The sequence below is a fragment of the Apostichopus japonicus genome, chromosome 19 (assembly GCF_037975245.1).
Source record: "Apostichopus japonicus isolate 1M-3 chromosome 19, ASM3797524v1, whole genome shotgun sequence".
Classification (NCBI taxonomy): domain Eukaryota; kingdom Metazoa; phylum Echinodermata; class Holothuroidea; order Aspidochirotida; family Stichopodidae; genus Apostichopus; species Apostichopus japonicus.
In genome coordinates, this window is record NC_092579.1 from 3,199,040 (window position 1) to 3,322,837 (window position 123,798).

The 123,798-nt window shown below is 37.6% G+C and overlaps 6 protein-coding genes and 1 long non-coding RNA gene across 13 annotated transcripts in view; 3 read left to right on the forward strand and 4 right to left on the reverse strand.

The window, feature by feature from the left end:
• The window catches only part of LOC139959569 (uncharacterized), a 23,185-nt gene extending 6,226 nt beyond the window's left edge, over positions 1-16,959 (reverse strand). For both annotated transcript variants that reach the window (XM_071957290.1, XM_071957289.1), the window contains exons 1-4: positions 16,820-16,959; positions 15,427-15,528; positions 6,473-6,597; positions 737-802 (exon numbers count right to left, since the gene is read on the reverse strand). In XM_071957290.1, coding sequence (XP_071813391.1) covers positions 737-802; positions 6,473-6,597; positions 15,427-15,478 — 243 coding nt within the window. In that variant the 5' untranslated portion in view covers positions 15,479-15,528; positions 16,820-16,959. The remainder of the gene's footprint in view (positions 1-736; positions 803-6,472; positions 6,598-15,426; positions 15,529-16,819) is intronic.
• On the forward strand, positions 8,101-14,744 carry LOC139959576 (uncharacterized). The gene is made up of 2 exons (XR_011790175.1): positions 8,101-8,509; positions 8,992-14,744. It is a non-coding gene; the product is annotated as an uncharacterized lncRNA (long non-coding RNA).
• A 7,505-nt stretch (positions 16,960-24,464) lies between the features above and the next one.
• Positions 24,465-30,389, forward strand: LOC139960614 (uncharacterized). Its single transcript, XM_071959094.1, has 2 exons — positions 24,465-24,691; positions 28,915-30,389. The coding sequence occupies exon 2, from the start codon at positions 28,934-28,936 to the stop codon at positions 30,098-30,100; it is 1,167 nt and encodes a 388-aa protein (XP_071815195.1). The 5' UTR covers positions 24,465-24,691; positions 28,915-28,933; the 3' UTR covers positions 30,101-30,389.
• Positions 30,390-37,650: 7,261 nt separating this feature from the next.
• LOC139959899 (uncharacterized) lies at positions 37,651-57,265 on the reverse strand. Its single transcript, XM_071957821.1, has 4 exons — positions 56,856-57,265; positions 46,532-46,593; positions 46,140-46,239; positions 37,651-41,995 (listed from the first exon to the last, which is right to left on the reverse strand). The coding sequence occupies exons 1-4, from the start codon at positions 57,005-57,007 to the stop codon at positions 41,935-41,937; spliced, it is 375 nt and encodes a 124-aa protein (XP_071813922.1). The 5' UTR covers positions 57,008-57,265; the 3' UTR covers positions 37,651-41,934.
• Positions 57,266-60,964: 3,699 nt separating this feature from the next.
• Positions 60,965-88,431, reverse strand: LOC139959861 (transmembrane channel-like protein 5). Its single transcript, XM_071957766.1, has 18 exons — positions 88,278-88,431; positions 84,627-84,771; positions 82,506-82,712; positions 81,507-81,738; positions 80,892-80,970; positions 80,281-80,541; positions 77,881-78,008; positions 76,748-76,895; positions 76,024-76,179; positions 73,726-73,868; positions 72,937-73,024; positions 72,453-72,550; positions 71,904-71,999; positions 69,325-69,400; positions 68,808-68,938; positions 67,906-68,061; positions 66,865-66,943; positions 60,965-66,099 (listed from the first exon to the last, which is right to left on the reverse strand). The coding sequence occupies exons 2-18, from the start codon at positions 84,733-84,735 to the stop codon at positions 65,854-65,856; spliced, it is 2,433 nt and encodes an 810-aa protein (XP_071813867.1). The 5' UTR covers positions 84,736-84,771; positions 88,278-88,431; the 3' UTR covers positions 60,965-65,853.
• A 9,226-nt stretch (positions 88,432-97,657) lies between these two features.
• Positions 97,658-117,665, reverse strand: LOC139959914 (uncharacterized). Of its 6 annotated transcripts, none has more exons than XM_071957844.1 (13): positions 117,528-117,659; positions 114,727-114,853; positions 112,988-113,072; positions 112,289-112,400; positions 111,083-111,193; positions 108,041-108,162; positions 107,564-107,617; positions 106,753-106,828; positions 104,390-104,434; positions 103,518-103,717; positions 103,116-103,181; positions 102,022-102,106; positions 97,658-101,742 (listed from the first exon to the last, which is right to left on the reverse strand). In XM_071957844.1, the coding sequence occupies exons 4-13, from the start codon at positions 112,386-112,388 to the stop codon at positions 101,423-101,425; spliced, it is 1,179 nt and encodes a 392-aa protein (XP_071813945.1). In that variant the 5' UTR covers positions 112,389-112,400; positions 112,988-113,072; positions 114,727-114,853; positions 117,528-117,659; the 3' UTR covers positions 97,658-101,422. The 6 variants fall into 6 exon arrangements, with proteins under 6 accessions (XP_071813945.1, XP_071813943.1, XP_071813947.1 ...); XM_071957842.1 differs by having other exon boundaries at positions 114,727-114,974; positions 117,528-117,614; XM_071957846.1 differs by lacking the exon at positions 114,727-114,853 and having other exon boundaries at positions 117,528-117,665.
• Positions 117,666-118,187: 522 nt separating this feature from the next.
• LOC139959731 (craniofacial development protein 2-like) lies at positions 118,188-118,907 on the forward strand. Its single transcript, XM_071957552.1, has one exon. The coding sequence runs from the start codon at positions 118,188-118,190 to the stop codon at positions 118,905-118,907; it is 720 nt and encodes a 239-aa protein (XP_071813653.1).
• Positions 118,908-123,798: the final 4,891 nt, after the last annotated feature.

Sequence of the window (123,798 nt, forward strand, 5' to 3'; positions counted from 1 at the left end):
ATATCTTGCTCTATCTGGGAAATTATCATAGTTGAAAAGTTAAATCTCGGAGCTAATATATCATGGCATACTGCCACTAGGATCTGAAACGGTTTAATTTCTCCTTGTTTTTATTTTCATATTTTCAAGGTAGAAATGTTAATCAGTGCTGAAACTGAAACTAATGCCAACATTAGTCATGATTTACGAGGTTCAATATATTAGATTTCACCCATGTGCAAAACCCAATCTCCATTACAGAAAATGGGCATCGCAATAAACATAAGGAGAAAAAAGGTAAGAAATTGAAGAACATGTGACCCAATGATGCCATATGTTGACTTGATTGAGTTCTCAGTTCTTGTGTGTCTGCTCTCAAAACAGAACCCGATTTTAATTAGCTGTTTGTGGAAGTTGTGCAAGACAGATATCTTTCCCACACATACCACCAATGATGGCTGGGTTTGTGCCTCCTTAACAAGTATCCATCAATTGTGCATGTGTTACTGGAATGGCTATGTGCTTTATCCTTTGGCTAACGTTAAGATCATGAAGTTGGCATTGGAATATTAACAAAGTTAACTTTTGACTCTTCTTGATGTTTAAGGTTAAAAGCTGTTATGGATTTCATCTAAGGTATATATTCTTCTTCGTACTGTGTACAAGTAGACTTTTGCAATGTAATTCAATGCTGGTACATTGCAGAAAATTGAAGGATGAGTTGCAAGATATGCATGACCTCGACCTGAATACTTACCTCAGACATTTTTGCGGGAATTCTCTTCTTTCTACGAATGCCGTCTGGACTTGGTAAGGCTCTGTCCTTCCTTAAAAAGAAAGAATTCAAAATGATGTGTTCTACGACAATGCATAAAATTATCTGTCTTTTGATTTATCCTAAGTCTACCCAGGAAACAAGCAACATGATCTATCTTCGCTAGTATTTATCTCAAATGATTAAACCCTTGTACATTAAAACTTTGTCTTCGTACCCAGTTAAAATAGTAAAAAGTGAAGGGAAGTCACAAAGTATTGGTTGAAGAATAGGCAACGGGAGAAGGATAATCTGGGCAGGGCGGGGGGGGGGGGGGAGGAGGGAGGGATGTGAGAGGTACAACTTTGAAGGGTAATGGGACATGTGACTAATATTTAAGGGAGAAAACTGCAAAATCACCACAAAATAGGCCCAGCAAATTGGACCAACTATGAGATCTGTACAGATATCGCTACTTCCAGATTTTCATTTTGTTTTCAACTTTTTGTTTTACCATAAACTTGTAATTTTTCAAAGAAAAGGACAGTTTCTTATTACATTTTGCTTAATATCTTAATAAATGAGCACATTTTCATGAAGTATTACAAATGTAAAAGAATCAAATTTGCTAACCAAAAGTGGTATTTCGGAGGTCTTTCACAGAACTGTCAAGGTATGGGGTGGGGGACCTAGCTTACCTTTAAGAGAGGTCAATTTGCAGCAATAAAGATAGCGTAATGGTCTGAAAGACTTGCTCAAATTCAAGCATCTCTTCCGTTTAGAACATAGATACCCTGCAAGACGGTACAAAACCTTCAATGTACGGGTCAACAATATGATTTATACCTACTGTACTTCTAAAAGTTGAGAGATCAGGAATTGCAAATGATAAAATCAGACATCAAAGTTTCAAAGTTGACACTATTGAAACTGACAATCCTGAAAGGGAATTTAATTACTCGTACATATGTCATATAAAACGACAGAAGAAACAAATGTATTCTGTCTTTGTGCGATCAATACTGTGTGGTGATGTGACCTAGTGTTACCGTATCTTCAAACCTCTATACGATACTAGCTAAAGTACCGTGCAATCCAGCAATAACACTATACACTAAAATTAAAAGTTTTTGTGAAGTACAGAAGGTTCCAGAAGTTTTCTGAAATCGTGCAGTGTATGCCAGAGCATAGATTATCTCTCTTCGTTGTTTGAAATGCTCAAATATAGCTGAAAAAATTGTGGTAAAAGAAAAGCATTTACTGTTTCTAGTTCTGTGACGAGTGCAGTGCAACCTGCACTACATACTGTATATGGAAAATTTAACCTATTATTGGAGTAGTCCATGGATTATACAATAAAATGTCGAAAGCTTACCGAACACTTTAATTTGTCATTCCAATGATGCCACACTTTCACACATTGTACACATAGATTGTAGAATAGTTTTCACTTTCGTCAGTGCTAATATAACAATTTTATGAGTGCGAGACTTACAAAACAATGAAAGCAAAACTTGGAATGCCTACGAACAAAATATCAATGGACAAAACATAGAACATGGTATAGAATGCTTAGTAGGCTACTTGACTTTTTGGGCATGCTATTGTTTTTCCCCCTTTTCTTGATAATGTTCGCATAAGCTGTGAAGAATACAATCATCGAACATTACGATACCAATCATAAAGTAAATGAAATATTTTCCATATTTTGAGTATTTAAGAATGTCCCCAGACCCTAGCAAAAGTATACAGTATGTTTGCCCTCATGATACAAACGGGAAACTTGTGTGGTCTACTGCTTGTAATCAATATGTTCATGCCGAGGGAAGTTTTATGAAATTAAGGAGCTCTTCGCTTGTCCAAAAGTTACTGCAGCCTCGAGGTAGTAGCTATTCTGCCTGCTGACTGTAATTGGGAGTCACCTCGCCAGTAGAACAGCCAGTTGGGATAATTTTCTAAAGCTGTCACATTATACTGTTCTCTTAAAGCATACACCAAAGCACCTCTACTGACAGTTTTGAACCATTATAGAAACAGGAAATTCACACTGCAAATTCTTCCATCGTACAGTATTCCCAGTACAAGTGCTTTGAATGGGGACATGTCCACAAGACAAATCCTACATAAAGTCTAATGCACAGAGCTCTACTACTGTAGGTAAGCTCATTTCATGGTTCATGAACACTCTGAATACTGTAGATGCAAAATTGCAAAAAAAGACTAGGGTCACAAACAATCTATTGCATGAATCAAGCAGGCAGTAGCACGACACCCTGGAGTACTCCTAGTATTAATGCAATCAGGGATGTGCTCCTAGTATTCATGCAATCAGGGATTTGCTCAGGAATATTTGAGTGCCGGGCGGGTTTGTGGTAGTGTGATCCACGCCATGAGGGGGGGGGGGGGCGGAGGTTGGGCTCTCAGACAGTGGTGGAAAAATTGAACATTTTTTGCAAATGCAGTATGTTCAGATGGCAAATGGTGCTATCTTCTTTATCCTATTCAGGTGCTAACTTCTGTATCAAGCTTTCACCCTTACTTTGGTATTGGAGTAATTTGTTAAATTAATCATAAAAAAATCCTTGTGCATGCTGCTTTTCCACCTCTAACTTCTAACCCCACACCCATTCAGCATGGTAAGTACTTTCAAATGTGATCGTACTTCGAGATGCATCATCTGCAGACACCACATTGTTGAATCCATTCTATCACCAGCCACAGCATGCAACTCACACAAGACTAAGGGTCACATCACTTCCACAACCACTAATGTCTTCTATCTGATCTCTTGTAGAGTTTGCGGCATCCAGTATGTTGGCGAAACCAAAACCACCCTCAACTCAAGAAGCGGTTATTTGGTCACAGATCCACAGTCAACACCATTAAGACTGAGACCCCAGTTGGAGAACACTTTGACCTTCCCAACCATACCAAACCATTAACGACATGTCCCTACTGGGGATTGAATCCTCAGAGAGAGGCTATGGATGCAACGCCTTTGCACCATTCAACCTCATTGGCTCAACATTCAGGAAGGACATGACTAACTTTTCTTCTGTCCCCCTTCCTTCTCCCATTGTCCCCCCCCCCCCATCACTCCTCTTCTCATAGCTCTATTCCACCATTTTTCTCCACACCCTTTTGTCTTTGTCCTTCTCCAGTTTATTCCCTACCCCTTTCACATAATCCTCTCTTTGTCCCTCCAATGTTTATCTCCTGCCTCTCCTCTTCCCCTGTTTGTTTCTTTTTTTCTTCTCTCCATCCCTTGTCTACTAATCCCCTTACATCTACAATCTCTCTCCGTGCTCATTAACCTGTCTGTATTCTGTGCGTGTTTTTGTCCCTTCTGTTACTGTTTCTTGTCATTTAGCCTTTGAAGAAGATCCTGCTAGGATCGAAACGTCAGGCCAACTTACTTTTACACATAAAAAAAAATTGCCAGAAGGAATAGTTTAAAATACTGTTTGTGCTGGGCGGCATTCAGAACTGCCAGGCGCAGCCGCCCAGCGTGAGCACATCCCTGGGCAATAGAATGGATAAACAAATGCCTTAAATACAATTAATTAGCACTGTCGTCTACCTCTCATAATTACACACTTCATGGTCTTTACTCACTAAAGACTTTCTGCTTTGATATAACTTATGAGTTAGTTTTGCTGCTTCAGTTTTTGTGGTAACAAAGCCAACAATTTAGGCTTGTACCTAATAAAGTTAACAATGATAAGCATAGCATAGCAGGATTCTGAATGTAGGCTAAAAGCCTTTAGTAGATCTTGACAAGTAAAACTTATGCAACATGGTGGGCTGCTACTCCCATCCATAACTTCCTATCACCGTAGAAATGCATCCAATAAATGTTCTCACCTCTAAGTATGGTACTGTTGCAAATATTGGTAACTCACATTACGGACAAAAGACCAGCCAATAAATGACATGATTTCAGTTTAAATGGTTCCTCAAACTGACTATGTCACTGTTGGATGGGCACAGTCTTTTTGATCCCAGATCATCATCAGTCCCCCCTCCTCCCTCTCCCCTGGTCCATTACACCGTTGTACAACTCTCCACGATATTTAATTGTCAAATTGAAATCTCTTCATATCCTGGACATTTCCATAAAGCTCAGTGAATTCAGCCTTTTTCATTGATAGATTCACAAAGGATGCAGAACTTGTTCAATGTTCAATAATTTTGCCATCTCCACGCCCATGTCATGAATGTTTCTAAATATGCTAATTGTGATCAGTACTTTGATGCCTTTCAAGTGTGGTTGGTTTCAGCTTAAATGTAGCTACACTTCATTTGGTAAGCAGCAGCAGTAGCAGCAATGTGCTTCTCTATAGTAAGGTAATAGGCAGATGGATTTTACTGTACTTTTATGGAAGTTGTTTTTAGTTAGCAAAACATAGCACCACCAAAATTGAACTGCTTGAAATTTAGTTCAAATTCACGATTAAAGAAAATGTGAATTTTCTTTTTGAGGAAATGATAACTGTATAAGAAAATGTTGATGTCTTGGTCACTGCTTGTTATCAATAACTTTAAAGAAAGAAACAAGTTCAGGAAACAATTCTGAGTTTTGGAGGTCATGTCCCTGTTTGTGTGGAATCACATGCACAAGCTAAATGATAATGGCCAGTTAAAGAGCCTTGGGCTTGTAACATGTCTAATTATCAACTTGCTAGTAAACAGCTCCCACTTTCAATAATTCATACTACAATACCTTCCCACACCCTTGTCACGACCCCACTATAGGCAGAAAATGATTTCCGAGGCGCACTTTGGCCTATTTACAGTATGTCCATGTTGACACAGAATTTCTTGAATGATCTGGAGATAAGGCTTTAGGCGTATGCTATATCTCATTGTATTGGAATACAACATGTTTTCGCATTTATAGTAATGGTGGTGATAAGATAAGATAACATAAACTTTATTGCATCCGATAGGGAAATTACATGCTTGCAGATAAAACAGTAAGATATATAAAACGATACTATACTGTACAACAATAAGAGAACAAACAGTAGGACAATAAAAGCATAAGAATGTGTACCGTACAGGTAATAATAAGGTGTACCGTACAGGTGTCCTTATAACTTCGTGTAATGCGTTATGGTAAATATTAGCTGCACTGTCACACACTGAAGTTGCCGTGTTCGTGAAAAGTGATGTAGAAGTGAAACTGTAACCACTATTTGAATCGAATAATCCTTAATGAACATCCTAGACTGCCACGAAAGACCTCAATTTAGTATTATGAGACACTTTTTGGGAGTAAGTCCCACTCGTTTAGTGGAATTATACAGTAAACTTCAAAGCATGCATGAAGTTAGAGAAATTGTTCCTTATTTAACTCCGGCAGTTTAAGTTTAACTCGGGGCATTTATAATGTACAATTCTTTCTACTTCTGGTCGAACCATCGATGAAATCACATAGCAAATGGATAGAACTAAACCATTGAGCAAAATCAGCGATATCGTCATCACCAAAATTCTTTAAAAGTACATTTATGCTCTTTCTATCAGGAATTTACCGCACACGATCCTAACATACCAGTTGCCCACCTACAGTTCTACACCAAGCTAGGCCTACTCTAGCAAATGAGGACGTTGTTGCCTAAATTAACGATGTTGTCGTTATGAGAACTAATCTTCATCTAATGTTAGAGTTTCTGTTATTAGATCTAGCCTAGGTAAAAGTAACTCAAGTTTGTTGTCGTTCAAAATGTGATTTACCTTTGTCAGGCTTCTATGTCTACCAGAAATGCGGTCGTCGACTGTGCTGTCAACACTGGACTTGCTTGGAAGGCCGTGCAGTTCTGCTGTAATACGTAGTACTCTCACTGGCTTTCCTTTGCATACTGTAACAACGTAACAAAGCATGAACATTATAATCAAGAGTCTAAATATCCGGCTATGAGTATAGTGTGTACGCCTCATAAACACGTCGTGCTGTGGTGCACGCACAATGTTAGTTACATCATTCGTCCATCATTGTTTGGGACAGGGTTAGTCGCAGTGAAAATTAGATTTACCTATGTTAATTTGTGTGTTTTTGTTTGTCATGGTAAATTTGTCAAAGTTTTGATTAATGAAAGTTTTTTGCAGCACATAATTGTCAAGCGGGTAACGTGATTGTACTTTTGTTTTTATTTCTGAAGGGAACGTTGTTATACAGACCAAGCTTATAATATAGGCCTACTAGTTCTAGTGCCTCGACTTGTTTACTTCGTTCTTCCCCATATTGTTTCTTCCCCTATCTTTCCTCGGCCCCTTCCCTTATTCCAATCACCGACCCCTTATATATTTGTTACTTAGTCACTATGGTAAAAAATGGGCCCACCTATATGAACATTTTATTTAAATCAGTCTCAACTTAGCATGATATATATTTCGGATTGCGTTATGAGTTGCCCGTACTCAGTATACAAGTGAAAGACTACAACCGTTGAAAATGTTAATGAAAGAGGCATATGAATGCGATGAACAAATATTTTCTGAAATATTTAATTCATGATGAAAGTGAAAAGTTTACCTTCCCAGTTGAACAGTTTGCACTGGTAACCATTTTATACGACCACAAACTGAAGAATGCATTTACCTATATGATCAAAATTTGCAATAAATGTGCTGCAGTAGAGGAAGAAGACAATATAAGCATTCAATGTTTTGTTTAATAATGATTATGACGTGAGGAAAACTTGCAGAATAATATTATTTGGAAATTGATGTTTTAGTTTGTAATGTGATGGCATTTTGTTGTTTCCCCAGGTTAACTCACCACTTTGGCCTGGACCAATTCGTGGAACAACAAGAACAAGTTAAAATCATTAATCCATTGCTTCATCTAGCAGAAGCGAATAAGTACGACTGGTCAAGAACTCTCAGTATGGCCAAGCTTTTTTTATTTCATTTATTTTTTATTTTAGGTTTACAGTCTTGTGCAAGGCCAAGGCAATCTCACACGACTTTACAACTTAACCCTGGTCATTGGTAACTTGTCACACCTACACACCAACGTGTGGGCAATTCAATCAATCTCTCCTGGGGCACCACAGTGCACCACAATCACGTGTCCCAATGGAGACTTCCCATAGGGTGCTGCTAAAAACCGGCGTTCGCAACCATATTTACAAGTTACCTCGCAAGTCCCCATTTATACACCTGGGTGAAGAGAGGCAATGGAGATAAAGTGCCTTGCCCAAGGACACAACGCAATGATCTGGCCAGGACTCGAACCTGTAATCCTTAGATCACAAGTCCACTGCCTTAACCACTGTGCCACAACGCCCTCTCCCAGCTTTGAAGGAGAGGTGGAAAGTGAAATTTAATACCAGGGTGGAGATGAAGGAAATGCCTGTAGAACAGAAACATAACTATTGGGATAAATCATACATACGCTGGACTCATTTCATTTCAAATTTTGTTTTCAAATTTTCTCTCATTGTGTGTCTCCTCTTGAAACCTGTCAGTCGTGTTGGTTTTCACTTTTAGTCTATATGGAGTATGTAACCATGCAATTAATGATATCACTCAAAGCTATCGTTTCCGGCTCACGAAAACTGCAAACGTGTGTTTCCTTGTAAATTTGTCTTTTCTCAGAGTCTTTTCCAGTGATCTCTTGAAGAATTGATGAGATAGCAGCAAGTCTGTAACATTTATAAAATAGAACGGAAGGATGGGTCGGCGAGGGCAACCTAGTTACCGGTGTGCTTTCTCATTCGGAAAAGGGAAAGAAGCGACGGGCAGATTTTAGAATAAGTAGTAGAACATGTAAGTTATTTTAACTGCAGGAATAACAAACATTGTCAATATCATGTTTGTTGAGTCACCAGACCAACTTCCACATGTGCATATATTTCCATTTTTTACACAAGTTATTACTTCTGACAATGTAACCTTCGACCGAATCTCAAGAAGGCAGTTATGGACAATTATGATCAGCTCGTTTTGATCTATCAATATTCATTACCTAATTTACATTTTATTTGTCCGTCACATGTTTTTGAATGCCTACTTTCTTTGCAAACATTTACTGCAAGAAGACCAGCAATAGTTCACATGAACTAATTTGCTGATTAACTTGATACCTATTAGCCCGGCCCCTTGTAAATTGATTTCAAATGTGAAAAAGTGACTCAGTGTCAGGAAAGAAGTTGTGTAACGACCCCCCCCCCCCCACTCAAGCCCCCCTTCCAAAAAAAAATCCTAGATGAGAATTTCTAGAGCCCCTGTCAATGTTTTGATTTTTTCAGAATATTCGAGTAATTGCCAAGTATTACACCAGGATCAGCATGGAGGGGATGGTTGAACTGGTGAAATAAATCTGGAAGTAATATTATTTCGTCTTAATAACAAGAGATTTAGCCTGAAAAGTCTTTTAATTTGTTCTCTGAAGCTGAATAGTTTCTTCTTTCAAACTTGGTAGTCAAGAAGACGGTACTTGTACCGTCTAGCCGGTATCATTCACTTCACAGCACACAGAGATCCCAACGAGGTCCTTAATGCTTGGTGCAACAATCTGAATGAATTCATGCAGCTTGTGAATGAAACTACACACTTTATCAACAAGGAAAATATGCTGCAACAATTCACCAATTAGATGCATAGACAACGAACGATGCGTTCACCTCTAGGTATCAACAAAGGTTAGCTGTACGATGTATTTTACATGTCATTGAAACAGACCAAAGCATCTGCCGCCGTGTAAAATATGCTCTTGAACTTTGCGCATGCAACAATTGAGGAACTACTTTCAATCCTCATAAAAATCAATTGGGTGACTCTGCTTGGTCAACCAATTAGGACTTTTACCCTTATTAATCATGGATGATCTTTTGTTCTGAAAAAATCAATATTCAAGTAAAAGCAGTGATTTGTGAAGAATATTCACCAAGATGGTATTGTTAGTTGCAAATAAGATTTCCATGTAGTTAAACGTTGTTTGGTTATCAAAGCTTTCTTGCGGTGATATAAATGGCATACATACGTAAATCTCAAATATTATGTAGGGGCGTTTACAGAGGCATTTTCAGAATTTAGAGAAGGCTGCACCCTCTTCCGAAGTTCCAAAAATACAAAGGACCAACTGCACCTGCAAGGACTTTGTGTTCATTGGTCGAGATCCTGAACCTATGGCCGTTTACCGTGCATTTGCGTACAAAGTTTGCGGCATGTTAGATGGACTGAAAAAATCCTTTGATCATAACAATCAATAGTTCTTGTGCAGGTTTTATGTTCAAACTCACAGTTAACTTTTCAACTTGCTGAATTAACTTGCAAAGTAGTTACCAGGTTTTCATTTATTTTGTATAATTTCTAATGTAGATATTTCCTTGATCTATGGGAACTTTGATGTTCAGGAAACAGATAACAAGTTTCAAATCGCTTTTGTCATTTGTGAATGGTGAAACTTGAAGGTCAATGGTGAAACTTGTGAATGGTGGAATTGCTTTTAATGTATCTGCTCGGATGACCTTTCTGTACAATGGCAAGGGCTTTTTCACGACGACCATATTTGTAAGGAGGAAAAGCATCTAAGAAGCTCTGACATTGTGTAGCAGTGCTGACCAATCTGGAAGCAGCCAATCAGTTTCGAGTTTTATTAAAAGGCCGAGACTGTATTTTGTTTGTTTTGTTTGTTTAATTTAAACATATTACATGATTCCCTCTCACTTGTACTCAGGTAAATCAAACTTGCACTATTTCCTTTCATTATGTGACTGGAAAGCCATAATCTGCACGTTTAGTATAATATGCCCCACAGATTTAGAAGATAATATGCTTAAATTCATTGAAGGATTTGTTATAATGACTATTCCAACTTAAGAGTGATATCTGTCAGATCCGTCTAATTTTCTTCATTTGGGGCTGTAAATGTAAATTTTCTCAGATTAACCGTTAGAATTATGTCAATATCAGTATTTCCTTTTTTTGCTTCCATCTCTGTTGTTGTATCATTGCTAGGGGAAATGTCAATGTTCAGTGCTAGATAAACTCTCTTCAGGGCGTTAAGGCACTGAAAGTAATCTTTCTTTGACACAAGCCCCCTCCCCGCCTCCACAACCTAGGTTTGCAAGTATGACCTGAAAAGAGAAAGTTGGTATTCCTTTGTTTAGAAATATTCATGATGGCCACCAGGCACTTCCCCATATTGCTGATTAGATAATCCAGCACCAGAAAGAATATTGGCGTTACAGGATGTAGAATTAGTCAGAAATATACATAACGTCAGGTAGGTCAGAAACTATGCACTACGTTAGGAGAATTAGTCAGAAAATATGCAGTACGTTAGGAGAATTATAACATATGCAGTACTTTCGTAGAATAAGAAAATATGTACTACGTCAGGTTAGTCAGAAAATATGCAGTACGCTAGTAGAATTAGAAAATATGTAGTACGTCAGGAGAAGTAGAAAATATGCAATACGTTAGAAGAATTAGTCAAAAATATGCAGTACGTAATGAGAATTAGAAAATATGCAGTACGTTTGGAGAATAAGTCACAAATATACAGTACGTTAGTAGAATTAGAAAATATGCAAAACGTTAGTAGAATTAGTCACAAATATGCAGTACGTCATTAGGATTAGAAAATATGCAGTAAGATAGTAGAATTAGATTATAGGCAGTACGTCAGGAGAATTAGCAACAAATATGCAGTACGTCAGGAGAATAAGAAAATATGCAGTACGTTAGGAGAATTAGTCAAAAATATGCAGTACGTAATGAGAATTAGAAAATATGCAGTACGTTTGGAGAATTAATCACAAATATGCAGTACTTCATTAGAATTAGAAAATATGCAGTACGTTTGAAAATAAGTCACAAATATGCAGTACGTTAGGAGAATTAGTCACAAATATGCAGTACGTCATGAGAATTAGAAAATATGTAGTTCGTTTGGAGAATGAGTCACAAATATGCAGTACGATGGTAGAATTAGAATATAGGCAGTACGTCATTAGAATTAGAAAATATGCAGTACGTTTGGAGAATAAGATTACATTCCTTTTATATGATTAAATTTATATTACCATTGGAAATCTTCATTAAAAACATCAGAATCCAAGCAAAGAAATGGTATCCAAACATAATTTATTCATTTACCTCCTATAACATTGAAATTAAGAATGTAAGTGCTCATTTATATAGTAGTCACAAAAGTGAGAGCAAAAAGGTACTTTGGTAAAGACAAAATAGAGCATTGATAGAACTTTGTTCCATTCATAACCATATTCTTTTCTGTCACTTGTATATAAATAAGTTAGGGTTCCTTTTCTGGTTTTACACACAAATATATAAATTTTTGGGACATGCGTTATGTTCAGTTATGAAGAATATAAAAATAAACAAAATCAGCCTCTAGAATGTGTAGCCGTAAAAGTAAAAGCAATGCTTAAAAGCTGTCTTTCGTGTTGGTTTCGTCACAACTGATCAAAAAGTACTTCGAAAAATTTGTTATGGTTTTATATGTGGTAACTGTGTGTGTCCCCAACTTTGTATTATATGTATATACTCTGTCCAAACTGTCGACTATTACTTTAGACCTTTAAACATACAACCATGCAATTAAACAAAACAAACACTTGAAAATGGGACAAGCTTAAAATGCTATATCACCTTTCAATTTGTGAGACAAATTTCCGGATTAGATCAGACTGTTAATAATGTGTGGCCAAGATGAATCTAGAAGATGAATCTCTCAGCTCGACAAACTAAGAGGGCATCTAATTGTATGCAAATATACCATGATGAGGTCGCCATGGTAACCAGGTTTCACCTAAAACAAATTCACAGCTCATATGCCTGCATATTCAACCTGTCTCATCACAGAGGATATAAAAGTGACATAATATCATTCTTGACTCGTCCTGCTCTGTCATATAAAGTCCTTGTCTCCTCTATTCTCTATATTGTATAATCTGAAGTAAAAACATTTTAATTTTAAAGACATTGTTAAATTTTCTGCAGTACAAAAGTGCATGATGGGATCAGAACTGGTTTACAATTTGGTACTGTACCTTACATGACAATTATCAAATACTGAGGCCTAACATACGGCAAAGTGACTGTACCAATTTCGAAACGGTTTTACTTTGACGAATTTTCATACAACAGGTACTTATAATCATCATCACCAAGTAATAAACAATAAATTTGCAAGACGTTTAAAAAATGAAAAATCTTGTTATTTGAAAGATCATACAAGATCATACATGTGCACTATAGTAACAAAAGAAGTTCTCAAATGGGTGTTATGTTCAGTTGATTAGAATCATTGATATCAACTGGGCAGAACATCCGGTTGCATCATATAACCATATGTCACCCGTATGAACTCTTCCAAATCTAGGTCAGATACTGATCAGATCAGATCAGAAATGTGAACTGTGGGTTTGAGGGGGAGGGGACTGGGTGGGCATAGGTTTAACAGTACTGTGCACTTCCTTAAGAGAGATATTGGGTTGAAGGGGGTACAAAGGAAAGGAAGGGATCATGACATATTCCTTCAAACATTTTCCTTGTAATTCCATCACTGGCTAGAAAACAGACCAGTGGAAAGCCTCTCACTAAATGATGCTCTCAGCAAACAATGCAGTTGTCGCACATGTCCTCAAACTATTCTGTGACTTAGGATGAACTTTAGAATCGAGGGCTTCTAAAGATTATGCAGAGATATCAGGTTTCTTCAATATCAAACTTTTCTTTTTCAGGAAAACCTTAATTCCGACAGTGGTGTTGAGCAGCTACTAGAAAACTCAGAGTGGTAAGAAAGATTCCATTGACAGAGCTTACAAAGCCTAAAGGACTCTGACGCATACCACGAGGGTGAGCCCGTTCCAATTCCCGACTACATTGCTCAATTTCAACTACTATACCACAAAAATGGAAAAGCATGATATGAAATATCCTGATACTGTTTTGGCATTAAAATTGCTCGGAAAGGCCAACTTGAAACAAAGGATCGCCCAATTGCACTTACCGCATGCAATGAAATCAAATTTGAGATGATGAAGTCCGCCCTTAGAACAATTTTGTGGCATCAAAACTAAGAAAAACAAACAGGGGTTAGCTTAGGCCTAGACATGAGCTACCCCTCTTTTGCCAGATCCAACAGGACTAACATAGATATGCTTAACATTAGGCCAATTAAATAAAAGTTAATTGAGCTTCTTGTCTCAGAGTACCAACAACATAGGAACTGGCCAGGAAGAAATAGACCTAGATTTGGGTAACATACTGCTATTCACATGACTGTATTCCTGGTACCAATCCCTTAAATCAGTATGGAAGCAAACAAAGTGTGCAATCTTTTCACTGAGCCAAAGATCGTCCCCACAAAAACAACCAGGCAACATTACTGTGAGTGTTGAAAAGTCAAACTGACCCACTGACACACGCAGAGGATCTGACTACATACACTGTTGCCCAAAATGATGAGAACAATCAAAATGAAATTGTATGGCTGAAGCCGTTGAGGCTACGGTAATTGACACTGCATGTACCAAGACGGTCTGCGTTAGAAATTGGCCATTGGTGATACCCTTTCTTACTTCTTCACAGAGGCGGGCGATTGCAACAGCCCTTTGGTTTGAAGCAAAGATTCACTGAAGCGGGCTGATACCATCCTTGATCTTAAAAAGTACATGGCCATGATGTTTGAAAAACCATTTATCTAAGACTTCACGTCCAGCAGTCATTACTGTGTGAGTTTACGGAACAACAAATTGTGCAAGAGATTTAGCCTGCTGACGCGCTGCTTGCGAACAGCCAATTGAAGTACTGGAGGTCGTTAACTCAAACATTTGCTATAACCCTTGTTTATCCTTCAAAAATAATTTGAGTTAAGAACTACTTGCATATTAAACATGAGACCGCAGGCACATCAGCGAATTCCATATAAATTCGCTAGAATAAAATCCTACGATAAAATTTACACATAGTTTAACATATTGCAAAATATATACATAAAACAATGATTATCAGGAAAACATATACACACCTTTTAAAATAAATGTACACTTCCATAGTTGCAAAAACATTCCAAACCTGATAAATAAATATATCAATCATATAACAGGGGCAGGAATACTTTACAAAATTTAATTTTAAGATCTTGAAAAACTTGGGAAGATTATTTTAGCTTCAGGGCTTCAATCAAGAGAATAAAATGCTAATCCTTGTCTTCAATGACATCAAATTGATACGAAAACCACCAGAACTGCTCGTTTAACCATTTTTAAAGCTCCAACACCTTCGAAGAAAACCATGAGAATAAGCATGTATACATTCAAATGGTCTGCGCATTTTACAGCCGCTTTGAAAAAAAAAACACTTTTCTGCCTGTGGGTTATTATTGTCTTTCAAAACCTCAGAATAAACTGGCTATCTGAAAATATTAGGTTTTTAAAAGCTATAAGCATCATAACCTTGCAGGTTATACAAGTTATCCTAATTTTATATTTATTAGTTACGAAAAGTAGCCATGACTCAGATTATTGAATTTATACACATATCAAAAGGCTGTATTCTATACATCATTTGCAAACATTTTATCACTTAAAACTAATTAGAATGGGGAAAACTTCAGTCAACTAGATAAAGGTATATTTGCTTAACGGAACACTGAAGGATACAGATACATAGGTTAAAAGTGTTAAAAGGAACGAAGAAACAGACTTTACAACCTTCTGTAGTATGCCAGCTGGTAGGAGCAGACAGGACAAATGTGGCGGACATCCTTGCAGTCAGCGCTGCAGATTGGTATCAGACAACACCCACACCAAAGCCTGTCAAAAAAAATGAATATTCATTGCACGTTTATTGTGCTGGTGATGTTTCGTAATGGTACGAACCACTGAATAAATTTATGATTATATTGTAGCAACATTGTAGGCAGTCAATGTGTGTAATATTTATCCTACAATATTTAGTTACTTTGACTACAGCGATGTATCCGGTGCGAGCGTTCCACCTCTTCCATTTGAGGTCAGGGATTTACATTACTCTAGTGCAGTAGCTCTTCATGGACAAAGCTATGTTTTCCATCTACCCAGGCTGATTAAATTCAGTGAGATGGAGGGTCACAACCTGGAGAGGTCGAGGGCGTTGCAGTGCAAGATGGTTACCAAAACCGTAAGCTGGGTAGAGAGAAGTGCATTATATATGGGAGACGGGTTAGAGAGGAGTGTTGTAAACGTGGGAATCTGATTTACTCAAAGGTCGAAAACAATATGATACCACCAATGGTCTGAAATGGTGGCTAAATCCACAAACAAACTAAACAAAAAAAATTGTCCTTAAACAAGTACCCTTTTTTCCTTATGTCATCTAATGTATTACACAAATTTCTTCTAACTGAACATGATTCTTAACAGAGCTAATTTCCATTTTTTCTAGCAATTTAGATTAACAAGGAGAATTTGGAGGAAATATGTTCAAGCACTGTTCTTTTATTACAGTCAGGGTTATTTTATTGGAACTTAAACAAGACGAGAAAAAGAAAAAAGGAACACTCTGCAACCAAACTCTAACATTTTCTTTCGTAGCATCTTACCAAGTCGATATGATACTCAATCCCATCCCCCCTCCAATTACTCGATTAATCAGGTCATGGGAAACACCCCCAATAATCTAACTACAGCACCAAAAGTGACAGTAGCTCATACCAGATTTATCATTTGGAAAAGTGTCTCTCAATTGATGAACCTTCATTGCGGCTAGCATATTTTGTAGTTCGCGCACCGACCTCCAGATGCTAAATGAAACAACTAATTGTTCCACTGGGTGTAGTATACTGCGTTCCCCTATTTTCGCGCGACCCGTTTTCATGTAATACACACATACAGTGTAAAGCCTACACCTATAATTTAGTCTAGCCTAACTGCACGAAATTAGGGGTCTCTATCCTACCTCCATATTAAGTTACAGTATAGACTAGAGTAACTCTAAAAGATGCAACTGCAAAATTCCCTTTTAAACCCCCTCCCCCACAACCTCATACCCACACCACTCATATTACATTACTTATTCCAAATGGGCAAACATTACCCAACAACTGAATGCTCAAGAAACACTTACTGCATAAAGAGAGCTATCTTCAGCGTCAGAAGAACTACCAACCAACCACTCTCTCGGGTAATTTTACTTTTAACATTGCTGTGACAGTTGGGACACTGGCCTTCGGCAGGTTTGTCTCGATACCGCTTTACTGGGATCGAATAAACAGTGCTCTGAGGACCTGCCTGTTGTGGGGGATAGGCTGCATAGCCATGATGGGGTGGCTCTGTCCCAGGGGGAGGCCCAGCAGGATAACATGGCTGTTCCGTAGGAGGGTTCCGCTGTTGTTGAGCAGGGTCTGGTTGCTGAGTCGGGTACCCTGGTTGAGGTGGGTACCCTGGTTGAGGCGGGTACCCTGGTTGGAGAGGGTACCCTTGCTGGGGCGGGTACTCTTGGGGCTTCTCCTGAAATAAAAGTAGTCATATTATCTTTTCGTGATGAAAGATAGTGTCCACAGTTTGTATCACTTTGAGTTCTACGAAGTTTGTTTAGCTCATAAAATACGGCAAGATCTGGCAATGTTTGGAATCTCCTTTAAATGATCAACTTTAATTTTTCATCTTCATATTTAAGTCTTCTAACAGTTGCCATCACCAAGTAAACCATGAAATTCTCTCACTCCAGGCTGCCAGCAAATTAATCTTACCGCTCCAATCCTAACCATTAAGGCATCTACACACAGTAAACCTTCCATTCATCTTTAACAACCATTAATGGGGGGGGGGGGGCACATTCACAAACCCAAGTTAACCACCAATATTAGCTTATATGACTCAAGATCTTTTGCAGAAGAAATCCCCCAAACAGCTTAGAGAAATCTTACTCTATCTGGGAGATTATAATAGTTGAAAAGTGATGTCTCGGTGCTATTATGTATATATCATTTCATAGTGCCACTCGGATCTAAAACGGTTTAATTTCCCTACGTGTTTTTATTTTCAAATTTTCAATGTAGAACCTTAATCAGTGCTGAAACTAATGCCAACTTAAGTTAATGGTTTAACGAGGTTCAGTAGTTTAGATTTCACACATTTGCAAAACCCCATCTCCATTACAGGAAATGAGCACCGCAATAAACAAAAAGAGGGGAAAACCCCGTAAAAAATTTAAGAACATGTGACCCAGTGATGCCATATGTTGACTTGATCGAGTCTTCAGCCCTTGTATGTCTGCTTACAAAACGGATAGTGAGTTTAATTAGCTATTTGTGAAAGAGTTGTGCAAGACAGTTATCTCACATATACCACCAATGATGGCTGGGTTTGCGTCTCCTTAACAAGTATCCAACAATTGTTCATGTATGACTAGAAAGGCTATGTGCTTTATCCTTTGGCTAACGTTTAAGATCATGAAGTTATCATTGGGAATATTAAAAAAAAATTGACCCTACTTGATGTTAAAGGTTCTTGTAATTTGCTCATCTAAGATATATCCTTCTTCTTACTGTGTACAAGTAGACTTTTACAATGTAATTCAATGCTAGAACATTGCGTAAAATTGAAGGATGAGTTGCAAGATATGTATGACTCCGACCCGAATACTTACCTCAGACATTTTTGCATGAATTCTCTTCTTTCTATGAATGTCGTCTGGATTATGGTAAGGCTCTGTCCTCTCTTGAAAAGAAAGAATTCAAAATGATGTTCTACGACAATACATAAAATTCTCTCTTTTACACGTTTACACGTTTAGACAGCTTGATTTATCCTGAGTCTTTCCAGGAAACAAACAAGATTCTCTAACTTCGCTACTTATCACAAATGATTATACCCTTGTACATTCAACTCTGGGTAAGCGGACGCTGTCCGCGTACCCAGTAAGAAAAATAACAATATTTGGAGGGAAAATCACGAAATATTGGTTATAAAAAAGGCGACCGAAGAAGGATGATCTGGGGCAGGGAGGGGATGGTAGGGGTGGGAGGCTCAAACCTTGAAGTGTAATGGGACATGTGACTATTATTTCAGGGAGAAAACAGCAAAATCACCACAAAAGCCCCAGCAAATTGGACCAACTATGTTTGTTTTTCGTACAGCTATCACTACTTCCAGTGATTGATTTGCTCTCAACTTTTTATTTACTAATATTTGCTATATTTACTATTTACTATTTAATAATAATAAAAAATAATAATATTTACTATTACTAATGTATTTACTAATTTACTCCCACGCCCATATCATGAATGTGTCTAAATATACTCATTGTAGTCAGTACTCTAATGCCTTTCAATTGAGGTTTGGTTTTCAGCTTTCAATGTGCTATACACTTCATTTTGGTAAGCAGCAGCAGTAGCATGGGCGCAGGTCAGTGTTCGGTATTGGTGGGAACGTGTGTCTGTTCTCTGATACTATCTAAGCGGAGCGCGACATGGGTTCGCGCGTAGCGTACAAGGATATTTTTTGGCAAATATGCCTGAGATAACACTTCCCAGACCCAATTATGTTCCCAAACCTCCTTAAAAGAAGTTTTAGATCTCATGGCTTAGAATTTAGTTTGGGTAAAAACATGGGCGTCTGCTGAAAAGAAATCAGGGGAAGATAATCGAAGTAAACTTTTGTAGGGTCTGTTGCCCTCTCCCAGAATACAATTGTAGACTGCCGCAAACTTCAGGTAATTGAACTGAAAGTGGAAACACCGCAGGACGTGAAATTAGCTCAAAGTGCTAACACACAGTGTGAGTTGTTAACGATTGTTTTGTTCGCACTCAGTCCGTTTTGCTGACCATTACTTACCAGTCTCGTGTATAGATTATGTTTCATTTGACTGAATGTGTTAATACTTCAGCGGAGAAGTCACGCTTAACAGTGTCAATAGTAATAATTCTCGTCTTTATAGCATGTCATTTGCACAATGCTGGATCAAACTGCGCCAAAGTGCAATACAGGGGCATTTGAAACGCATCGTTTAGTCAAGACAAATGTTGGGACACTGTATATCATGTCCTCACCACTGGAAAGGTTGGTGGGGACTCGTCCCGCTGTCCCCGCCAGGATCTGCGCCCATGAGCAGTAGCAATAATGTCCTTCTCTAGAGTGAAGTAATAGGCAGCCGTACATATCACTACACTTGTTATCGGCAGGATCTAGCACATGGAGTTGAAGGATCTGCTGTATTTACTTCAAGGGCGCATTTTACAGCGCAGCATGGGTTCAATTGCTTTGGAAAATACAATGCATCGAAAAAGCGGAAAATATGTTTGTATTAAAGCCTTTGATACTTTCATGTGGCCTATGCCTTGTGAATAGTGGGAAGTTGTACGGTAACTCAAATTCCATACACAGTAACTCACATTACTGTACATGCACAGTAACTGTCTATGGTAACTTGCATTACAGTTTTCAGATGTACACTATTTTATTGGCACATCCATATGTTTTTTTTTTAAAGTTTTTAACTGATAAATTTCTACTTTGTATTGGGGATAAAAAATTAAAGACATAATTTTGTGTAACCTATACCTTGTGAGTACTCGACAGTTGTATTGTAACTCACATTCCATATACACAGTACTTCGCATACATACACACTAACTCACATTACAATATTCAGTCGCCCACATATTTTTTTAAGTTGAAATGACATAAAATTATCTTCACCAGTAATGATTGCCTATAGAAATGGTTTCCAGCGCTGAGCACCCATATGGACATGGAAGAAATTGTGAGGAAAAACTGTTTTCTTATATTTTAAACCACAAATTTCACTACAAACATGAATTTTACTGTACTTCCATGGAAGTTGCCTTTAGGTAGCACAACAGGGCACCGTCAAATTCGAACTGCTAAAAATTTAGTTTAAAATTGACGATTAAAGTAAACAAAAATTGGGAGAAATGATAACTGTATAAAAGAAAAAAAAATATTTATACCCTGGTCACTGCTTATATGTTATCAATAACTTTGATGAAGGAAACAAGTTCAGGTTTCCTCTATAACTTCGCGTAGCGGTTATAGTACATACGTAAGTGCACTGTCACACACTGAAGTTGCCGTGTTCGTGAAAAGTGATGTGGAAGTGAAACTGTAACCACTATTTCAGGGATGTGCTCACACTGGGCGGCACTGGGCGGCTGCGCCCAGCAGTTCTGGAAGCCGCCCAGCACAAACAGTATTTTAAACATTTCCGCCCGGCACTTTTTTGACGATAATTTAACAAATTTTACTTTAACCAAAATCTAGGAGAATACATGGCAAAGAATAGGAAAAATATCACCACCTAAGCATACTTCATGTGCAAAATTTGTCCAGTGGGAAGGGGGTACCCCACCCATGAGATCCCTCTCTCAGGGTGTGGATCACACTACCGCATAATCTGCCCGGTACTCAAATATTCCTGAGCACATCCCTGCTATTTGAATCTAATAATCTTTAAAGAACAGCCAAGACTGCCACGAAAGACCTCAATTTAGTATTATGAGACACTTCAGCATGCATGAAGTTAGAGAAAACGTTCCTAATTTAACTCTGCCAGTTTAACTCCGGACATAACATGTATAATTCTTTCTACTACTGGCGGAGTCTGGTCAAACCATCGATGAAATTACAGAGCAAATGGATAGAACTAAACCACTGAGCAATATCAGCGAGATCGTCATCACCCTAATCCATTTAAACTAAATTAATGGTGTTGCTATCAAGAATTTAGCGTACACCATCCCAACATGCCCCTCCCACAGTTATATACCCAGCTAGGCCTACTCTAGCAAAGGAGGATGTTGTCGTTATGAGAACCAATCTAAAATCTAAAAATCTAAAATTAGAGTTTCTGTTAATAGATCTGTACTAGGTATAAGTTACTCAAGTTTTTTTTTGTCATTCAAAACGTGATTTACCTTCGTCAGACTTCGATTTCTACCAGAAATTCGGTCGTCGACTGTTCTGTCAACACTAGACTTGCTTGGAAGACCGTGCAGTCCTGCTGTTATAAGTAATACTCTCACGGTATAGTACCCACTGTATTATATATCTTTCCTTTACGTAGTGTAACAACACAACAAGTCATGAACAATATAGTCAGAGTCTTAATTTACGGCTCTGAGTATAGTGTGTACGCCCCAGAAACACGTCGTGCTGTGGTGCACGCCCAACTTACATCATTCGTCCATCATTGTTTGTTTGGACAGGGTTAGTCGCAGTGAAAGTTAGATTTGCATATGTTAATTTGTATGTTTGTTTGTCATGGTAAATTGGTCAAAGTTTGGATTAATGAAAGTTTTTGCAACACTTAACGGTCAAGATGGTAACGTGATTATGATTTTGTTTGTTTTACGAGGGAACGTTACGATACAAACCATGCTTATAATATAGGCCTACTAGTTATAGTGCCTCGACTTGTTTAATTCGTTCTTCCCCATTCTGTTTCTACCCCTTCCTTTCCTCCACCCCTTCCCTTATTCCAATCACCGGCCCCTTATATATTTGTTACTTAGTCACTATGGTCAAAATGGGCCCACCTATATGAACATATAGTATTACAGTCAGTCTCAACTTAGCATGATAGTTTCGGATGGTGTTATGAGTTCACTTTACTAAGTATACAAGTGCAAGACTACATCCGTTGAACATTTCAAGAAAAGTGGGATCAATGCGATGAACAAATATTTTCTGTAATATTTAATTCATTGTGAAAGTCTGAAAATTTTACCTTCCAGTCGAAGAGTTTGCACTGGCAACCATTTTATACGACCAAAAATTGAAGAATGCATTTACCTATATGATCACAATTTGCAATAAGTTTGTTGCATTACAGAGGAAGGAGACAATATAAGCATTCAATCTTGTTTTGTTTAATAATGATTATGACGTGAGAGAAGATTGCAGAATAATTTTATTTGCAAATTGATGTTATATTTAGTAATGTGATGGCATTTGTTGTTTCCACAGGCTAAGTCACCACTTTGGCCTGGACCAATTTGTGGAACACCAAGAACAAGTTAAAATCATTAATCCAAGCTGCTTCACCTAGCAGGAGCAAATAAGTACGACTGGTCAAGAACTCTCAGTCTGACCAAGCTTTGAAGGAGAGATGGATAGGGAAATAGAATACCAGGGTGGAGATGGCAGGGAAATGCCTGTAGAACAGGAACATAACTATTTCCTTTTTTTGTTGTTGCTATTTTGCTATTTTGATAACTTCAGCCACTCCATCTCAAGAGGGTTTAGTCAAAGTTTACAACGTGAAGAAGAGTGTTGAAAATTTAAATTTAAATTCATGCAGTGTTAGTGAAAAAAACAACTGGTTATTGTGATGGTCGGTGGAAAGAAGTTTATCTGATGAACATAACACGTTTCGTCCTTAGTAAAACAAGTTTTTGTTGAGTATTTTGTTAACACTACAACTCGCATTTGGGGCACATGAGGTGCACGTTTCTTATAAATCATAGATACATTGGACTCAGGAACAATCATTCTATAACCAAAGGCACCATTATTTTAATTCATTGCAATGAAGTTTACCCTTTCAAACCTTGTTATGCAGACGGGTATACGTTATTGTAAGGCGTTCGCATTCGTCTTCATGGTCTTAAGCCTGGTTGCAACAATAATTTTCGTCCATGCATTAAATGCGTATTGCTTTGCAACTCAGTTGAGTTTCGCTCAGACTCATGCAGACCGACATGTGCCACGGTCCAGTATAATTACGAAAGTCTTATCGTGCATTTATGATTTATTGATTGGTTGCTTGCCAATTAGATGACCGACTGATTGACCTACGGATTACGGACCCGAAGCCACCCAATCCCCCCACCCACCTGATGGTTCTTAATATAACGACATTTTTAACACTATATTTATTACGTGGTACTCGATTTGTTTTCAGTAGCAAAATTATATTGGTGGCCCTGAACGTGAAATTTGACCTGAACTAAACTCATATTCACACACGCAAAGAGAAATGAACGAGTACACGGTCTACTGGGTGGATGACACATAAGCTATTATAGCCTCTTATCCTGACAACATGGCGGACATCTGCCTCTGAACTTTTCTACCGCGATGTTTTCCAAACCAGTCAAACTTAGAGAGACTTTTCCTCAGCTGCTTCAGCGAACAGTTCATTACTTGAATTCTCTAAAATTGTAACAATTAGATTCCTCCATTTTTGTACAATGAAGTTAATACATCGCCGGTTTGATTTCCTGCTAATGTCATCATTTTCAATTTCATTTTCATTAATCATCATTAATTTTCATTAATCATCGTTTTAATCAGAGTCTATTCCAATTGTTCATTGGATCAAAAGTTATAAAATTGCTTACAAAATTCTACCTGAGATCGAGGCTTAACGTATAAGTACTTAATATACTAACGGCTAAAGTAAATATAATGTTATGTTATTGTACCTTCCTTTTACCAGACATTTCCGTTCTTTGTGCGCTAATTCTTTCCAAGCGTAAACACGGAAAAAGCGTGACTGACATTTCCTGCATGTTTTGCAAAGAAAAGAAAAGAAATCGAGGATTTATATCTTTCGTTCAGTTGCATGTATAATTGAAGGTCTCCCTTCTCAAGCTCCTACGTTATATTTCAAACTAACTATATTATGTCAATCTCATTATGGGATTTCATATATATAGTTATAATCATATATACTTGCATGCATCAATATGTAATTTTACGATGCTGAAATGTGCATTGCAAATCACGAATATACCACGACGTAGTCGGTGATATACTAATACATAATACACGTACATAATACACGTCCATCTCGTGAAGCAGTTCACGTCACGAAAGTAATCAAATGCATTGAAAACTTAAGGTTATAAACTAGTTAATGGGATTTGACATAATTAGATATAGTAGCGATTGATATATAAGAGCAGGGAATCTGAAAAACAAGAAGCAGAATCGTTCTTGACTGAAAAGAAATTCCTACCAGTTTAAGGAAGTAAGTATAGACTTTATTTTATTACATTCAAGTTACTTATTTCATCACATTAATTTCTAATAACTTGCTAACAAATTTCTGAAACATGATGTGTTGTTTGTCATTCCAGTTATAAAGACTTTTAAGTTTTGTTTTTATTTTTCTAACATTCGTAAATGAAGGTGTAGTATTTAGTTCTATAAGCTTTCATGTATGCACGACAGTGTTTGTATTATTTTACTTAAAGTCGTGACTGTATAAGGCAGGTAATTTGTGTTGCAGACCGTAAAAAAAAAACATATTTTACAGTCAATGTTATATTTCAGCACCATTTGGGATTTATTTTTCTTATTACTATTTTTAGAAATAACTTATTATGATTTTCTAGATTTGAAGCTCATCAATATAGCGTAGAGCACTCAAATGACATTATGGTTCAAACGATACTCGATGTCATATCTATATCTATATTCGTATTGCTCACATTGTTAATACAAGTAATTTTAAGGGACTTGAAAGGGGAAATACCCGGGAATAATAATGATGATGATAATGATAAAAAAGTCTGGCAGGATTTCGTAGTATAGAAATTTTCGCGGAAAGTAGAAACAATACTTATTTCCACAGGAAATGTTAACCGGACATCAAGCACTCCGCGCCAAGGTATACAGAGGTCAATCAACCAATATATATATATATATATATATATATATATATATATATATATATATATATATATATATATATATATATATATATATATATATATATATATATATATATATAATATATATATATATAATATATAAATATAATATATATATATATTATATTTATATATATATATATATAACCCAGGGTAGCAATATGGTGTAATTTGTATATCTTGTGCTATATGTAATATATAAATATATATACAAAGACACGTTTATTTTAAGTATTACAGCTTCGGCCAGTAATTGTGTAGCCTGGGCGACTATTGGGGGGGGGGGGGGGTTACAGGGTGCAATTAGTACGGAGTTATTGTAAATTAAATAAAAATCTTTACCTTACCGAGTTTTAGCAACGAGTACTTAATTTACATATCCGTCAACCGAACCCCACCTCAGCTCGCCCTTCCCACCGCCACCCTGGTACGCCTCATTGCACAGTCGCTATAACATCATCACTTAGCGTGCTTTACAATACAGTCATTGATATCAGATACGGCTAACCTTTTTTAATTTTAGTTTGCAGACATCATTAAAGTGTCATGGGCATATCTCCTTTTCTTTATATCTGTTTTTTAACGTGATCCGTTCAATCATTCAAGCCAACTAGAGCTCTGTTTAAAATACTGAAAAGATTTAAACTATTTGACGAGAGTGAGTGAGAGAGACAAGAGGGGGAGGGGGGGGGGGTGGGACTGGAAGCTGTAGCGTTAAGTGTCAATTCCGTATGGCTGCCTAGCTTCTCGCAATTATCTAAATATGTGATAAATTTGTCTATAGATATAATTTCAAAAGATTTGGACTATTTTTAATATATTGGATCAACCAGAACAAAAAATTCAAAAGGTAACGTTGATGAACATGTCGATATAGATGAGACAGAATGTATTAACACTTAAAAACTAATGCACACTTGATAATCTTTCCAAATTTAGTGACCGAATTATGATATTTGCTTATCATGACAACTTTTTAAGTCGATTAAGGAAATTGTTTCGACAGGAGATCATTTTAATATCGCATAACAATGCAGTACATTAACGTGACTTGTTATGAATAAAAATATATGTAAGTAATGAGAAAAGCAAAGGCCAAAAAAAAATCAAAATGTTTCCAAATTTCGTGCTCAAGATTTATTTGATTGATTTTGTTAAGTAAATTGCGCAATAATTGGTGATTATCATACATGGACAACAAACAGCCGCGTAGCCAAGGGGAGGGGCGAAGGGGGCAGCCGCCCCCCCCCCCCTTGAGCATATTTTTTAAAATTTTTTTTAATGTTTTTATGATATCGCTAGTATTTTCAAAGAGAAAATGCTAAGATGCAACTCACAAGGCCTGGGAAGTGCCATTTCCAGCGATCTGGGAGGCCTTTTTTAGCCAAAATTATTTTCAACGCTTCGCGCCAACTTATGGTGGCGCTACGCTTAGATAGTTTGCAATGCCGAATCTACAGTTTCGCCCCTCCCTCGGCAAATTCCTGGCTACGCGCCTGACAACAAAATGCCTCTGTTGTTCCTTCAACTTCCAAATGTTGTATAACCGTGGTGAGGAGGGGGGGAGGAGAAAATAAATTCTGCGACATTTGTGTTATCATTTTATGTTGGTATAGTGTGTGATCAAGTGACTCTGCGTCATCACTAGACAGCCTACTTTAATTATGTATGTATAGTTTGTCCTCATCACATCAGTGCATATATTGAACTGTAAAGAAAAGAATGTTTCAGGTGTTGTCCAATCATGACGTCACAAATTATTACACAGTGTATATTTTAGATGCGAGGTGGACTAAGGTGTTTCTTTTAAAATTGAAAACAATATCCCTTTAAATTTACCCTGATGACAGTTGAATAATTTGAATAACAAATCAGGTATATCGATTTGGGTTTCTCACACAACAGTGATCACTGTATCGTTGAAACATTCCGACATTATCCGGTATAGGCATAATTTGATGGAATATAAGTCATATTAAACTTCAAGTCATAAAAAGGGGGGTGGGTAAGCTCTTATTCGATGAGATCATTCCCGAGATGATCCTTGGATTACAACGGAATTTATGGATACTGTGGTATGTTAGAATAAGGATAAGGATGAGTATGAGGATGAGGATGAGGATGAGGATGAGGATGAGGATGAGGATGAGGATGAGTATGAGGATGAGTATGAGGATGAGTATGAGTATGAGGATGAGGATGAGGATGAGAATGAGGAGGAGGAGGAGGATGAGTATGAGGATGAGGATGAGGATGAGTATGAGGATGAGTATGAGGAGGAGGAGGAGGAGGAGGATTAGTATGAGTATGAGGATGAGGATGAGTATGAGGATGAGTATGAGTATGAGGATGAGGATGAGGATGAGGATGAGTATGAGGATGAGGATGAGTATGAGGATGAGGATGGGATGAGGATGAGGATGAGGATGAGGATGAGGATTAGTATGAGTATGAGGATGAGGATGAGGATGAGGATGAGGATGAGGATGAGTATGAGTATGAGGATGAGGATGAGGATAAGGATCTGGATCTGGATCAGGATTAGGGTAATGATCAGGGTAATGATAAGGGTGATGATAATGGTATTGATAAGGGTAATTATGAGAATGATAAGAATTATGATGTGTGTACGTGCCAGGGGCGCCGAGACCCAGCTTGGTCCCGTATTGTTACCGGGCTTCTGTTTTAAATCGTCTTTTTCTTTACATAGGTAATAGATCCATGATATCAGCATGATATCATTTTAATACTGTTATCATGTAAAATGATAACAATATTATTATCTAATATCAGTCCCGGGACCGCCTAATTGACCACGGGTCAAGTGACTTGTAGCCTCTGATTCTCCTCTCGCCACATTAGCATTAGCCACCTCTGGCATGTTTATTTCGATTGCAAACACAACGTTGTTCTAACCGCGTTCCATACTCGGGACTTTACTTCACAATGCTTGATATCATATCATATTTTACTTCACTCAGAACGAGAAAATTACATTGCAATCAACTTATACCCCTATATATTTCACACAATGCTTATATTTCGCAAAAAGAGAACAAAGTGAACAACTAAAGATATTGCACCTTTTAAATTTCTGTTCTTCTGATATGTAAATTATAATACTCATAATGTATTCATGTCCACAGAAAAAGCATGGCCGTGTTTTGCGGAGACCGGTCAGAATGGATGCACAAAACACACACATATACACACACAGACATACATACATATATGCATATGTACAAATATATATATATATATATATATATATATATATATTAATATGGGACAATCCGCAAGTCAGCATAAAACTCAAATTCAAGTCAAGCAGTAAGTGCAATGGCAGGCTGTGTTTTTTGGATAAGATGTTGGTCCCATTACCGTGCGTCGCCACCCCCTATCGGCCACCCGTTCCGTAGCCAATGTTATGCCTTGAGACACGGCGGGGGCTAAATGTCGGCCAGATTTCTACAACAGCGTAGGTCTCTATTGAGCCATTGCTAATCATATCCATGTCTGACGAATTTTTTTTCCGTAGGATTTTATGTTTGCATAAGATGGATAACGATGTCACTACGTATGCACCTGGCAACACTGACCTTGGACCGTCATTGCAACTAGGAGGTTCTATTCCTGGCATTTTGCTCGGTTTGATATGTCTGCTTGGAATTACAACAAACGGTATTATTGTATATAGAGCGATACTTACCTACATTACAGCCGAGGAAAATATCCAAACAGCAGACGTTTATCTTTTTCACAAAGCTCTATTTGACCTTCTGCTCTTAATTGGAAGTCCGTTTTACGTCATCAGTGTTTGGAACGGTTACCAAATCTCATTATTTTCTTTCCAATGTCGTCTGCTCGTCTCAGCGGAATTCTTAGCGATTCTGTTGACAAATCACGTGATCGTTGCGATCGTTTTCGAACGTTACGGGAGACGTATTATGAAAAATGCCAAACCCATTGATTTGATGCCAAAAGATGCACACAGACATTTTCAAGCTAATACTCTATACTCGCTTTTACTCTGTGTAGGAATCGTCTTTGTTGCGGACGAGGTCACGTGGAGAAGTGTACAGTCTTGTGGGTATAATTGGCCTCCAGGACAAAATTATCACGCGATGGTTTTCTTACTTTTATTTGCCATTGTTTATTGCATTAGCTACTTTCTTTTCTTTCTGTGGGGCCTCGATCTCTTAAAACTGAAGTTTTCTAAATCTCCGAGAATGATTCAGCGACGAAGATCTCCGATATCTACCGAAGATAACCGTAGAGATAGAGTAGCATTACTTTCTCTTCTCATCCATTTTTGTTGTTGGACGCCGTTTTGGTGCTATCATCTTTACTTGGTTAAACACTACTATCGAGTGAGGCCGACCATTCATTTACCAGGTGGTTTCCATACCGACGAGCTATTTATATCCTCTTTGATGTATTTGTCTGCGTCAACTAACATTGTTCCGCCGGCCATATTTATCAAAGAGTGGTCTCCCTGGTTTTGGCTTAAGCCCCTCAACAGCCAGTCGAACGTGATTTCCCTCCAAGGCGGTCCTAGGACAGGCTTGAACAGGAACACAACAAACTCAAGGTCAAACGATGGATCTGGTAGACAAAATCATCAAAATGGCAGACCAAGCCACGTTAATACGCTTAGTGAAGTGATAGAACTTTCCCATGACTTTAGCAGTGGTCAAAGGTCAAAGCAAACTGTTGTAACTTAGCCGTCGTTTGTGTTGCCATCGCCGAATCTACCGTCCACTTCATCTTAGGATACGCTATTACGTGGATAATAAGTGAGAGAAAATCACAAATCATCACTCCCAAGCATGCTGGTAGATGTAGAAGGAGAAGATGGCGGGGTGGAGAATTTGAAGGAACCAATATAGTGACGGTTATGTCGTATAGGCTGTGTGGAGGCAAGAGAAGTGATGAAGGCATATACATGAGCCAGTGTGTGTCCAACAACTTCATGGAGACTGCTGCGGAAACGGACAAGATTGAACGCTTCGGACGTATGGGAAGCCATTTTAACATTTAATCGGGAATTTTAGATATCTAAAATTGTTTCTTATTTCAGATATCTGAAATTGAATTCGAGATATCTTAAATAGATTTCGAGATATCTGAAATTCTAATTCAGATATCTGAAATTGAATTCGAGATATCTTAAATAGATTTCGAGATATCTGAAATTGAATTCGAGATATCTAAAATAGATTTCGAGATATCTGAAATTCTAATTCAGATATCTGAAATTCAATTCGAGATATCTGAAATTGAATTCGAGATATCCGAAATTGAATTCGAGATATCTGAAATTCTATTTCAGATATCTGAAATTTAATTCGAGATATCTGAAATTGAATTCGAGATATCTGAAATTGAATTCAAGATATCTGCAATTCTAATTCGAGATATCTGAAATTGAATTCGAGATATCTGCAATTGAATTCGAGATATCTGAAATGCATATGAATAAATTTCCGATTAAATGTTAAAATGGCACGTATGGAAAGCCGTTTTAACATTTAATCGGGAAATTTCAGATATCTGTTATTGAATTCGAGATATCTGAAATTGAATTCGAGATATCTAAAATTCTATTTCAAATATCTGAAATTGAATTCGAGATATCTGATATTGAATTCGAGATATCTGAAAATGAATTCGAGATATCTGAAATTTTATTTCAGATATCTGAAATTGAATTCGAGATATCTGAAATTCAATTCGAGATATCTGAAATTCAATTCGAGATATCTGAAATTCTATTTCAGATATCTGAAATTGAATTCGAGATATCTGAAATTGAATTCGAGATATCTGAAATTGAATTCGAGATATCTCGAATTGAATTGGAGATATCTGAAATTCCCTGGTATTTCGAGATATCTGAAATTGATTTTAAGATATCTGCAATTATTTGTAGATATCTTAAATAAATTGGAGATATCTGTAATTTAATTGGAGATATCTGAAATTATTTCGAGATATCTGAAATTCCTTATTAAATGTTAAAACGGCTTTCCATACGGACGATGTCGAGTGACCTGTGATTCTGTCATATAAAGTAAATTAAAATAATTTATAAAGAAACATTAGGGGTGCCTACGACGACTTTGGGTAAGGTCATTATAATGAACGCATGGTTTATATGTAAGGAGCCAAACGTGAAGGGGGGGGGGGGGGCAAACTTTCTTTTTGCCTCTTCTGTTGGAGAGATGTCAATGGCGATCATCTGAATATGTTATATTATCATTTTATTTTAGTTTATATATTTTCGTAGGAGGAAAGGGGGTGTCTGGGTTGGGATGAGGTTTGAATGTAGCACTCTTAGGACCATCGGTTACGTCACTGATGATTATACATAGCACAATACTTGGGGTCAATAGGATGGATCAAACATATACAAATTGGGAAATAATAGGTGGGTTTTCCGAATAACATGTTACAAACCAATAATATGATCCTGGCATGCCTTTGATATATAGTAGTTTGATCTGAAATAAATATATTGGGGGGGGGGGGGGGGAATAGTAGTAGAGTGTTAGTTTATCACTATATCTTGGTTAAGACAACACTACATGGTGGCCGTCTATACACATGAGACTTATACAACAGTAACAAGCTGCACATACTGACTTAGAGTATGTAGCTGTGGGAACCTATAATAAACTGCATACAAGGGAAGGAACCTTCTAACACTCTTTGTATATCAGAGTTCGACGTTTAACTTGTTGAAGCCGCTGAATGTTACGTATGAATTATTCATATTCCATGCGCAGATCTCGGAGCAAATCATGCGCTGTATACTGGGATGGAAAGTTGGCAGGGAGCAAATTCTGCATTCGACATCGTGGTTTAACCGTCAATAACTGGTTTACAATCCATCCACTGTGCATGATCATGGTGTATGTTTTCATGTTGTCGCGAGTCGTATAGAATCCTATACCAACCGTAGTCTGCTACCACTCAGAAATGCTGTACACACTTTCCTTAATGTGCAACGTAATTATAGCTTGCTACACGTCCGAAACTATAACTCTAAACGTGTTGGGAAACTGCAGCTCAAGTGACAAAACTGACCAATAGCGTAAGAGACTTCCGCAATTAGGGAGAGGTAGGAAGGGGGTGCGGTGGGGTGAGCAAGTTGGGGCCCTTTCCCAGAAGAATTTTGTTGTTCAATAGGCCAAATTATCAGGCATGTTTTAGTAATCATGTAACGTCTGAAGTGAAGCTATATTTCATATCTATTCTGCAACAATAATTTCTTTATTTTTAACCTGCGCATAATCCTACGCATAATTATGCTAGCAACTATGAAATTGCCGCAAGGTGTCTCAGTAAATATGTTCTAATGTTGGGCAGTGTCGTGTATCTCATACAGATACAGCTATCGTGGTGTCAGTGTTCTGTTGAAGAATTTAACAGAATTTTTCTAGTCTGCATGATGCCGTGATACATACAAATCATTAAAGGATTTTATGTCACTGGATCCCTATTTTGAAGTCTTCATATTTGCTCTTTCCAAGTATAGTGAATAATAGAATACATTCTTCATCTCATACATATTTCTCCAGGGTCCATATTTGACTTCGAGGATGCAGCCCCCCTCCCCCCGCCTCGGCCCCTCTCTCTCCAGAACTGGATATATTACTTTAAAAGAATGAAATCGTAAAGCAATCACTGGCCGATGAAACTCCCCGCAATAGATCATGACCGTTTTACTATTCATATCATCGATTAATTGTTGATATCGTCAAATCATTTGATGATATTTTCAAATAATTGCTGATATCACCAATTATTTGCTGATATCACCAAATTATTGTTGATATTAATAATTCATTTGCTGATATCAACAGTTCATTTGCTGATATCAATAATTCATTTGCTGATATCAACAATTCCTTGATGATATCAGCAATTCAGTTGCTGATATCAGCAATTATTTGTTTGATAGAAAATCGACAGGGCGTACGCCTACATTCCCCAACGTGACGACGCCTCTGGTCCCTGGCCTGAAGGCCAAAATAGAAGTTCCGACGGATCGAAAACTGTATTTTTTATTTTCTTAAGGCAAGTGATGCCCAAGCAGTTTCATCGGATCTCGGTGTGGTTTTGGAGAGACCGTCAAAATGTGTACTAAAAAAGTTACTCTTCTCACACTCAAACCTGTGTCGGAGGCTCTGAAAAAAATAAGTTTATTAATAGGTCAGTAATATCACTGCAAATGGTCATGTTGATCCGTTGTCAGTTCTGTTAGCTTCAAAAGGACGTTACGCCTCATAGGCGTTGCTGTTTTCAGTCTCTCTACTTCTCCTCAAACCTGTAAAATCCGGGCAAGAACGGCCTGTGCTTCTTCCTTTACTGTCATTGGATTGACCAAAATGACGTAAGCTTAATATACATATCACTGAACTAGCGAGATCACCTTGTAAAACGGTCCAATGCGTACATTTGTACCTCAGAATTCGCGGTTTTGCTGTTGCGAATGTGGTGGCGCTCGTCTTCAATAGTAACAAAACCGTTCAATCGTTACACTTGAATTACTGATTTAAAATGAGTTGTTGGTATCAACAATAACATGTATTAGTGATATATGCATTTCATTTGTTGATATCATTAAATAATTTATAAAAATATAAATTATCGAATAAAAAGTAAAACGGCTTGCCATTCGCTTCGCCTATCCATTCGTCTTGATGAAGTATACATGATAATACAACCACACATGCACCTTACATCATACCGACCAGCGGCAAAGGAAAGCAATTGTAGACGAATTACTTCATATGTGACTATCGTCAAAGTTACTTTAATGTTCTTCTTCGGAACAACATAAAAAGCCCTTACACGGGATGTAAAATTAATTGTATGTCCATACGTGCGAAGGAACTACATACTCTTCCTATACACAAGATGTAAATATGATCTTATGTTCGTAGGAGCAACATGAACTACCATATATGATGAGCCTGTAACACCTATGTTATTTGTTGTTCGTAGGAACAACACACTTCCAATACACGAGGTGTAAAAGTTAATTAATGTTCGTATAGGAACAACAGAAACTTCTAATACACGTGAAGATTAAAAGGTTATTTTATGTTCGTCTGTTCGAAGAAACAACATGAACTTCACATTAAAGAATAGATACAAAAGACTACAATAGTCAGGCATGTAACAAAACATGAAAATCAAGTCTTTGGTCGCAATTTTCGGCAGCGTGAGTTTCATTTCACTATCGGCCATGAACTTTTGTGTAGATTAATTAACGCTGAAGACTGGAACGAGCCTTGACAAAAGACTGAAAGATATCTTGGGGGTTTTAAGGTAATACTAGATTATGAAAAAGTTAACATTGTGCAACGCTATAGTTTCAGGAACCCCGCGATCTATAGCATATGCAAATTAGTGCAGACAAAAAAATAGCGTTAGAGTACAATCAAAGGGCGCTATTACACTTTGCTTTATACTATCTCAGTTCATATGATTGGAAAATGTTTGCTAGGATATTAAACGGGCGCCCTCGGATTAAAACAATCTGTTTTGGGGGAAAAAGAAATAACTCCACTGTTTTGTGGCAAGCTATGATGATAAATGGACGGAAGTTGTCAGGCTTTATTTATTCATTTTTAGCTCAGAATGCACCATTAGACGTCCTATCTGTTTCTGAGGGAGGACCCCTTGATCAGTGGCGTAGCTACGGGGGGGCCTGGGGGGGCCGAGGCCCTCCCATGAAACCGGCTGGCCCCCCACTGGCCCCCCCACTGGGAATGTAAAAAAAAAAAAAAAAAAACATCAGTGCCATTCACTAAAATTTTTTGTTCAATAATTTGGGAAATAGAGTTACACAATTTTCTCGTCTGCATCTGGCAGAATAAGAATAATACAATATCTGTAGTAATCATGAGAATGGTCACACAGCATGGCATGGCAATGGTCGATGCGACGATTGCGACCATACACCACGAACCTTGTTGTGCTGCGCGATATCGATATCTACCAATACATCTAATCGGTCATCGATTGGCACAAAAACCCAGATTCTGATGACAGCTGCCTCAAGAAACCCAATAAATGGCCTAATTAGCACCGAGCCACCAATGTGAACCATTACCGAAACATCGATGCGTGTTAGTCTTCCATCCACAAGTCCACATGTGGGCATATCCTGCAAACCTACCGGTAGCCCACAGGGGTTTGAGTTGGAAAGAAGGCCTTGACACCTTGAAACGACAAATGATGCCAACCATAGGCGTGCGGGGGGGGGGGGGGCAGACTGCCCCCAAATTTCCAGAGGACAAGAAATTCGGGCAAAAGTCCTGAAAAATTCGGGCAGCCTAAGAGGAGAATTTTTTTTTTTCTCCTCTTAGGCTGCCCGAATTTTTCAGGACTTTTGCCCGAATTTCTTGTCCTCTGGAAATATATATATATATATATATATACAGTATATATATTCCGGGGGGAAAAGGGGGCACGCGCCCCTCCCACACTTTTCCTCAGGTTAAAAATGTGCCTTTTTTTCTACATAAAAATTGAGGTGCCTCAAGTTAGCAAGAGGCCAGGGAACCAGAATGAACACTCGGGAAGGGCCGTTTCCGGCCATCTGAGGGGTTTGTAAAACCAAAAATTTGCTAGTACGCTCCGCGCCAGCCGATGGTGGCGCTCCGCTCAGATAGTCGTGCATACAACTTTGCAAATCCTGGCTAAGCCCGTGACTTTTAACGAATTTCTGTGAGTCAAACTCAAAACATTTTCGAATGGAAAAAAATTGTCAAGATATTAACAAGAAAAAAAAAAAGATTCCTACATTAGCAACTAGCATGATTTCACCTCATTTTGTCTCAAAAGAAAACTTGTTCCTTGTTTCCCAATTTGCGCATTGGATATTGCAGTGCTAGTATGCATATTTTCTTTGATGGGGGGGGGGGGGGGGCGTTGATGGAGTGATGTGTATACACAAATAAGATAATACAATAAGAGTTATAAAGGGTACTGAATATAAGGCTGCATCATTCCAATCGAATTTCTGCAAAGTGCCCTTTGATGTCGGTGCCCCCCCCCCAGATTAAAAGTGCTTCCGCCGCCCTTGACCTGGATATCCCCGACATGAGTGTATAAAAGAAACATTTTCTTTTTCATGGATGGTGGGGGGGGGGGGAGTGCCTACAAGCCTAGAAGTACAGGTTTATCATATTCTTTGTTATATTTTATACTTTTTTGTGAGACAAATTGCAGTCTCACCCGACACAGCGACATTATCCCGCCTACGTGTCGTTGAACAATGTATGTTTTTCTGGAGGTAGCTGAGTACTGTGTTAAAATAATAAATAAGGTAACTAAATATAGGAGCTTAAAAAATATACTGTCCCATTTTTCCCCTTCAAAGTGATGTTACCATTTTTTCTTCTTCTAATTTACCAAATTTTTGGGGAAGTGTAAATTTCTAAAACGTGAGATTATAAAATAAAGAATGTTTAGATGCAACTTGCAAGGCCTCAGAAGTGCCGTTTCCGGCAACCTGAGAGGCATTGTGTGCCAAAAATTTTCTTGTACGCTACGCGCCAACCGATGGTGGCGCTCCGCTTAGATAGTGTCACGGGAACTTTCAGGCACAAAAAGTTCTGCCCCCCAAACTGAAATGGTCCCGTACGCCTATGATGCCAACTTCCCTCAAGTTAAAAGTCTGGCTGAGTTGGCAAGGCCAGTCAGCATGAAAGAGAAAATTTTTTTTTTTGCATTTCTGTCACCAAAGTTGCACATCTTTTTGGTTGCTATTTTGCCTCACAGGTGCCATCTCCTGCGATCTGGGGGTGCTGAAATCTCAAATTTTCTCTGTACGCTCCGCGCCAACCAAGGTGGCGCTCCGCTCAGATAGTAACCTCCGGCCCCCCCCCCCACAAGAACGAACAGCCCCCCCATGGCCCCCCCACTCAAAAAATCCTAGCTACGCCACTGCCCTTGATCCACCTTCGTGGAAGTTCGCTTCCATGATCTTAGGACCGCACACCTTCTAAAATCCAATACTTATCTTGCTCTTCCATTATGATGCCCGTATCTAAATCAGTCGGGGAATGTCATAATTTGCCCCCGCCCCCCCTCAATCTCCCCCTTAAAGGAAGACTAAATGGAGGAATCTTACATGGAGTCTAACTACGGGTGGGGGAGGGGTGTTGACAAAAGGGGAAGGGAAGGAAACCTCCCGTTGAAAACGAAACTGTGGAACATGGAGATAGACACTGAAAAATAGCAAACACAGAGTTGATTTTTGATGTGAGTAATGTGTTTAATTTTGCAATCAAATTCTAGATCAAGTGAGATTTGTGAGTGACCTGCTTCACCTATTAAGGAATCTAATCTATATATAAATATATATATATATATATATATATATATATATATATATATATACATATATTTATATATATATAGTAGAATAGACGAATATAGACCTAGTTCTTGTTGAAAGATGTTAATGGGTAGACTAGAGGTCAGACTATGAATGAAAGTAAAAACTATACTATGCAGAAATCAATACCAAATATTTACCATTTTGAAGATTATAAAGAAGAAATCTCTGTGAAAGATTTTAACGTGCCACGATTTGGAACCAGGAAAAGTAGTACTACTTACAGAAAAGAAGAACGAAAAACAACAATGGAGTGAGACACATAACACTAGCATGCAAATAAAAGTAAATGAAGCAACAATATTAGCATGATTAAAACATCATTGAGCAAGGAAGATTGAATTTAATCTGTGATTTGACTAATCCACGATTAGACTGTACGATTGGTAATGGTCATAACTATAAATGCAGCCAGTAATCAACCAACGTTTTAATTCAACAAGAAAGATCATGATGGAATGACAGACAATCACCTTCAGTTGTTACTCATACGTCTATACATGAAGTCTAAAAGCTATGGGGTAATCTATGAGAGCCATTTAGCATGTTAATATATATGTTAACATATGCAACAATGTTTCATAAATATTCATGAGACCTTTGAAGAAAAGTCACCCATTAAAGAACCTGGGCACAATAAACCAAACAATCAAACCACTCTCAACCCCAGTCCCCTTGCATAGAGACTGTGACTGTGTGATCATCGTGTATATCACCATTCCCCTAGAGGGGGAACATAATGCTACACAAGATCTTAGCCAAAAGGGCAAGACTTTTAGTGGTAAAAAAAAAAAAACATTAAAAATTGAGAGAAATGAACCCTACTCAGAGCAGCATTACTTACATGAAATATTAGTGTGCCTTGGAAATGTCTTATGAAGATTCTATACTTTAATAAACTGGTTGTTTCTTACTTAATCTTTGAACATGAATATTTATTACATGGTATGTTTAAATGAAAATAATTAATTTTCCTTTTTTCAGAATCATGGTTCAAGGAAGCTAGGCTTTATTGCAGCTGTTACCTAAACTTCATCAATACATCAAGAAAAAAACAACTGATTGATACAGTATGAATATGCATATTGAATTAATTATTCATAAATGTCTAGCTCTCAATTCTCATCGATGAACACACTCCCTTCGGTCATTGCACTGAACCGTTGAAGGTTTCATCATGAATACAAATTAGGTTAAATGAATATCAACAGCAAGGTGATATTGATCTTGCAATGAGAGAAGAGAGACCAACAGATAAAGAACAACAGAGGAAGAACATAAAAATCACTTTGATATCACACAGGTAGGACACGATTTCAAAAATGATTGAATACAATCAGAAACTGGGAATGAGGTGAACCCTTCACTCGAGGCAAACACAGACACACACAAGCAAAGTCAGTAAACTAGGAGTTAACAGTAAAAAAAATTCATTTGTTCTTTGAGAATTGTGATAGTGCACCTGGTTTATTAACAATGCCATGATCACATGACAGCATTCATGTAAAGTAGTGAAGCTGAGATAGGGCAAGAGTGGCACAATGGTGTGGCGGCCATGTTTGGTATTCGTTCCAAAGTTCATATCCTGAGGGATTATACCTAACTGCAGTATGGAGTATATTTAACTTTCATTAAATGACGAGAATTGTTACTAAGTATGACAGACAGACAGACAGACAGACAGACAGACAGACAGACACAAAGGGCAAGGTTTTATACCTCTTAATCTTTTCCCAGTATATTCCCTCCTAAGTTCCTACAACAATTTCTGGAAATAATTTGGAGGGCTAGTGTATTCTTGCAGCTCACTGTTGTTACCAAAGGCAAGTACAGGGGGAAAAAATGAGGACAAGAATGTTGCCAGTTGGAAGTATTTCGGAATCCAAAATAGTCAGCCATAAAAATACCTGACATAGATGAGAATATTGTACCAAGAATACCAACTTTATAACCACAACATATCACCACAAAATACATTCCAATGCTTTACCAGACCACTGCAACACCAACATAAACAAATACACTCTAACTTCTATTCGGAGATTGTCAGTTATGATTCATGAATACGGTAAAACTGATTTAGGCATGTAGTCTTAATGGATTGATAAACTGAGTACAAGGTACATTCTATGCCTTACAAGAAACTGAAACATTCTATTGCAAAGTCTACAACAGTATTTATCTTTTACTGTGCAGATTATATTTACCTTCACACTGAATATTGGACTGAATGTAAGTACGTGCAAACCTGAATATTCAAGAGCACATGAACTTATATGACGTGAACAGAACAGTGTGGAGGAAATGGCCGGCGATTCTTAAGACGAAATGCAAGTTACATGATTGTTTATATATTGTTTGTTGCAATGAAACAGTGGTAAGGGGGGAGGGGGGACTAGGGGAGGGCTAGGGAGGTGGGTATGAAGAGTATCAAAGGAGAATGAGTAAGCAAACTTAAAATCCCAAATTGCTGGAGCAGAATATACTACATTATCTTTCGAATCAGCCTTTCCATTTCAGCCCAATTCTATTTTCACTCATCTTTCCTTTGCATTTGTCTCTCAAATTGCCTCACACCCCCACCCCCCCCCCCCTTCCATCCCCAACTGCCCTAATGACATCAATTTCCAGTTAATATTGGAGTAGAGACATCATACTGCTATACTACAGACACTCATCACAGTTAATTTCTCTACCCAAATATACAACATGAAATGACCACAGGAATGGAATCACTTGTTTATCATTGTTTAAGTCTCGTCCTGACTTGATTCTAATAGACCAGGTGGTCGTAACGCCACCAAACATTATCTATTTCCTTTTAATCATAAGATTATTCACAGACTTTAATAATTGCTAACCAGTAAATAGCATTGCACCTTCAAAGACCTTTGTTGCTACAGCTTTAAACATATTGGTTCTGTTAAGCTTAAATTTGTTTAATATATCGAATGCTTTCTTTTTAAAAAAAAAATTGAAATTCAATTTGAAATTTGTTCATGTCTGTCTCGAGTAGCACATCAAGGGCATTGCAAAGTAGGAAGATGAATATGTTGCATGGGTATAAAATTCATGTACAAATCGACATATCTATTACAACAGTCATGTAACTGAAAGATTTTCTAGAATTAATAATCACAGTAAAGAGCAACAATGACAGGTCTTAGCAAGCAACAAAATGCAAGAATTGGAAGAACCTAATGATAACATCGGTCGCTTTTACTCTGGAGGGAAGGCCTACCAACCAGGAAGGTTTATTGATATTATACAGCGACAGAAAATTAAGATGTTTCAGAAATGTCGGAAGTACAGTACTACTGCGAGAATAAATATTGATATCCAAAAACAAGAAGTCTCAAAGAATACAAGAAAGATTGATGAGTGGGTGAAACATCCAGCAGTAGAATGATCATGAGTTTGGCAGATATCTACATGATTTTATGTAGAATAAAGTTAAATTTAGAGATGGTAGTCAAAGACACTGATTTCTGGCAGGCAAGTTCCATAATGTATCAAACCAAACTGATTGGCAACATATGTCTAAATATCACTACTATTCAAATATTGTTCATAAATGTATAAAAGGGGTTCTGTATGGGCACATCTGGCCTGCAATGATTTCAATATGTCATTAAGAAGAAGACAAACCCACAACCCTCCACTAATTGGGTGTGCCTAGGCTTGAGCACCCTATCGAAACTACTCATTGCTAAACCTGGGAATGATGGGTTTTTGAATCTGTCTGGCCCTCGGCCCCAACCAAGGTTCACTCTAGCCTTCATCGAGAAAAAATTGATGGACAAGTCCTGATGTATAAATTTCAATTGGAGGTTAATAAAATAAACTGGACATTAAAAAAAAAAAAAAATTAAATACTGCAACTGTAGTGATATGTCAAATTAAATTTTTCAAACAGTTGGAGAGTCTGAAACTGAAATGTTTACCCTGAACGAACAGGAGGTGTGTCATTTGTACAAAACAGCATAGCATAAACAACATCCACAGTTATGGTCACCTTTAACCCCACAAAATGGTCACACAGCACAATTTAGAAACAGAAAAATATCTACTTATACCCAAGAAATGAGGAAATGATTGTCAATTGAAACGAAAACAACGGGAACCGCCGTGGAATTATCTTCATTGGCCGTTGATCGTCAATAACTCAATTTCAAATATAAGCTCAGCATCTGGGGGAATCGTGAAAAGGATTAAGGAAGATAACAAAAATATCATAAAAACAGGAGTAGTAATGTAAATCATAATCATGTAAATCATTAAATGAAGGATAAACAAAGGATAAATGTGATCAAAACAAAGCCCGGTTTGAAGATTTCGTCCCAAACAATAGTCCTAAATTTAACCATCTGATATTTCAAAGAGTTAAGACAAACCTTCTCCGATACAAACTATGGGCTTTTTCAATACTTTTTTTAGTCTGTCTCCCGGTCTACTTTCTATTCTCCAGAAATTCTGTTACCTGGAGTGGAGGCTTTCTTATCTTTGGGATGTGGGATAAATCATGGTGCTGTTAAATTCAAGCCCCACTGATTGAGGTGGATCTTGTGATCCGATCGTTGACATTCAATCATTACTGCTACTTTACAGAGCGCCGTAATTATGAAATGCAATGGAAGACAGGCTAGATCCCTTCATACCGTAGTATGTCAGTACATACAGGTTTACCATCTTACCAAACCCCAATGAAGACTCCAGAGAAGTAAAATAATCAGGAGGACAACCCACGCACCTTGGCTCTGTTATGGCTTCACCACTGGTGCCAGCTAGACCAGCTTAGCCAATATACAAAAGCTAAAGTATGGACAAAGTCCTCTAGAAGAGACATGGGCAAGGCTCAAAGACACAAGAGAACATCTGCCACCAACGAGGCCCACTCTGGATAATCTTTCTGGGTCTAAACGCAACCACAATTCAATCATGACTCTGAGCGCCATAGGGACGGCTCAGTATAGAGATCACCATATCTATAGCGCCACAGGCATCCGATCTCTGAGATCTCCAATTCAGGGTGGTTCTGTACTCGACGCACAAATCTGAACCATGGATATAGTAAGAGGAACACAAGGGGAGAAGTGTTCACAATGATCTCAGCCAACCACATGAACTGAACATACCTGCTTCTGAACCATGGATATAGTTAGAGGAACACAAGGGGGGAAGTGTTCACAATGATCTCAGCCAACCACATGAACTGAACATACCTGCTTCTGAACCATGGATATAGTTAGAGGAACATAAGGGGGGAAGTGTTCACAATGAACTCAGCCACCCACATGAACTGAACATACCTGCTTCTGAACCATGGATATAGTTAGAGGAACATAAGGGAGGAAGTGTTCACAATGAACTCAGCCACCCACATGAACTGAACATACCTGCTTCTGAACTATGGATATAGTTAAAGGAACACAAGGGGGAAGTGTTCACAATGATCTCAGCAATCCACATGAACTGGACATACATGCTTCTGAACTATGGATATAGTTAGAGGAACATAAGGGGGGAAGTGTTCACAATGATCTCAGCCAACCACATGAACTGAACATACCTGCTTCTGAACCATGGATATAGTCAGAGGAACACAAGGGGGAGGGGGGGGGGGGAGTGTTCACAATGATCTCAGCCAACCACATGAACTGAACATACATGCTTCTGAACCATGGATATAGTCAGAGGAACACAGGGAGGAAGTGTTCACAATGAACTCAGCCACCCACATGAACTGGACATACATGCTTCTGAACTATGGATATAGTTAAAGGAACACAAGGGGGAAGTGTTCACAATGATCTCAGCCAACCACATGAACTGAACATACATGCTTCTGAACCATGGATATAGTCAGAGGAACACAAGGGGGAGGGGGGAGGGAGTGTTCACAATGATCTCAGCCAACCACATGAACTGAACATACATGCTTCTGAACCATGGATATAGTCAGAGGAACACAGGGGGGAAGTGTTCACAATGAACTCAGCCACCCAAATGAACTGGACATACATGCTTCTGAACTATGGATATAGTTAAAGGAACACAAGGGGGGAGTGTTCACAATGATCTCAGCCACCCACATGAACTGAACATACATGCTTCTGAACCATGGATATAGTCAGAGGAACACAAGGGGGAGGGGGGGAAGTGTTCACAATGATCTCAGCCAACCACATGAACTGGACATACATGCTTCTGAACTATGGATATAGTTAAAGGAACACAAGGGGGAAGTGTTCACAATGAACTCAGCCACCCACATGAACTGGACATACATGCTTCTGAACTATGGATATAGTTAAAGGAACACAAGGGGGAAGTGTTCACAATGATCTCAGCCAACCACATGAACTGAACATACCTGCTTCTGAACCATGGATATAGTCAGAGGAACACAAGGGGGAGGGGGGGAGTGTTCACAATGATCTCAGCCACCCACATGAACTGAACATACATGCTTCTGAACCATGGATATAGTCAGAGGAACACAGGGGGGAAGTGTTCACAATGAACTCAGCCACCCACATGAACTGGACATACATGCTTCTGAACTATGGATATAGTTAAAGGAACACAAGGGGGAAGTGTTCACAATGATCTCAGCCAACCACATGAACTGAACATACATGCTTCTGAACCATGGATATAGTCAGAGGAACACAGGGGGGAAGTGTTCACAATGAACTCAGCCACCCACATGCACCAACGATTATCTCCATTTTTAGAGAAGGCCTAGGTTTTTCTTGGAGAATTGGCCAGAGACAAAGGCCTTAGAGAGAATTTCCAAACTGAGGTCAATCAACAAGCAGCAGAATACTTGTATTCCAGATTTTTTCGTTCTGCTTTTAGCCAGTGGACGTGCTCCGAGAATAGAGAAAGTGCAACAGCACTTTCCAACCAAACAGGACAAAGGTCCTGAATTTGCACGAAATCGACTAAAAGAATCTGTTTGCCGACCTTAAATCCTCCTTTACGATGCGAAAGATAGATTTAAGATGATCTGAGAGGAGTATTTGCACAGGTTACTTTAGAGACAGCCAGAGAAACAAACTGGAGGATCTCCTCCTGGAACTTGATCAAGGATACTAGAGTCCAGGACGAAATTAGCCTCCATCACCTACAGCTTCCTCAAGATGAGGATTAGATTCTGGCAGCAGAGGCAGCAGAGATATGGTTGCTGCTGAGGCCACGGCAAGGAGGTCAGTGAAGATGATTGAACTGCAAGGAATTGGCCAACTAGTGACATCAGAAATAGATCGGTGGACTTCCTTAATCACAGGAAGATATCTTTTACAATGATCAGTTCAGACACTTAGTACAGGCAGAATTTCATGATGAAAGTCTAGCTTTTCCAAGCCAAAAGTGCAGAAATTGCAGCAGGCAATCTGTTCTTCCAAATCTTCTAGAGGCACACAGACCGTAGAAGCTACAAGGGAAGAGAGGTCAAGTCGGTGGTAGCAGCTTCTCCAAAGGTAAAGTTAGTCAGTAGTATGGTACTCTCACTGAAACAATCATCCCCCTCCCATAGCTGGACGCATCACCGGGGTAACAGTAATTGCACAAGAAGAACTAACCAGAGAATGCAAAATACATCAGTTTTAGTTGCCATGGTTACAAAACTGTTTGCATATTAGCCTTTGAAGGATCTGCTCTGAATTATGTTGAACTGTGTTTTATTACGGTGATCTAAACCTCAGAATCTAGTAAATGCAGTACTTATAAAGCAAACCTTCAAGAAGAAACAGAACCATAGTATCCAAACCTTTCTCTCAAAGAAGACTGAAAGAAACATGAGAACAGAGAACAAAGTCAGTATCCTCGGAAGTGCAGAAGTATATAATATGTTGAGCTGTATCTTGTGTGTTGTAACTTTGACCATCTTGAAAAGACATGAACCAGGAATTTTGATCTTCCCCTTCTCAGTTCCCCTCCTCCCCCGGCCCCTTGATCAAAACCCTGACATGGACTACAGTATCTATTCATTATTGGATTCAACTCATTATTTCAACTCATTCAACTCGTTCAACTCATTCACTCATTCAACTCATTATTCAACTCATTATTGGATCTAACTAAGAGATCTAGGTGGAATCTTACCTGTCCCTGCCATTCTATTGCACTCTCCCTGCTATCGGTAATATTTAGGTAATGCGCCCCCTTAGACCCACTCCTTGGTCAACACTTCCCTCTCTCCCCTTTTGAAGAATGGTGACGGGTGAGAGAGTGTAAGCAGTACATCATGTTTTTAGTTGAACAATAAAGTTATAGATATCGACACGGTACGGTACTGTACATGTCAGAAAAATAAATCGATCAGTGATGAAAAAGGATATTTCCAAGCCGCAAATCCTCTTCTGCCGTACCCCATGCGAGATGGTATGACGAATCTAGCTGATTCTCCCTTCTTCATCGACATGCATGCTATATCCCAGCCTGGAGAAAGGAAAGAAAAATCAAAGTTCAAGAAGATCGGTAGAGGATTATAAATGTCGATGATTCATTCGAATATGTTTCTGTTCATAGATAAGATATGTACCATTATATATCCATTGGCATAAACATTAAAACTCCAGGCACAGCCATTTTGTCCACTTGTCATGTTTTCTTTATTGCCATGGTAACTACTTCTTCTAGATTGGATTACATCCACATTATTGCCCGGTTAAAAAAAAATTCCCAAATAGGCAGCATGGTTATTAATATTCTCACTCCTTGGGAGACCTACCTTTGATGACTTTTCCCATATCCACTGGAAATGAAAATGGTGTCTGTCCTTCATCTCTTGTGCTGGAAGAAAACAAAGGGAATAAAATCAAAGGCACTTGTATTTAAAAGTAAAACAAATAAAATATAAAAAACAGTATGCTTGACAATATATTTTACAGCTCTACTGTATGAAAAGCAGACAGGATATTCAGAGATAAGCCAGGATTTGCAAGTAAGATTTGACTTGAAAATGGGTAGCTTTATCAATATTCTGAATTCATCTACATAAATTTCGATTTACTCAGACCCCTGGATCTTTCTAGACATATATAGTCTTATTCTTAGTGATCTATGGATATGAGAATTTTCATTTGGAAGCGCGACACGATTTAAGGTAGTTCACGGAAAGGAGAGGGCTGGAGAATGTGGGAGGGGATGGGGGTGGGGATGGAATTTGGAAATTGAATAAATTTTCATAGATCCTGTGGAAAATGCAGGGTCTAGTATTGACAACATTATGAAGTTTATTGTTGTTCAAAAAGATTTATATTTAAATGCAGATGGGGCGAGTACAACTTCATGAGAGCCTGACAGCTCCCTTAATAATGCATACAGTATATACAATGAGATAACACCAGTACAACCAGGAGTGCAACCACCATTTTTAATGTTATGAAGGGACTCAAATGTTACTGTATGTAGTTCCTAGCGGACAGCGATCTACCCAAAGTTGAGAAATTTTGATAAACTGGAAGTAGCTTTGTCATTGCAAAATACTGCAATATTTTGAAACTTTGTAAACAATGTTAAACTAATTTCAACTGCTTCCTTGTCCTGGTGGAAGGATTTCCCCACTTCTTTGAGAAATTTTGGTCAAATGAAGGGAGCTTTGTACAAAATGGTGCTATATATTGCAACTTTTGAAAAAAGTGATGAAGAGTTTTCAGTTGTTTAGTTTGTACTGTACATGTTGAACTATGAATGAACTGTACACAGATAAAATTTTTTTTTTAATAATCTGTAGACCTGTCAGTGGACGGCAGGAGGGTGGGCTGATGCTCCCTCGGTTTATTTCTGGGGAATGGGGAGGGGTAGGGGGTAAGGGAGGGAAGATGGTCCCTGAGTACAATGGCTCAAATTTTAGAACAGTACCTGTACAACAGGGTTTCTTCTTAATTCTTATGTATGTAAATTCTAACACGTACTGTAATAGCCACAGAATCGTAATCCTTTTGGATGCAGATACTGTACATACATGTACCTTATCAAATTAAATTTAATATACAGAGTTGGATCCTGACACTTCCACACCAAGTATGTGCATGGTCACCAACAGATGTATGTAGGCAATTAATCATTGATTTATATCGAGCCTATAACATGAATATAAAAAGGAAATAAATTTCAACAGTTTATTTGACAGCTTGTCAAACATTTATAATCTACCTGCTGGTGCAATATGTCAGTTTTAAGACCTTTAAAAGGATCAAAGGTAATTATGAACTCTGCGTTATTTACACGTACAGGCAAAGAGCTAACATTACTATAGACCGTGGATTTATGTATGTGAGTATTAATTTGTAAGACATGTTCACACAAAGCTATGTACTGTATGTTCAGTATAATCCATATGGGGTATCTTAATTACTGCAGGTTTTAGTTCCCTAAGAATGTGAATTGCCCTATTAAGATATTAAATGTGCACCTTCAGTATGACATCACAACAATCTTGATACCAAGCACAATTATAACAAATTTTGTCAACCAATTGAAATACTATATAGTTAAGTGATACATATACTGTACCCAACCCTGGCAAATACCAAATGTGTAACTTGAGGTACTGTATCCTAGAGGCCAAATTTAATCCTTTATTGTGTTTTCCTGATAGTCTTCATAACTCATCAAAGACAAACTAAATAAAAGAGGTTATTGACCTGTGAACCAAACCACACAGATTTGACCTACTTTGATCCTTCTGGTCACAGGTGTAGGATTGTGCCCAAGGTAAAACCGAAGGGTGTATGATAGTGACACAGTATATATTGTGTCAGTTCAACCATGGAGGTAAGAATCTGTTTTTACCTCCATGGTTCAACTTGAGGAGCCTGAGAATTTTTAGTTGATTTTGATATAGTTTTCCATGCTATTCAATACTAACTCTTATAGCAATGTACGTCATTAGCTTGACTACAGTCAAGTTCTATTCAAATCATGAAGTAAAACTCAACCTCCAAAATCAAAATTTGTAACTTTTATAGATCTATATTTTTACTGGCTATGAGAAAGTGTTCAGGCAATAATTGTTGATATTATAAACTGAATATGAAATTAAAAAATTATAGGGGCCTATACTTTCCTTTCGGTAAAAAAAGTCTTGAAAGTGTCTTTGTTAGACCAATTGTGATCCGAGTTTCAGTATTAATGCTCGGTAGCTGTCACATAGCCGTAACCGCCGACTAAACGAATTAATGTTGGTGGACAGATAAAAGTACAGGACTGTTTATACCATGAAGAAAGAGTAAAGCAGACACACTTGAAATCCTTCAAGCAGAGATCACCCTGTCTGGAGAACACTTGTATTAGGTAGTATGTACTTTTTTATTGACAAGTCCTACCGTTTAAAGTACAAACATGCCATTGCTTTTGGTACTAACTGCACTGTATGTACAGTAAGTATAAACACTCATCATTTAGTTCCATATTGTACTTAATATGGAATATGTAACACAAAACACAGACTTTGGCTACCAATAAGCCTGTGTGAACCATGTACAGTACCTGTTACTGCATTCTTCCAAGGATGACAAAAATCCATTTTGCCCACAACCTCATTTCCATGGTAATACATCTTTTTGATACATGTTTACATACTACAGTATAGTTTCTCTGGGATACAAATATGTATAGGCCTATTCACTCTATATATGCAACGTGCTCCTTTAACCCTAAAGGTGATTAAATGCTGGTTAATTAACTTTGATGTTGATGCTGAGGGCAAAGTTCAATGGTATAATCTCCACTGAAAATGCTATGAAACTCATCATAACTGAAAGATACCGTAGTGCACTGTAGTGCACTAATGGGATCAATGGGTGAACCTCAACAGTACCACTATATTTGTAGCTCTTGACAAATTTTTAATGTGTTTTTAATATCACAATATCCTTTGTAATTTTGTCTCTGGTTTGTGTTTATACTGCCTAAAGAGCCCCCCTGCATTATATGATCTTATAATACTTAAGTAACTTAAAGTATTTTAGATGGGTCAATAGTTAAAGGGTCAGCCTTCTTATGTCCAGATACCCAAACTACAGTATGGTACTGTCGGGTGATGAAACTTCCCACAATCAGATATAATTGTCTTATAAAACTTTACCAATTTCAGTCAAGACACTGCGTAAAGGAAGCATTTTTAAAAGTTGTAAGGTGACAGGTACAGTAAGCTCATTGGTCACAGTACTTTAAAATAATGTTAATTTACTCAACATGTTGATCCACGGATGTTGCCCATTTCCTGGCCATTGCTAAATTTTACTTTCCCATTCCCATTAAAAATCTATCATTTATGCATCCCAGCACTTGTATTTTGGATGTGATCTTAATCCACTCAAATCCAGGTTATGAAGGAGTGAAGAATATTAAATGGTGTTGCAATGCAACTTGCAATTTAGCAATGCTTCTATTCAACATCATTTCACAACATTAACAGTAGTGATGGTTAAGTCTCAACTGATCCTTATATACTTCTACTGCGGTATAAATAATTAAAAACCATAGTTGTACTGTACTTGTAAAAATAAAAAATATAGCCATTTACTAGTGCAATTTGAAAGTTAAAAACTTGTGTGAAAGGTCTCCAAAATTTAATTTCAAACTCCCTTTAATGAGGAACAGTTCTAAATTCTGGCAATTCTTTAAAAAACCCATCAATTTGTTGTCAATATTACTTGTCATTCCCACAACAGTTTTTCAACCAGAATCTCATTAATGCATGGTGCCTGATTCTCGAAATAATGCTTTTGATGACCTTTGCCCTTGAGTCAACACTTCATTCGCCTCAAGGCGACCTGTATCATGCAATGCCATGGCTTTCCTACCATATATAATTAAGCCAGACTTTGTACATTGATCATTCTTTTAGAAGGAAGTGCAAAATTAGTCTCAATCTTCACATGGTTCAACCTTCAAAGCTTTACGGAAACCATGGTTAAAAACAGTTAATTGCTCGTATTTAACATTAGACCTGTGTGTAGCATGCTAGATCAGTAATAATTAAACAGATTTCTTCGTTGGGAAACCGCACAGAGCTTTCCATTTCAATAGTCACGCTCAAAGAATACTGTATGTCTTTTCAAAGGGGTGGCTTTATTCTTAATGTTCTTCAGTTTTGACATTTATACTGTGTAGACTATTACAGTACTAGCACATGTGAATTAAATTTACTGCTCTTTTCATGTCAGCATAGGGATGTACATGTATGTAACCCTCTGGACATTTCAGGCTTCCAAAGAGTGTCCAGAGGATTAAACTAGAATTATTTCATTTGCCAGACCAAGTCATTGAACTGAATGAGTACAGTAGCAAGGTTTCTAGCCGACTTTACTGGTTTCATTATTGCCAAAGAGACAATCAACCACTCTAATGTACTCATGTATTAAAACACTGTTTGGATTGGTGGTTGACTAAATTGTTTAATATAAATCTAGATCTATATGTGCAATTTTTACCTTGCTAACCTTTTGTTCTCATTTCATCTCAGTCTACTTGTCACCAACCATTGCTTTTGTTTTGTATCCCTTATAACGATAAGTTAGTGGACTCCCTGGTCCACCTTCACACTCTTGGACCACAATATAAATTGAATAGATTAGCCGGTCATTCATGTACAGTCCACCAGGGCTACTGTACATACAGTATTGTATACAATGAGAGGGAATATTAATTTAAAGCTGGTATAGAATGCAAAATGCTAGCCTTTAAAGGCAGTCGGTATAGGCCCCAAATTATAGCACGCTATAATTGATAGAAGTTGTCAAAAAGTACTTTCCTGGAGGTCTTTATTATCCAAATTGTTCTCACACATTTTTAAGGAACACACAAGATGACTGAATTTCCCAGTGAGGAAAATTTCCTCGGAAGTTGTAACATGGAGGTCTGTTTTTACCTCCATGGTTGTAATAAAAACCATTTAAGAATTTTGACCAAAGGTGACCATAATTGAATATCTAGCATGTTTGGCCCCTATGGAGCATACCTTTAGGTGTGTACATGTATAGTTAAATTTGATACCACAGACAACATTCAAATGAGATTTTTAAAAGAGAACTGTTGCCTGATCAGTCCAATCAGAATCAGCTTTGGAGGTTGTCATCCAGGGCCCAACTAATTGTTTACATCAAATTCAAAAAGCATTTTAACTAAATACACAACAAAAATGATAAATTTGTATACTCTTTGGAGATACTGAAATATAAACAGAAAAAAATAGTGGCAGGCCTATGATTCACATGAAAGAAATCTCTTTTTGTGGCACAAAGAGGGTCAGGTGTTCTATTCTCCAAACCTACACATCTCTCCTACAGTATATATATCCACAATTGGCCATTCTTTGCTGTTCCGCTACACTGTTTTTCAGACAAACAAATTTGCTGACATTCTGCCAACTACAAAGTTATTTGACAAAAAACCTTAAAAATTTGCCCCTGTCAAAATGTGTCGATAGCTGTGTCCCTAATTTGCATTTTGCAGACAATGATACAGCCACGTAGTCTGTGTATAATATTACCATATCACCCGTTGATGAAGGTGTGCTGTACCAGCATCTCAAGTTGTAGTATTGCATGCCACTCTATGTTAAAGGCCACTCCAGTAGTATCGCCCTGGAATATACCCTACAAAGTCAATTAACTGTCACTTCCAACACCAACACCAAAAATCAGTGACGGAAGGTCTCAGTAACTGAATGATCCAAGGATGATTCCAAAATCGCGAAAGATGGTTGTAAAATTCCAGACGAAAAATTCGCGAAATATTACGTGTAGTCTACTTCCGGGTGGTAGATACGGAAGGAGGAATTAGTGGGCGTTGCCCAGGGAGCGAGGGCGTAGTGCTAACATATTTCCAAATGTGTAGTTAGGTAGACAGGAAAGTGCAATTGTGGAGTGGGAGACAGGTAAGAGAGGAGCGAAGTAAATCATACCGTTTTGGGTATTAATTCATGAACGACAAGTGCTACCTTCTAGAAGGAGTAAGAACGCGTACCGTACCTGAAGTGACCGTCAACAGTGCGGTGAAAAATTCGACCAATTGTCGTTTTAAGATACAGTATATATAGGAGTGTGGAGACAGGTAGGTAAGGGCATCTGGTTAATTAAGCATTATTGCATCCAATGGCAACCTCATGCGCATATATTCCCACTCTGCGAGCAGTTTCCGTTTGTTGTCTAATTTGACTTACACAATGTCTGGGGAAATTTCTTAGCTTAGTATTTTAAACAGTTAGGGAAGGACAGTACAGTACTTTGGCAGACTGTTAGAAATTTTTATTTTAACATGCTAAAATTGACGGATAAATATATTAATAAATTGATATGCAAATGAGGATTTACTAGGTACAGTATGAAAGTGAAGCACTACGTCTAGGCTGTGCTGGTGTATCGGTGTCTGTGTGTGTGTGTTTCTTGAAACTACACATTTTCTCTATGGTTTACACACCTGTTGTGTTATTAATTCTGTCACACTAGTACATATTTCCTGTTCAAGTAAACTTGTTTAAATACAAAAGGTGGAATGCTTCAGTAAGTTCGGTGCAGCTGAACAAGATCGCTAGGGTATGATACCAGACTCATTGTAATAGCACCATTCTCTGTCTTCCATTACATTAACTCTATTGTTATAACGACTAGATACATGCCTATACATAGCACCTAAAATAATTCCCTGAAAACTGAGTAAATAGCTCCTGAAGAGCTATGTATATATTGGTGATAGTATCACAGAGCTTAAAGTGCTAACCTTTATATCTCTAGAGTCAATATTTATTTATTCACTCTACTGTATGTAGCATGTTTGTCACATACCAGCAGCTAAATTACACATAAAATAACCTTAAAGAATTAAGGGAATATCCCTGATAAACCAGAATCTGAAATAATCATAAAACTGCTTCCATGAACAAACGTTCCTTAATCGATACTGTGAACCCTGTCAATCCCAAGTATGTGTTTAATCTCAATAACTGTAATAACAAGTGTTCTTGTTCAAACTATTCAATAAATATGAGTAGTATGCATAATTATTAGTATTGACATCATGTCATTCATACTGTTGCTACATGTTGTTATTACACAATAAATCTAGCTCTACATACCATGTTTCTCAAGACAATATCTCAAGTTATTTTATCAATCTAGTCTTCAAATTTCATGTACAGTATCAATAACAGTTCTTCTAACTTATCTTCTTTTCATGTATTTGTTTCCTTTCTTTAGATATACCATCTTAAAAAATTAAAATACGGTTAACCTATACTGACCTTAAACTTCCATTACTTTATGTGGGGTAACTACAAAGTACAATTGGATGCTTCTTTTTGCTTTTTTAAGTGGCTTCCTGATACCACCTGAGAAATTTGTGAGCCAGGGGCAACTTTTCACAGATCTATCTTGGGCCTTTTGAGCCCCGAACCTGGCAATGTAAATTAATTCTTGCACAAGATATATATATACAGTGTAGAAAAAAGGTTAACAGCGCACCCAAGTAAAGCCTTCCACAAACCAGGCAAATTACAAACATTTCCAAACATAAGGTACAGCACAAGATGTTATTTACCCAGTACAGGTACAGACCAGTAATATCATAACAGATCTATGGTAAATTTACGGAGTCACCCAGTCACAATTCAAATGAAATACATTTAGCATCTAGGGGGGATGAGAGGTTGATTTATGGCACACTCAGAAAAACTATGGCAACTTTTACTCATCGCAAGATGAATGCCTAGACTAATTAACTGTACCTTCCATAGAGTACGTCCATAAACTTATGAAATTCTGGGCTTTTTATGTAGAAATTTCTTCTCTTACTGTAAGAAATGGGGGCTGTTTCAGTTTGTATTAAAATATGACACCTTGTAATTAATTTCATGAGTGCAATGCATCTGAAATTCCAGTGGTCAGCCTCTAATACTGGGTTTTGTCATTTTAAAGCAATCATAAATAAATGTAATTAAGTAAGAATACAGTGGGAATTTTGCTTCACTTGTTAACTTGGACACTTGACAAATAGTTCAGCTGCAATATCCTAACACACACACGCACACACAAATTTATGGAAAGTGATGATTTGGATTAAAAATGTACAAAATAACACGGAACATCTGTGACTTCACGTAAAAGACATTGAAAGATATATCATGATGGCAGATATTTGCTAATAAACTGCAAATGTGGCTTCCTACAGTATGCACTGCTACATAACTGAAAAAATCCTGGAAAATCCCATGCTTTGTTTAGTCTGTAAAAGTAGTCTAAGACATTATTAGCACAATATCTAGTAGGACAAAGCTGAAGAGATACATTTCCCACATGTGACAATGTTGACAATTTTTAAGTTCTTAGAAATGAATGACACAGTGTTACCACAGTCTTCCCAGTGAACTCAATTAATTTACATTGTGCAATAGGCTGTACAAAATTCCTCACAAGCTCGTTTTCTGATGTTTGTCCAAGTTAAATAGCTTAAAGGTGAACATTTGCAACTAATCAGCAGATTAAATAACAGATGATTTTGCTACTGTAGATAAGTACAGTAAAGACACTTTGACAAGATCTTGATAGACCCAGAAGAAAAGTGTGAAAAACATTTTGTCTCACATCTTAGTACTTCCATAAGTAGTTGAAACAGCATTTTGTTTTAATTTTAACTACATATTTGTACTTAGTCAGGCCTTTGCTGGTCAATAATGTTAACCAACTGGAAGCATAGCAGTTCATTATTTTTCCTTGAAGCCTATTTCCAAAATGGTTATGATTTTTTTTTTTTTTCTTTCTTCAGAATTGAACCAATCGATCAGTATTTCTCACTACTTTTCAATTATAAAAAAAAAATTGAAAACTGACCGGGAATGTTTAGTCAATGGAAAACTAGGAAAGAAATTGATGGCTAAAATGGGATTTGAACTGGTCAGTGACCTCTGATTGACCAGCTTAGCTCTTACTTGGTAGAGCACTGGGCTTATAACCCAAAGGTCGCTGGTTCGAAAATTTCCCGCTCTAGTCATACATTTTTTTGCTCCTTTCCACTCCCCATATTTTTGTGAGATTTCTTCATATTTGAGCACTATTCGCAGTGCTTACTGGGACTACCTCTGTCTATGTGTACAGGCCCTTTAACATGAACTTTATGTAGCTTCTAGTACTAGCATTATTGTAGCAACACCCACACTTCTTACAGTATACATGTATTATTCAAACACAGGAACTGTTAGTGTGAGGTTACTGCTACTGTCAATAAAACATTAACATACCAGCACCTTACCATAAGAGGTTATTGCATCTTACATAAAGTTCGTCCTTCATATGCAATTAAATAGTTGTACAGTAGCTTAAATAATATCGAGCATGCTCAAAGATCAGAACTGAATAAGTAGTCCTACAGTAACAAGTCAATTTTTATCTGAAATTATCACTCCCAGATGTTGGGTAATTACTAATATATTGTTGAGACTGAATCACTAGTCACTGAAAATTTGTAAATATTAGTGATGACACTACCACAGAAATTAGAAACATGTAAGTTTTGTGTGTATGCCCCTGGCTAGGCCTATATGGCCAGCTTTGTTAACTATTTATAAGTTGCACTGTATCTGTAGATTATCTGCTCAGAATATCAACTATAGGATCATATTTAACGGTGGAAGTCCTATGATGACGACATTGACCATTTTTAGAAGTCAATGCAGGCATATTGGCATTTATAAGGGTTACTAGAGTCATTGCTCAGTTTGTAGTTTTACATGTATACAGATTATGGCGAAAATGTGAATAACTAATCTTTTCAGAATATAAATATCAGGGCTATACAATAGTTATTGAGAATGATGTGCTGAAAAGTGAAAGCGTTTAACTTTAAAGGCTTAGTCCTACTCCTTGGTAATTGGTGGGCTTATAGATTGTTAGAACTAGATAGGCCTACTGTAGATGCTTAGATGGACATTCTTGAAGGGAAAAAAACGTGGACATCATTGTGCAAAGGATATTTTGCAAAGCTGTATATAAGAACTCTCTAGTTTTACTACTAAAATCTTTTTTTTTTATCATGTTTTTCTTTGTTAACCTCACCTCCAAAATTTCTGCGGCGGCTCTGTGGCTAGGAATCCCGTGCAGTGTACAGTAACATCATTACCTTTGGAAACAGAAGCAGCGCCTGGCTCGGCTGCTTTAATTAGCTCCTTCGTAACACCGGAGTTACCCAAAGCCTGCGGTCCGCTCATATTTACTATTTTATACTCAACGCAGTTGTCTAATGCCTTTAGAAAATAAGAACTTATGAATGATTTGTTTACTAGTTTTGAAAAACTACTGTACGACTGCTATGACGATAAACAGCAACTTTCTGCTTTCAACTGGGTTCTGCAAATATGCAATCAGTGGTCGTGGAGTTCACCTCTGCTGGTGTAGTGTGATTGTTTCACACGCTGTATGTGGCATATCCTAACTGTATTAGCGCCTACGTTCTGGCCTTACGTGCAATTTGATGGCGCTTGCTAAAAACACAAAAGCCGTACTTTTGAAGGCGTATTTCTGTACTCAGTTTCATATTATGATATTAGCCGTTAATTATCAGGCGAATGATGCTTGACTGCCCTCTTCAATAATTGTGTCATTACACACGGTTCACTGAATAAATAAAGTTGCTGAATAAACACTTCGAAAACTCGTTATTATAGCAGAATTTGGCACATGGGTACACAAATAACACTAGATACAAAACCATGTAAAATGCAAGCCGTTTTGGTGGGAAGCAATACGGAGTAGAATTATACCATATGAGGTATAATTATATCATATTTGATCTGTGGTTTACTACTTTTAGTCAGTTTCGTTAGTGAAAAATAATTAATTCCCCATATCAAGGACCTTAATGGGAACAATCTTAACACAGAAACTTCAAATATTATTGCAATTCTTAGACTATTACAAAATTTAGTCATCCAAAGCATTCTTAAAAATATTTTAGAAAGGACTCCGCGACTCAGGCAAATAGTATACTGAAAAAAGAATTTATTCTTCTGCAAACTATCTGCAACTTAGCTTACAATGACCTATAGTGTTCCTCCCCTTTGAAACACCAAAAAAAAAAAGTCAAAAGTGAAAGGAAAATTATCACATCCATTTCGGTGTTTGTATACATCAAAACAAATGCCTGGGCTTAAGTCACCATGTTTAGTGTCTTTATTGTTATGCAATATTATGGAATGTACATGCGGTAATTAAGCTATATAGCCACTCTTTATTGTACCAATGTAAGACGTTTAATTACTCGTCTGTTCATACGCTCAAATATATATAAAAAGAAGGAACGGAATTCAGCTTCTTTGTATACTTGACCAGGCGCGTAGCCAGGAATTTGCCAAGGGAGGGGCGAAACTGTAGATTCGGCATTGCAAACTATCTAAGCGTAGCGCCACCATGATTGGCGCGGAGCGTACAAGAAAATTTTGGCTGAAAATGCCTCCCAGATTGCTGGAAAAGGCACTTCCCAGGCCTTGTAAGTTGCATCTTAGCATTTTCTCTTTTGAAAATACTAGCGATATCATAAAAACATTAAAATTTTTTTTTTTAAAATATGCTCAAGGGAGGGGGCGGCTGCCCCCTTCGCCCCCCCCCCCCCTTGGCTACGCGCCTGTACTTGACCTACATTTAATTCTCCTAGAACGTTCAATGGGATTCCAAAGCTGAGTTCGTATTCGTGTAGGCGGAGCTTACCAGGACTTTTTGTTTTTGGCTTCGTGATTGGCTCTTTAGAGCAAAATTGGTAATTAATGGTATTATTTTAGGGGTGTGCGCACTTTCAACCAATCAACAGTTAGTGTATAACATATAGTCTCGTCACAATTTAGATCCCGATAAGCCGCATTCGAATCAGAACTTTCTCAAAATGATTATTTCATTATCTGCCTTTGATTTTTAAGTGCAATTCTAACTTATTTACGATTCATGAAACTTCCCTATTTCATAACATGATTCGACATTAATTTGAGGGAGAAAAAAAAAAAGGGATTTAGTCAGAGAAAATCAATATCCTCGAAATATAATAGTAGGCCCATTCGTTTACTTGCAGTGATCAAATCTGTAGAAGTTTCAAATATTTTAATCGCCGCCTCCATGACAAGGTCCACGAGAACCGGTCCTTCTACTCGAAGCTACAGGGAGTCCAATAGCACGAATACAATTATAAAGACATTACTTTGATGTGCCAGGCGATCGAATTGTCAAGATCCTCCCCAGCCGCAGTTTCCAACACATGCATGTCTTGGTCATACAGAATAGTATGATGTGGTTTGATGCAGAAATTGTTACAGCATTTTTGTACAGAAATCAAGTTCAGCCACCGGAAGACCCTTTTAGTTGACATTTTAGTTGAACCTTTTAGTTGACCTTGCTTCAATCACATCTGTTTATTTTGTTGCATGTCGGCTGATATTAGTTGGCCTACGGCAGAAGTACCCAGATTCCCTCTATCATGGGCGCAGATCCAATTTGTCTTGACCAAACGCTGCATTTCAAATTCCCCTGTATTGAACTTTGGCGCAGTTTGATCCAGCATTGTGCAAATGACATGCAGCAGTTCTCATTTTGTTATATTTATCCACAGTTGTTAAATATTGGACGGAATCGCATTTGCGGTACTCTATAATTGTTTTCTGGAGAGGACCCCACCCAGACCCATGGTATACGAAAGTCTTCTTGGATTATTTGTCGCCTGATTTTTTTTTTATGCAGACGCCCATGCATTTCCCCAAACTAATTTCCAAGCCATGAGAACCAAAATTAAATGAGGTTTAAAAGCATCATTGGGTCTGGGATGTGTTATTCCGGCGATCTGGGAGGTATATTTGCCAAAATATTCTTGTACGCTACGCGCGAACCCGTGGTCGCGCTAAGCTTAGATATATAGTTTTAGAGAAGAGACACGCGTCCCCACCATTATCCAAGACTGCTCTGCGTCCATGCCCTATAGCGAAATAACTATAACAGTATAAGCACACTGCAGTCATGAGCACATGGCCTGTTATGTTGATTGTGATCGTTTATCACTTATCTCATTCCCTTCACTCTATAGTCGATTGCTGTTTTTGTAAATTTGGGTAAAATAGACAATTATGTAATTGGGCTCCCTTTTTGCAAATTTTTCCTGAAGTATATTATGAAAATGAAAATAAAATTGTTCTTTTCTCCGAAACTTCCTTGGTTCCCTTCATATTCTCCTGGGCCCTATCCTCAGTGTTCAACCCCCCCCCCCCCCCTACTCTCTTAAGGCTGATACCTTCTCAGTGAGGGTGCCTTTGAGGGTGGTAGTAAAACGTTTTTTGAAGTTGAGCAAATAGGCGATCAATAATATGTTTCAGCCTATCTCGGGGCATCACTTATGATGCCCTTTCAGCTGTGATTGTTTCTCGTACATATCTAGTCCAATGGCCAAGGGCGGCGGAACCGGGGGGCACAGGGGACACGTGCCCCCACTTTTCCTCAGGTTAAAAATGTGTCCTTTTTCTACATAAAAATTGAGGTGTCTCAAGTGAGCAAGAGGCTAGGGAACCAGAATGAACACTCGGGAAGGGCCGTTTCCGGCCATCTTAGGGGTTTGTAAAAACCAAAAATTTTCTTGTACGCTCCGCGCCAACCGATGGTGGCGCTCCGTTCAGATAGTCGTGCATACAACTTTGCAAATCTTTGCTACGCCCCTGACTTTTAATGAATTTCTGTGGGTCAAACTCAAAGCTATTTCGAATGAAAAAAAATGTTAAGATATAAACAAGAAATAATGTCTAATTCGGAAGATTCCTACACTAGCAACAAGCATGATATCACCTCATTTTGGCTCAAAAGAAAACTTGTTTCCCAATTTGCACATTGGATATTGCAGTACTAGTATGCATATTTTCTTTGAGGGGGGGGGAGGGGGGCTTGATGGAGTGATGTGTATACGCATATAAGATAATACAATAAGAGTTATAAAGGGTACTAAATATAAAGCTGCATCAGTGCAATCGAATTTCTGCAAAGTGCCCTTTAATGTCGGTGCCCCCCAGATTAAAAGTGCTTCCGCCGCCCTTGCCAATGGCAGTACATGAGTATACACAATATGCACAAACTAGCTAAGTTTCTGTTTCACAAAGCTCCACATATATAAAATATATGAAGAAAAAGAGACACTGCAAAAGAAAAACCTTTCTTGAAGATTTCCTGTTACCCTCCTGATTCAACAGACATTTACCAAAAAATAAAATTTTGATCACACCCAAAAAAATTGAAAACTTCATAACAATTTTTTGCAGAAAGACTTGAAGGCACTGAAAAGTGGGTACAAAGCCACACATTACCAAAAGATCTGTTAGATAACATCTTATACATATAATTTAACCAAATTTAACTTTTAAAGTAGAAACATACCTTTTATAATAATAATTTTCATAATTATAGATATTTCACATTTTTTTCAGATAGAGAGAGGTAATTCATATAATACAGCTACCACCTCAGATGTTCTTGCATAATTAATTAGGTTAATGTAAAGCCATCAGTAATAACATTGAGAATGTCTAATATTAAGCATATGTTGAACTAGAAACACCTCAATAGCACAACAACAAATCAACTGGATGGGTGGTTATTTGAATACATTATTTGCATAAATATGGATGCAATTAAAAAGACAATTTGACCTGACATGTCTACCTCATGTTTACCTTGGGGAGAGACAATGTTTAAACTTTTAAATTTTGCATCTCGTCAGTGGTCAACCACATCTTATATGAATAAAAAAAAAGAAAAAAAAAGGGCCAATCCTTGAGAACGGATTTTCTCATTAATTTATTCATTTTAATACTTAATTATTCAATTTATTCACTTTGCTGATATTAATTAATACATTCATTTATTCATTCATTCAATGACTAATTCAATACATCTGTTAAAATGGAAGCAAATAATCAGCAACGTTTCATATCCATCAACCAGTCTTGTAAAAATCTGACAAAATATGGTAACAGACACATTTCCTTTAAATGTATATCAATATCCGACTATGAAATGAAAATTCTGACTCTGGGTAATTCTTCTAGGATACATAAAAATAAAAGTGGAAGATATGAAAGTTGGAAAATTAGCATAACAATGCGGAAGATGAGTGGAAATAAACAATATATGAAAGTTGGTAAATTAACTTCAAATATATTAAGATGGGAAGAACGTCAACAAGAGGTAAGAGAAATACAACGGCAACCTTCTTGAAATGAAACCATGGCAACCCAGGATGAACACCGATTGGATATGGAATCCATTCTCAACTACAGAAGATACATCAACCTGAGTGACCATCCCTCCAATCAGGTTACCTGCTATATAATACAGTGGAAATGCTACACTCATATTTAAAGGCATATTCCTTTGGAAGACAATTTTAGACTTATATTGATGAGAAAAATATTCCACATGGTTAGCCCGAAACCCTGTCAATGTCTTGTCCCTTACTCAATATACGGCTACTCTCAATGTACGGCTACTATGAGTGTAACCTACATCATTTTGACCGCTAAACATGTGACTTCTCCAGGAAGTTACTGTTGAGGGTCATGTCATCAGCGTGAATGCTCTTCAGAGGATTCACAAAGGCTATTATAATCTTCTTGTCGATTTATTTATGAAACCTGTCACATTTGGAACCTTTACTTAGCTGTCAAAGTTCTCTGTGGTTAGAATTTCATCAAATTTCATCCTTTTGTAGAAATATTATATTATTCCATGTATAGGGGGGTTGAGTGCTTCAGGAAGACCCTTTCACTCTTAACGTTTCCCCCGGGAAACAGTTTAGCCCTCACCATCATACATTCGGCCAAAACCGTTTTTTTTGGGTCAAATGAACCTGTCTATAAACATAAATGTGCAACACATAAATGCAAAATGAAAGAAAACAAATTTAAAATTACGAACAGACAAAAAAACTAAGTAGTAAATTCACTTGAAAAACAACAGGGCTAAACATGCATCTGTAGCAGATACCATGATTTGATCATATATAATTGTTTGGAAAAAAAAAGAATAAAAAAGTAAACAAGATTTGAAAAAATGTTTAAAATCAATGCTTCTTATCTTCATTAATTACAAGACGGTTCCCTAGTTAAGTGACTATTATAGTACATACATACCAGAAATTTATACAAATGAAACAAGAAATGAATTTCAAAACGATTTCACTTCATAAAAATTTCAATAAAAGTGCTCTGATCATGTTGATTCAGCTGCACTACCTCAACGCACAGGACCATAATCATATAAACGATTGAGACACATATGTCAGTGTGAACTCAGGGGACCAGATGTCCATGATTCACGGGGACAGTCCCCAGATTTCAGGAAGCGTCCTCGTATCAAAACTATCCCTGGATTTGTCCCTGGACTTTATGTTCTGTCTCCGGATCTTGAGTAGTGTCCCTGAAATAATTAACAGTTGGCCTATTTGGCTTTTCTGTCGTAGGAACTGTCCGGTTTATACAAAGCTCATTAGGACTCATTGATAAAGGCAAGACAGATTGCTAAATAATTTCAGATATTCAAATCATACATAGATGTTTTTGCACGTTACTGATAAATGCTATTATTTTACTTTGGAGTTTTCATTTGCACAACGGAGGTTCTTGTGCAATTGACAACCATCTTTTAACAAATTTTGAGGACGTCTCAGTGTTTTGCAGTGCTATGCAACACCACATAATGCTGAGGTGCCATCAAACTTCCAACCCTCCCTTTAGACAGACAAGAGAAGGTATGGTCGATCGCCTAAATGTCAACATGAGGGGGTTGAAATTAAATCTGTCACCAGTTTTACTAAAAAAAAGATGGTCACCTTTGTGTAAACTTAATGGATGTATGAAAGAAAGAATTATTCGAGCATAGAAATATCTAACTTACTAACCAACTAATGACAAATGTTCCTAAACCAGAATACAATATTTTTTTTAAGTACAGTCATCTTTTAGTTGACATCACTCAGGTCTGTGACATAGTGCAATAATGAATTTTTCACTTGTGTCACCCTCTCTCTGGGAAACTGGAAACAACATTACAACCATTCTGAATGTTGCGATAGTTTTAAGGATTAAAATATATGTGAGAAACAACAGAAGTTGTGCGAGACAATAAAGCCACAATCGTCACGTGTACCCTCTCCTGTCAGATAATTTCTTAAATTTAGTTTTATCTTTACAACGTATCTTACAAATTTGCACTGACATCGCAGTTTAAAATTCAAGTTAACATTTTTATCCAATTATATTAAACCAAGACAATATATATAGAGGTATAACAATTTTTGGAGAACAAAGTTAAATCTTCTCTCATAATTTCTTACTAATGAGAATATTTTTGATTAATATTTCTTAAAAATGGCAAATGTAAACTTCACATCATGAAAGCTCTAACTGATAAGCTGAGTAAATATAAAATCAAACATAAGTGTTTACAATTAAACCTGTGAACTGTTACCTCATATGTACCTACATTTTCAAATTGAAACAGTGTTTAGGATCTTCAACCAAAAAGAAGCTTTCTGAAATGCATCTTACCAAAATTGGTTTGAATGGCAATGAGGACTGTTAATAAATGTGCCCCAAGCCTCCAATGGCTTTAAAATCGCAGAAGCTTAATATAAGGGAAGGAGAAATAACACTTGTATATACGCTGAATTGTGGTCAATTCAATGATTGAGTATATATATATTGATATCTTGATTGTAAGTTTCTTTATGTGTGTGACCATTACATAGAAAGTAATTAAATATTTGATTCAAACAATAAACTATCAATATATGGATTGATTTGATCAATCAATCAATTACTCAGCAATTCAATCAATCCATTAATGAACCAATAAACTGATCCATTGATCCATCAATCACTTAACAAATTGATCAATCAATCAATACCACTGATCCATCCATAAACTGATCCAAGGGTCCCTCAATAAATTAAACACATTGATCAATCCATCGGATCAATCAATCCATTGATGAACCAATAAACTGATCCATTGATCCATCAGTCACTTAACAAATTTATCAATACCACTGATCCATCCATAAACTGATCCAAGGGTCCCTCAATAAATTAAACACATTGATCAATCCATCATTCAATCGAACCATTGATGAACCAATAAACTGATCAATCGATCACTTAACAAATTGATCAATCAATCAATACACCGATCCATCCATAAACTGATCCAAGGGTCCCTCCATATATTAAACCCATAGATCAATCCATCAATCAATCGATTCATTGATGAACCAATAAACTGATCCATTGATCCATCAGTCACTTAACAAATTGATCGATCAATCAAATACACCGATCAATCCATAAACTGATCCAAGAGTCCCTCAATAAATTAAACACATTCATCAATCAATGGATCCATTGAAGAACCAATAAACTGATCCATTGATCCATCAGTCACTTAACAAATTGATCAATCAATCAATACACCGATCCATCCATAAACTGATCCAAGGGTCCCTCAATAAATTAAACATATTCATCAATCAATCGGTCCATTGATGAACCAATGAACTGATCCATTGATCCATCAGTCACTTAACAAATTGATCAATCAATCAATACACCGATCCATCCATAAACTGATACAAGGGTCCCTCAATAAATTAAACACATTGATTAATCCATCGATCCATTGATGAACAAATAAAATGATCCATTGATCCATCAATCACTTAAAAAATTGATCAATCAATACACCGATCCATCCATAAACTGATCCAAGGGTCCCTCAATAAATTAAACACATTGATCAATCCATCGCTCCATTGATGAACCAATAAACTGATCCATCAATCACTTAACAAATTGATCAATAAATCAATAAACCGATCCATCCATACACTGATCCAAGGGTCCCTCAATAAGTTAAACACTTTGATCAATCCATCGATCAATTGATCAATCGATCGATCAATCCATTGATCAATCGATCAATCAATCTAAAAATCAATGCAATACCAACCAATCAGTCAAAATTACCCCTCATCTACTTCTATAGGTCAATGGTTGACAACGACTGGTGCTCCTGGATAATTTAAATGCTGTTGGTTGTTTGTCTGTTGGTTTCGTCCCCCATTACCATCCTTGGACTGAACGTATTTATGATTATGAGGCTTGTTTCCCTCAGTCTTGGTGCGATCCTGCTCTGCTAACCTGCGGTGCCTTACATTGTCCTTTGTATTAGCAGTGAGATTTCCAACTACTGCACGAAGTCGCTTCAAGAGAAATCGTTTATCCTGTCCCTCCTGTTGTTAGAAAAGATTTAAAATTCAAGACTTAAACAAGAGCATCTTTTGTGAATCATTTTGTAAACGGATGCTACCATTGTTGCGTAAGGAAGCTTACAAATATTACTAACTTGGTAGTGAAACAATATATCTTCCTTTTTAAGGTAGATAAAAGCAGAGGACTAAAGGAGCCTGTCAATCTGAAAAAAGGGTCCTGTCTGACTACACAAAGGTGACAATAAGTGAAGAATCTTTTAAGTTTTTATTGTAGATATCAGGAGACTAACCAAATCACATAGACCAGTCCAACAGGACCTGCTTGACAAACCAACCAATGTGACATGTCTCACTGACCAACAGGACCAGACCTGCCACAGTAACAAGAGATTTGTATGACTGACCAACAGGACATGTCTGACTAACCAATCAATGAGACCTGCCTGACTAACCAATCAAGGAGACATGTCTACTGACCAACAGGACCAGACCTGCCACAGTAACAAGAGATTTGTATGACTGACCAACAGGACCCATCTGACTAACCAATCAAGGTGACATGTCTACTGACCAACAAGACCTCTCTGTGTAACAAGAGACTTGTGTGACTGACCAAAGAGACCTGCCTTACTGACCAAGGTCGTTAGCTACTGCATAAATACAAGAGAAGAGGGAGTGGGGGGTGTGGGAGGGGTTACTGAACAGTACTCTGAGAGATGGTATGGGAATGGTGTAAGAAAAGATTGAAATATAACAATGATGCTATTAATTGATATAAATCCTTACCAGGATAATCTGTTGCTTTAGCCTTTTGATGATCTTTCTCCTTCCCTTAGTTACCGTCCGGAAGTAGTATATTGCCAGGCTAAAATGAATAGACACAAAAATGCCAACATTCAAGGGTCAACAAGAAACTCAAAATTTCATTTTTGCACTTCAATCATAGCTTGCACATACACTTATGAAAGTGTTTCTGTTCTTGACAGTGTATAGCTCCCATAAACACATGGTTGACACTACCAGGCCATTCTTTCACTTGAAATTACCTGTAAACAGGTTCTTTACATATTCTTATATCACATTTGTAGACTTTAAGATATTTTCTCTCTCTGTTTCAAAGTTATCATTTACATTGTATTTGTTAAATATGGATACAGAAAGGTGTCTGGCCAGCCACAATATATTCCGAATCAAACAAACTTCATTCACCACTAATTTCATTCATTCGTTTGGAATTATCCCTCATAGAGTACGAAAGGCACGTATATGAAAGGTACAGATTATATCTAAGCGTAAAAGAAAGTAAACTCAAAACTCGAGGGCTTAACAAGTAGAATACTCCCTGAAAAAAAAAGCACAAAAGAAAAAGCTGAGGAAACTATACACATAAATTAACCCATAGTTTACCCCCCAACCACACCCCCCCCCCCAACTCTCTTTCTCTCATTTATCATTCACTTGAAACAAAGGATTTGGGAGTATGGATGCCTGATCTTGAGTCTACTTTAATGAGCACTCGGTGAGAATTGTTTGATATGAAAAGACTTGAGATAACTTTATTGAACTTAGTTACAGAGAGAGAAACATGTTAGCAAACTGCAATTTCTACTGCTAAAAGCCTGTTCAGGTAAGTAAAAGTTACAAGGCCCAATGATGTGTTGATCCTATAACAGGATCTTTTTCAGAGGATAAAAGTTAGCCTCTGAGGAAGATCCTGCAAGGATCAAAACATCAGGCCCTCAAACTCTTACATACTTAGTTATAGAAGAGTAGCCTTATATCTCAGACACAGAGAACACAGAAACAAGAGTGGAAAAGATGGCTTACATAAGAACGATGATGACGGCCAGGATAAATCCAGGTGACGTCAGAATGCTGAAGATGGTGGTGATGATATCATTCCAACCTTGAACCTGATCCAAAAGGACCTCAAACGGATTTTCTAGGCCTCTGAAAGGACCACAGTTATCTGACGGTATCGATCTTAGAAAATGGAAGGAAGGCAATATTTCTAATAGATTATCAGAATCTTACAAAATCAGTCATAAAGTGATGTCATCCCCACATTGTGTCCAAAAGTGTGCTCATACTGAAACTGAGCTAAGTAATAATGATCAAGATGGGAAATCACAAACAGCAATCATAATAATACTGCATCAACAGGGGTATATGTGATAAAGACTGGACAGGGCAATGAAACCTGATGACCCTGACCAAACAATTTAAAAACAAATTAAAAAGGGACAGAGACAATATGACAAGAAATGATAGACGTATAGCATTTATACACCATACGCAAATAATATTTATCATCCACACATGGATAACATTCATAGTCCATACACAGGTAGTATTCATACATACATAGTTGTCATAAGCCTAATACAAACATAATTTCTATGCCATGTATACAATCCATTCTCCAGAAAAAATAGCAATAATACTCCATACACACATAGCATTCACATTGGAAACACAGATAGAGTCCATTTTCCATACACAAATGGCATCCAAACTCCTTATTTAAATAGCATCCATATTCCATACACAAATAGTATGCATACCTTAAACACAAATAGCATCCATACTCTATACACAAATAGCATTCATAGTGAAGGCACAAACAGAATCATATCCCACAATAGCCTTCAAATTCTGAACACGACATCATACTCACTCTACTCCCAACTAGCATTCCTACCAAATCTATAGGATAGTAAGTGACTCACTGTACTATTATGTACCCCACAGAGAAACCACAAATAGCAAAGAACACAAACAGAATTATAAGGAAGACTGTCTTTGTGAGTGAAGCTCTCCAAGCCTGGTTGGACGGTGTACAGTTGTATAGGACACTTGTCTGAAAATAAGAGGAAAAGAGAGAGGAAAATAGGTATGGATACTCAGAAAGGATGCAAATTGTCAGGTTGAGACTTTAAAATGAGAAGGAAAATAAACAAGATTGATAACATGAGAAAAGACCTTGGGGTAAGTTATACATGAGATCTTGTGACCAAACTGCACAGCAGTAATAGTGCTATTACATATATGCTGAGATATGAGGTCCAAAGAAAAATTGAAGGGTGGCCTCCAGAGGGTGGGTATCGAAAAGAGAAACTGTATGGTACAACAATAATATATATTTATATGTATAATGTTTGAAATCTAACCAAACAGGAAAACGACGAAATGAAAAGAAAGAAGATGGTATTTGCATGATAAGAATGTAAGAATGTAATTTCATACCCTCTTGACATAGAATGTGATAATTATCTTGATGATGCAGAAAGCCATAAGGAGAGGTGAGAAATACATTCCAATCCTGAAAAATAAAATATAAAAGATGTCCTGAAACATGTTTGAGTTTATCAACTATAAACAGCACCAATGACAAAGTAACATAACATGCTACTTTCCCATCACAATCTCCTTCCACAATTCATTCATCTAGCCTTGATAAATGTGTGGCATCTATGTCTGCACAATGTTATGTCTTAATTTATAACCAGTTTTAAACATGCCATACTCTGGATTCAGTTTTAAGACCTGGTCTGGTAATGGTATTCTGATAAATGCTTTGAATATGATATCTGTTGGGACGATGTCTTATATTTGATCAAACCATCTTAAAACATGAATATTTACCATTCAAAAATGTTTTAAAAGTTTTAAGTAGGCAGTTGCTAAGTGACCTTCCAATTGTGTGCACTTTTGAATGGATATATCATATATCATTCACAAGTTGACAATCTAATGATTAGTGATGGCATTTGGTTTGGTCCAATCAAATCACTTACTCGTAAAAAACATAATAATTTGTATAGGCATTTGACTGGATCAAGTATATCACTGAACCTTAACAACCTAATAATCTGTGACTTGATCAAGTTTATCCCTTAACCTTAACAACTTTTAATAGCAACCTAAACATGTGCAGACTTGTAACTGGGAAATTTATCACCTACCCTTTAACTACATAGTATTTGCATGGGCATCGCGATTGGCTCATGTACATCACTTAACCCTAGCAACGTAAAAGTTTGTGGTGCGTGGACATGTGGTTGGGTCACGCTACATATTGTCAGAATGACTTACCATGTGTAAACCTGTGACTGGATCATGTACATCACTTAACCCTAGCAACGTAAAAGTTTGTGGTGCGTGGACACTTGGTTGGGTCATGCTACATATTGTCAGAATGACTTACCATGTGTTAACCTGTGACTGGATCATGTACATCACTTAACCCTAGCAACGTAAAAGTTTGTGGTGCATGGACACGTGGTTGGGTCACGCTACATATTGTCAGAATGACTTACCATGTGTTAACCTGTGACTGGATCAAGTACATCACTTAACCCTAGCAACGTAAAAGTTTGTGGTGCATGGACACGTGGTTGGGTCACGCTACATATTGTCAGAATGACTTACCATGTGTTAACCTGTGACTGGATCAAGTACATCACTTAACCCTAGCAACGTAAAAGTTTGTGGTGCATGGACACGTGGTTGGGTCACGCTACATATTGTCAGAATGACTTACCATGTGTAAACCTGTGACTGGATCATGTACATCACTTAACCCTAGCAACGTAAAAGTTTGTGGTGCGTGGACACGTGGTTGGGTCACGCTACATATTGTCAGAATGACTTACCATGTGTAAACCTGTGACTGGATCATGTACATCACTTAACCCTAGCAACGTAAAAGTTTGTGGTGTGTGGACACGTGGTTGGGTCACGCTACATATTGTCAGAATGACTTACCATGTGTAAACCTGTGACTGGATCATGTACATCACTTAACCCTAGCAACGTAAAAGTTTGTGGTGCGTGGACACGTGGTTGGGTCACGCTACATATTGTCAGAATGACTTACCATGTGTAAACCTGTGACTGGATCATGTACATCACTTAACCCTAGCAACGTAAAAGTTTGTGGTGCGTGGACACGTGGTTGGGTCACGCTACATATTGTCAGAATGACTTACCGTGTGTAAACCTGTGACTGGATCATGTACATCACTTAACCCTAGCAACGTAAAAGTTTGTGGTGCGTGGACACGTGGTTGGGTCACGCTACATATTGTCAGAATGACTTACCATGTGTAAACCTGTGACTGGATCATGTACATCACTTAACCCTAGCAATGTAAAAGTTTGTGGTGCGTGGACACGTGGTTGGGTCACGCTACATATTGTCAGAATGACTTACCATGTGTAAACCTGTGACTGGATCATGTACATCACTTAACCCTAGCAATGTAAAAGTTTGTGGTGCGTGGACACGTGGTTGGGTCACGCTACATATTGTCAGAATGACTTACCATGTGTAAACCTGTGACTGGATCATGTACATCACTTAACCCTAGCAACGTAAAAGTTTGTGGTGCGTGGACACGTGGTTGGGTCACGCTACATATTGTCAGAATGACTTACCATGTGTAAACCTGTGACTGGATCATGTACATCACTTAACCCTAGCAACATAAAAGTTTGTGATGCGTGGACACGTGGTTGGGTCACGATACATATTGTATGACTGACTTACCATGTGTAAACCTGTGACTGGATCATGTACATCACTTAACCCTAGCAACATAAAAGTTTGTGATGCGTGGACACGTGGTTGGGTCACGATACATATTGTATGACTGACTTACCATGTGTAAACCTGTGACTGGATCATGTACATCACTTAACCCTAGCAACGTAAAAGTTTGTGATGCGTGGACACGTGGTTGGGTCACGCTACATATTGTCAGACTGACTAACCATGTATATTGTCTGACTGACTTACCATGAATATCGTCTGAATGACTTACCATGTATAAGCCTGTGACTGAATCAAATCCATGGTGTTTCTTGCAATGTTGAACTCGGGTGACGTAAGTCCCTTGAAGCAGAATTTCCTCATAATCCTAAAATGAGATAAATTTCAAGAAAACCCATGGAAAAAGAAGTTCAGTAACAAGGCTTAAATCAAACAGGGTTTTGGTACACTTTTCTGGAATAGGTAGACATATCAATGAGAAACAATGAGAAACCAATAGAAAGGAAATGGTTGAAATGGAAAACAAAATAATCACAAATTTGTTACATTAATTTGACTTCATTAATTTCTGTTGCCAGATTATATTGTAGACAGTCATTTTAAATTAACTGGATCTACAAATTGAAGAAGCCATAACAGAAGGAAATAATGAAAATATTCTCCTAAACAAACCAAAAAGGACTGAACCCAACTTAGACATCTTTAAGCCATACCAGAAGGAAAAAAACCCACAAACTATAGAGCTGAAGATCTGAAACCAACAATATTGCTTTTAAAAACATGCTTAATTTATAGAATTTGTTTGAAATGCAAAACTTACGCAAAGATGAGCTCTCCAAGACCTGTGGCTACAAACTGAACCAAGAAGTCAATAATGACCAACTTGTAAATTTCTTGCCCTGCAAAAGTTTCCCAACACTACAAAAGAAAAAAAAAGAAGAAAAAAAGTAAAAACAGAATAATAATTAGAGAGAATTATGAGAGAATAGTAGATGGACAAACCAGAAATCCATAAAAGGCTTGATGATTCCTTGCCAAATTTCATGTCACTGTTGACAATGTCTTCAGGTAAACTTGCTTATTTTTAGTTTATTATTACAAGAAATGACAGGCCAAAACCCCCAAAATGCTTCTAAGCTACTTTACCCATCGCTGTCTTGGTTTTAGTTGGATTTCTCTAGGTGATATATCTGTTATAATATAAGTACAAGAAACAAATCATGCATTAAGTTTCCAAAAATTTGACTTTTCAATGTTACACAAGAAAAACGAAACATTCTTTTTGTGCTTTCCATGTTTCTTACCTCGCACGAATCTACGTCGCAGTTTTCCACTTGTTGTAGCCAGAACACGATGAGGGTTACCAGGACGACGACTTTCATCAGGAATACTCTGTAGAGAAACAATCACAACGAAAACAAGTAGACTTTGTCCCCAGAAGACAATATCATGTTTTGTGGAAATGGCTTATCAATGCTGACAATGCATACTTTAAACCTTAAGGCAGACCCAGTCTGTGAGGGTTGTTTTAGTCTGATACCAAAGACATGTCACTTGTTTCTTCATACAGATCAAGTCTTATAGGTATAGATGGCCTTCTGTCTTAAGACTATCAAATGATTTTGAACCTACTATGATTCCTGACAATGACAAAATTCTTTATCATTTCATGATCAAAAAGAGCTGATTTTGAGGAAAACAACTTGGGGGGGGGGGGATGAGGGGAAGGGTGGGTAGCATAAGGTAGGGGGACTATGACTATGAAAAGGCCATTATGGATTATTGTTTCATTTATCATTAACAACTACTAGTAAATTAGTCAGATATATATATCAGAATATTGATACCAAAATGAAAACACAAAGACACTTAATTGTCACACTTTTCGGTGATATTCCAAGCCTTTACTCGTCAACTTAGCCACTGGAAAACAAGATTGTGTTGCCAGTTTAAATATTCAAACAAAGACAATCACTAACCTCCCCACCCCCCCCCACCCCTTCAATAAGTAAACACTCTCTAATGACTGAAAACTGAAGATGTGAAAGGCCTAATTATTATCAACAGAACTGATTTTTGAGAGTTGTACCTACCTGCCTAAAGCCACATAAAGAGCGTTTCTGGGATTTTTGTATCTCTCAAGGTTTGTGATGACAGTAAACATATACGGCAAAATCAGATTATAGCCAGCTACTAAGAGTGGAACCGCTAGTTCAGACAAGAACTCCCCAACATTCTAAGAGACAACAAATCTGAAATAGTTAATATCACTGGCAATGTTATATACAAACACTGTTTCATTCTCCAATCTTTTATTGTTTTGTAAAGAAAAAGTTTTTTGATGAGTTGATAATTCTCCTCAAATGACCACAGCTTCAGCCCTGATTCTTATATGCAAAATAGGCTAGGCTTTAGTAGTACACCTCATAGAAGAGCGCAGTAGTACTAGAATACATGTGGACGTTTGTTAAAGAAATGCTTAACTTGAGACATTTCTTGCGACGTTAACATATAACAAACATTAACAGTTTACTGGCGAGCAAAATTTACTGTACAAACAATTAGTATTGCGCCGATATCACCAATATCGTTTTTGGCCGATATCCGATATTATCATCCCAATATCGGTCCGATACCGATACGATACCGATATTTTTTAACAGACAAAATAAACTGGACGCAGTAAATGTGAGCCTTAACATCGTAAAGACTTACAAGTTGCTTACAGTGTTAACGTATGCTTGCAAAATTGCATCTTAATTAGGTTACGAACTGTCGATCACAATGTAAAAGTTATAATTTATTGAGTTTATACTCAATGTACAACTTATTCACTTGACCGTATAGAGAAAAAAAAACTGAAAATCAGTAGAGAAATGACCAGTTGTGTACGGAAAGTAAGGTGGTACACCTTTCAAATATTACGAAAGATCGAGCAATTTTTACTCTCGAAAAATTCACGCAAAACTGGCATATCGTACTAAATGCAACTAATGTCATGTAAACAAGGCTCTAGTACATCCATTTATGAATATACCGTAAGACCACATCTGTTGTTAAGCGGGGGAAAAGAAAGTATTTTCTAGAATTTCCAAAAATACGGAAAAAATTATATCCTACCATACTTAAGTGTATGGCAAATAGCCTAACCACCTCGGCCGTTACGGATCTCACATAACTAAAAAGTTCCTTGGCAACGTGCCAAAAATGTTAACAAACAGGTGTTACACAGGGGATGAGCTCACAGTTGTTTGGGAAGGTACCTGGGAAAATTTGCAGCACATGTACCGTGGTAGTTGGGTATAGGGTTAAACACTGCAGTTGTAAAAATGTACGCATAGTGCACGCTATTCATTGTTAGGCAGTCTAGAAACAAGGCTTTGCTGAACGTTGTTTGTTTCATAATATCGGAAGTTTTGTAAGTTGCACAGATTGAAAGACAGATTAAATCTCTTTTCATTTTATAACATTATATAGGTACTCTAACTCGTCATTTTAAAATTTATCAGTTTCGTGACAATTTAAATAAAAAAAGTTGTCAGTATTTTGTGTTCGCAGGAAATTGAACAAGGTTTTCCAACACTGCTGAACTGTGCAGTTATACATCATGTTAAAGGTTTTCACGGAGGCCTTTGAGAAATGAATGGTTAGTACAGTGTATAATGCTGCACTGATGCTGTGTGTAGGCCAAGGTTCACGAAGGTCATTGGTTATATTCGCGCGCCATAGACATGTTTTTAGAGGTTACGGAGGGTCAGGTTTCCATGGATATTAATCAAAAATCAATCTGAGTTTAACTGACGCTAAAGAAATGGATCATCTTGGGCAGATTAACAGATCATTGCAAGTATAAAGAAGTAGCTCTGCTGTTAAAAAGAAAAGTTCAATATCGGTTTGCTGTTATCGGCAATTAGGCAAAATTTTACCGATACCGATATGCTGCCGATATTGCAAATATCGGCAGATACCGATATTGAAAACGATTATCGTAGCAACACTACAAACAATAATAACCACCTGCTTTTCAAATTTTTCTAATTTCCCTGAAATGGTCAGTGATTCTAGGTGAATGGATAAGCTACCAACCAGTTGCTTCATTAAATATATTTCTACGAGGATCAACAAGACACACTGGCTAGTGCAAAGGGCCAGAGAAAACCAAAATCAATGCTTAGATTGAGCAATCTGCAGAGCAGACCCAATAAGGAGCTCAGGCCTACCAGGCTTTGAGTGTTATCATTTATTAGTGCTAAATTACCAGAGGACTTTGGCTTCCCTGGGGGGCCGGAATGAAATCTTCTTAGGGCCGGATTTGAACCATGGCCGCCTATTGACAATCCCTGATCTACGATAAGATAAATACATTCTTGCCTACATGAGGTTTTACTTACAGTGTTGACACTGCCATTATAAATGGCCACAATCAGGATACAAGCAGCGGCAATTATTGCAAACACAATGAGGTTTGTGAATATTCGAATCAGGTACAGCTTGCAGGTTTGGAATTTTGAGACACCTTCTCTCTTCACTTTTCCGCTGAGGTTCTCCTAGAAATTAAGCAAAAAAGGTAAGAAAACTTTGAACGCTAGAGGAAAGTTCAGATGTTAACGTAGCATGCCATTAAGTATCACAGATCTAACGATACTGACCCTCACCCCATTCTCCCACCCAGATTATGGCCACCCCCTTCTCCCACCCAGATTATGCCCACCCCAACCCCTCCCTGCCCTTCTTCAATCATATTGAAATTAAATTTACAAAATAGTTTTAACCCTAGAAAAAAAATCAACTTGTGAGATTACTTAAAGAATACTATACAACTATACAAAACAAAAGAACACCTCACAGCTGATATACAACCCACCTCCCGAACCCCCACAAGGACCCCCTAGTAAAGATTTACTATCACAGTTAACAGATGTGAGATGTACACTAACATCTAGTTCTTTGTATGCACTAACATGAAGAGTTAAGGATTTGGTGTGACCCATCCATTTATACTTGAGTGCATGTAACATTAATACTTACTCACATCCCTAAAAAGAAGAAACCTCGCAGACTAGCAGAACAGTTTAAATGACAATCGGAGACAGAGAATGCTTGAAAACTACTCACGGCTAACTCCAGATATATGCTCTTACGGTTAAGCTTGGCCGCCACCTCTGACGTGACACCGAAGTCCCATCCTGTAAAGACCTTTGATGAGTAAAATCCATGTGTCTGATCCCCCGTCACAAAAAACTGCCTGTAAGCGGAGGATATGCTGTCAAGAAACGAAAAAAGAGAACCTGTTTGACAGGAGAGGCGGCATACATCCACATAGAAATAATATTAAGTGTTGTTGTAATAGGTTTAGACTGGAGTCACTAAATGTCAAAAGTTACAAAGTGACTGAAAAGTTTTTCAAAGACCCTCAAAGGAAATGCAGTCACCACCGTTCAGACTATGCATGTTAGGACACGATAACATGCGATCAAAAGTGTTCAGACTACATGTCCTAAATTTATGCGATGACGGGAGGGTTTGTTGTTACCTTGTTTGCAACCTACCATCATGTTGTAGAGTATATAGGCCTACATTTTGACACAACAAGGTATCATGTCAGGGGTGACCTTGGCATCGCAGTACCAGAGTTTCTATCAAAGGAAGTCATTGCTTGCCTGGCAGCAAGCACAGAATAGTGTAATAGGGCATGGTATAGGCCCACAGGTATAAAGTGCCTGCTTCCTACCTCTGATTGCGGCAATCAAAAACATATCAGTCTGACACATTTATCTTACGACAAAAGTTAAAAATCCTATTTGTTACACTGTATCATATCGCGTGTAGTGTGAATGGTCTCATATAATAACAGCTTGACCTTTTTTGAGTATATTGTGTCGTATTGTATCGTGTCATAGTGTATTGTATTGTATCATAAATAGGGTGATTTGGGCCTCACTCTGATATAAGTCTGACCAAGTGTATCTCCCCCTCACTATAGGTTTAAAAAAAAAAAAAAACATGAAAAGAGGAACACAACATACTCAAATGATATATGTGGCATTGTAATTTGGGGATAACTTTAATAATTAGGCCCTTAAATAAGACATTTTGATGAGTGCAACAGTTAGCAGAATGCTAAAGTTACTTAAACCTGATTAAATTTAACTTAAAACCTGTTCTGAGATAAAGAATAAATTTATCAGAAATACATTGAGCACGCCTATGGAATGCCAGACTAGACACTATATGACTGCTTGACTGACCTCTTTATGAGAACCACCAGAATGAGGATGTAACATACAGAATACACTAGCAGGTAGGCAAGCGGGATGTTGTACTTTGCCTGGTTTGTGTATGATCCGTAGAACAATGTTGAATTAGCCAGCCAGCCCTGATGGAATAAATATACAGAAATAGCATGAAACATGCCCAATATGATGAAAATAGCGTCAAATATACTTTATGGGACAATTCAAATTAGCTTTTCGTTTTCTGTCAGAAATATCTTGAAATTTTGAATTTGGCCTCAATTTTAAAACATTTAACAACTAAAATTAACATGGAAATTGTGAATTCTTGAACAAAGATATACAGGGAATCTAGATCATTGTTTTTTATCATAAAATAAACAACAACTTCCCAAAAGCTGGAGGTTTAATCCTTCCATATGAAATCCCACATACAACTGCTACTAAAGGGAGTTCCACCCTACCGATACTTTTACAGAATATTACCAACCAAATAAATTCTGGAGGTTTCATCCTATCAAATGAAACTCCACATACAACTAAAAAGATTTCCAGCCTACCTTATACTTTTATAGAATATTACCAACTATATCAATTCTTGAGTTATACTGCTGAGCATTCATGTGTTTTCCTTTGGATTAATTCTCCTCTAAACCCCATCCCAATCGCCTCCCACCCCTCCCCCTTTTTATCTCCTTCAGCTTCAAGAGAGTGCTGGTTGCATTTCCATGTAGTCTCTGGCATACAAATGTATGGGCACAAAATTTAGTGAAACTGAATTTAGTGAAACAACAGATATCTAAATTTATCAAGAAAGTCTAAATCTGGGCAAATGTATGGGCACAAAATTTAGTGAAACTGAATTTAGTGAAACAACAGATATCTAAATTTAAAATCAAGAAAGTCTAAATCTGGGCAAATGCATGGGCACAAAATTTTGTGAAACTGAAGTTAGTGAAACAAGAGATATCAAATTTTATCAAGAAAAGTCTAAAACTGGGCAAAGGGCCAGCAATCTACATAAGACTACATGTTCCATCTTTCAACAGTCGAAAAGTAAATTTGCCCTTGACTATTCTTTACTGTACGTGTATCATTTAAAGTGCGTTTTACTCTCATACAAATACGACATTAACTCAACGCCATCTTCTATACACCAGCGAATCATTAATCTGTTATCCCATCGCAGAATGCTATGCAGACTGGGCAAATCGCTATACGAATGCAAACATGTATAGCATAGTAGTTTATATGGGACAATCGTGACAGCCTTCAAAACTGCTATGCAGACATTATACACTAAATTATGCCCTGTACACCTGACTGAATTTTGATTGCAAGGCCAAAAAAACTGCAGTGTTAGGCAAGTGTTTAAAATAGTTTTATGGTAGTTTGAACACCAGTCATGACTGAACAATGCAGAGACTGAACAATGCTTTATTTCTTTTGATGCAATTGTTTGGTCTTTTTCTATTATTTACAAGAAGAATACAAAGGGGGGGGGGGATATGGCAAGATCACATACTACTTATTTTTCATTCTTCAAGCAAACAAAAAGCAAACAAAAGCCCCCCAAAAATTTCAACTTATATTTGGAAACCAGGATCAGACATCACAAAGAGTCCTTAAGCTGGTAAAATGAAATACTAAACTTGTAATATTGCTGTTTTATGCAGTTATGATTCACGGTTGTACAGTAGGAGTATACCAATTATTCAAAGGTTTCCAAAGGACTAGCTCTTGGCAAAAATATTACCAACAAAGTTGCCTTTTAGCAGTACAGTATTTCACTATGCAGAATCGACACAATGTGTGCAAAAATTGCATGAAAGAGTCAAAGAATTGAAATATGTAGATATATTGCAAGAAAATAAGAAAACAAGAACTTATGATACCTTGCGACCTTTCTATGAGAATATTTACTGTAACACTGCAAATAAGATTTTTGTAAATTTTGACCATTGTTGACAGCTGAGGTGATTAGCAAGGTTCTCCAACCCAAGTGGACCTGAATATCAAGCTTTTCCATGGTATATTTATGTTATTATCATGTTTACAAAGGTTTTGAATATTGACTTGACCTCAAATGACCTTTGAACCCTTTGCAGAAAATAAGATTAATGTGTTCAAGGAGGTGGCTAGGCATGGCAAGTATATAACTCAAAGTTTTACTCGTAATGTCTACTTGACAGGTTTTCATGTTTGCAAGGTCTACAGACTTTCACCTCAGTTGACCTCAAACGACCTTTTGACCTCGACCAAACAGTTGAGAGAACATCTGTTGGTTTCAAGCTTGATACGGACTACTGCCGAGACACTGCCCACTCAAGAAGGTTTAATTTACCCATAATTTTTAATCAGTTGTTTTGCTACTGATTTCTCCTATCAGAGAGAGATAAAACAATAAAAACGCACCCCTCCAGTTAAGAGATCCAGAGCGCTGAAATCCTGATGTACCGGTCGGTTATCCGGGTACCGATAAAACAACTCTGGAATCACGATGAGGGAGAAGGTGAGGAGGAAGACGATGATGTTCAGGAAGAGTAACCAACGAAGGAGGATGAAGAAAGAAGTCACGCTGCTGCCAAAGTTGCCCTCTATTGTTTTAATAGAACTGGTCCAAAGGGCAAGGCCTTTCAGCCAGTCTACGATCCGTTCCTTCAGGCTCCCCATGGACTAGATTGTTTCCCCAAAAGAAAAGACAAATTGTGTGCGTGTGTATTTTAGTTTACAGCACAAAAATACCACAATTATGATCACTTCTTCTAAATGGGCAACAATAACCTTAAACAGTTGCTGGAGATGCTAAAATCGCCAAAACAATTAAAATATATATGTAATTACAAATTAAGGTGTCAAAACCATTTCTTACAAAATGTAAATAATGAAGAAGATAGAAAAACATATAAGTGTGAACTTTTTTGTGTGAAAATAACAGGAGAGATTATTAAAAACAAATGCAAAAAAAAAAACAACTACTAATAACATAAGGCAAGGAGGAGAAAATGTGCTGTGTGTAGACTTACATAAGAAAGAGAATACCAAGCTGCTTTGATAGGGCTGGTTGTCTTTGCTTTTTTCTTGGATTTTTTGGCTACTTTTCTCCTAAAACAAAGGTTAATGCAAAAAGAAAGATATCAAGTACCTAGTTTTGTGAAAGTGTGTAAAATAATCACAATTTCAGATTGATTTCTATTTTGAATTGTGACTGCCTCTTTTATACCAAGTAAATTCTGTTTTTTTTTTCTGTTTTATTTTAATTTGGTTACTTCGTAATGCAGTATGTAGTATCCAGTTGTACAATTTACAATACGCTCTACCCAAGTAAATATCATTGTGATATAGCACCACACATTTCGTGAGAATCCACTATGGCAGACCACTTCCAAAGATCAGATAAAACATAATCCAAGCAGTAAATGAAGTCCTACAATGTCTTTGTCAGTATGTATTCCCTACCCAAGTAAATATCATTTTGATATAATGCCACAAATTTCTCGAGAATCCACTACGGCAAACCACTCCTAACGATCAGATAAGAAATAATCCAATCAGTTAATGAAATCATACGATGCTTTTGTCTGATTTTTCCAGACTCAACAAATCTTTAATCATGGATTTAAAAAGTCGGTATTTTATACCTGACGGCCTTCTTGGTTTCCATGTTACTGGACATTCCTCGGATGGTATTCCTTCTTTTAACGGCAGCTGCTTTGCTGCCATCCACCACTTTTGTATCCTCCATGATTTTTTTCACAATTTCATTTTCCTCATCGGAATGTTCCTCTACGGCCCCCTCCTGACCTTTCCGCCGACGAACAGTTGTTGGCTTGACCCACTTACTACTGCTAGTTGTCTTAATAATCCCACGCCCTATCAAAGTAATAAAGAGAGAGAATTAAAAAACACATATGAATAATGATCATTTATTCATTCTTGTTAAAATTCTCGAATCTGATTGGCCTGTTGTCATCCGCTGACCATGCATTGACCTATGGATAATGCATGGCAAACGCACCAGTGTATTATTATTATAAGTTGCAAGAAAAAGAAAAGTATGGCTGCAGGCTTATCAATAGAGAACAGAGCAGGTTAAGACAAGACAAGACGATATATGGATGGAATCAGCGTGTTTATGTCAGATTCATAAACCTAAATCAGACAGGAGTGTATAAACCTCCTTGGCATTTCCAGGGAATAGTTTAATGTACACTTTGAGCAGCAGTTTTTGTGGGATTTCTCATAAAATAGTGAACTTTACACTATGGTGTCTAGAACACTTGATGTATATATGTCTTCAAAGTTTAAATATCACTTTTGTAATTTGTACATATCAAGCTGCTGTTTTAACATAAAAGTTATATTATGCAAGTTACACCTTTTTTGAACGATGTTACATTGCTTCGGTAGTAAGATTGCAAGGTACAATTGGTAATAATCACAGCCAGTTTCAAAGAGCCAAGAAACAATAAGCTATTTCAATTCCCGCATCCCATATCACTTTCCAAATTCCAACAAATGGCAGCGAAATTCTGATAAAAATCGGTAGAAAACTTGATCTTGCAAAACGGACGATGCTTTGATAGTCCGAAAATATGTTGATGCATCTGTAACATTTATACGATGAAAAAATAACCTACCAAGGGTTCTACTGGGGAGTAAGTCTATAATGTAGTTAGGATCACCCAGGTTTGCAGCTAGAAATTCTCTCTCTTCCACCTCATCAATCTCATCAGCAGTTGATACGTAACTCTCTGTGGAGGCGTTGGAATCTCTCCGAGCAGCCGGGCCATTTGCGTACTGTTGCTCCTCGGGAGAAATGTCAGTTTCCCTTTCAACATGAAAATCTGTGCCATGAAACGTAACATAAAGATAAATTACATCGATGCACGTCTACAATTGGCAAAGTGCTTGTGTGGTAAGTTCCATTTGTTGAACATAATGATGATTGGTAAAATAAGGTAAACAATAACTTTGTCAAGAGAAGCATCAAACACACTGGGATCAAGATGATTTGCTGGAGCAGATATGCCTTGAAATACAATGTGTCTTTGTTTGCACTCAGGAAAAGAATCTCACAATGTTTTAGCCACTTGTTAAACATGGCCAGTGATCACAAAAACAAAACAAATTCTACCATCTACAATTTCCCTGAATTACGACACAAATCAGTTGCTGTACTGGCTTTTGAGAGCAGCCCAAGAAAAAGACGCGCAGGTAATGAAGAGTAATATACATGTGGATTAAGTTAGGCACTGAATTCACCTTGATTCTTTTGATGTTCTTAACGTCTGTACCGACAGAAAAATCGCCGATGCTGTTTCTCTACTGGCAAAATCTGATAGTATTTAGCCAGTAAATAGCTCCACATTTCAGGGCCTGGCATACTTGATATGTTTAAAACATTTATCATCTCATCACCACAGATCACCTGTATTGTAAGTTGTAACGATATCACAATTCTGAAATTATGCCCTCTATCAGAGTTGAAAAGATGGCTGCCAAACGCACAAGTTAAAGCAGCATTTTGCGTCCTTTTCTATGATTTTTCTCAACCTCACTGACTCTTCAATGCCATAACCACATGTATACATAACTAGCTTATCTATGTAAATCTTACATCAGATGGTGGCATAAAAGTCGAAAAATTTGCAAATTTCAACTTTTTTGTTTTTCTCCCAGATATTTTCAGTTGGGATCCCAGTAAACCTCGCCCATAATATGAATATTTAAACACTACGAACGTCATTGACCAGTACGTCAACACCATGCTTGATTTGTGTATAGTCTATATGGCAGTTGTACCAGGGAGTTCCATAACAACTCCCTGGTTGTACTAACGCAAAGTCTTGAATCTATTTTTAGCAACGGCTCATAACTAAACCTGCATCTCTGTTTGGTTGAATTCAAACTAGTGGGTTTGGGGGAACTGTATGCAATTAATTTTAAATTTGGAATTTGTCGTGGACACTTTTCTCATTATCTGCAAATATCCTTAATTACTTGCCAATTACATTGTTGGCAGGGAAAAACTTGGCTAATATCTTAGTTTGCTGTTTTGTGATTGATATATGTAAAAAAACTCGAAGGACATGTCAAAAAAGTAGAAAACGGCGACCAACGCAAAGAGCTGCTTTAAGATGGTTACAACCAGAATAAATCAGTAGAAATCTGAGCCATTGGGTGTTTCCTTGAATCAATACACTCATCCCAGAACACAACAAGTACAGTATTGACCTCATATATGATACTGTAGAGAGTCAAGTAATGGTCACTAATTCCAAACAATTCACAAAATTTTAAACTGTCACCAGCAAAGGGGTTGAACTTTTGTTCCAGCCTTCAAGTTGTGAAGTTGAACTTAGAAAGACCAAACTGGATTTTCAGTACATTACTCTACAATTTGGAAAAATCTTTTGTTACTGATGTTTTCTTAATGTACCATCTGTTTGTATGGTAGTGAACTGATCGTTCTTATCATTCAAAACTTACATTATTGAACCCAATCACAGTGAAATTTTGTGGTTATCCTGCCACCACAAAAAAGCATGCTTTTGCATGGAAGTTTTAGAGGAATATTAACACTTTAATTGCCAAACCATGGAGCACATACTGTAAAGAATGCAAACAAACAGTATGATGTATTCATAAAAAATCTACAAGCTAAATTTGCTTCAAATTTGGACAATAATGAACCAAAACAAAGTAAGCTTTACTTAAAATATATGTGTTGAGCTACAGTATGTTACAAGACATATTACCTGACAAGACCTCGACATCATCATAACCATAATTTTGCTGACCGCGCTGGTAATCTTGGAGCTGCACATCCTCTGCACTTGAGGGATGATTTGCATATCTGTAATCCATCTTGTTTTATTCCAAAATGTATCACAGATTACAAACCTGATAAATTAAAATGGAAATATATTACTGACTTTAGGTAAATTTTCAAAAGAAGAAGTGCCATTGCAAACTTAACTCATCCTGACGATAGTTTCCATTCATAAATTTGCAAAGCATTTCCAATCATAAAAGTTGATCAATAGATTTATTAACTAGTAATGTTTGTTTCGCGTGTGACGAAAAGTATTTTTTTAAAACATTTTTCTTTCCGTCGAGACTGTGTAGATTAAAACTACAGTACAAAAACGAGATTACATGTGGACCAAAATCAAATTTCTACTCGCAGCGACATATAACAATGTGAAGTTTATAGGGGACATGGTCAGTTACAGTTTATATACGGTACCGACATAATCAGGCTAAGAATATAAATATAATATAGATACTATTTTGATATCATGGCATTGGGTAATGTAGCAGCACAGCACCAAGTGCTTTACACTCAGCTAACAACAACAATTGCAGAGGTGTTCCCATCTTCTATCAACATTGCTAAGACACACACACACAGAAATAAGAGGGGCTGTTAAGTCTGTGTCTGCAATTAAGAGTTTACTGTACATCAGTGTGGATACAGCAAGCCTAGGGGCAGTACTATCCCTTATATCATATAATATCTCATGGACAGTACTAACACCTAACTGCAATTTAACATACTATGCCTAACAATTGGTACTTGTATTGTTGTGAGTGGTCCAAGTTTGTTCTGGTGCCTGTTTTGTTCACATCTTGTATGATGGCACATTCCAAACTATTCCAAACTATTCTAAACATGCATGCACACACTCACACAGAGACACGTTCATCAATACAAGAAACCCCAACTAAATCACTTCAAAACAAGGCATATCTTTTGAACAATTGCAAAGAACATCATGGATGCACACACACACACACGTCACTACAAGAAACCCCCAACTTAATCACTTCAAAACAAGGCATATATCTTTTCAACAACTGCCAAGAACAGCATGGATGCATTTTCGATTCCTTAAAGACCAAATATGGAGGCAATTTTTTTTTTTGAGATTTTCCATTAATTTGGGAGTTTACATACCCATAATCAACATGTGTAAAAAATAATCTTCCAAAACCTACTATAACCCATCAAAAACGACCACGAAAATGGACATTTTGGGTAGTCACGTGACATGAACCTCTGGAATGTCTGAAAACAGAGATTGACCCAAAGGAGCCTCTGGTCACCGTGTGACGTCAAAGTTTGTATACCGCGAAAATCAAACGCTGATATAGGCACTGTTTGTACACAGATAGCGAACAATTGTACTGTTTTTGACTTCCAATTTCGAGCGTTTGAAAAGCTGTTAGCTTAAAACAAGAACACATGAAGGTTAACAACAAGTTTTAAGACAATTATAAGCAGAAATTTTAGTTAAATTGCTTATTTTATTAGCAAAATTTCAACTCAAATGGAGGCATCTTTTACATAGCGTAGCGTCAATAGGTCCGTACGGTACAATATACTTACGTAGTACTTACTCGTTTTAATATCCAAAAGTACAAACACAGAAAAAAGTATCCTGTCAATAAACAAATTTAGCAGTGAATATCCTAATCCATGTTTCTTGTTCAATCCTGGGCGAAAAACTACCGTGACTCTGTGTAATTCCATAGAGTTAGGTCTAGTTGAAACAGGCCTTGACCAGTAACATCCCACAATCACAAGACAGTCACTAACGAAATAAAACGTCCGATCGCTACATACTACCGTTTTTATTCAACTCCTTGGAACATGCAGATGTCGGAATAAACAGAACGGACAATATTACACATGTATCACGAACTCACGATACTGGAATACAACAAATGAAATAGATAAATCCTAACATGGCTATTTACACATGCTGTGAGCCAACGCCGGCGAGAGTTGTAACTAACTACTGTACATGTACTAACAATGCTATACCCTTGGCACGGTATATATATACGGTCATCTCTTACAGTAAATATATTACTGTCAATTGCGTGATATAGTGTTACATGTAAGGACGTCCAGGGCGTGTTTACCGTCAATTTCACATTAGCTATGTCCGACCATGGTCCGACATCGACAGTATATAATTTTCACAGAATGAGACATATGCAGCATACACAGAAGCAGGGTCATGCATGTGGACTCATGGGCATGAGATACTCCGGGTGCTGAAAAATCTTTCCGTGTGGATCTCCAAAAATTAATCCAAAGTCTGCGGCGTTTTACGTCGGTTCTTTTACTCGGAAATCTAAAAAAGCTGATGCTTTTGTTGGATGAGGTATAACTGCAACCTCCAACAACACAGAATTGTGGCATTTTGAGGAAAAAGGAGTAATATCGTTGATGTTTTTGGCAGCTCAAGTATACGACTTTACACACTAAACGTATAGTTGTGAGTGAGGTATACAATTGACGTCACATGGTCACCTGATGTCTTAGGAATGTTTCAGGAATGTCTGAAATAGAAGCTGACTTTTCTTCCCATTTTTCACGTATTTAACGTCCGAAATTGGTAAAGTTAATTACAGCAATGTAATTGGAGTCAGTTAAGGATTACATACATGCAAAATGGTGGGATTTTATGTTCATCGAAAAGTTTCCATAGTTGGTCTTTAAAGCAATCAATTGGCTAACGAGTCGGATATACAATAGTTTATATGACTGAGACAACTGAAGAAAATGTTTTTGTTTTGGTTCAGATGGTAAACAAAAGGGGTTCATCCTAACTAAAGTTAGGATGAATGCTAATGTCTTTTCTACATGAAATCCGTTTTACTCATCACACAATCTCATTTTTTAACAATTCTCTGAAGAAGTTCTTGACTCCATTTGCTTAGATGTACTGTTTTAAGACTTGCAGCCTAAATGTAATGCTAAGTGATGAATGAAGGTGGGTCAGAGTAACCAAACATATAGTACAACAGAAGTCAGGGGTTGGCAAGGCTAGTATTTTTCCAAATAAATGGCAATCACACAGTTTCATGCATATTGCAATTTGGTGGAGAATATGATCGTCCATTTCTAAAATTAAAAATCCTACTGCAATACACATGAAATGTCAGAAATGATGAACACTGTGACAAAGAGGTCTAAACTTTGATGCTGGGTACAAACGATTTACCCACTAACATTAATACTGTCTGGAAGCAAATTTTGAGTGTATTTTGTTTCTTTATGGCTAGGCTATGCATACAGAAGATACAATATTTACAATTTTTTCAGGGGTTCTCAAAATGTTTAAATTGTCAGGCATGGAAAGGGTGAGCATACTGAAGGGTCACAGCATTGTCCTTTTGATATTGAAATTAAACAATTAAGGGGACGAATTTGGACCCTCCGTGCTAGTGCATAGACAATATGTAGCATGGCCTAACTTCAAAGGCCTAATTTAGCCCTAGCCTAGGCCTATAGCCTAAGCCTTACTTAAAAGTTAGGCCTAAAACTTATGGCATCTTGCCTTCAAATTGGAAACAGTTACCCCTGAATCTTGAGAACATGGTAGGCTACTTACCAAAATGTGTACGCATTTGTCTTAGTCTAAATGCTAGACTAAGTCCGGCTAACGATCTTCCGTTACAACCAGGATATGTTATGAAATGCCCTAGTTCAGTTTGTTGGTGTGTGTATAGTGTGTTCTGAATTTTCACGGCCTAGGAGAACTTGTACAGTTGTTAGTCGCTATCGAGATTTATCGAGATTGTTAGTCGCTTGCCATACAACAATTACTTCCTGAACCTTGATGACGTAACAGGTTCACAGATCTATAAATAGATACAGATCGTCATGAGCGGAATTATGGTGGCGTGAACTTCTATTTACCCTCTAACATTTCTCTTTTACAGAGGAGTTTGAGTTTAACATTAAACAATTAATGTAGTACTTTGGATGAATTCTCAGTTATTGTTGTATTATCACAGTTGCTCTTTATACGTTTAGAATAATTTTTAGTTCAACTGAAAGCTTTCAGCTGAGGTATAGTGAGTTGTCGCGAGATTTTGCCGACTTATTTGTCAATTTTAGCGGCCATCGTGTGTGAACGACTGCCGTTTCGTCATTTTTTATTCTGAAATTTCGTGAGAGGTTTGTGTCAGTAAAGTTTTCATACATCATATTTTATACATATGAGAGTCATCTGAGGTCATGATAGGTCATTTTCTGAAAATGTCAAAATGCTACTCCTAATAGAGCTTTTGTCCATGCACATTTGCTGAAATTGCTTTAGATATAACGTTTGAATGGTGGTGAACCAAAGTTGTTCAAGAAAAATTGAAAGCTGATGTAGGTTTTTTTTTTCGTGGGCGTGAATAGCCTAGGGAAGATAAACCAACGATAGGTGAAACGCAACAATAGATAGCGAATTGAGCCAGATAATTACATAGTATTTCAGGGAGACTAATTGGTACTGTACATGTAGAATATTGGACAATCTTGGAGGTTACTGGATCAGGTTTCTATTTGGAGACTTCACATAACGAATATTTTTCTTCGTCTCGTTCTATCATTGCATGAATGAAAAATTCGAAGTGTATATATTTTCGGTTCTTTGTTTTTGCAATGCGGCATAGTTTATCCCTTTAGTAGTAAGTATACAACGATCTATTTGCGTAAAATAAGTTCGTGGCAGTATAGATCCAATGACAACCCAAACCTATGGACTCATGCGATAACTCATCCCACTCATTTATCGCCCAGAAAAACAAATATTTGCTGAGTAAAGCAATATATTTTCTTATTGGATTTTGACTATTTCAGTAAACAAACGAAATAGAACAGTCCAAGAAATTTCACAGCAAGACACTTTATTATTTCTTATATATTAATATATATATATATATATATATATATATATATATATATATATATATATATATATATATATATATATATATATATATATATATATATATATATATATATATATATATATATATATATATAAGTAAATGCCTTGGTAAGTACAGCTGTTACTCGGAGTTTCACGCCCTTAGGGTGGCGATCGTCAGACAACTGAACAAATACTCGCTGCGCGGATATATTCTATGGGGAACCCGAACCCTATTTCTTACGTGCACGGTTCATTGGTTTGAGCCTATTGTGGCGACACTTGGAGATGAATTCAGATCTCTTATTGAGTAAATGCGGGGTTTTGGACAGGGGGATACAAAGCTTTTCATCAATACAGAGGTTACATTGACCGGATCTACGCATGCTGGTATTGGAATGCTTAAGTACACTCCACTCAATAACGAAGGAGGCACCCTTACGCTTCAGGTCCCATATATGTTTGGAAAGCTCTGTTTCTTTCTCGTAACGCTCATGTCGGAAGGACTTACTGTGGTTACTGTACCTTTGCTTAAAGGGGCCACTCGATAGCCTCAACGGGAATTGCTTGGTGAGCAGTGTAATATATAGGGCCGATGTTACTACTGGTGATGACACCAAATCATACATAGACCACACGAGATTTAAGATATGATGGAATCAAGTCTTTTACTACACACATATTTCGAACTTTAAATGATATAAACACTAATTTAATATCAATGTCTGTACAATGCGATTTGATCAACTGTCTAACTTTGTTCTGAGCATGACCAGAGAAGTTACCAATGTACGGGAGCTTGTAAAATCTAGTAATGTGAGAAGCCGGGTTCAATGATATTTTCCGGTGACACCTTGTTTTGTAAATACGATTTCACAACTTTGTCAATTAAGTGAGAAGGGAACTGATTTTTGCCGAGTGTGGACATAAGTCCTTTTATGGTCTAGGTCAAATCCTTTCCATGAGTTGTTGACCTTGTACATTCTTGATCGTGGCTAATTTCTTTATCTTTCAATATCGGATCAATCTCTCGGGTCTTTTGGACTTATCTGTTTAACTCAAAATAGGCGTGAATTATTGTTTCTCCTTTGTATGTTTTAATCTATTTTGACTATAAAAGGACTATTAGGATTGCAGATGCCAGTAATGTACAGATGTAGCAATTTTATGACGCACCCTCGGACCCCTGGAATAGGTTAATTTTGACTTAATTTTGAACATTGATTCACCCTTGCATCATAGTGAAATTGACACATCATTGTATGTCTTTGACATACACCAAATTAACATTTTGACCGAGCGTTTGCTGACCATGATGGACCCTGCATGGCACATTGACGCACACTGGCGCACATATTGTAGTTGTAATGACGGACCCCTTAGTCACACAATTCATCGGACATGACGCACCATTCCGGGGGGTCGTTGAGTCCGTCTTTCAATAATTGATAATTTCATCATGATATAGAAATTAAAGACATTTGCCAAAATATAACAACATCATAGGCTTCATAGCTCTACACATAATCTAATCATGCAGTTCTAAAAGTTATACAAAAGGAAAGTGATACTACTGATTTGTGAGAGAACTACAATGGTCGCTAATAAAATACCATATCATGTTAATATGTTGTCTTAAACTTTATTGTTCAGGGCACACCTGTAGAAGTTTCCGTAAATTTTAGTCTCGGAAACAAGCAAAGTCTAGCTATATTTTTAAAAGCAATTATGCATCCCTGATATGATGAAATTTGGTGAAATATTAGTGTATGAACAAGCCTACTGGGACATTGCCATTGTAACAAAATGACATTTATTTAACATTGTCGTTATGACATTTCTTGTATGTAAGGTATTAGTAGATAAGTTAGAATACTGCAGGTGTATACTACTAACATAGAAATTTACCCCAAAAAATAGAAATGTTGCACATCACTAGTTTAGGTTTGCACTAGATTAGTAAATGAACCATTCTTGAATCCTTGCAGAGTTGACATTATACATACTGTAAATCATAAAGCAGATGTGATGAATTTATGCTGCCAATAGCGCAAAGTTCTGTAACTAGTAGTGTAATTACTGTTCTGTGTTTGCAAAAATTGATGTGAATTGTTGGCTATTTAGTAAAGGGCAAAATGTGGTATTCAGTAATTTATGTTGGAAGTTATAATTCACTATGTCAGGGATGTGCTCACACTGGGCGTCACGGGGCGGCTGCGCCCAGCAGTTTTGAATGCCACCCAGCACAAACAGTATTTTAACCTATTCCGCCCGGCACTTTTTTTATGATAATTTAACAAATTTTACCATAACCAAAATCTGGGAGAATACATGGCACAGAATAGGAAAAATAGCACAACCTAAGCATACTTTATGTGCCAAATTTGTCCGGTGGGGAGGGTGTACCCCACTCATGAGATCCCTCTCCCAGGGTGTGGATCACACTACCGCACAATCCGCCCGGCACTTAAATATTCCTGAGCACATCCCTGCTCTGTTTACAGTATGCATTCTGATATATTATTAACTTTACACATCCCGGTATTATTTGTCTTTTTCAGTTGAAGGTGTGTGCCCAATTAAGAAACTCGAGAGGTTGGTATCCAAACTGATCCACCAGAAAAGACAACACCAGTTGCTCAACAAAAGGCTATGCCCAACAGAGGCTGATGCAGCAATGCACTTCAGCAGCTGTACCCCAGTGGAGACTGGTAATTTTTTGATTTACATACTGTAACCATTCCATGCTGCAACTAATTAGTCTACAATTCAACTAGGTCTGCAGTCTACTACTGTAGGACTGTTTATGACTAACCGGATTTAGAACATTGGACACATTTATTCATTTATTGTATTATGCATAATGACATAGACATATAGTGCTAAATATGGTGCTAATACAGCCACTGGAGGTCTGTAAATGCGAGGGACCCAAAAATGTTCAAACTCCACAGGTTAATGATAACAGTAGTATTTTTCCTTATCTCTGAAAATTAAAAACATTTACCAAACTTGCAGAATGTGCTACCTACCTGTCTGAAGCAGTTTGTGTTAATAAAAAATGCACATTTATTCTTTTCTTATGTTTTCTTTTTATGTTTCATGATGATGTGGCATCATTTGTACATACTTGCACTGCTTAAAGATAGTTACTCTTCACTGCCTATACTGTAGTTGTCATCTGATCAGGTTGTTATGTGCATATAGTTTCATATCAGCAAAGACATTTTTTGGCAAATTTTGAGTGTGAGCTATATTTCTAGTTTTACATGTTAGGGGCATCATTTAGGGGTCTACTTTCTCCCAGATCTGAACAATAAATTTTAGTTATTACAATGAGTGCAAGTTACAATCTCAGTGAATAAACAAACATAACATTTATGCTGACTCCAACACATGAGTTACCTTGGCTATGAGCCTGAATGTCTCTTTTGAAAATCAAATGAATCATATCTTGGAAAATCATTTTAATTCAATCTTCAACAACAACAGGTATATCTTTGTAACACTTTTGTCCTCACACAAAGCCATAAATATGTCTTTTTTCCCTTTTCATTTCACATTACAGATGTACAGTACATCCTTTAGAGGAACAGTACAGCACAGCATATTGTTATGGCATGATGGATGTTTTTGAAAGCAGATATAAGGGTTGGAACTGGAAGTGTTTGTGTTCGATTGTTTCATTAATAAACGTGTGCTTCTCTACTTTATGTAAGATGATTGTCATATTTCTTGTTCTCCAGTGAGAACTAAGGATTTGCATAGTGAACGTTGTTAACATGGATACGGACAATTTTGAAATAGCTTATGTCAAAGCAGTTCCTCAGCTTGTTTAAATACCATACATCAAGGACACACGAGTGGACAATGGAAGTAACAAGTATCCAGAATGTAGATATCACAAGCCTTCAAGACAATTGAACAAAGTGTACCATAACGGACAACAACAAACACGGTGTCTCAGTAAAATAAAGTCACTAAGCTAGTGCAATGTATCATAAGAATTTATCATTTTCATGGTGTCAAACATTGATTGTTGCATTTAGTGCGTTATGTATCTTACTCCTTTCTGTAGTATTTAGCATTGATTTGCATGTTCATTCATTGTGTAATGTAAACTACATAATTGATGTCATCAAAGTTACAACTGTGTCATATTAATAAACTAAATAATTGAATATTGGTTTCACTGCACAATAATTATTATTGTACACCATTTGGCTTTCCATGATAGCAATATCTGATCTGTTTACTTATTGTAGTTTGTTCAGTCATACCAGTAGTTCTTATGTGACATTGATCTTGGGTTATTTATTGTTGGCTTTATTTTGTATTGTGTGAGATCAATTTAACATAACATATATTGTGATGTCATGGAGTATTGAAGAGGTACTCTAACTTGCAGCTAGTAGTGATAAAACAGCTTCATTCAGTGCTCTCATGATAACCCCAGTGGCAGATGGAGATATTGGCAGATGGGGATGTTTGAAATGCAGGGGACATTATAGGGTCTTTTGAAGTTTTGGCAAAGTTTCGTTTGGATGTAAAGCTGCTATACTCAGGTGCGTATCCAGGGGGGCGTTGGGGGCGCGCGCCCCCCGGGTAAGAAAAAGAGGAGAGAAAAAAAGAGAAGAAAAAAGGAAAAAAGAGGGGAAAAAAGAAGAGGAGGAGAGGAAGGAAGAGAAAAGAAAAGAAAAAGAAGAAAGAGAGAAAAAGGAGAAAAGGAGGGAGTAAAAGAAAAACGCGAAGACACCGGGAAGAGAAAGAGGAACAGTGACATCATTACAGCGCTGAAGGGTAGCCAGTGACGGATCAATGATTTCGTAAAAGTGTGACTCACCCTACCCCTTACACCGACAACTCCATTTTTTGACGTTTCCATTTTCCTCTCTCACTAATGATCTATATATATATTATATATGGTCTATCATAACGCGTGTGTAGAATTGTGCTATGAAACCAACTGTGGCTGGTCTCGAACTCGACCGTGTCGTCGGGGAACATGACGAATTTTGGGATGGGGGCGACCGCCCGCCCCCCCCCCCATTTAGCATTGTTTTAAATGATATCGCTAAGTAATTTCAAAATAGAAAGTGCTTAGATGCAACTTACAAGGCCTGGGAAGTGTCATTTCCAGCGATCTGGGAGACATTTTCGGCCAAAATTTGCTTGTACGCTTCGCGCTAACAAATGGTCCTGGGTAGTGCCATTTCCAGCGATCTGGGAGGCATTTTCGGCCAAAGTTTTCTTGTACGCTTCGCGCCAACCTATGGTGGCGCTACGCTGAGATAATTTGCCTACAGGCTTCGCCCCTCCCTTGGCAAATTCCTCGCTACGCGCCTGTTCGAATTTGTAACGCAAACAGCAGATATCACATCATATCAGTGAGCATGGAAATGGCGTTCCAGGATGAAAAGCCTCAAAACTGTCCGACTTGCATGAAATAATAACCAAAATTTTCGCGCGCTTCGCGCGCTTCGCGCGCGTTCAACGTGTTGATGTCGATATCATATAAGCAAGCATCGGTTATTATATCGCATGCCATCATGTACCGTTCAAATTGTGCAGTATACCGCGGGATGCTAATGTAAACAACGACATGTCTCATGTAGATGTATAAAAAGCAGGTCCAATTATCTCAAAACTCTCTTTTACATTAGTAATGGCGAATTAGGGGCTGCACCCCCGACGCGCAGTGGCGGAGCGTCCATACGGTCAGGGGGCGCATGCCCCCCCCCCCCCTGACGGACTCAAATGGACTGCTGGCGCGTTTTTCAGCTCTTTACCACTTTTTACTTATTCTAGATTATTGAATTTTTATTGCGCTCTCATCTACTTATTGACATTTCTCACATTTTGTTGGTGTAATTTGGAGATGACACCTATTTATTCTTCGTTTATCTGCAAATTAGCCAGGCCCGGAAAGGGTCATTTCCGGCGATCTAGGGAGTATCTTTACTCAAAAATTTTCTGTATACGCCCTCCTGACCAATACCCCTAGCTCCGCCACTTCCGCCGCGCCTCCTATACGCCTATGTGTATAGTGTTCGGTTTCGGAAATATCTGCTATTTTTTCATTTCCTTCAACCAAGTTTTATAATAGCCGTTATAAGAGGTTTTAATATTTCTACACCAATAAATTAACTGTGTCTGAATTTTCGAAAATTTCTGACCAACATTCTGCATCACACTTCCCTCTACTCGTGCAATTTTGACCGGTCTGTTAGGGGTTGAATGAAGTTTTTCTATATTGGTTGTCCATAGATGAAATTTTGTACAACATTATGCAGGGTATGTTTTGAAGTGAGTATATTCACGAGAAATGTGAATTTTCAAATTCTGAACAAATATGGGGCTTAAAACCCTTTTTTTCCCACTGTATTTATTTACAATACCGTAACAGATAAAACAAAGGAATCAGCAAAAAGACTTACATAAGAATTAAGCTTACATAAAGAAATCATAGAAGTCGTTAAGGTTACACAAATTGTTGTTTTGCTTAGAAATGAAATAGTGCAGGTCAAGTTGAAAGCGAAACTTAAAATAAAATTCGTGCACATGTGGGATTTTGTTATCCAACCTACAAGTATAAATGTACTTTTTAGCATGCAAAATTAAAAAGTTCACAGGATTATCTATATCACCAAATTCACCAAAACAAATGTTGGTCAAATTAAAAGAATAATTAGTTTTAATGCAATTTGAATTCACTGCCTCCCAGAATCGCTCAACGTGACTACAATTATAAAACAAATGTATAAGCGTTTCATCGGCATTCTTGCAAAATGAACAAAGTGGAGAATTAACCATTTTCATTTATAAAGCAAGCTATTTATGCCTAAAATACGATGTAGAAAACGCAATTGTAAATATGATACTTTGGGGTCATTCACAGCCGTATAAGGCAGCCTAAAAATCTTATTCCAAACTATTTTCACTGGAAAATTCATAGCTTGCCACTTCATAATAGACGACGGGGGCGTGCAGAGACCGGTACTTAGCTTATTATAAACAATTTTGGTTATTTTATGTGTGCGCATGCACATATTAAAGTTATTTTCACTCATTGGGAGCAAAACAGAATCATGGTACCCCCTCCAATAACTAGGAATGGCGTGAATAATCCCAAAGTACGAAGTAAAAGGGAAATTTCTAATATATTTTTTCGCTTGAAACGTGTTATATGGAATTACCGAGCCATCATTTTTAATGAAATCTTTCACATAAATTGTTCTGTGATTTAATAGATTATACTGGAAAATTACTTTATTGTTAACCAATATATGACTGTTGTTTAAAATGATTTCATTACCATAATTACTGTCTGGATGATAAAAATTAAACTCAGCCCAAGCCTCACACACTTCTCTGCAAAAAATATTAGAAATACAAGAAACTGCCTCCTTATTGAAATTACATTTAAAAAGAAAAGCACCACCGAACTGTTTTAGGTATAAATCAAAAAATATTTTCCAGTTTCCTCTCTGAGGGGCTAAATACCGTTTTACCCAGCTACAGTTTAGACTTTTAATAAAAGATTCAATATCTGTCATAGCAAAGCCACCATTAACTTTCTTATTAATAAGGGTGCTCCGTTTAATCTTATAAGGTTTATTATTCCAAATAAAATTATACAAAATTTTATTAACCTCTTTAATGAAACTAAGAGGAGGATTTGGTAGAACACTAAAAAGAAAAACAAGTTGCGAAATGGCCAAACTCTTAATTATAGTTATTTTACCAGTTGGTGTTAAGTCACGTTTTGACCACATCCCAAGTAACTGTTTGAGCCTGGATAATTTGGGAAGATAATTCAACGAAAAGAAATCTTCATTCTTTGTAGTAAATGTGACACCAAGATATTTCACTGGACCAAGATTAACATTAAAACCATACTCATGAAAATACCAGGGAACCCTAGAAACCATAGCACCCAATGGATAAAGGAATGATTTGCTGAAATTAACTTTTAAACCCGAAGCGGCAGAGAAATTATTAAGAATGTTTACAACCTCTACAAGAGAAGCGCGTGAACCATCTAAAAATAAAACAGTATCATCGGCATATTGTGAAATTCTTATTTCAGAGTTATTAATAGATATACCCTTGATACGACAGCTTGTTTTAACCATGAATGTGAGAAATTCTGAACATAAGATAAAGAGGTAAGGACTGAGTGGACAACCCTGTCTTACACCTCGAGAAATACTGAAATACTGAGAGAGATGACCATTGTTAATAACACAAGATGTGACGTTCCCATAATAAGTTCTAACCCACCTAATAAAATTTGGACCAAAATTGAAGAATTTTAAACTTTGATAAAGAAACTCCCAGTCCAAACAATCAAAAGCCTTTTCAAAATCTAGAAACAGCAGACTACCTGAAATATTGTTGGAATTACAATGATCAATGAGGTCTAAAACTAGTGTAATGTTCTCACCGATGAAACGTCCTTTTAAGAATCCAGTTTGCTCATCACTAATAATGTAATTTAAAACACGCTTAATACGTGTTGCCAAGCATTTGGCTCCAATCTTGTAGTCAGTATTTAAAATTGCTATAGGCCTCCAATTTTTCAAATACTGTAAATCTTTTGAAGGCTTTGGAATCAAAGAGAATATTGCCCTGTCCTGTTCATCGGCTAAGTGTGTACAACTGAAAGCAAAATTAAGAGAATTAACTACAAAGTTACCTAAAATGTCCCAAAAATGTACATAAAATTCAACTGATAATCCATCAGAACCAGGGGTTTTATTCTTATGCATGGACCCAATAGCCTCTTTACATTCATTGATGGTAAAAAGACCCTCGCACAAATAACTCTGATCATCGGTAAGACTCTTGTGATTAGTACAAACATCAACAAAAAACGAGACAGGAGAAATATTAGGACACTTAGTATAAAGTTTACGATAAAAACTAACAGCTTCACTTAAAATATCCTGACAATTTGAAACAATATTACCATCTTCTTTGCGAAGCTGTGTTATGTTATTATTTACCTTGTTGTAACGTTCAAGATTAAGAAAATACTGTGAATTTTTCTCACCATATTCACACCATCTAGCCCTAGAGCGAATAACTATGCCCTGAAATTTATAATCATATAACATATCTAAATTGTTTCGCAGATCTGCTAAAGTGCTATTTAAACGTTCAGATGGGCAGATAGTGATTAAACTTTCCAACCTGGCAATCTCATTAACTAGATAGTATTCATATCTGTTACGCTCTTTCGCACGAATGGAATAATAACGCATACTAATAGAACGGATGTTCACCTTAACAGCTTCCCAGAGAAGGGGCTTAAAACCTTGAAAAGTGGGGCTGACGGGTATTGTGGGCCGCGACGTAGAATCACCTACAAAAGCAAAGACCCACAGGAGATGCGATCAGGTCGAACATGATGTGTGCCAGGTTGACAATCTTCAAAAAGGTTATGGATGGAAAAATAAAAACTATTAGGAAATACTTGGTTCTCAGGCAAAAAGTGTACATCTGGTTGGTCATTTCAAGCCCGAGAAGTGCCGTTTCCGGTGATCTGGGGGGTATCAAAATAAGAAATTTTCTTGTACGCTCCGCGCCAACCGATGGTGGCGCTCCGCTTAGATAGTAATTCGCGCCCCCCGGGTTTGAAAATCCTGGATACGCGCCTGATACTTATCATGGAAAGGTCCACAATGGAGGCATGGCGTCTCCTAGCCTTATCATTGGGAATATGTTCTTGCATTCTGTATTTGGAACACTGCCCTACTATTGTTTGTATTGCTTATTCTAAAGTTAGGTAAGTCAGTATTGTAACATGTTTTTATTTTCAACACATTGATTGCATCTGTACAGTTCTATACATTGAGTTCAACTACAATAACCATGAGCAGGGAAAACTTACCACTATCTTACTTGCATTTTTTTAATGTTAAAGTGACCATATTCATACTTTAACCAAACCATTTCTTCCATATTTGATAGTGTTTATCCAGAGTAGGTTACAGGATATTTTAAAGGTAGGCTATGTAGTATTGGCCCCTATTTAGCATGCTATAATTGCTAGAAGATTTCAAAAAGAACGTTCCTAGAGGTCTTTACTTTCCAAATTGTTCAAAGGCATTCTAATTGAAAGCATAAGATGCCTGAATGTCCCAGTGAGGTAAATTTCCTCGAAGGTGGTAATAAAACCAGTTTCAGAACTTTGACCAAAGGTAACCATATTTGAAGATCTGGTATATTTGGGGCCAATACAGCATACCTGGTCGAGAGTTGCCGTGGAAGCCTACATATGTTTGTAGTAATGCAGTAAAATGTAGTCAAGGCAGCTGGAGGAGTCCAGTTTACCCCTGTGCCGAAGGTCAGTCATCTTTTTGGGTTTTCTCTCCCTTACCCCTCCCTCGGATTGGTACTCCCAATGCCTCATTTTGACAAAGTGGTTATACACTCACACACCCCACACACACAAAGGCCTTATCTTAAAGCAGCATTTGTCTTTTGTCGCCGTTTTCCACTTTTTTGACAAGTCCATCGAGTTGATTACATATATCATGGAGGTAAAACAGAACCTCCATGGATATATCAATCACAAAACAACAAACTAAGATTTTAGCCAAGTTTTTCCCTGCCCAAAGCGTTAATTGGCGAGTAATTAAGGACATTTGCAGATAATGAGAAAAGTGTCCACCGGCAAATTCCACATTTTATATTAATCGCATACAGTTCCCCCAACCCACTAGTTTGAATCCAACCAATCAGAGATGCAGGTTTAGTTATGAGCCGTGGCTAAAAATAGATTCAAACGTCGAGTTGGTAACTTGGTATACAACCAGCGAGCTGGACTCTAACAGCTCCCTGGTACAACTGCCATAGACAATCTACACAAATCAAGCATGGTGTTGTATTACGTATTGGCCAATGACGTTCGTACCTTTAAAATATTCATATTATGGGCGAGGTTTATTTGGATCCCAACGGAAAATATCTTCGAGAAAAACAAAGTTGAAAGTTGTAAATTTTTCGACTTTTATGCCACCATTTGAAGTAAGATTTGAATAGATAAGCTAGTTATGTATGTCGTTATGGCATCGTGGAATCAGTGAGGTTGAGAAAAACAATACAAAAGAACGCAAAATACTGCTTTAACAAGGAGTCCCTGATCTTACCCATATCTAATCACCCCTTACTATACAGAAACAGAACCCATGGTATGAAGCCTCAACTAACTGAAAAGAGAAGAAATGTATACCAATGCACAGCCTGAAGTTCTCGGATGACCTTCCCATTCATTACCTAGCGCAAATCATTCTGTCAATATTGTTGTTTTCATTGCTCATTAAAACAATTGAATACATACCGCGCCCATCTATCTGGCTACCGTAAATTAGACCTACCAAACTGCTGGGGCCATTTATCACTATTTGTTTGGGGCACATAACGCACACTACGGTTACACAGTAGGCCTATAGGGTACGCAGAACTGAGATACAGATTGGAATTTCGGACACCTGAGAACTTTGCAGTAACAGTGCCCAGATCCATATCCTGTTTATAGGTAAGGATGAGAATGCCACAATAAAGGAATGAGTCTGTTGTCGCTAGAATAGAGGGCGGCATTGCTATTATTTTTAAATCGGGGAATACGGGAGGAATACGGGGAGACAAGATCAGCTGAAAGAATGCCTTTAAATCAAGCATAGAAACAGGAAATAACCGTTAAATAATGCATGATTAGTTTATACGTAATTACCTAATACTTTGTATATAATTATTATTATGTTTTCATTTACATTAGTGAAGATTTAATAAATTTTCAATATGATAAAGATTCCTTGCTTCTGACATCAGTCGTCACTGGTTGTATGGTTACCTATTGCTTTCTCTTGGTCCATTTGTTCAAGATGGAGATTTTCCAGACGATCGTTAGTCTCTCTTCTTCGGGTTCTGGTCCACAGGATACATACAGTACATATTATCACAACTACTACTGCTAGACCAACAAGCAGCACCACAGCAATTACGGTGGTAGGGAAGCTCGCAGTCGGTGAATGCGGAGGTAAGTTCGGAGGCTGACCGGGTGGCGGATCTTCAGGCCGTGCAGCAGCATTATTTCTATTCAATGAAACGGTTGATATCACGGCACCTTCTGGATCGACTGTTGTCTCTGAAAGTTAGGAGTATTAAAAGGTATAGTTTTAATTGCTATAATGATTGCCGAATGTGAAAGAACATGAATATCGAACCTTGGGAAATGGTAAGAGAATCTCCCAAAACGTGTGTAATTACAATCATTTGGAAAACAACTAAAGGGTGAATTGCTATGACTACCGAACATAAGGAAAATGAATATAAAAATAAATAGTACTTTCATGTAACAATATTATTACTAATTTTCAATAATAAATATGAATAACACAATATTCGCAATCTATGCTTATTGTACCTTCTTCAAAAATCATGGCCGCAAACGATTGTGTGAAAAGTCTTCCCGGCTCATCTCCATACGTACCCGAGAGGTATGGAACGATCTAAAATTAGAATATCAGTTGTGATAAGACAAAATCACAAGGACAAATATACAGTACACTACACGAGCTTCTCATTAACGTGTGATGATTAATTATTTTCATGTGCACTCTAGTATCAAGAACATTCCCAAAGATTGAAAGCAAAAATTCATATAGAGCTTTCATTTGCTATTTACGATGATCAATTTCTCGTTGCTTATTCTTTTCTTAATTTAACATGATGCCAATTTTAAGACATTAACACATACATAAACGTACTACTAACACTATTGCCAGTAAGTTTCGCTGTTTACATGTTCCGTACAATCGGAACCCTTGAAGTCAAAACCAACACTACAAACTCAAATAAATCCCCACAGACAACGAAACCACAACAAAAACCATCTTCATGTCCCTCTACTGCATCAGCATCAGCCAATCAACAATTCATTCTGCAAATGCTCGCGCATGTGCGCTAATACCCGGCTCCAAAAACAATCACCCCGATAATAGAGAGGAAGAGCCATCCCAGTATTAATTTGTATTATATATTATATTCATATGTGTTGCCCGTTGGCGTTCAGTGCTACTGCTTTTAGAGGAACCAAAAAGAACATCCAAGGGAAGTAATTTATTAGGCGACGGAGGAGTACGAGGGGGGGGGGGGGAGTGGGGAGGGAGGAGCAACCAACTTTGAGATTATCACCAGCTACTGGTGTTCATTCTGCCCATCCTTGATTAATTCGATCGTCATAGCGGAAATGGTTTTCCTTCCCCTCAGATAGGACGGCACCACTCTTTCTATTCTTTCCTGCAGATAACACAATGTACTGTTCGTTTTGTTAGTCTGTTACGTAATAAGCCTTCTATATATAACCATGTGTGGATGACTTTTGGACCAATTCTCTACACAGTTTCCTTCGTGTATAAGTCGACGAAACGTTTGATTGGACCGATATAACTAAATACATTCGGGACTGACATGTTGGTACTTTCAAGATACCGATAAACAATAATATCATAATCTAACCGTTAGTTTGTATTGGTTGCCTTCTTGAATGTCTGGGCTGGTGGCTATCCAATAGTAAGTTTCGTTCTGCGCAGAAAAAAGGACATTATATAAATGGCAACTTCGTATTCAATTTCGTTAAAATGTCATAATAGGTTATAAATCATGTTATACTTTCCCCATATCTTTATTTGTATTTATCTAGAAAAATCGATTTGCAAAAATGAATTGATGTAGCACATACAGACAATTCCTCTTGTGTATACAACCCAAGCAATGAAACATTCAGTCAAGTTTTACTTGTACTTGTCAACAGTTTTGTCGTACAAAATAGTTTATAATAAATATCTTTTGTGTGACTTGCGATATGGAACCAACTGCTGTTACGTGAGCACATGTTCAGTCTTCTATGCTAACACTTACATCGGATTCATGTTGAATGCTATCATTCAATAACAAATCTCCGTCAATCGTATGAAGTTGTACTTGATATTGCGATAGCGACCTCATTTGGTTGACTTGTATTGGCGGACTCCAGCTGAACATCATAACAACATTGTTTTCGGAGCTATATTCAACACGTTCAAGCAGAACATGTATTGGCATGCCACACCGCACAACGCCTGTGAAGAAAGTCATTACGGAGAACATATTAGTCTTGGAAATTCCAAGACGATTTTTGTCTAAAGCATTGAACTTTCCCAACATTTCAAGCATGTAATGAACCTTAGTATTGCAGTTGTATTGAACATACATACCGCAGTTATCAATGATACAATTGAAGTTTGTTTATAATAGTTCCGCGAAGTTTGGGGATTCACAAGATTAAATGCCGTTCTTGTATACTGAAGTATTTACGAAATGTATTGAGGAAATGTCGGGAACGTAATCATTTCTTTAGATCATTAATAAGGCCATTCCTAAAGATCTGATTCGAATAATTTATTTACACTTTCTTTCACCAGCGGAATAATTAGTGGCTTGTTTATAATATATTACAGTATATAAATTTAAATATTTGTCAATTTGATCTCAACTTAATTGAAAGAAGAAAGACAAGTTATACTTAGTATTAATGTCAATAAAGGATCTAAACATATGATTCCACATGCCATAGCAAAAAAAAAATATGTTTTATTAATTAAACTATGCTTAATTTCAAAATATAATGTAGTCATTATTTGAGAATTATCATCTCAAATTTAACAAATAGAATCTTAAGCCTTGGGCACTCGTACATATCCGTTCGTGAACCAGGGTGAGAATATAGATTAGGAACTGGTAGTTAAACTTACTCTGTGCCGCACAAAAAGTAGCATCTCTTGTTTCCATGTAACAGTCTAAAGTACCAAAGAAAATGAATTATAATGTTAATTTATGTTAGCATTTTTTTTCTGGCATAAGCAAATACATATGAGATGGTGACATTACGGGAATAAAATTTCCGAAATAAGAGGCAAAAACTGCTATCGGTCGAGGCAGCTGTATTTCCTTGATACTTTGATTTGAGTTTTGAGTTTTGAGATTTGAGTTTTGAGTTTTGAGATTTGAGTTTTGAGTTTTGAGAAATAACACTGAGACCATTATGCAATGCGAAACTCAAGACCCCCATTGAACATGTGAAACTCTTCAATACAAAGCAGCTAGGAAACAAACATATTTTAATGTCAATTTCTCGGATGCAACACAAAACTTGGGTGTCCCTTCTTCCATAGTTACCATGTTTACAGTGCTACACGTTTGTCCACTTTGGCCATATGACGTTGAATGACATCTAAGAGTATTCCGATGTTCATATGAAGTTACAAGAATATTTCTTGTATGAGTTATTAGGATTCATAAAATACTGGATTAACATTAACATTTAGGTCTTCACAAGGAGCCGATTTCATCATCAAATTAAGCCTTAAAAGAACATTGTAGACATTAAGCATATTTGAAACTGAATATCGTGAAAACCGAAATCGGTTTTAACATTTATCTTAATTTTCTTCTTTTAGTGTGACCTATCAGGACTAAAACTCTACCTCAAATCATCCTTTAAGTAAAAACTGTGTTTGCTAAAATTCTTTATTCCCAATCATTTTACAATATTATGTTTGTTTACATTTGGGAAATAAACTGAAAACTGTTCAAATAAATTCAAACCTAATTTTCGACAATATGATGTTAAGAAGAATGATTCGATGATATTTCTCCTCAAACGTACATATAAGTGTGCGATTTGAGGGGAAGGCCCATTGAGCGTAACATCATGGGTAAGTCAATCGCCTACGGCCCGACTGACCCCGACCAGACTCAATTCGACCTTCGTACCATGGTTTTTCGATTGTCGTTAAGACCCATATGAACTCGATTGGTCATGACCCGGTTTTTGATTGTCGTTAAGAGCCAATGGTCTTTTAACTGACCCCCACAAACCGAACGAATGATCAGTGCTCTAAAGTACTATTTGCTGTTTAACGATCGGAGCTCGTGCGGGTCACTTGAAAATGTATTACCTCGTGGTTACAGTGTTAAATAATAATAATAATAATAATAAATAATATGCAACTTATATAGCGCAATATGCAAAGGCTTCAAAGCGCTTTACAAAACATAATACATAAAAACAAAGTCGTAAAACATAAATACAAAACCAATACACCTAACAAAGATAAAATTACACAATGTAAAGTAGAGGAAATGTTAAAAACACAGTGTAAAACTACATCAAATATGTGAAAAACTACTAAAATAACTATATAACTATTTTACAATATACAGAATCAATTATAGCATAAAACACATAGCAAATATATATTGCACAAATATTGCAATGGAATTCAGTTATGTAAAATGGTGACACTAAAACAGCCATAAAATGAAAGATATATTTATGTGTCATAGAAATGCAGCCGGAAAAGGTGGGTTTTAAGTTAGGATTTGAAAATTCCCGAGGAAGGTGCATGGCGAATGTTGGCGGGAAGTTTGTTCCATAAGTGGGCGGCGGCGTAAGCGTAGGATCTTTTACCTTGAAGTTTGTTGAAGGGTTCGTTACGCTAAGTCGGTTATCAGATGACGATTTTAATACTCGCGATGGCTTATACAAGGCTAACAAATCTGATATAAATATAGGTGCCATGCCTTTCAAGGCCTTATAGGTGATCAGAAGGATCTTATAGACTGTTCTTTTGTGTATCGACAATCAATGGAGGGATTCGAGGATCGGAGTTATGTGTTCACGTCGCGATACGCGGAGGACAAGTCGGGCTGCGATGTTCTGCACTCTTTGAACCTTCTTCAACTCACGTTCTGGTATACCGAGCAAAAGGGAGTTACTCGAATCTAATTTCGATGTAACGAAGGCATGGACCAACCTGGCAGTGGATGTTTGCGTCAAGTACTAGCGTATCTGCCAATCACAGCGCTCTTACACACATTGTTGACATGGGCCGCCATACTCAGCGAGGGATCCATGATGACACCAAGACACCAAGTGTTTAGTATTCCAGAATGAGGCCGGCGCGACTTAAAACTGACAACATCTTGACAGTGCTATTCTTAAGCACACGCACGATGCCGAATATTCACGATTTTGACCCAGAACGACGGTCGAGTTGAGTCGGAACGTGGTCAGTTTGGCATTGTGCGGCAAATGTAAGAAACACTTACTTACCAGGGGTTTCAAACTCCTTTTGCGACGCCGAAGAGACAGGAAGAGGCGATCCTTCAGACGTTACACCGTAAACCAACTTGTTAAAAAAACAGGACTGAACATTATTATTTTACCTTTCCATAGTGTAAATGTGAAAAAATAGACTACTGATTGAGCCATCACGTGACACAGTTTGTTTCTTAAATTGTTGGTATTTTCATCTGTGCAGCTTAAAACAAACAAAACTGAAGACAAATGCGAGCCAAACAATCTATAAAAATGATTAGTCTATCAAACTTTGGTGCCGAATGCTTTCACTTTATATATAGGCTGATCATCAAATAGGGTATACCTACTTAGTCGTTGAAGAAGAATGGTTTTTAATCATGATTACTTATGGTATGCTATATAATGGTAAATAATTTTCATTTGTTTTAGTGAAAATAAGATGATTAAGTACCGTACAATACGACTGGGGAGGGTGAGGGGGGAGGGCCGATATATAAACTAGGAGTAACCACGGGAAATGGCCTTAAATTCTGCCCACAATTACAAGAGTATCTTTAATTGCACAATGCGGTAATAAGGATTTATCAATTTATTTGCTTTGTAAACACCTTAGCTGAAATGGTCAGTTTGCCTTCACAGATCATTGAAAGGCATAGAATAATGTTCCATTTCATGCATTGGTTGATTTAAACAGTGAAGTGGGAGAAGCAAAAATCTGAATCATAAGACAAAACAGGTGCAAAGCATTCCATACATTGTTTCTAAGAGCAAGTACAACGTTTGTTTCATACAGTGTGATGCTTCTCTCCATTAGGATTCTTACCTGAAACATAGCATTGTGAGTGAAAGGTGCTTCTCGTGAAATAGTCGCATATTGCTGCATAGTTTGAAAAGAACCATGATAAAGAGGGGGAAAACAGAGAATGTGAAACAATGGCATAAGCTGTGGCTAGAATGTAGTCGATTCCTCGTTTTAAAATAACTAAATAGCTGAATATAGGTTTGAGATTAACGTTTTATCAAACAACAATGAGATGATTGTAATCAAGTCTATACCCGGAAGTTAGGCATAAATAACAGTCAGCCATTAGCTGGCTTCAACATCCCGTAAGGATACACGATATGCATCTGATTGTAAATATTGGCGTTATAACAACCAGTAAATGCATCTCAATATAATATGATGATGATCCCCCTAAAAATTCTGGTAGATTGATAGCTAAGAAGTACCATGTTTGTAAAGATAATGGCTGCAGGCTATTGTAAGTACAGTAATACGTTTAACGGCAACCTAACTCACCGACAGTTTGTCCTTTGCGCTCGCACTCGCTGCTTGCAGAGCTTCTCTACAACTTTGGAAAACCCATGGAGTAAGACTCGTACGAGTTGTCTCAAGTTGGAGATCGGTAAGGTATACCACATCTATGCACAGGATATAAAAGGCTGATGTTAGAAAACATCAATGGTAGGGACACGGTACCGTGTCAAAAACCCTTCAAGGGACAGGCACGTTATAGGTGAATCACATTGATATTTACTTTTTTTCTACAATTATTCAAGATGATAGTGACCGGTGAAAGCATCTATACGGTAGCTCCTAGTTTATCAAACATAGTCTGGAGGGGTTACTAATTCTCAGTTAAAATACTTTTTAAATAGGTGGCTTTTTTTTCAAATCTTTGACATATCTGGAATAAAAAAATAAAATTTATGTTTTAAATTATCACGAATTAGAATAAATATACCAGGCATTCGTGTATATGAGTTATTGAAAATAATCTATAATAATGCACTTCTGATTTTATCATTAAATGGATTCTCCTTCATCTCTGAAAGTCTCTAACTTAACCCTTCAAAAGAATGACCCAAAACGCCAACTTTGTTTCACATTAGTGGAAAAACTAGAACAATATCCTACTAAATGTTCTAAAACGGCCGCAGCAAACTTCTATTTCAGAAACAATAAATAAAATTGTTGTTTTCCAATTGACAACGTTTACTAGTTTCAATATTCATATTCATCTAAGCCATTTTCCGTCTGGAAGGAAGGGCTAGGAATTAAAATCGCATCTGTAGTATTTGCGCGTAACAAGTGGAAATCACTTCTAAAGAGGCAATGCGTCCTCAAGACAATCTACATATGTATCACTTGTTGGGAGTGTGAATAATTCACCTCGTTAACCAAGCCATAACCGCCTCTCCGCGTTCATTAAACAGACATCACGTTTTATATTTATTTGACATCGGAAACAAGGGGAAAAAAGACATGTGCTCGAACCCTCAGTATAATCTGAGTGATTTTCTTTAGCAAAATCGCAGACTCTCTGTAAAAGTGGTCCTTACGCACAAGCATAACCATTTTGTAATATATTGCTGTTGCCATAGTTGGGAAATATTTTATAAAGCAAGCATTGTTAACAGTTATTTTATGCATTACTAAGTAACTGATGAGAATTGATGCAAACGTTCTATCGTCAAAGGTTAAAATATACATTTGCGATAACATTGATCTCATTGACGATGGGCAAATTAAGATCAATTTCGTCATCAAACTCAATAAAAGCATATCAATCAACGATATTTCTTAAATAAGGGGTTAATCAACGGTCTAGCGTGCGTTACTCACAGGATTAATGCACGATCGGGGGATAATGCAAGCGATGCACGAGGGCGGAGCCCGAGTGCATCCAGCGATAGCATTAACACCCGGAGTGCATTAATCATGTGAGTAACGCACGCTAGACCGTTGATTAACCCCGTTCATTCATACACTACCATTTGTGTGGGGGAAAAAATCATAAAACAAAACATTTTTGGTTACATATAACCAAAGATTTATTAAAGTGATGCCCCGTAATTTTACCGTGCGTTACTCACAGGATTAACCACGGTCAGCTGACCTGAATGGACCAATAGGATTTAGGAATCTTTACTAAGTATGAATGAACGCAAGTTAATTGTGTTTCCTCAGAGATTTGGGCAAATATCATATCTCATGAACATTCTTTTGTTTTTCACTTTTTTCCCCAGAATTTACCTCGTTGCCAAAAAAAGCACATTTCTTAGATGGTATGCTATTACAAATGCATGCACTTACACGATATGTTAAGTCAACCAACTTCCTCATAAGGAATAAGGTATAAAGAATAAGGTATAAATCTTCCTTTTGTATGTATCCACTTGAGGTGATGAATGATAAAAAGCCCTTAATGAATCATCAATTATATCGTCATGATTTATTACCTTCCATACTATTTAAGTACACAGTACGATGGACGAGGTTCCTAGAATACATTACGTGCATGCTGTAGTAGAGGTTCCTAGAATACATTACGTGCATGCTGTGGTAGAGGTTCCTAGAATACATTACGTGCATGCTGTAGTAGAGGTTCCTAGAATACATTACGTGCATGCTGTTGTAGAGGTTCATAGAATACATTACGTGCATGCTGTAGTAGAGGTTCCTAGAATACATTACGTGCATGCTGTGGTAGAGGTTCCTAGAATACATTACGTGCATGCTGTTGTAGAGGTTCCTAGAATACATTACGTGCATGCTGTTGTAGAGGTTCATAGAATACATTACGTGCATGCTGTTGTAGAGGTTCCTAGAATACATTACGTGCATGCTGTTGTAGAGGTTCATAGAATACATTACGTGCATGCTGTTGTAGAGGTTCCTAGAATACATTACGTGCATGCTGTTGTAGAGGTTCCTAGAATACATTACGTGCATGCTGTAGTAGAGGTGCCCATGAAGGTTATGTTTCATTTTACTCTCTGTATTTCCTCGTTTGCGGGATGAGAGACTTATGTGCAATCTTTTACACTGACAGTAGCAATTATAAGAATTTCAAAGCCAAAAAAAAGGGTAAAATATGAAAAAAGAAATCAAGATGTATGAAAATTGTGGTTGGGAAGTTACATAACAAACTGAAACATAAAGTTATGTGGATACTGTCGTAAGGGCTCATATGTACATACTGTGTTGGAGGCTCCATGTTATGTACATACTATGGCGGAGGTTTCCATGATACTTATGAGCATACTGTGTTGGATGCTCCATGTCTATTGGAGGCTCCATGTTACGTACATACTATGGCGGAGGTTTCCATGATACTTATGAGCATACTGTGTTGGATGCTCCATGTCTATTGGAGGCTCCATGTTACGTACATACTATGTCGGAAGTCCCCATGATATTTGCATACTGTATTGGAGGCTCCATGCTACGTACATACTATAGCGTTGGCTGCAAGGATAGTTACGTACTGCATACTTATGTGAAAGTTCCCATGATACTAACGTGCACACATGTGATGGAGGTACCCATGTTACTTACATTCATACTGTGACGGAGGTTCCCAGGATATATTGTACAAAAGTATCCAGTTTCCGTCAGCTTCTTTCAGTGTCGTATAGCTCAATTGAATCGAGTTTGGTGGTATGGGATCTTTCAATAAAAAACGGACATTTTTAAAACGCGTTAAAGTTATTAAAATTTTGTCTGAGAAAAAAATTCTTACATATACGTTCCGCGTTATAAGAAAATACAATGTGCAATAATACGTCACCACGGAAGGGACTGGCTGGCCAGTGAATATATACAATGTCTCAGAGAACCACATGGTCATTAATTGGTATTATTTCATATGTTTGTTTTTTTGTCATTTAGTACCGGTATTCATTTTGTATTATGTTACCGCTATAGCAATCTATGGAGCAACCAAGAACCGTTGATGTTGACTACCAGACGAAGTCTAGGCGTAAAGCTTGGCAACTATACCACAATAAACAGCAATCGAACATCATATGTTATCGACTAAATTGTAGTATCAGAACAATCACAGTATCAAGAACAACTATGGCTAACCAAGCACCAAACCATCAAACTCAGTTGTAGAACGATCATTAAAATCGATCGTATACTTAGAGTTCAGGAAATGGCCCACCCATTCAGCTCATAGGCCCCCCCCCACCCCTAGTAGGTCCCTCTTTGACATGTAAAACAAATCACGATAGCACAAACCTAACATTGAATTTGCACCTAAATTTCCCATCTGGCCTCACCTCAGCATGTATAGGCTAAGGCTAACATCAGAATGCCCTAGCGTGCTTTGATATCTTTACTTCAGTGTAAAGCAATGACCAAAGCAAAGCTTTTTATCTAATTTCCCTTGATCTCGAACTAAAGAATGTTTAGATGCAACTTACAAGCCTGGGCAGTGTCATTTCCGGCAATATGGGAGCATTTTGTGGCAAAATTTCTCTTGCTACACTACGCGTCAACCGGTGTTGGTTGTCCGCTTAGATTGAGTCATCATGGCCCCTTTAAAGAAATGACCCACCCAAAATACAACATGCAACAACAATGCAACACGCAATATTTCAACATGCAACAATGCAATATATCAACAATTCAATGTAATTATTTCTTGATGTTTCTCAACTTGCATCTTGGGGATTCCACCAAGGCTACGGCCCTAACCTTTGATTAACAATTCAGAGACAGTTTCATAGAAAGCAAATCTTAGAACTTACTACATACCTGCATCTGTGCATTGTTGGTATTCTATTCCAGGTAGAAACGCATCGCCAGATTTGCATACAATCATCGCGATGTACATTATCATCAAGGAAGTCTTCATATTGGCTTTAGTCTCATATTGACAACAACAAAAAATGAACGAAAGGATTTACGAAAGAGATGGGTGTGGAAAATATGATCTGTGATCCGTGGGTGATATGTGTTAAGGATTCTTAAAAGAAAATAGAATAATAGTGTCGGAGGAGCCACATTTCATTTCATTTCATTTATTTATTTGTTTATCACAATTCAATAAAATGTGAATATAAATATAAAGTAACAATAATACAAAGAGTTGTGAAAGGAAGTGCTCTAAAAAAAAAATTATGGCTTAACGGGTAGAGCAAGGGTCCATGTTAGTTGTTTTTTTTTATAGAGTGGAAGTGAGCTTATAGATTTCAAATTATCTGATAGGGAATTCCAAACAGTTATCGAACGGTTTCGTACATTTAATAGGGCATTGTTTGTTTTGCAGGGTTAACAACGTATGCTGTGAGTTTTGTCTAGTTCTGCAGTTGTGCACCTGATAATTATGTTCAAAGAAACTGTTGAATGAAGATGGTACATTCCTTTGTGTTAATTCTGTAAAAGCAAAAGTAGCAAGATTTTTCGGAATTAGATCTGATAATTAAAATAATTTTCAGTGAAGAAATTACTTACTGGTGTTCTCACGCTGAGGTGCGTTCCCAATATGGCGAATAGCTCGCTAATGTAAGACTTTAGTTAAGTCCGATCAGAAGAATAGCTGCCCGACCAAATGGTGGAACAATATGAAAGATGCGGAAGAATTAATGTGTTGTAAAAAGTTCTATTACGCGGTAAATAGTTCTTAATTTTTGAAATATTACCAACAGCTCTGGCTACAGTTATGGAAATTGAATGAATATGGTTTCGCCAAGTATGATTTGAATCAATTGTGATTCCCAGAAATTTAGCATTGTCGACTTTGTTGATGTTGATATTATTCAAGATCTCTAAATCCCACTTTTGCTACACATACCAAATACAACAAACTTTGTTTTATTAATATTTATAGATAATTTATTGGCTTTGAACCATTCATTGAAATGGTTTAATTCGTTATTAATTTTATCCTGAACAAGTTTAGCATCTTCCACGGTGAAGAAAATATATTCATCAGCAAAGAAGAGTACTGATGTATCCTGGTATATGTGATTTATGTCATTGACTTATAAAATGAAGATTAATGGTCCGAAAATGGAAACCTTGTGGTACTCCACAATTTATCTGTAGGGGGGGGGGGGGGGCAGAGCTATTATTATTAAATGAGGTGAACTGATGTCTATTTGAAATGTAACTATTGAACCAGGAATGTGCTGTACCTCTGATACCATAATAAGAGAGCTTTGTTAGGAGAATCAATTGTGTCAAACGCCTAAGGTCAAGGAAGATTCCAACTGAGGTTTTTATTTATTTATCTAAAGCATGAGAGATTTACAGCATCAATGAGACCTAGCTCGGTTGAGTGACCAGGACGAAACCATATTGTCTGTTATATAGGATGTTATTTTCTTCCAAGAAGTTGTGAATACGATTAAGCATAAGGCGCTCAAGGATTTCAGAGAAGCTTGGTGAAACGGAAATTGGACGATAATTTTCCAAAATGTCTTTTATCACTTTTATATTTTATAGATGGGAATCACTTTTGCAGTTAATCGCTTGTCTGGGAAAACACCTGTACAAAAAGATATGTTAAATATATGACAAAGATGGTCATTCCACATATGTAACATATTTTCTATCATGACAATACACCAATGCTTTCAAAATTTAAACTGCTTCTTAAAAGACCAATTGTTCTTCCGCTTGCTCTGAGGGACGTCATTGTTGTCAACCTTCCGCTATAGGATGCACACAGTGTGCTAGCTTATGTCACACGCGGAAGCGATAGGAAGTGTGAATCCCCTCTTGGAACTCACTAATGCTTTGAACTCACCGTACTTATATTGAATCAAGTGATAAGCACCCTGAACGCAACAACGCATAGGCATATTCAGTTACAAACTACCTATACTAACTGTGCCAGCCCACTATAGAAGTCGACGCACTTAAATTTAGACTTTGTCATTGTTACGTACACGATCATGAAATACATATCTCCACAGAGCATCAAGACACATATAGGTTTATGAACTTATGGGAGACACATTGACTACCTTATATGGGATGACAAACTACTTATATAATTTCCTACTTGTTTAGCACTGGCCAAGAAGCTGCTAATATATAGTACTTGACAAAATATTTTTGTAACAGACTGTGCTAATGAAAACATTGTTACTTCAGACAGCAAGTGACTGACGCCTAAACATAAACAAATTTTACTTGTAATTGGCCTATACCTAGGTTATAGGTCTATAAAGAGCTTGCAATCTTACCCTTAAATCAGCAAATTTTGTAACTTGTATTTGGCCCACTGTTCCGAAGCTTATTTATTCCATAGGAAGTTCCATTATGCTTTATTTTCCTGAAAAACCTCCGAAATTTGTTTCCATGATCCTTAATCTTTGTGCGATGTTTGAGTTTGAGTATATTTGCACACAATAAAAGAGGAGTAGTACAAAATCAAGATCAAACAAGGTGGTGGAGGAGGACTGAAAAAGCACTAGCTTGTACGAGCAGTCCCCTTTAAACAGTTAAACAGTACAGATAAACACGATACAACAATTAAGGAAAAGAGCAAAGAAAAAAACAAAGGTATTTAACAACTTAAAAGCAATAATGATTTACAAAACACAAAGATAATTAACGACTTACAAGCAATAATGATTTAGAAGGTGATCCTTAACCTTGTTTTAATGGAAAATATACTTATTGTGGCTTTTATATTGTTATCTAGTATTTTCCAAAGTTTAACGCCACTGTTTATAAAAAATCGATGGGCAATATTATCACAAGAAAGAATTGTGCAAAAATCGTGAGATGACCTTGTGTTTATAAGAATGGAATTTATTGTTATAATTTTAACAACTATCAAACTTAAGCGGTATGAGCCGCTTCATATATATACTTGAACATGAAAACAGTCATCTGTAAATTTTAGATATTAAAAATATTACGAATCCTTTGAGTGAAGAAAAGGGATTTTGGTTGGTGAACGATAATGAGAGTTAGTCAAATTACGAACGGCTCTTTTTTGTAAAATATTTAAGTGATTCAAGTAAGAAGAGTGTTTCCCCATATAACATTACAATAGGATAGTTGCGAATGAATAAGTGAATCATACAAGGATTTAATGATATTAGATGGGACGATATAGCTGATTTTATACAAAATACCAATTACTCTTGAAATTTTAGAACAAAGAACTTCGATTTTTTTCCTTTATTAACTAGGACAATTTTATTACAATCAATGAATAGCTGAAAAACCATGAAACTGGTTTAACAAAAAAAAATATTGAATAATTATTTGTTGGTTTGTACCATAATGAAACCATTTTTAGCTCAGTGTTTACTATACGTGTCCCGGATATGAGGTCTTTATGTTTATAACGGATACTAATGTCGTCTGCAAATAAGATAAAGGAGAGTACAGATGAGCAGTTACACAAATTATTTATGTAAACAAGAAATAGCAGAGGTCCAAGACTGGAGCTTTGCGGTACACCACAATTGATATTTTGAAAACTGTTATTTTGACTGTTTTTTTTTATCTAAAAAATATCTATTAAACCAATTAAACGCAAGTCCCCGAGTGCCATAATGGTTCAGTTTACTAAGAAACATTATGTGATCCACATTGGCAAATGCTTTGGATAGATCTAAAAAAAATACCAATACTAATTTCTTTGTCATTAAAACCATCTGTGATATACTTCACAATGTTGCTCACTGCCGTGAAGGTGGAAATGTATTTGCGAAAGCCAAACTGGTAAGAGAAGAGTATACTATTCTTATTCAGAAAACGTATCAACCTGGCATACATGATACGTTCTAGGAGCTTTGAGATAGCTGATAAGATGGATATAGGACGGTAGTTGGAGAGGACAGAAGTATCTCCAATCTTAAAGACTGGGGTAACTCTAGCTTCTTTCATTCTAATGGGTAATATACCGGAAGATAAAGAAAGATTGCATATAAATGTAAGTGGTATTACTAAATTTGGGCAGGCAGCTTGAAGTATTTTAATAGAGATACCGTCCGGCTCTGATGAGGAACCTTTTTTAGTTGGCTTAATATACTGGGTATTTCGTAGCAATTAGTTGGAGAAACATACATTGAATCAGGAACAGGATTACTCAGGAAACCGGAGAAAGATGCATCTACAAGGGGAATTCGATGAGCTAACTTGTCAGAAGTTAGGTATAGACAGTGGCATCTCTTTGCTGCTTATATGGCCCTTCCACATCTGTGTCACCATCGAGTGTACAAAGCCTTACAAGACGCAAATATTTATTCAGCCCCTCGTTAACCTGTTGGGTCCCTGCCTCTAATTGTTGCTACCCCCCCCCCCCCCACACACACACACACAGCTCATAGTACATGACCGATTGCCCTGGTGTGATGTCGGTGGAGTAAGTGCTGGTTGGTTTCCAATTAGATCGTACCAATATATTAACTTTCCATAGGCTAACAGAACCTTCTTCTTGAAACTCTTAAATATGGTACATTACAACGGCGTGAAATCGTTTGCCCCTTTTCAAATGTCGTTGAAGCTAATAACCATTACCAACAACAAACAATGTTTAATCACACTAATGTAAATAGAGTACTAATTAAATGATTATTAAACATTACTTTTAAGACTGATAACACGTTTCCCTAATGGCGATCAGTATACGAGTATCCAAATACAAATGCTACTAATTATAATAATGCGTTTTATGTTATTGGAAGGATTTTGGTGTTGACGATTAGAAATATCTACCAAGGCCGGTATAATTAATCATATCGATGTAATAAACTGCACCAAAATATAAACATGAATTCATCAAAATCTGGTAAGAATAAAGGTTTGGACACATAATATGCCTATGCCCCTGTCGCTATCAACTGGAGTATATAACCATATTATTAACAAAGTATAAATATATTCAGTTTAAAAGTACTTTTACTCGTCATCATAAGTGACATAAGTGTCTCAGATGACTGACTTACACTATGTTTATATAATACTCAGAATTGAACAGATTAAAAGGGAAAAATAAGATAAAACACTTGACAACTTATGGTCTTACCTTTTTATACGTCAGTGAAGATATGTTACTCTGACATGCACTACGATGCTATACTATAGCTATATAGTTAGTGTTGCTAACTGTTAGTCTCTGTACTTCTTAGATTAGCAAGAAAAGACCACAGTTATGGTCGGAAATAGTTAGCTTTACAATTTCCCCTGGCAGACTCAGCTCTACGTTTGTTTCCGATCAAGCTTTATCACAGTACGAATTTTCTGTTGAAAACGTCATTGTATGTTAAGTATATTGAAGCAATGACCTTAACTTCCCCCAGTCAGTAAGGTACAGTTTGCCTGCTCCTTTGGGTGCATGGAGCTTAGAGTGCTTGCGCTTGACAAGCGGACTGTATACAGTGTACCTAACACCATAAGAAACATTACAAAGAAGTTTCCAGCACTTCGACTAGCAAGCTGGAATGTCAGAACAATGATGCCAGGTTTTTCTGACGAACTACTGCAGATTTTCGACAACCGCAAGACAGCAGTTATTGATGCTGAGGTCTCCAGACTGACTGTGGACATCGCAGAACTCCAAGAGACCAGACTCGCTGATGATGGAGTATTACAAGAGAAAGAGTACACCTTCTTCTGGAAGGGAAAGAAGCAAGACGAGAGGCGTTAGTACGGGGTTGGTTTCGCTGTCAAAAGAACTCTCCTACCGATGATAGAACCACCAACAGCTGGCTCTGAGAGACTGCTTAAACTCCGCGTCAACACCACAACTGGTCCAGTCAACCTTGTGTCTGCTTATGCCCCCACCCTCGCCTCCAACCCACATGCAAAAGACCAGTTGGACAAACTCATTGGACAAATATCGCAGAATGAAGACCTCTTCCTCCTGGGAGATTTCAACGCTAGAGTTGGCACCAACCACCAAGTATGGCCAACATGCCTTGGTCACCATGGCATTGGGAAGCTAAACGAGATTAGTCAGCGACTGCTGGAGCTATGCTGTGCCAAGCGGCTTTGTATTACAAAAACTTATTTCAAGCACAAAGATAAACACAGAGTCTCGTGGATGCATCCCAGATCGAAGAAATGGCATCAACTCGACCTAGTAGTTGCCCGAAGAAATCGCATCCAAGATGTAAACTCCACTCGGAGCTATCATAGTGCTGACTGTGACACTGATCACTCCCTCGTCATCAGCAAGGTTATTCTAAAGCCAAAGAGGCTGCACCATTCAAAGCCGAAAGGTCTCTCGAAGATCAACATCGCCCACACCGGAGATGCAGAGAGAACACAAGAATTCATCTCTCTGGTCAGTGACATCCGCCCTGCCGATCCGGAGGAATCTGCGGAATCCAGGTGGCACCATCTCAGCTCTACCATCCATAAGTCTGCAATCCAAGCATATGGGATAAAAAAGAAGGAATACTGACTGGTATGATGCCAATCTGTCTGTTATGGAAGCGGCAACTACAGCCAAACGACAGGCTCTCATCAAATGGAAGCAGAACTCCAGTACTCGAACTTGAGCTCTCTGAGGAAGGCAAGATGTGAAAGCCAAGCATTCGCTAGAAAATGTGCAAACGACTATTGGCTTCAGCTATGCTCATCCATTGAACAAGCATCTGCCACGGGTAACATCAGAGTTATGTATGAGGGCATTAAGAAAGCCACTGGCCCAGCTGCGAAGAAAACAGCCCCGCTGAAAGCTAAATCAGGTCAAGTCATTACAGACCGCAGAAAACAGATGGAAAGATGGGTGGAGCACTACTCTGAGCTCTACTCTACAGAGAACACCGTTTCAGAGGAAGCCATCAACAACATTCCAGCTCTACCAACCCTGGACGACTCGACAAAGAGCCCACCACATCAGAACTTGAAAAAGCCATCAATGGCTTGGCGAGTGGTAAAGCCCCAGGAAATAATGCCATCCCTCCCGAGATCATCAAGAAAGGGAAACCAGCGCTCTTGCCCCATCTTTACAAACTCCTCTGTCTCTGCTGGAAGGAAGGTGAGGGACCGCAAGACATGAGAGATGCCAGGATCGTAACTCTTTTCAAGAAAAAAGGTGACCGGAGCGATTGTAACAACTATCGCGGAATCTCCCTCCTAAGCATTGTTGGCAAGCTGTTCGCCAGAGTTGCACTGAACCGACTGCAGACATTATCGGATCGTTTTCTACCCAGAATCACAGTGTGGCTTCCGTTCCGGCAGATCCATCACCGACATGATCTTTTCCGTGAGACAGTTACAGTTGCAGGGAGCAACGTCAACCATTGTACCTAGCATTTGTTGACCTAACCAGGGCCTTTCTCGTCAGCCGCAGCGGAATCTTCAAATTGTTACAAAGGATCGGCTGTCCACCAATACTCCTCAGCATCATAATGTCATTCCACAACAACATGAAGGGCACTGTGAGCTTCGATGGCGATACATCCACACCCTTCAAGATCTTCAGCGGTGTCAAGCAGGGTTGTGTGCTCGCTCCGACACTCTTCTGCATCTTTCCTCCCTCCTGCTGACCTACGCATTCCAGTCCTCCTCTGGTGATGTTTACATCCGCACCCGGTATGATGGCAAGCTGTATAATTTGGCCCGATTGCGTGCAAAGACCAAAATAACCCGTGTCTCGATAAGGGAAATGCTGTTCGCCGATGACGCAGCCCTTGTCAGTCACACCAATGATGGCCTTCAGCGACTCATGGATCAATTCGCCTATGCTTGCAAAGAATTTGCATTGACCATCAGTATCAAGAAAACAGAGGTCATGACACAGGATGCGCCCATCCCTCCCACCATATCAGTCAACGATTCCAGGCTTGAAACAGTTGACAACTTCAGATACCTGGGCTCTATAATATCGAGTAATGTGAGTCTGGACGCTGAGATTAATGCTCGCATTGGTAATGCAGCTGCAGTGATGTCCAAGCTTCAGAATAGAGTGTGGGAAAACAAAAAATTGACACTAAACACCAAGATGAAAGTCTACCAGGCTTGTGTCCTCAGCACCCTCCTCTACGGTAGCGAAACCTGGACTACACTTGCCAAGCAAGAAAAAAAGGTGAATGTCTTCCACGTGAGATGTCTTCGCAAGATATTGGGCATTACATGGGAAGACAAAGTCACCAACAGCGAGGTCCTCAGCAAGGCGAAGCTATCAACCATCTTTGCAATGCTCAGTGAACGCCGCCTGCGCTGGCTTGGTCATGTCCAGCGAATGGAGAAGGTTGTATCCCAAAGGACCTCTTGTATTGACAGCTGGAATGTGGCTCCCGTCCCAGAGGCCGCCCCCATCTACGTTACAGGGTCTCGTGTAAGAGAGATCTTCAGTCAGCAAACATCGACATCAACAGCTGGGAGGTCTTAGCATCACAGCGCTCAGCCTGGCGTTTTGCCCTTAAATCAGGAATACACAGAGCTGAGGAAGACCGTTGCAAGAAGCGGGCATCCAAGCGAGAGAAGAGGAAGGCATTAGTCTCACCACCTGACACTAGTTTCATCTGCGACACCTGCACAAAAGACTGCCACTCCAGGGTGGCCTTTACAGTCATCGCAGATCGTGTTCTTTAGCAGCAAGGCGCAACCCATCGTCTTCTGAGACGGACGGAGGCCAATGCATGATGATGACCTTAACTTCTGGATTGGCTCGTTAAGTTTCTTTGCAGAACCGTATGGTAAACAGGATCTTGTAAAGAATTATGTAATTATGTAATATAGACATTGAAACTTTACGGTAATACGAACGATACCTACCCAAAAAATATATACTGTCACAATATCATTTTTGTTATTGTACTGCTTGTACTGTTCTAAAGTGATTTTCATGGTCTGATCTGGTAAGCGAAACATAGATATAGGACAAACATTAAAACTACTTTATATCCATTTGACCCAGCCCCCCCCCCCACCTCTCCCCCAATCGGTACTAGTAAAGTCTCTCTCTCAGTTGTTGGTAATAAGAAAATTGTCTTCGATAGCAAAAATTTACTACTTAATAACTGCATGCGAAGGATTAAGGTCCTACAAATCAAATGTTACAGAACTATAATTGCCCACATTAGGTCATATTAAGTACTTCCCTTATATTCGTTAAAAGTGCTAAATACAGTTATCACTGTATTCAAACACACGTGGGAAGATTATCTGACATTTTAAACTTGTTCAAGTCTAAAAGGATTAATATGTTCATATGGTATAAGATTGGCTAAGCAATAGTTGCGGTAGATGTCTTTACATATGCCATATATATGCATACAATACCGGTAAGGTTTGCTTTGTTGTCATAGAAATTAATTTTTGCACCACTAAATGTTTCCGATGCCAACGACAGGTTTATCAGCAATATATACGTGTCATGAGTCATAAATAATATTTTTGCCTTTTTAATAAGACAAACAAAAATGATGGTATGAATAACATGTCAATATTACACGTTCAAATGGGGAACTTAAATTACATGACTTAACATATTGCTTGGGTTTCCACGGGTGTACCTAAGGAGGAGTGGGGGGGGGGCGGATGGATTGATTGTCCTTTTGACCCTACCTAGCCCTCGACGTCCTAGCTTAAAAAATTACATCACGGTATATACAATCCTACACCAACATCGAAATGAGTTTCATTGTAGTATTATAATAATTGACTATCTGTGAACAAGTAATTTTATATAATTGTTCTTTTTAAGTGGTGCAAAGTGGTGCAAAAAGAACCGAAAGTGCGCAACGAATGACTCATAAAAATCTTAGCCTATAGTTGAAGAAAAGTTTCAAACATTTAAGCGATACAATGAAGGTGAACGCGTCCTAATACCAAACGTAGACCCACATCAGAAAGAAAAATGGCCGACTGGTCTCTGGTTGATTCTGAAGGTGTTATATCTGTCCAAATACAAAGACATAGTCACCACACGAAAGTGCTTCAAATGTAGTAATCGGGAATTCAAAACTAAACCAAACGTGTTCAACTCGACAAACCACATCGTAGTGTTGAAGCTATTCGTCCTGATATGTTTACCTTAAATTTAGACCATAAACGTTCCAAGAAGAAAGAATCTTCACGAAGAAAGTGAACCCCCTTTGTCCTCTTGCATATAAATGAATAAATGTGACGTCTGCAGTTCTTTTTGGTGGCATTAAAATGGACAACCTCAACAGTACAGTTGAGAATATGTAGTGAGGAAGGTATCGGGGAGTGATATCATTATTTTCAAATATGCCAATTATTGTACTGTTTTGTTACCAATTTGAGGGTAATGGAAACCACCGTAACATCATTGTGACTATTGCACTATTTATTTCAGTCGCCAGCATCATAGTAAGTCCTTATGAAGCTTTTTTTGAAGGATTTAAGATCCACAAATTATACACCGAATGATAGATGTGAGTTGGTTATGAATTTGATATTCATATCTGCAACGACCAATGGGATTAACGATCACACAGTAATTACTTTAGCTGAAAAATTAACGATTCTCGCAAAACTCGGGAATCGATTTACATACTATACTCTTCAAACAAAGTTAAAATATCCCATAATTCTAGCCGACATCAACAACCCCGTCCCTCTAAAACTTTCAATTGTTTTCCATTATACATTTTGATTGATTTAATTACTTAAACTGTAACACATAATATATTTACATATAAGTAATACAAGTGTATATTCGTTCAGCTACATGGTTATGTTGATGTTGTTGTTGTTATTGATTCTGATTTTATTATCCAAACACCAGTTTCATTATTCTGTTGAATTTCTCCCTTCAAGGTGCTAAATTATAGAATCACTGTGGGAGTAGCTTCCTTTCACTGACGAGTGTGGTCTTCTACCTTATTGCAAACATCTACGAGTTTTGGGTTACTGTGGCGGAAATGTGTGGTCATTCAGAGTACAGCCTCAGATTAGTCAATACATTCTGGCTTTTGCTATGCTTAATCCCTACCCTGTTTTGGCTTCCTGCTGCGCAGTCGGAATCTTATTCTGTCGAGACATCCATTCTGAGTGGGCTACAGTTCTTAACATTAAGTACTTGATAAAGCGAATGCAATTTTTTGGATTTACCTAACAAAGGTATTCTTTGCTCATCATAAACAATAAGAAGGTTTGTTCCGTCGCTAGACCCAAGAGGGGAATGGTGGTGCACACCCGACGATGATCACACAGTCACAGTCCCGATGCAAGGGGACTGGGTTGAGAGCGGATCAGTCGTTCGGTAGTTTGGTTTTCGAGCCCAGGTTCTTTTCTGGGCGACTTTTTCTTAAAAAGTATCTACTTACGATGTGCTGTTTAATATATGGCTGCCTTTGCCATTTGACTTAGAACACATA

Bases quoted from the DNA above. Each gene is read 5' to 3' on its own strand.
- LOC139960614 (XM_071959094.1), top strand. From the start codon at position 28,934: ATGGATAACGATGTCACTACGTATGCACCTGGCAACACTGACCTTGGA.
- LOC139959899 (XM_071957821.1), bottom strand. From the start codon at position 57,007: ATGAGCGGACCGCAGGCTTTGGGTAACTCCGGTGTTACGAAGGAGCTA. The intron at 46,594-56,855 runs GTGAGGTTAACA...GTTTTCTTCCAG, and splicing joins CCGCCGCAGAAATTTTGGAG to CACAAGAGATGAAGGACAGA. The intron at 46,240-46,531 runs GTAGGTCTCCCA...TCCTTTCTCCAG, and splicing joins TATGGGAAAAGTCATCAAAG to GCTGGGATATAGCATGCATG.
- LOC139959861 (XM_071957766.1), bottom strand. From the start codon at position 84,735: ATGGATTACAGATATGCAAATCATCCCTCAAGTGCAGAGGATGTGCAG. The intron at 76,896-77,880 runs GTCAGTCAAGCA...GTTTCTTGACAG, and splicing joins CTGGTGGTTCTCATAAAGAG to CATATCCTCCGCTTACAGGC. The intron at 72,000-72,452 runs GTAAGTTTTGCA...ATCTCATTTTAG, and splicing joins CTTGGAGAGCTCATCTTTGC to GATTATGAGGAAATTCTGCT.
- LOC139959914 (XM_071957847.1), bottom strand. From the start codon at position 112,388: ATGAAGACTTCCTTGATGATAATGTACATCGCGATGATTGTATGCAAA. The intron at 106,829-107,563 runs GTAAGAATCCTA...TTTTTTAACAAG, and splicing joins CTCACAATGCTATGTTTCAG to TTGGTTTACGGTGTAACGTC. The intron at 103,718-104,389 runs GTAAGTTTAACT...CTTTCTTCACAG, and splicing joins TACTTTTTGTGCGGCACAGA to GCGTTGTGCGGTGTGGCATG.
- LOC139959731 (XM_071957552.1), top strand. From the start codon at position 118,188: ATGATAGAACCACCAACAGCTGGCTCTGAGAGACTGCTTAAACTCCGC.